Raw genomic sequence first — 144,179 nt, forward strand, 5'->3', positions numbered from 1 at the left:
CCTGTAATAGCCTCATGGGAGTTGCAGTGTCAGAAAATAAGTTTATTTAAAGTTTGAATGGCATCAGAAGCTCCTGTGATGCCACAGTATTCATATCACAGCTTGACTATGTGGTTTGTCTCTTTTTAAACTGAATTGCAGCTTGTCCCGTAACAATATCTTAAAGGAGAATGAATGACATGGAGTTATGAGATGCATTTAAATAGGCAAACTTCAAGTCATCGTCGCAACATTCACTCCGCTAGAGGAAACCCTTTCATGAATGTCATTCCCAGACTGCATGATAAGGTCATCGCAGCATATCTGAATATCCCCCTTGGGTTAAATGAAATATTCAAAAACTATAGTGCGGGAAGCCGCAGTGCTGAGCTCCCCGCAGAGGACATTGTGCTCGGAGCCCTTATCTGATCAAATGGGAGAAACATGCGCTGAATAGAAAGTACCCCCCTGCAGCCATGCAGGGCAGCTGTGGGCACCTACCTCTGAGCGCCGCCGGTCACTTGAGCATAGGAGCATTTCCAGCCCGGTTTGCTGCAGAGATGTGAGGCGGCAGGGGAGCAACAGTGCACCTCAAAGCATCACTTGTCCGGTGCTCGGACGATGACGCACCGGGACACGCGCCACCCGAAAATGTGGAACCGCGCTGCGAGACGTGACTTGCGGGATGCGCCGACTGAGTGCAATGCGAAATCCCTTGTTGCTGGAGGACAAGAGGACGGAGGGAACAGAGATCAGGGTCCACGGGGGGAAACTGCTCGGCACGTTCCACTGATGAGCGGCAGACCTCCACATCGCCGCCCGTGCGATGCGCTGGCCGCTGCCGTGCGTCTGGAGAGGCACGTTTCACAGGCTGGTCAGGCTGATCTGCTGTACAGTGGCTGTGGGGCTGAGGTTTCCCTGCCGTTAGCGCCCACTCATCTTAAAACACATAAAAGTTGTACTCCCTAAAGCATTTTCAGAGAGATACTCAATATATCACACCTCAGAGTCTTTACTGGAATATTATATTTTAGGAATATCACAGAGAGACATAATTCCAAGTTCACTGTAAAGTCAGTTAAGCACCGCAGGGTCACTCTGTAGCCCCTGTAGGGTTTTTGTGTGTGTGTGTGTGTGTGTGTGTGTGTGGGGGGGGGGGGGGGGGGGGGTTAGCCTTAAATCAAGAGGCGATGACCAATCACATTTGTTGCCTATTCCCACAGAACACATGCGCGTGTCTAGTATTAACAATGACCTAATGCATGCTGATGTATTAGGGGGGGGGGGGGGGGGGGGGGGGGGGTTAGCCTTAAATCAAGAGGCGATGACCAATCACATTTGTTGCCTATTCCCACAGAACACATGCGCGTGTCTAGTATTAACAATGACCTAATGCATGCTGATGTTTTCATATCAAGTACCACTTTAACATTTCCTCATAATACTCTACTTACAATACTTCATTTATGTCTGCAGGCAGGGAATGATTTTTTTTCTCTCGTTGCCACCACGGAGCCAGAGGTCATGGTCGGCTTTAGAACAGCGCCCCCCAGAGCTGATACCTGGTTTGCTACCTTGCTTAAAGGCTCTTCAAAGCAAGGCAGATTGCCGACAATGCTGTTTCAACCTGGTGGCCCCCAGGTGAGGGACAGTCTCTTTATAGACGAGCTGAGCCTGCTGGCTCATAATAGCCTTTAAAGTTATATGGAAATAATCATTATACAGGAGGATTAACAGACACTAATGTCTCTCTGGTGTTCGATTGTGAGTCTATACTGACCTCATTGTGCTTTATGGTATTTATATTTTACCTCCTTAGACATCAATATAATATTTCTTTAATATTCTTACATAGTAAAATGCACTGTACACCATATAGCTCTCGAGCAGCCTGTGAGCACATATATGGAGTGTGTGTGTACTTGTCACTGATATCTAAGATTACTCCCATACATGATGACACATTTAAATACTTGGTAGCCTAAATTTGCCTCACATTTCTGGAAAAAATATGGATGGGGAAACTGAATGACTTGACAACTACCGTTAGTGTTTGGGGTCCTGTTGAGCAAGACACTTAACCCTCACTGGCCTGCCATAGAGGGTAGTGGCTGTACTGGACATACCAGAGGTATAGAAGTGGATAACTACCTGAGGGAAGTAAGATTCAGTTGTTCCCCAGAAGTCAATGACTATCCAGGCCTCTAAAGCCAAAAAATGTGATTGTCGCATTGGAATTTGCTGTCTTTTGGCAGATTTCTGTGCTCTAATCTCTCATCATAGCTTAACTTCTGTGGCCATTAACTACTAGCTATAAAACACATCCGTCCATTATAAGGACTGCACGGTCACCCGTGTCCCCTGTTAATTGAGCAGGCCAAGGTCGAGAGGAGAACGGCTGAGTGGTGGGACTGTGGGACCAGAGATATGCTTACAGCGCACACTGCACTTTTTCTTCCTCTTTATGCCTCTCCGTCATGCCAAGACACACTCAGTGTGTTCCATCCATCTTCATGTGGAGGGAGGAGACAGACTTCCAACTCTCAAAGCACGCTATGAGAGGTGACGAGCATCACTCAAAAGCAGACCAGTGTCCTTGCGGGTGTTTGGCAGCATCAGGAAGTGTGCTGCTCTTTTAGATGAGATGAGCGATGACAGTGTCACATCACACCTGGACGGAGACAGAATAAAGCTACTTAACATGCGGGAGGCCTCAGCATGTGCCAGTGTTGTCCCAGTTTTGTGAGGGAGGATATATTTTGCCTGTAGAGAGATTCAGTCATAGATAAATCCTGGTTTTATATATATATATATATATATATATATATATATATACATACATAAACTATTTGGAGAACTTCAACATGATGCTTGAAGACGCTGGACGCTTAAAGAGTGCTCAGGAAGATGTACAGAGTTTAAATCAGTTAAATTAACCCCATCTAGTGGATATAAAAGACATACAATGATGTGACAGCAGCCAGTATTACTGTAATACAAGTATCCAAATATGAAATGTACAAATTTCAACAGGCATTTAGTTTAACTACTGAAATACTTTTAGACATATAAGGTTACTTTCAATACTCTAACATGAAGATCAGCAGAACAAATGTAATGTGTAGGTATGGACATTTGAAATATGATACTCTGTAGTCTGTGGCTTTGTTGGAGTTTATTGGTGCATTTTGCTTTCTTATCTTTTTCACTTCAAGTAATAACAGTACACAATAGCAGTACACCTGCACTGATACTATAAAGGTCTGGCCCCTTTTTTGGCCCTCAGGGCGTCTGGATTCTTCCAGGCAAGGCAGTCGTATTTGTAAGTAAACTCAATGTGCTTTAAATTAAAACGCATACAGCAACAAATAGCATGCAGAAGAATATAAAAAATCTAATACACTTAAAACATGCATCAGTTTCATTCCAAAGGTGCTGCAGTATATATTGAGCTGGGATCTTGAGACTGTGGCTGTTGGTGTAAAGTCACTGTCGTGTGTAAATCATCGTGCAGTATGTACGTACGCTATCAGACAATACTCAATTGATACTAAGAGATTAAATGTATGGAAACAAATCTTTCGTGGTGGGAAGTAACATTTACTCAAATACTGTACTTAATTACAAAGTTAAGTAAGTATATTAACTAATTAAAATTAGCCCCACCTTCACCAGCTGCAGCAGTAAAGTGATGTACACACATATTATATCAATAGAATATACATTATTCTGAAATGGTCCATTGTGCATAATGAGCACTTTTACATTTGGTACTTTGTATATGTATGGATGCTAATAGTTTTGTACTTAGTACTTTTGTACTAAGTAAAATTTGAGTATTTCTGCATCGTGGTATTGCTTCTTTTACTTAAGTAAAAGATCTGACAACTTCTACCACCACTTCACATCTGATTTAAGAAATATTTATTTCTTCTCACTATTCAAATTCAGTTTGTTGGTCAAAAATCACGCCCCTGCTTTGAGTGCTGTCTCATCTGACACAATGGGTTGTTGTCCGTCATCCCTCTGCAGTTGCATAATTATTTTGGAGTAAACAGGGGGTGTGTTAAAATCTCCCCACATGCATACGTGGCTGCATGTGTGCACTGGTGACACAAGCAAGCAAAGGTTCTGTTAGTGCTCTAGGTGTCGGCGAGTCATGGCAATCTTTAACCACCTGTTGCTTGTTTCGTCTCTGGTGCCGCTGGTACTGTGCTACCCTTTCTACCCACCAACATGCTACACCAAGGTGCTGAGCATGGCACGGGAGCTCACCCAGCAGGCTGCACATTTAAAGAGGGACCCTGAAACTGTAAGTCACCTGCTGTGTTGTCACTCTTGTAGATTTTTTGCTCTATATGGATTAGATTTTACTCTATGGCGGTGTTTAGTATCTATTTTGAATGGTCTTGTGTACCAAGTATTTTTTACTTTTTTGGTGTTAATCTAATGGTTTTTAAGGACCACATTGGAAATAATAATTATTTTATTCCTTCAGTTATTATAGAATAGCAGGCTAAATGTGAACTAATTTTAGTTGGGTTAGATTTAGTGTTGTGAGACACCTGTGATTTCTCTGAGTATGGGTATAAGGGTATAAAAACTACATGAGATTATCCTGCTAATGATGAAATTTGAAACTTCATGCTTTCTATTTTTTCTTTTCATCCAGAGTTACTGCATGGCACACATGCCAGATCTCTATCTTGATGTCCACGTAAGTATGACTTCAAATTCGCTATGATTGTAACAAATGATTGTGAATCAAAGAGTTACTAGGTTGAAACATTTGAAAAGCAACCCAAGTTAAATTTTAAGATAAAATTCATTATGTACTATGAGCCAATATCAAAACAAAAAAGTGTTTTCTGATCTGTACGTTCAGTCGATGTTTATCTTTCACTCTCTGTTTTGAGTTTTCTGGCTACCCCAAACTTTTCTACACTAACATCTGTGGTGTTTTGACTGAAAACCTGAGCTGTAAATCACACACAGTGACACTAATTGCTACTCATGTCGCCAGAATGCTTGTGTGATGTACAAAATGAGGACCTACATCTCACTGGTGGAAGGCCTGCGACAGCGCCGCTGTGCTTACACCGGAGAAGTGAGGAAGCTGGGGCTCACTCTGAGACAGCTCTTCATCTTCATGTCAGAGAAATGTCACGGGGTAAGATGAGACAAATGAATTCAACACAATGATGCTCAGATAGTGCCATAAAGACATATCTATTTGTGCCATGCAGCAATTAAGTAGAATTAAATCCGGTGGGACACATCTGATAGAAAGTACAGGGATTTGTCATTGAGGCGATACCTTTGTTGCAGTGACTTTAGAGGTTACAGGCCTCATATGCATTGCATCATGTGATAATCACAAACACTTTTAGCAATTCTTGATTCACAGCCCACCTCTCCTGTTCTGCAGTACATTAACCTCATTCAAGTTGTTCTCACTTCCAAACAGTTCAGCTACAGATCGTTTATTGGCACATTAACTGAAAAATACAGCTGTAATTCAGCTCTGCGGTTGATTTAGTCTATTGTACATGGAGTCTTTATATTAAATAATTCACATTTATCTACAGTATATCGATGCAGCCAGATGAAACAGGAAGGGGAAAACAGATTAACACTGATGAGACACATTCTGCCAGTTAATGGGTCACTCAGTGGGTCATTTCACAGGATTAAACAGGGTTTATGATGCGGATTATAGGAAACGTTCAGTGCTCTGTGGATGTTTGATCCTGCTCACCTGAGCTGTTGAAGTCAGGCACATCTGGGCCTGTGGCTGGTCTCAGACTGACGTGACCTGTCTGCGCAGGCCAGGCCATGACGTCTCGACAAAGGGTTGGAAGTTAATTCACTTTCATCACGGTCATTTTAGTAAGCTTCAATAGCAGAAAAGGGTTGAGCTCCAATTAAGGTCAATTATAGACTGGAAACACAGCAAATGGAGTGTAAGTACACACACACACACACACACACACACACACACACACACACACACACACACACGTCATATGGGTGATTTTCTGCTGAGGATTTTTATTTGTACCTGCAGTTTCAATCCAGATGACAGTGTGTTTGATATGACGGCACGTGGAATTGAGCTGCTTACAACACAGAAAATACGAATCCTGAATAAGGATCTTATTGAATCACACACACGCCTATTTCACCTTTCTTTTTTATAGGACTTGGTGTTCACGATCTTTGACTGTGCTGCGCTGGAGCGCTAACATGCTGGATGCTGAAATGGCGACATTAATATCTGCTCAAGGAGAGTGAAGAGACAAGAACACAGTCCTTCTATGTATTCTTCAAGCGTCTGCAATGATTGAAACACACAAGACTGATGTTAAGATTATATCTATGGTGACTATGGTTGTGTTACTAAAAAATGTACTTTAATCATCTGTTTTCTGACTGTAATGGGGTTTGTTATTACTACTAATTATCACATCTGTCCTATGGAATCTGACTGGAAACATTTCATATAATAAACTTTGTGCCTTTTCTATAGACCCTATTCTCATTTAATATGATGATGATCAGTAAACTTCAAGATCTTTGTCCTCCATAATCTCCTGGTGAAAATATTTTGGTAATTTCTACTAAAATATTTGATGTACTTGTTCCACCAATGATATATATTGCAGTGATTTGTCATGATAGGAAAAAGCACAGATGTTGCTAATAACATTCAAGATGGGTCCCAATAAGTCATGACAGTGTGACAGTGAGTCAGCATCCACAATGCCAGGACACTGAAACTGAAGCAGCTAAATGGAATTCAGCCATCATTCATTTCATTACTTGCACCTGTGCTTTCCCTATTGTGAAATGTCAAACTGTCTAATGGCATTTCTGGGTATTTCTGAACCATCATCACCCATCATTTATTGTTGGGTGAATGGATCAAAATTACATAAACTCAACAGGCACTTATGAGATTTTTAGAGGAAGAGAAAGCTTAATTGAGTTTGACAGCTTAGCCGTCATAGGAACTGTACAGAGTACACACACAATTACAATGGTGACATGTCATTAGTGTGAGGGGATTAGTAGAAACCTCTGTGGCCTTGTATGGACTCGCACAAGCTCGTCTCTTCACTGTAGGTTCTTTGGGGATCTACAGGAGTTGTAATGAAAGGCCTTTTTCACAATGTATTGAGAATGCAAAGTGACATTAGAGAACATTTAACAAAGCGATTGGTTTTGCATTAAGTTTGAACAACAAAGACATATGGAATGTAATGTACATATATATCTGCCTAATATGGATAAATATGAGATAAAAATCACCTCTCATTAAAGTATAAAATATCCTGAATCAGTAGAGCTGTTGTTGAAACACAACATGCCAAATTCTGCTTTCCGACTCAGTTAAACAGCTCAGTGCCGAACTGATGAGTAAGCGAAGCATGACATCACCCCACTGCCACCAATCTTTCTGTCCATAATTGCTAATTCAGCAGTTCATTGTTTGGCTAATCTTTCCATAGAATTCAGAGAGAAAATTGCTAATGCAAATGAGATAGTAAACGAAAGTCAATGAGTTTCATTCAGAAGTGCTTTATATATTCTGAAGGAAAATATTACCTGAAGTTCATTGACAAATATTTCAGATTTACCAGTGGTTACATCCTCCATAAATGGCAGTATTGCGTTAAGTCAAAGATCATTTTCTCAAAGCTCAAAGCTGGTTTCTATCTAAGAATCCCCCCGCGGTTCGTAACGCAATATGAGCACAACAAAACTCTCTTTACCTTCTCCTCATGTCCCTAATTCTGTAACTTTGGGTCTGCTGTTAAAACCCTGAAGTGTGTGAGAGTAACAAAAACTCACACAGAGCTTTTTACTATTCAAGATTCATGTTCAAATCCCTTTGTTGTGTTGTGGGTAACGATATCATACAGGATTTCCTCAGATGGTCAGCTTAAGGGCCAGAAGGTTATAGAAACATCAGACGTAAAATAACAATCAAAGGTCAAAGCAGCATAGAGCTCAACGTTTGACATTAACACACTAAAAGAAAGAGGATGAATCATACGCCCCATAATCATAGAGTTTCATTTAGTTCTCTAGGCTAGTTAATACTTTATTTAAACAGGAAACAAATGCAGGTAGTATAAAAGCATTAGACCAACAAACACAATTAACTGTCCATATATAGTTGTGGTCATATAGGGCTACATATGATTATTTCCAGAATTGATTCATCTGCTATTTTAGTGATTCATTGATTCAAATGCCAAGAACCATTTTCCCAGAGCCCAATGGGATGTCTTCAAATTAATTGTTTTGTCCGACAAAAAAGTCTAAAACCCAAACATACTCAATTTGAAATGACATGAAACCTGAAAGCAGCAAGTTATAACATCCGAGAGGTTGTTTGAAGAAGGTGTTTAGCATTTCTGCTTGATACATATCTGAAATGATTATTCATTCATCAAAATCATCTGTAGTTGCTCTATCTCACGTCGTTTTCCACACGCTCAACAGGTACAAGTTCACTGAGCTGAATCTGTCACTAGAGGGCGCTACAGCATTGCCTGTTCAGGTGAAGAGCAAATGAGAAGAGAAAAGACACCAAAGTAAGAACAGTGCAGGTAAATGATTTTAAAACTACTGATAAACTGAACTGTAATGAACTATCGCTCAAACTCCGAGTCTCATAAACAATATCATCAAACATTAGTGACGCAGCACGACGTTAAAGAACAGCAAGTTAGGGTCATTATAAATCACTTTATTCGTCAGGACTCGAACAGAAGTGCAGAAGTTCTGTTAATGGCACAGCTGTTTGAGCTGTGAGGCTCAGTCACAGGACACGCCCAGCACCAACCCGGACATGAAGTCCTTGTACCTCATCAGCGCAAAAGTGACGACGGCTTCTTCTTTCAAAGAAACTACATTTCCATGACGGCAGTGGGAGGGTTGTTGAGTAACAAGGTGGGGCGTTTTCGCCCAGTTTGAAGCAACGAGTTGCCCTGGCAGGCAGCAGGCAGGCGGCCACTCCATCGTGTTTCCAGCGGCAGGTGGTCACCGCGCGTCCAGCTCCAACCGCAGCTTGTGAATGGGATTATGACCGCAGAGCCTTCAGAGCGCCGGGCAGAGATGGACGGAGTAGAATAACTTCTTTGAAGTGGCTCAGATCTCTTTTTCTTTTTCTTTTCTCCAGGACGCGGAAAGTGAAGTTTGGTGAACTGGTAGAGAAGTGTCTTTTTGTTTTGTTTTTGACGGACTGCGCGTCTCTACGTGCGTAATGCTCGCTGCGTAGAGCATTTTCATACTTGTTATTTTGGTTTGGCTGAATCCTGTCGCATTGTAAATAATGGCATTCGCTAGATTCAGCAGAATACTCCGTCTGCCCACCATCGAAATCAAAAAGAAAGTCAAACAGTACGACCACGTCCGCCGGGACATCAATCCCAACGACATATGGGAAATTATCGGCGAACTGGGCGACGGCGCCTTTGGAAAGGTCTACAAGGTAAGTGTGATCTCAAAGACACGAGGCACCTGCACACTGACCACACTAATGTAGTAATGTGATGAGCTGCCCACCTGTTGTCAAGTACACTGACACTCTGTTGTGTTAGAAAAGCCTCTTAAACTGTTTACATCTTCCCTAAATCACTCTCATGTTCTCCCATAATGATTAGTGGTTTGTCAGTGCTACTCTATGATGAAATCCATCACAAACTACAGCTCCTACATCAATTTCCTTTTGTGTGATAGTGTTTCTATTGTGATGCACGTATCTCTTTCTCAGAATATAGCCAACAACAGAGGTGTGAACTATGTCCTGTCACCTGTGGATGCTTCACCATCCCAACATTGCTGAGATTATGACTAATACCTCAACTATGTGGTTGGTATTAGTCCCTGTGGCTTTGGGTATCACTGGCAAAGAGGACCAGTGGATGAAAGGTGGCACCTGTTTAGAAAAGAATCATCCTTTGTACTCATGTTAGTGGAAGATGGTTGACGTCCTCAGTTTGATTCCTTTTTACGAATGGGTTGTTAAAGTAACATTTCTCCTTCCTCATATTCGGCCGTTTTAAATCCTAATAGTTTTACTTGAGTACACTCACTTCTCTTGCGACTTTCTGCAAACATCTGCAGTACAGAAGGTTGAAGTGAAAGCACTCTTCATTAGTTCTGTCCGTCCCTCTCAAACCTCAGCAGCAGCACTACTTTTGGCTCAGAGGAGTTATTTAATCTGGACCTGTTAGCGGCTCAGTCCCCTCTGTGAAGCATGGCACAGGCGCTCTGTGTCTGCACTGCCCAGTGGAGCACAGTGAAAGTCTTTGACACATCAGGGGGGACCTCAGTGGAAGAAGTGATGCCTTACCAGAGGTCTGCGCCAAACAGAAAATGTAGTCTTTTTTTTTTTTTTAGAGGACTCCACCTTATTTAGATATTTTGTTTTTACTGGACAGTATGCATGCACTGGGGCAATGCAACAGGAGCACAGGCGCAGGAAGAGGAATTTCCAAAGTTCATCATACCAGCCTCACTGCTACCCCAAACCTTACCTTCATATTTACTGTCTCAGTGGAATGAAAGAAAATTTCTTCTGTAGCCACAGGTCCGAATTAAACTTCACGGAAGTTGTCCTATAATGTGTCTTGTGAGCAGAGCGAGCATGTGAGGCGTCCTGTGGACAGTCTTTTGAAGGCAGATAAAAACACAAGTGAAGCAACCGGTATACCGTGAAAACAAACAGTGCTTTCAGTCTGCTTCTAAGCAGCTGAGGGACTGACTGAACACGAGGGGCTTTAAGTTTGAAGACGCCTTTTTAAAAGTTAGTTTGTAAATACACAGGACTTAGTTGAATGTTACAGTGTGAAGGTATACACAATAATTGGCAAGCTTTCTGAATTATTATGTGTCCCCACTATGTTTTGCAACTCCTTTTATACAAATGTCAAGCCTCTTCTTTGGCCTCTGTTTCCTCTCCTTGAGTGGGTTGGAGGAGGACCGCTCCACACCTGCATTTGTCAGACGGAGGGGAGGGAGGCAGAGTGGGAGCAGATGATGGCCAAGAGAGGAAATCGTGGGACTTTTCATCAGGGGACAATTTCCTCTCACAGCTCCCGAACCTCAGAATAATCAGCTCGTCTGTGGGAGGGAAAGGCCTCAAGTGGGGAATCGCACATGTTTTCCGTTGTTAAAGTCTTTGATTGAGCAGGCGTGAGGGGAGGAGACTTGATATCTCTGTCACAAGTCAGCTGCTTATCCGTATAGGAGACGAACAAAAAGCTGGTTTTGGAGGTGTGACAGGCAGCAAAAGAGCAGTTCTGATTGTGTCTCCATAAAAAGATAAATTCTTGTCACTTGCACGTTGCTCAGGCAGCTACTTTTGTTTCCAACACCTGTCTTTGAGATTGAGCACAGACCTCTTTAATTGTACAGTGTTGGTAGAGAGTACAGAGTGCTCCTGTCAAACTGACTCTCTAAAAGGTTAATGTCACCACTGGAGAATAACAACTCGCTTTGTTGCACAAGGGGAGTCTTAAGGACAACTCGAACTGGGTGTGTGTGTGTTTATATCGCAGGAACACTGTGAAAGAAGGATCTCATAAAATGCAATATAATCCTCTGTTATCGAATGCGTTCTGCTGTATTTCTTGCCCTGTAGGTGCAACTGTGCTTTTCTGTTGCTGTTGATGGTCCACTGCAGATGAGGAGTCCAGGATCAATTTCATCAAGTTTATTTTTTCAAACTTTTTGTAAAATATTGCCTAGTTTTATCCCTTCAGACTTAAAAAAAAAATGAATGTAAAATTGCTCTTTGGTTAAACTGCTGGGTGTTTTTTTTTTCTTTTTTAAAAGAACTGTTGGTTTACTGCAAGATATGTTCACATCTTCTAGCAGGTTTATTTGCATGAAAGAGTGAAACAAATGAATATGGTTTAACATGTATGGTTTTTGATCTAGTTGTTGTTTTTTGAGAAGAATTCAGTTGAAAAGCTAATGTAATGCAATTGATGGTTGATCTTGTGTACACTTAATTAAAACTAAGCACCATAGCACATAATTTGACAAAATAAACAAAACCAAAATGCAGAGCATTATTTTTTTTAAATGCAGGTTCATGGGGAAAGAGCCACACAGAAGGAAACACATGTGCACAAACAAGCTGTTGTTGACATTCTCAGGTTTTGTGTGTCACGAGGTTACAGTATCACAGTCCACCAGCGTGGAGGTGTCATATAGGACTTAAAGGCAGTGTTTTCAACAAGGCATTGTTTTCAGTTTTTGGTTGATGTTTATGATTGGTTCAGCCCAGGACCACCTAGTTGTTGAAATGTAGCTTATCAACTTTTTAACTTAGCTAGAGGCTGCTGGAGTTTGTCTTCAAGTGAACATGAAAGAGACTGACAGCATTTCAGTGTTTAAGTGTGTGCGCTGCTAGTTTAAGATTGAAATTGCAGTTTGACTTAATTGCATTTATCATGTTCGACGCCCTTTTGGTGCATGTTGCAAGTCCTTGACATACTGCTCCAAAAGTTGCACCATGTTGAGCACACCACCAAAATAACTTAACACCACAATACTGTGGTGATACTTAAAAATCCCTCCAGACATCTCTGTTAAGTCTCCCTCATACTTAAAGTCATGACAGGAGAATGTCTCACTTCCTGTCCACCCAGTGATTCAAATGGTGTTTTCTTTGTTTTGTACGCACCCGTCTATGCATGCTTGCACTTGTTGGACAGAGCATGTACATGTGTGTGAAGTTGTGTAGCTGCAACTGAAGCGTGAAACAGAGGAGTTGAATGGTTCCCCTCACTAATTAATGGGCCACGTGCCGCTGAACACATTGCCCTGCTGCCGCTTGTGAAATGTTTCCATAGACACGCGCACGCTGTGAGGTTACGCTCCATCAAATTCCCACTGTGGGATGAAAACCACAGAGCATCCCTGTTGGTCGGTAATGAAAAAGACAGTGTGCTAAACCTGGATCTAAACCTTAAACAGTGGTAGAGAACTTGTTTGTGTCGTCAGCCACATACTGTATTGCACTACTCTTGATCAAGATGTGTTTAAATACAATTTCTGTTGATTCAGACACTTCGTGAACAACAATGTGACTTTCTGACGGTAGAAACAAGAGAAAGGCTTGTGGAAAAATCACTTAAAACATGATTAACCTCTTCAGTCAAGTGAAAGAGAAGCACACTGGGTGTCATCAGTGGAGGGGGAGGGGGCACAGGTTGCAACATCCCCTTTGCGAAGAAAACCCACAAGATTTTGTGTTCATTTAGAATATGGCACAAAGACGTATGTTGAAATGCCTTTGGTGAGACCATCGTCAGCGCTCCTGAAACTCTGGGTCTAATCTCAAAGACCAGCTGGGCCCACAGTGACTGATAAGAGCTCCGCTTGGGGGGGCGTAGGCTCAGCATGCTGGGACTCCTCTTCATCCTCGTGATGACATCACTACTGGCACTTACAGAAAGCAACTTCTGTGTTCATACATCCAATAGACTGCTGGCAGTTATGGGCCTGTGACAAGATGGAGGTCAAGGACGTTCATGAGGATTTATAATACTGATTTTTAGTCTTGTAGAGCCAGAGTCCATTCTCAGAAAACCTTCAAATCAATGCAAGAAGCAGCATAATGCACTTACAGTAGCCATATACTTGCTCTCAGAGACTTGTATATATGTAAGGTTTTTGTTGTCTTGACGTTTTTGTTTTACTTTTCTTTCTTGGATTTCTTCTCCTTTTTCAATTTAACATTGAAGCACAACTGTGCCATTCCCTGAAGTTACTTCAGTTCTAGATAGTCTTTCATCTTGCAATACCTGCCTGAGCTTAGTTTTAGCAGCACGCTCTAACCACAAGTGTGTAAAGCCTCCAATCTGTTCTTACTTGTATTGTGTGCCGTAAGCTGCAGTCAGGAAGTGTATCTCATCTGTCATGACATTCATGCTTTTGAAATATTACATTACAAGGCCTTGCACGAGTATGATTGAAGAAAGTAGAGTAAGTGTGGGTTGTTTTCTTTCAAGGCTCTCTGTGGCATATCATGATTTCCTGCCTCACTGACCTGCTTGTCCTTGTGACTTTATTTACTTCAAGGTTTTGAATGTGGGACATTTTGCAATGTTGATCAAAACTTTCACATCCTGAAAAGACTCATTGCCCCAACTTAGGGTGTTGAACTTCGCTCTGTTAAGTGCTCTACGCCCAGTACATAAATTCATGCTTTCATGCAGTCAGAGGGTTATGTAAGGGAGGAAGAGTCTTGTGCTGAGTTGATAGAAGAAAATATGCCAAACAACTGGATCTTCACTCTCTGCAGTTGCATTCAGCTGTTAGAGTTTTAAGAAAAGCAAACAGATACATGCATGACTTTGTCTTTGTCTCTTTTTAAGTTTGGGGTTAGCCATAAGATCAGGTGTGAGGTTCACATTTCTACTGAAATCTCTAGAGGAAAAGTAAGTCGCAGCCTTGAAACAGCGTTTCAGGAGGAATAGGTTTTAAGATCAGGTAATCAAGATCATTCTCTCTCTTAAAACAACTCTTTAGTTTGGTAACACTGACAAATACAGCCCTAACCCTCAAAAACAGATCACTGATCAGGCCTGTGCAAGAATAGAAGTGATAGTGACGGCACAGTCAAAACAAGTTCAAATCTATTTTTCTCACAACAGCCCAATATGGCATTCTGGTTGCTCTTTATCTGAAAAAAAAAAAAAAGGTTTTGTCAGTCACTCAGGAGATTATCACACCCATGTGCATGCTTTTGCTGCCTTGTGTCGAGGTTTACCTCTTTTTTTGTTTTCACTTTGGCTGCTTTTTATCATCAATTTTGCACTGTAACATTTGTATTTCTAGAAACAATCAAAAAGGAGTGGTATATCTCGTAAAGTAATTTGAGACATAAACACATAAAAGTAAATGGGATGGTGTAGAAGAACGTGCTCATCTTCTTCTGATTATCAAGTGCTGTTTGGAGAAGGTAGGGCAGCTAGTACATCGCCTGAGAGTCCACAGTATGCCACAAAATAAACTTTTTTACATAGTTTGGCTGTAAAACAAATCAGAAGCATACAAGTCGCTGTTTAACATGCGTTGTGCACCTTGTTCATCTGAATGAGAGATCATCACTTCCACAGGCGTCTGCTGTCAGAGGTGAGGTTTTATTAGCTGCCGTCCTGATGTAGTAGCTGAGAACCACATTCCTGTTCACAGACACATGCGGAGAGCCTTCAGAGGAGGGGCGGCTTACAGGTTTATGATGGGGCAAAGGTCTAACACACACACACACACACACACACACACACACACACACACACACACACACACACACACACACACACACACACACATTCCCTTGAAGGGAGCTGTGTGTGTGTGTGTGTGTGTGTGTGTGTGTGTGTGTGTATAGAGACTACAACACAGAATTCAAGCAAAAATACACGTCAGCATGTGGTACGTTCATTCAACCCTGGAGGTGACTGACCCCAGGGAAAGTTCTCTGTGTTGTTGGTTACAGGAGGGCATCTGGTGCATTGACACTATGATTAATTATTACTCCTCATTCGTTTCAGCCTACAGTTTAAATGGACAAAGACTCCTTGTGTTAAAAAAGTTAAAATATATATATATATATATATATATATATATATATATATGTAAATATTAAGAAGCTGAAGATAGAAGGTAAAACTTTATTTTTTCAGGTTATTTTTAGGCTCGAAGTCTTAACTGTGATCCAGCGCTGTGTTTTTAAGCCAACACACCCACAGTAATCATTAATACCTGCGTCAATACAGACAATATTAAACATTATTATTCCCCGCTTGATTCATTTCAAAGAGAGTGTCTGAATACTAAATGATACACACACACAAGACTGGGAGCTTGTGCTTTTATGTGTGTGTGTTTACTTAGTCTACCAGTGCATACAGTACAGTATGTTTGTATACCAACACATGAGTCAGTAACATCTGCTTTTACAGCTTTGCCTTTTCTAAAGCTTTCCTTCGAGCAGCAGCCGGTGTGCCTCTCGGTCGTGGACTGTGGCCTTCAGACAGACTGAGTGAAAACAGATGGATAAATATATGCGACAGATGGGGAGAGATGTACAGGCAGGGATGACGGACACATTTGGTGAGGGAGACAATAGATGAACAGTGTGGCCGGACAATGACTGATGAGGCAGGAGGGCCTAGAGGTGTACTGTACATTATGCTACAGTAAGAGGATTAAAAACAGGGAAAACGTGATGTAAGATGTTAAAAACGTTACATACTAAAAACAGATAAACTGATGGATGATTGATAGAAAAGTAGCATGAACATGGGAAACATGTAGGTTCTGGGTACAAATCTCCTTTTGTTCCCTTAACTTTTCCATCCAAATTGCAGTGAAATGAACAGTGCAAACTATTGACTGCTATTGTTATTTTGGTACAATCAATTGTGAGAGTTTGTGTTTAGAGTAGGGAGGAGCACTTTTCAGTCCCTACTTTAGAACTTGCATGTGGTCTAATAAGATATCATGTGGAGTTATTTACTAAAGCCAAATTAGAAATGAAACTTGTGCAGATAATTGAAATGTGAAATGTCACATTTTTTAAGGAATTTGTTCAAACCGCAGAAGGGTGCGAGTGTGTCTGTTCTGCTGCCAGGTTAGGTCCTCTAGGTAATCCTTTCGCACTTAACCTGCATGAAAGCCAAGTCACTAAAGAACAAGAAAAAAACGGCCAGGCAGAGATCTAGTGAGACGAGCTGCGACACCAAGTCCTTCTGATCTCCATGGAAACCAGACCCAAACAAAGCCAAAGACTGTTGTTGTGCTCTGGAGGAGAGTTGGAGAGAGTGAAGAGTCAGTGGGTCAGAAGCAGTGAAGCGCTGTTTTCTCCTGGGACGGCTACAGCAGCTACAGTATGTAGTTGACTCTGCCTCTTCAGCCCTGTGGTTGTGAACTGTTATTATGTAATAATTTACAGTGTTTTCTCTCTTGACATCTGGCATCTCTGTGTGCTCTTTCCTTTTGTTTTCTTGTCGCCTTATTTTATCACATGGAAACAAATTGTGAATGATGTAGGAGCCTCCTGGGCCGACTGGTAACAACTTGTTTCATCCTTCTAAAGCTGGAGTTATGCTTCTCTGGGCTGCATGTAGGCGGTTCACAGAAAAGTTTAAGCATATCTCCGGAGAAGTATAAATCCTGCTATACTCAGACGGGTTGTGTGACAGTAATAATTGTTAATAATGTGAAATTGTTGCTTTAAATTACAGCTTCGTATGTTGTTGTATTAGATATCGTATTTGATTTAATAAAACTTTCAATTGTGCTACTCCTATAAGCGCTGAAAGATGGTGTAAAGATGCATCATCAATTCCAGGTTTCAAAGTCGTAAGAGAAAGCTTATATACTTGCTTTTAACTATGCATTTGCGAATCCACTGTTCTTATGGACCTTTAGTTGTGCATTAATGAATTCCACATATCTGCAAGATTCAATAAGTGCGTGAACAGTGGTGATGATATGTCAGGATGTGACGTGAGGTCGGCAGCAGGCCTTAAACAAACAACAACAATGGCAGAACGTGTTGATTGTAAATTCACCTTGTAAATTCAAATGTCACAAGTAAAGACATCAGTCAATCGGATAGGAACTAGTTTGACAGCAGAGGCTGCTGCTGCTCTCTTTGAAGGTTAAGATAAGTTAAGAGTTAAGAAGGATGCAATTATTTCTTAATTTCATGTGTACACAACAAAACATCCACAAACATCTACACACACTTGTGCATTGATGTCACGCCACCTTGTAGGAAGTTAGGGTCCCATGTGAGACACAATGAGACGTTTCTGTGTAATTTCCTCTCTGTGCAGTGTATACAGTTGGTAAGGTGCACACGTAAACAAACACGCATGTTTGCATACTATACTTGAGGACCCTCATTGACGTAATACATTCCAAGCAGCACACAGAAAGGCACCACATAAATGCATGAGGCTCTCTGCTCTCAGTCTACCTTCTTTGTCCACTCCCCCAGCCATCTGAAGGCCAGAGGCGCATTCCTCAGCCTTGTTCCCACTGAGATGTGAAGGTGTGTGTGTGTGCCCTTGTGAAGCTGGGTCAAGGGGTTGGCTATTGAAAAGTGAAGACTACACAACAGAGAAGAAACACATTAATGAGCTTCGGACTTGCTCCGCCTTGTTATGTGTTTATGTTTGTGCACATGTTAATGCTGCTGGTTTGAGCATGACAAAAAGTTGCTCACATCTGTTCACTCATTCACATACTCAAAACACGTAGACCTCTTTTTGATGTGGTGGCAGACATTCATATCTCTGTGTTGTCTGTGAGACCGGTGTTCCACTGGAAAATATGGTGACATAAGCCCTCAGATGCAACATTACAGTACTCCTACTTGTTCAGATATAAGTCAGTCATCATTCTATGGGTCTGTAAATCTGACACATGAAGAGAGGAGGAATTGATGAGGGGAATATTTGTTTAGTGGTTACAGTTCTGGGACAGTATTTAATCTACTGTAGCTAGTGTTGTTACGAGAAAATAAACTACAGTTACTGCTTACGCAATACTGCTGCTTCCACCAAATGTGTGTTGCAAGCTTGTTCAGATAGATATAGTCAAAGGGGAACTTTTACACATTTAAGTCGTATGTGGAAAAGTTGTATAAAGCCTGTTGTGGCCCCAGATAAATGGCCTCAAGTGATGTCACTTGAGTCAGCGTCAGTTGGGGCTGAAGTCTAAAAGTCTGCAAATGAGAAGTATCTGGGGGCATATCTGAAACCATGTCTTGCCAACAAACATAGGTGTATATACAGTACAAGTAGGGCTGTAGCTGCTTCCACTGGAAATCAGACCCCCAGACAGTGAATCTGTGGAGGCTGACTGTGTTTGTGCAGGAGGGGGGGGGCGAATAGCAGAGAGCCGAGATGTTAGCGGAGGAGTGAAAGTGTCTGGTGTCTCTGTGTTTACTGTCGAGGCTTGTTAACTAACAGACTGATGGTTTGATGGCAGGAGGAGACGTCCTGTTGACTCACGCTGTGGGTTACCGTGATGGGGGCAGTTCGGCTTCTCTGGAGCTCTGTTTGTCAAACACACACACACACACACACACAGACACACACACACACACACACACACACACACACACACACACACACACACACACACACACACACACACACATAGTCATGGCGAGATGAGCTACAGTGAGTGTGTTTTGCTGCGAGCCTGTTCTGTTTATTCAGATGTTTTCCCACAGCCCCTGTAAAGCGTGGAGGCATCAGACCCCACCAGGCTGTTTAGTCTGTCTTGTTGCTGCAGGTCACTGGGTGGACACGTGCACACGTACATGCACACAATCTTAAATCGTCCGTTCCTCACCACGTTCCACAACCTGCTGCATTATCCTCCAAGTGTTTCTAGCTTTTCTTCAGACCATTCGTATGATCCGACAGTGTTGGAGGTTCTCAACAATGGTGCAGCTCAGATCACCACCATTTAACTCTGTTATCGACTCTATTTTAAGTCTTGGCTCGTCTCTGGTCGCGCTCTTGCAATTACGGCGCAGAACGTGTGGTTTCTGTCCGCAGGCGCACATTAATGTCGTGTTTACCCACAAAATCCCATCAGTCAGCATTCGCGACATTCTGTCCCTTACACAAGGATGAACATTGTGTGTTTGGCACTTCGTGCCTCACTCTTGAGTCACCCTATGGTTTGGGTGTTTTTTGATGCTTTCCAGAAAGGCACTGAACAATCTACTGATGGTTACGTTTGCTTCCCTTTATTACTCAGAAACACTAGGAATTCTGTGTCTATGTGTGTGTCTTAGTTTAGCCATACTGACACTTGATGGTTTTTGTGGTTCCTCCTTTTCCCCCAGTTGCTCAGGGAGGGTGTGGAGTTTCCTTTCCTGTGTTTCTAAATGTTAGTTAGTCAACATTTTAATTGCTGTCTTGCGTATCTTGACGATCCGGATTCCCTTCTGCTTGAACTGGGTTAGAAGAGTCCAGCTGGCAGAGTGATAGGCACATCCAAGAAGCACAAAAAACGAATCTTTGAGGCAAACTGATGATATCAATCTACATACAGACATCCAATGAAGATTTTACCAGTTTGATTTTGATATTTTCCACCTTTTTAGTTCGGCATATAACAAAGAAAATGACAGAAATGTTGTCACACAGCCACATCATGTATCTCCCCTGTTATTAATGTTTTCTGTGGAAGTTTGGGTGATACAAAATCCTCTCTTTGGAGAAGTGAAACTCTGGAGTTCATAGGATTAGTTACACTGAAAGAAATGTCCTTTATTTGCTTTTGCTGAGGAAGAGTTTTAGCCTACAAGAGAGGAAGTAAAATGCAGGAATCCATGAAAAACAGTTGGATGTTGGATTTAATGTTGTTCTATTTCTCTGTCCGTCAGGCCAGGAACAAGGAGACGGGAGCTCTGGCTGCGGCCAAACAGATCGAGACGAAAAGTGAGGACGAGCTGGAGGACTACATCGTCGAGATCGACATCCTGGCTAAATGTGACCACCGCTACATTGTCAAGCTGCTTGATGCATTTTACCATGACAACAAACTGTGGGTAGGTAACACGGACATCTGGTTAAGACAACCAGCTTCAAGGGCAAACCACAGACTTGTCAACCCTTCTCTCTTTCTGTTTCATCTTTCCTTTACTGAACAAGCCCGCCATGAAAATATTAAACGGCCATATCACTGTGTTTGCACATGTTTAGCACTTAAACTGAACAAACAAAAAAAGACATAAACACCAAATTGATTGACTGAAATAAGAAGAAATTGTACTCACATAGTTTATTTAAATGAGCAGACTGTATGCTGCTGCATGGGGCTGCTGTTGTATATGACTGGTATTAAAGGGACCTCTGCTGTCTACACTGTTACCTTCCTCGCAAGATGTATTGCTTTCACTGTGTTGAGGAGTTTTCTTTGCAACCTTTCCAAACAGAGCCACAACACACAAACCTGAGCGATCAGCGGGGAAGTGGAAAAACACACCTTTTTAACCATGTATGTTGGCAGGCTCATGGGATGTTTCATTTCAATCTGTGACTCCCTTGTTGTTTGATTGCAACAATATCTCATCTAGAGTAAAGATATCCTACATATAAATGCTCTGTTGAAAAATAAAGATAAGAAAAGTGGAATGGGGATGACACAAGACCCCCAGGGTGACATAATGCATCAGAAATGACCTATTCCTCACCCTGATGTTACTGCAAGAACGAGGATCAATTTCAGTTCAGTGTTTTCTGCTCTCGAGTTATTTTCCCTCTCCACACTCGCTCACTGGGTCATGTGTAAACTTTTCGACTCCCTCTATAATCTCCCGCTCTATCTGGCCAAGAAAAATAATAGTGACCTCATGCTGGGGCACGACCTTGAATATCTGAGGAATTACAAGGCAGCGTTAAGACTAAAGATAGTTGTGTTACTCGACTTGTGACGTTACTATAAACATGATTTAAGAGTTTAGATTTAGTGTGTGTGTTTTCATACAGGAATGTATTTAAGAGTGAGTGAATTAATTCACTGAACATTGAATTGACTGCTCTTTTGTTTTCCGGTGTTCTTTCTGTCTTCAGTTATCAAAACAATAATAATTGTTAACTGTGGTAACGGCAAGTTCAGTTTAATACTGCAGCAAACACTTGTGGAGCAGCTACTTTGTCAGAAATGTCAGTAACAGAAGAGCCACTGGTGCATCTGCTTACGGCTCAGCCAAACAAACTCGCATTGTTGTAATAAAGAAGTCAGTCAATAACAATTGCAACCGCCTAGTAGTCTTCCACACAACAGCAGGGCACATTAAAGTTACCTTCCTGAGAAGTGGAGGCATCTAACAGCTCCCTGTGGCTGCTCCTTCTTCTCCCAGCATATATGAAAAGGGATCTGCTGATGTAAAACGCCAAAGATGACCTTGTATTGCGTTTTGTATGATTCCAAAATGCAAATCATGTTTCACCAGTTGAACGCTTTTAATGTGAAGTAGTGGCAGTAGGATGTTCAGTGTGCATTAGTTGTAACTTAATGTCAAGACAGTGAAGCTTTTATCAATTACATAAAGATACGCTGGACTACGTGCATGTATTGTTTTCCTTGTGTTTAGCTAAGGAATCTGAATCCTGCTTAGCAATGGCGGACTCCGCCACTACCAATAAATCTACTATATAGAGAGATAATTACTGAATGCAAATACATTAGATGTCTATTGTAGAAAAAAATGACTACCATAAATAATATCAAAAATGGGGTTTGATTTAATGAAAATGTTTAGCATTATAACTTTAACACACACACACACACACACACACACACACACACACACACACACACACACACACACACACACACACACACACACAGCTATGCCACAGCCATGCCACAGCCCCAGAGCAGAGCTAGTCATGGTTGTATTGGCCATAGCTGGAATTCCTGAGTGTGGAAGGTGAACGTCCCCCATCAGTCAAAGCTGAACTGTGAGACTGTGTTAGTTTGTGCTGATAAGTCACATGTGCAAACATCCCTTCTTGCAGCGTTCAAACCACATGCTTCCTGTGTGTGTGTGTGTGTGTGTGTGTGTGTGTGTGTCTGTGTGTGGTGTTAGTGTCAGCTTTTGCTTTTACTTTTACTATCTCATTTCCAAGCTGTGTTAAGGTACTAATGTATTCTCTTATTTTAGATTTTACACACATTTTCTGTCAATCTCTTAATAATCTGTTATTCAGCCTGTATTTTAAGAGCAAACATACTTTTCTAAGTTTGTATAGAAACTCGCAGCCAAAATTGACATATGAGCATCTGACCGGCAGTAGAATAATTATATACAACATGACAAAGTGAACAAGCTCTGCACCTCATTGCTGTGAGTGTGTGTTTGTCTGCCTCAGGATCTCAACAATTAGCCCAGTGGTTGGCGGTCAGGCCTCAGTAACCTCCGGTTGGGTGGACTGGGCAGGGGTGAGATGATGCATTCCAGCGCCGACCCACCCGTTCTGCTTTCTACTGAGTAAGCGAGGGATAGAGAAAGAAAGAAAGAAAGAGAGAGAGAGACAGTGAGAGAAGGGCTGTTTGTTCCCTTTCAGTAACAATCTGGTCTTGAGGCTAGCAGGCCAGCCAGGCCTGCAGCGTGAGAAAAAGAGGGCCTTTAGCATGGGGACGGGACTGCTGACATCAGCACACTGTGAAGAACGAACAGAGAAGGAGACAGAAAGGGAGGAGGGAGCAGACACATCATTTAGAAGCATAGTTAAGCCTGCCTGTTTTTGAAGGGTTAGTTCAAATGACAAAAAAAAACACTTGCCTCCTGTGATATCAGTTTTGTTAAAATACTGTAAGAATCCATAGGGACTATTTCTCCAGTGGAAAGTAGTTGAAATAAAAACTCTAGATTGTCCAGAGTAATGGGGACACTGTTTCTAGGAGAAGATTTTGTTTATCAACCTTTTTAAATGTAAATTTTCCATACCTTGAGCATCACAAACAAAATTCCATGTTTTTTCTTTTTGTAATTTTGGGGCACAGTAAGGGCCTTTTTATCAATCGCTGCCAGTGTACAGCAGCATCAGTGGAACTTGTTTCCTTCTGCACGTCTCCTCAAACCACAAAGATGTTGTGGTTTAACCCATTAAATGCACTGTGATCTTACAGTGGAGACAACAGGTTAGTGTTGTGTGTCCAGACTTTCAAGAGCCCTTAGTTTGACTGAGAAGGAAGAGACGATTGGGCTCTCACTGTAAAGTAAAGTTGCTTGGTTTTTGTTTTAGACACAGCAAGACGAGGACAATATTTTTAAATTGTCGGGTTGTTATATATTTGACATTATTTGCATACAGTGTGGTCTATATAATGGCACCGGCTGTGGTTTCTAGGAGATTTTTGATGACTCTGGAAGGCCAATCGATATAAGTCAGTATGTTGGCACCACCTTACGTACACAGATCACTGAAGCATTAGTCATGTTCATAGAGTGACAAAGTGTAACAGTGTATCAGTGTGATTCAGGTTTTAAATGGTCGTGTTTCTGTCTTTATTTGGTATTGCAGTTTCTAACCAGGTCTTTGTTGGCAAATAGCCTTTTTACATTTTTCAGACTTTGAAGAAAATGAGGTTGGAAATCACTGTGAAAGTACAGAGCTGTGAATCGCAGGAACACTGCAATGTCAGTGACTCCTGCTCCATTGAAAGCTTTTTGGATTCAGTCATAGACTGTGTCCAATTTGGTTCAGCTTGACTCAAAAGAAAGAAAGAGGCACTCAAAAAAAACATTATTTATTGTAAGACATTGCACAACACCACCTTTGCTTAGTCTAGTGACTCTATTGAGAGTAAAACATCAACACACATCACTACAATTAGTAGATATATAGTTTTATTACCTCCCATTAAAACTGAAATGCTGGCTGTGTGTGTGTGTCTATATGAGATGGAGAAAGCTTGTGTGTTCAGCCCATAGCGGGTATGCTATGCATGTAGCTTGACCAGTCTGGGCACATTCTTCACCGCAGCACAACATGTCACCCAGATTTCCGTCAGGCAGGGTGAGCAGAACTGGCTGCAGGGACACTGACGGAAACACAAACCAGTTGCTTCTGACACGGTTAGCATCAGCTGTCAAGCTGTTTAGGTTGGGCAGTACAGTGTGTGACTATTGAAGAGCCGTTCATTTAATTTAGGGGGTTGGTTTTTAAACAGGAGAGAAATAAGTGGTTTGTACTCTAATGTGTAATAAACCTCCCTCTGTAGTGTTAATGAAATACATAAACCGGATGTGCTTTCAAACTAGAATATACTTTTATCAGCATATACTCGACACTGCAGGGAGATACAGTTGAAAACGCATTTTAATTTCACCTTATGATGTGTCACAAACTGCCCTTTTCTGGGTTTTTGAGTGTTATTAATTTGCAACTGAGAATGTATTTTTTTTATATCTGTAACTTTGGTTGTTGCTCATTTAGACACCAATATTCAATGTTACAGACAAAAAATAGTTTTCAGGTGCTTTAATAGAACTTAAATCATGTCTTTGTCTTAAGAAACAGACATCAAACACTGAGGGCAGATGTTTGTGATACAGTAAGGAGATATAAAAGTTTGAAGCAGTAACACACAGGCCAGACTGTCTTTCTGCTGTCTGTTGTTTAAGATAAGATGTGATACTGTACGAAGTGAGACATCCTTGATAACATCTGACAAAACTCAAACTAATGGGATTTGTCAATCCAAACTTCACAAAAGAACATTGTTTCACCTGGAGCTGCATGCCAAGGTTGACATTCCTCATCTTCCACAAAGTGCGTGTGTCTTCATCCGAGGCATGCGTAGTTTCTCGCATTCATCTGTTGCTGGTGTGTTTGCACCTTTTGTACTTGTGATTTTCCTTATTGGCTTTGTCTGAACTGAAACTCCACACCCCTCCAGCGCCAGGCTGATTCTTTGACAGTGTTGTCATAGCAAGCGGGACTCCATGATTAAATAAGAATGACAGCACGCGGCAGGTATGCTGAACACCACCTAGGGTTGATCTTTGACCATTTGGGAAAAAGATCATCAGCTATTAAGCATGTGTGTGTCAGACAATGTAATGGACACACAGTTTTCTGAATACAACTCAATTGCTCTGCACAGGATTGTTATAAAATCCTATGATGTCTTTTATATTCTTTGAACTACATGAATGAAACATTTAGAGGTTTTTCTGTCTGTGTGTGTGTCTGTGTGTGTGTGTGTGTGTGTGAGAAAGAGGCTGACTATGTAAGGAGAGGAAATGAAAGGTGATTGTTGGACGTTGCTTTTGGCCAACAAGACACCATTTAGGGACAGCGTTCTCAGACTCATTTTTTTCTCCCCTGTCTCTCTCTCTCTCTCTCTCTCTCTCTCTCTCTCTCTCTCTCTCTCTCTCTCTCTCTCTCTCTGTCTCTGTTTTTACTTCGTTGCTGAACTGGTATTATATATTTGGCAGTGTGTCCCAGGAAGTGTGTGTATTGTTACAGCCTGACAGTTTATCACACACTTCAGTCTGAATCCAGCTGTCCACTTTACAAAGTGTGTGTACTTTCACCACAGATGTCAGAGAGTGTTTGACTGATGTAGAGTAGGGGGAGCTCTCCAGGTAGTGATTTCGTAACACTAACAGTCAACAGTGCAGGCAGCAAATACAGACAGAGATAGCTTCATTAAATACCATGAAGGAATTGATCCATTTGTAAAAACTCACCTTGTGTATGTTATTAATAAACTTAGGCTCATATTACTGCCTCACTTCATTTAAGGCTTTCCTGAATTACTCTCAAGTTCAAGTGCCAAACCTTTAGGATCAGTGCTGAATGTTTCTGGTGCGAGAATCCAATACAGCGCATTACTGGTATTTTAAAACCGTAAGGATTTGAATGCTAGTGACACATATTTGAATAGTACAAGGAAAAAGAGAGATTCCTGTGTGATAAACGCTAGATGTGCATGTGCTGCTGATGAAAAGTGATCTGCTCTTCCTGTTGCTAGATATAAATCCCTGACAAAGGGAGATCACAGCTGTCAACTGTATGTTTATACTGTATATTCATAAAGCTGGGTCAAGTTTAACCTCACCCCTTCTCCCCTCCCCTTCATTCCTTCAGATCATGATCGAGTTCTGCCCCGGAGGTGCTGTGGATGCCACAATGCTCGGTAGGCCTCTCTCTCTCTCTCTCTCTCTGTCTCTCTCTTTTTGTTCCACCTTCCTCCCTGACACGAGAGTCATGTTCCACACCCGCGGCAGTGCTGTGACTACACCTGTCCCTTCAGCGTTGACTTTAAGGGAGTCTAGAGACATGATAAAAGGTTGAAGATGTGCTGTCAAGCTGTGCCGTTGTTTTAAAAGCTCCAGTCCGTACACTGAAGGATCGCGGCATGTTTATTTTCCATAGGGAGAAATCTAGAAAACCAGCATTTATCACATTACTGCTGATTTGCTCCGAACATGATCATGTCCTGCAACTTCTTTAGTCCGGCCTTGAATGCTCCAGAAAGCAGTCAGACATAGTGGAGTCCTCCGGTGTGGGAAACCCCCCTGGTCTGTTTTTACTGGGTAATCCACATCCTCATAACTGTCTGTACCCCCACTGCAGCTAACCAAACACTGACACGGTAGAATAAAGTCTGCAGGGCAGGACTATAGCTTGGATGTGTGAAGGCTTTTCTGCTCTGGGATTACTTATCCAGCAACACTAGCTCAGCGAGTCCATTGATATCATCACAGGTTTACCTTTTTCTATTTTCTCGCGGAGTTCACGCACTCGATCATGATTGTATGTACGCTGAGTATGGAATGTGCAAGGTGTGCATGAACCCTCTCAGCTACTTTTCTTCCATTCTGCTCTCGTTGTCATCCCCCTACCCCCTATTTCACCTCTCCATCTCCTGTCTCCTGCCCTTATCAGAGTTGGATCGTGGGCTGACGGAGCCGCAGATTAAGGTGGTTTGTCGCCAGATGCTGGAAGCTCTGGTCTACCTCCACAGCATGAAGATCATCCACAGAGACCTGAAGGCCGGCAACATCCTCCTCATGCTGGATGGGGACATCAAACTGGGTGAGGGTTTAGATGTTTATACTTTTGAATATTGCTGGTTTTAGGTGCTTGTTGTGCTTGGACAGGATTTAATTCTTTCAGTTTACTCATTGTGTAGGTATCATGGTGTCCAAGTGCCATTTTGTCCCTGCAAGTAGGTGTACAATACAATATGTTCTGATTCAGACAGACATTCCTTTGTCCAAGTTTCTGACAAAAGATAAAGTGATGTTAAAACCCAAAGGCATTGCAATTTCACCATAAATAAAGAAGTGCACACACACACACACAGTTAGAGGCCCTGTACCCCTCCCGTGGCGCTGCAGGAGGATCATAAGTGAGCGTTGTGTGGGGAAAAACTGCATTCTCAGAAGTTTTGCATATTTTAATTTAGTGGCTTTTTGAAGAGTTCTCCACATTCTTCACATTGCACAGCTGATGTTGTGGATCCAGCCCAGTCGCCGGTATGTTTTGGATTAAAGCATAGTTTTCCAGAAAAGGGAAAATGGTGTCTTTATATGCTTTGTCAGTGTCAGCTAAGAAAGTGCTGCTTTTTTTTCTAAATGTCTGCCTTGGACATAAAACTTTAAACAAAAACAAAAATATCTCCTTTGCATGTATGATGTTCTGCTTCCTTTACTCTCTTTGGCTCATTTTGCACTCATTTGTTGGTCATGACCAACAAACCAAAAACACTAGAGAGTAACCATAAGCTGCATAGAGCTTCATATTCGGGTGCTGATTCTTAGTGGAACTGGCTGCACATTAGTTTGGTTTAATTTGGTTCCAAATTCTCTTTTTTTTTATTTCAAATGACTCATTTTATCAGCCACTGTCACTCAACTGGACTTGTAATTCCTTTTCCACTGCCTTACATTCTTCCCTAAGACACCACAATTAGATATAATCTCTGGGAGTTGCCTCTTTAACCTCATCAGTCATGACACTGACTCATTTACAGTCTCCAGACTTATCTAACTACTTCAGAGAATTCAGAGAACGCAGCTGTCTTTTAATTAACTGTCTTTGAGGTCAGCCAAATGCATTATATCCACCTATGCAACATGTCAGTGAACATTATGTTCTTCCATGTAGCTCAGCTTGTTGTAAACTTTTAGCTAATGTTTATAAAACTCTGTAGCGACTGTTGATCTCTTGGTGTGTTTGTAACAAATGAGCAACATGCATGTCTAGGAAAAATGTGTGTCCATCATGGACCTTGTTCCTGCTGCTTTACCAAAGTAATGATCAATAACAAATGCAAAATCAGTATAGAACAGGCAATAACAAAGTGTTGTTCAAATGATTTAAGATCAGAACACTGAATCCCAGTCATGAGTATTAATTCTATTTTTGGAGTTTGTTGGGATTCCCCACCGAAAAACCTTTTATTGAGCACTAAGTTAGTTCCTGGTGGTGTTGTGCGTGTTAGGGTAGAAATATTTGTGAACAATTATGATGCTTTTTGAAAAGCACTCCCCTTGGTGATTATTCAAGGGAACCTGATGTAGAAACCCAGTGATACAGCAGAGGTGAGGGGAAGGAGCAGCTTTGCTAGAATGCACTGTATGTACAGTATTGTAGTGTATTTGACCTCTGGGTCAACACTGCTAACCCCTATTGGTACGATTTTACCAGACTATGTTACCATCCTTCGGGATATTGATGTGCAAACTTATTCGACGTACAATAAAAGCAGCCATGCTGTTTATTGTCTTTGTAGAAAGTAAAAATCCTTTAAAGTTTAGACTGCAACAGTCCAAATGATATGTTTGACTGGGAAGTCAAAGATGTTTGAATTGTAGTCTGCAAAAACCAAGACGGTCACTTAAGTCCCCGTAATAGAACATGCCAGTTTATAATTGAAGCAGTCAGCCTGCTGCCTTGTGAGTAAAATCCTGGGCATGCCACACGTAATATTCCCACTCGCAGAGAAAAACGTGCTCAGCCAAAGTGAAAACAGCACCCCTGTAATCTGAGGGTCATGCCGAGGAATGGGGGCAGTTTGTTTGGGAAACAGGACTGCTGTAAATTCTGGCTTTGTGTCTCTGCCCATCACATGTCATGACAGCTTTACAAGCTACTACAAAGGGGAAAAATTATGAAAGATTTTTGAACTGGCTTCACTCCCTCTCTAACTGAGAAATGCTTCTTTTTTTCAACTATCTCACGTCATGTTTTTGTCTTTTTTTCTCTCTTCATTCTTGTAGCCGATTTTGGCGTGTCTGCAAAAAACACCAAAACCTTACAAAGAAGAGATTCTTTCATTGGAACGCCGTACTGGTGAGTAAGACTTGACTCTGCATCAGAGCGCCATCAAGGGAAACAGCTATGCATGAGCTGGATGAAAGCTTTTCTTCTTTCCAGGTGGGAGTGGGTGTTTTGCTTAATACAGTGAATTAAATGCCTTGGAAATCAAGGTATTTCTTCACATTGACATTGATATACTAATACAAACCTGAGCTATTAAAAGAAGAGATTACGCGAACACAAATATCAACTATAGACATATCAATCTTCCCTACATGAGCTATATAAGCGGGGGATTATTGCTTGTTGAGAACGTATTTCCTGCTACCCACAACTCTTCCATAATACTTAAAAGGCACGATGTTGTGTATACACACTCTCAACCCAATACCTCAACTCAAGTGCTTTAAACCTCCATTGTTGTCACAACAGTGTGGTTCTCTCCTCTATACCTGAACAAATTGGAAAAGGTTCCCTTTGAAGCCTCCACAGTGAACCTTGTTCCATACTGTTATCCCCTCTGTGAATATGGCTGGAGCCAGTTATCCATTGACCAGAACAGCTTATCATCCATCAGGAATACCCTCCCAGCTCAAGAAACATGCCCTCATGTTGCACAACACTGAGGAGTCCTGATCAGTTTTGGTGTATACCTTTCCCTTGAATGCACTGATTAGCAAAGTCAACAAGAAGCACGGATTAAACACTTGACTAAATCTAAGTGCTCCGGGTTACAAGAGCCTTTTTGCGCATTGTCTGCAAACAAGCGCTGACCGGTGACGTGTGCTTGATGTTGACACATGCAAAATAGTGAGTAAGAGAGAGGAGAAACACTCCTTATCCCCCTGCAGTAATTATCAGTTGGTCGCTTGCTGCCATCGCTCAGAGATAACAGCTGTAAATACTGCATATTTATGATAGCATAAACTATTGAATCATGTTAGGGCTGTTTTCTCTCTGACAAGCTGTGTTGTTTTGGCAATGGCAGATTTTTACAACTTGTCATTGTTAAAATCTTTATAAGTTGAGTTACTTATTAGCTCTGTCACTTGATGCTTGGTAACACAATTTTCAGGAGTGGATCATTATGACATAAACGTACACCTAAAAAAAAAAAATAATAAAAAAAACTTAATTTGCATTTTATCCACGACTGTATCTCAGACAGGTTACATAATGCATGTTCCATACATTATAACATTTACAGAGAAAAGTTAATTATATACTAAATGGTATGAGCTGGGAGAAAACTCTCCGCTCTGCAGTTTGACCATCCCTATTAAGCATGTTTTAATGTGCAGTGTGCCTTGACTTGTTAGCTTTCAAGTTTAATTGATTCAGTGTCCCACACTATAAATATTTTATCTGTTGTCTTCTCAGGATGGCCCCAGAGGTGGTTATGTGCGAGACAATGAAGGATGCTCCGTACGACTACAAGGCTGATATCTGGTCTCTGGGAATCACCCTGATCGAGCTCGCCCAGATTGAACCCCCGCACCATGAGCTCAACCCCATGAGGGTGCTGCTGAAGATCGCCAAGTCAGAGCCTCCTACCCTGGAGCAGTCTCACAAATGGTGAGGATGCATTCAAAATGTTGCACATTGGTCAGTTGATGTATCATATATTATGTGCAAGTTGGGAAGAGAAAGCGGAGATATGTCGCTCAGGAAATTGGAGTAAATCGAAATAAAAACCTAGCATGTACAACTCTTTTGCACAATCCATAATTAATTAGTTTTGGCATAGAATATAATAAGGGGAGTCAACGGGGGCTTATAGCTTCCTGTCTAGATTTCACCGGGTCATTTAGTTTCATTCTATTAGCAAATGTTTGCACACTCTGTATCCTGTAATCTACTATAGATGCTCGATGTATCACATCGTCCTCCCCCATCTACGCCTGCAGTCCATACTGCGCTTTCCGAAACTACAGCAACAACTCAGCAGAGAGGCCCGGCGTCAGCGAGTGCCAAACTATAACTTTTCCCTTATCACTTTTATGAGTGTGAATGTTCCATAGCAGCAAATTTAGTCCAGCAGAAGTGAAGTTATTAGGTGCTGAAAGGAGATTTGGGATGGGGGGCTGACTCATCATTCCCTGTTGAAAGCTTTTGCTTTGTGAAGCAGAGCTGTGCACAAAGATGATCCACATGTACCAACATCACATATCTGGAAATATGCTGTTCAAATGTTCTGTTATGTTGTAACTATCCCTTCTCTCCCTCCCCCCTTTCTTCATTCCTTTTGTTTTTGATTAATGCTGTTTTCTTGTGTTCACCCAAGGTCACAGGAGTTTAAAGATTTCCTGAGGAAAGCTCTGGATAAAAACCCAGAGACTCGTCCGACCGCAGTACAACTCATGGAGGTAGGCCCTGATGCAATTACAACCTAGCAAATGTTATACAGTGCTGCACTTTGACATATGATGGAGCATTGTCCTCGCGCTGCCCTTATCTTGCACCGACACACATAATCTTGTATTTTAAGACCTGAATGGGAGTGCTCTATGCCAGGGAAGTGAGTGGTGCCCCGTGGAGGGCACTGGCATGTGAGTGGGAGGGGAATAGAAGGTGTATAAGAGGGGGCAAGAACTGGAGCCAGCAGAGAGGGAGTGGGATAGCGTGAAAAGTGAAACATTCAGGACTTTTAGAAGCAGCTGATCACTTTTGAAACACCCTCTTAGGGCATTTAAAACATTGTGATCTTAAGGACAATGGAGGGTTTTTTTGCCAAAAAGTTTAGAATGATTGTTAAGGAGAGGCTGACAGTTTTTTCTGACAATAACACATTAATATCTGAGGATGAGCTTCGTCAAATGTTTCCTAAAATCCAGAATCCCGAGCAAGAAAAATGAGAGAAAAAGTGAAGAGGGTGTGGATTAAAGCACAAGCGCAGCGTCTATTAAAATTCAGAGCCGCAGTTTCCTGTCTGCATCCCACAGCTGAGGGAATGCCAACTATTTACATTCCCACCCTCAACCAATAGTATGTCTGGATTACCCTGAGCTCGCCACCTCTGGCCAATTAGAGACAGGCAGAGATGAAACTCCTAGACCCAGGCCCACTGAGAATTCTGCATGTGCTCTCCAGTGGGGGGAAAAGAGACGGGCGCGGCCCAGTTTTTGGTGCCGTGCTGGAGGTTTTAGATGTTTATCATGCCTGCCGCTCCTAACGGCTGTCAGCCAGTATTTACTGGAGATAGTTGTGCGATGATGGCAGTAAATTCTGCTGGGCAGTCGATGTTGAATGATGTCAGTTTACAAGAAGTTAAGGTCAGTGTTTGTGACAAGTTTTAGGTCAAACTTTTTTCATTGGAGTGTATGGATGTGGAAAACAGATGTAGTGCCGGAAGTGAAAAGGAAGATTATAATGAATCATAGATAAGAGTGTCTGGAGGGTAGATGCTAAACTATGTGGTGTGTGTGTGTGTGTGTGTGTGTGTGTGTGTGTGTGTGTGTGACTGTATCAAAAGAGGAAATGAAAGGACAAAGCTTTATGACGTCTCTTCTAAGATGGTATTAGTTTTAAACATTTTTGAAGTTCTTCCCTTGTGTCTGTCCCACATGTGAGCTTATAAAGAATGTATACAAAACAACATGACACAGTATCAGTCACTGTGAGTGTGCGGCTGGCGGGAGACCATCTGGATGACTTGTACTCATTATACTGAATATAGCTTCTTCTCCCACGTAGTTTCTCATGGTCAGGATTTTTAGTGTTTTTGGTGTAGCTTCCATTCATGTATGATATTGGATGCTTTTCTGTTTCTTATCGTGCTGTGTCTATATGTTGGGTGATTTTACCGTTGGAGTATTTGGCTATTTTATCTCTGAGCCAAGGATTTGTAGTGGTAGGACACACACACATTTATGCTTCTATACTTGTAAGAACTCTCTTTGACATCATGGATTCCTCAATCCCTGAACTGTAACACTAACTAAATTAACTAAAGACAACTATATGCCTGAGCCCAACCCTTGCCTTGACCTAACATTAAAGGGTCAATTTCATAGGTTTTCTAAGTGTGAGGCCCAGCCAAGGCACGGAGGCTGTGAGGCAAGTAGAAAGTAGTTCCTGTGAGGTCTGTGGATTATACAGAGTGAGGGACTTTTTTTTCTGGAAATAATATATGATAGAAAAAAATTTAAACTTTTCAATGCTGCGACCACCTCGAGTGAGGCAGAAATCTCAGACTGATATTTCAAAATTTGGGCAAATAAAAGTCAAGTCAATTTTATTTATGTAGACCAAAATTGCTGCTTGCCTAACCCCAACCCTTGCCCCAATCTTAACCTAAACTTAATTATAACCTTAACCCTAAAAACATGTCTTAACCTCCAAACCACCCTTTGAAGACGTGAGGAATTACCACAATGCCCACACTTTCCCAAAAATGTCCTCACTCAAGGTCTAAAACTCAGATTTATCCTCGCAACACAGGTAATTCTGCCCTCATGCAGCCTTACTCTGGTCCCCTAATGGGCCATATTGTTCACATTTAACCTTTTCACGCCCAGCCATGCATGTAAGACCCAAAATCACCAGCCTCACTGGGTCTGAAGCAACGTGAAACCTAAAAGAGAGGACATAAGCTCCACTGATCCACATATTGAGCCGTAATGGCACTGAAAAAACACATAGCTAGACTTAACAGGGCAGCAATACTACACTGTTTGCTGTTTTTCCCTTTGGTATACTTCAAAGAAACTGGGTTTAACTTGAGTCTGAGTTCACCTGTTACAATAAACAGTTTGAAGCTGAAATCTCAGATGTTCACTAGTACTGTATGTATTCTAATGGTGCTTGAAGGCAAAGAAAAAGAGATGCACAGATAATATTTTCCTTTGATCCAGTAATTAATTTTACAGCTTATGCTTCAATCAGAAATGGCAACTGGATAGAAAATTCAACTCAATTCAAACTTTGATAATCTGCACTATTCTAGGTTATTCCATTCCATTCACTTAAGTGTGAGAATCTGCTGCTTTTCCTTGTCTTTACATTATTGTAAATTGAATTTGTTGGGGGTTTCAAGCCTTAAGAATGTCCATAAATATGCCATTTACCTGTTGAGATAGTTGAAGAGTAGATGGCCTATGCACAGGAACTTTACTTTTGCCCTTAAATACATGTACCCACTGCAATACTAGCATCACAAACTCTGAAATAATGTTTCCAAGTATTATTGGAGGTCCTAGCATTTGTTTGTCTCACTCTGTACCACCACAGGTTTGTACGGCTTTAACAGTCTGATGGCTGATCTCTCAGCATGTTGGTGTGAAATCAGGAAGTGGTAATGTGGTGGTTGGAGTCTTAATCATATCAGTTGAACTGTGTACCTGACCGGTCAGTTTTAAAAATCATCATCATACTCCACTGCTGTACTAAATGGTTAGATGGCACTCAGCATTTCCACTACCTGACTCATTAAACAATAGCTGACTGTTGATTGTCATTGGAGAAGTTAAAAGCTGAATCCTAATGCGGTCCTTGAGGAGAAGTCCTTGCACACAAACAAATGTGCACACAGCCCAACTTACACACACTTCATGGTCCAGTACCACTTGTAGCCTTTTCCTACTGTCAGCTGTTCCAATTACATTACACAGTAGTGCAAAGCGTCTGAATAATAGATGAACAGCCTTGTATCCCAGCTGCACTCAACTTTTAATTGAGCTTTTTATTCTCCTGCCACTCTGCTTATTACTGCCTTGTTTGCACTCTGGCAAAACACATGTTTTCTCTTTAGCAGTTGCAGAACTAAAGATGCTTTGCTATTTTAAGGACATTATGTTGGATTGAACACTGTTACATCAGTGTTGCCGTTAAGGGGAGAGTTAGATTGTAGAGCCACTATTGTTGTAGCTGTTCAGGAACTGGCAGGTGGCAGATACAGTTTCCTCTGCAGTGAAAGTCTCCTGTAGTCTTGCCTCTTAAACTTGTCACCTTTTACAGCCTCATGAGCAAGCTAATGTGTTTATTTATTTTTCATCAAAATTGTATTTCATAATATGCGGGGGTTAGTAATTTTATTCTCTGATTTTGATTTACATTTTTCTTTTCTTATTCTTATTCATTTTGTACTCTATTTTTGTACCTTATATATGTGTTTATATGTGTGTATATTTGTATATATGTATATATACATGTGTGTGTATATATGTATGTGTGTATATATATATATATATATATGTATACATATATGAAGGCTTTCACACTCCTAATTGTTTAGTTTCACTCTAGACCTGTACATCTAATGTAGTGACATATTAAAAGGCCAGAAATCAAGCGCATACCAACATGTATGATGTTATTCCTACCTCGTCATTGTCAGTCCAGTACTTGCAGCATCCCTCAAGCAATAGTCTCATGGTCTAATGACACTCACTACCATGGATAATGTGTTATGTTTCCTTCTAGCAAATATTGTTTTATGGTTGTAAGGATGTTTATCTGTGGTCATGCCAAGCCTTTTAGTTTCACTCCCACTTTGCAAAGACAACTGCCAAATGCTGTGTAGTGGATGTTTAGGGTGGTGTTTACGAGCTCATTTATGCTCAATATGATTCATAAAAGGAAACACAAGGGGGGAAAAAACAAGATGTTGTCTTACTATTTAAGCACCAGTCACATTTTGTCTGATTAACCATCTCTCCTCTCTCCTTTGTGTCCACAGCACCCTTTTGTGAGATCGGTGACGTCTAACCGTCCACTGCGGGAGCTGGTAGCCGAGGCCAAGGCTGAGGTCATGGAGGAAATCGAGGACAATAGGGAGGAAGGAGAGGAGGACGACGCCATGGAGCTCACTGTGGTACCAAACCTGGATCTTTTTTCTTCTCTGTCCTTTCGTTTTCTTCTTTGTCATTGTTTGTTTCCAAAAGGAGAGTGGGGCAGTTCATGTTCTTCCAGTAGCTTTTTTTGAAAGGTAGTTAAGTACTCGTGATTCAGACTCACAAGGTCAATAATGAGGCAGTAAGTGTTTGTTGCCAGTTGCCAGACGATGTAATTTAGTTGCACATAATCACACAAAGGCATGCACTTACCTGTACATGTACCAATGCTCCAAAAAGCACACATGTTCTGGCTTAACTGTCCACTTCCCATTTGCTTGTTGACCCTTTTGAACAGCATATTTTGGTAAACATGGCCTTCCTGCCAAAGGTCCATTCTCCAGAAGACATTGATAAATCCACAGAGGGCAAAATATTAGAAAGTGACATAGTGTAAGAGTGCAGTTCACCGTCTGCCCTCAGCACAAACAAAGGAACAGAAACCGGAATCCTGGCATTCACCCACACCCACACATTGTTAAATATAGGTGCTGCCTTCAGCCTCCCTCCTGTTTAGAAACGCTGTCACCTCACAAGCCCCGATAGGAGTAAATTACTTAAGGTCGGACATTACCTTTAGTTAAGGGTCGCAGAATAGCAACAGAACAGACAGTTCACCGTCCACCAGCGAGCTACACTGATAAGATAATATAATGGTATAAAGATAATAATTATTGAAATTCAGGTGTTACAGCAGCACAAAGACAGATAGAGGATCCTAGAAATACTCTTGCTAACAGGAAGCTGTGACCAGACAAATGTGTCCATGGATGTTTTTCTCTCTATGAAGATGAATGTTTGTCCACTTATCTCTTCCTCACCTAATGTCAACAGTTAGTGTGATGACTTCCAAATTTATTGAGGTGAATAAATTGGCTCCAGTGTAATGGCAGTGCAGTTTGAAACCTGGCTAAGCGGTCATTTCTGCAGTGTGTTGCACTGCCCTTTCCGAACATCTTGTGAATCAAACATTGTAGGTCTTTGGATTCAGTTAGAGTTTCTGTAGGTGCTATTTTCTTTCTGGATCCAGTTCTGCTTTATCCTGCTCTGTTTACTGAAAATATGACTTAAAACTCAAAAAAAAAAGAGAGAGGAGTAGACAATGAGGGTTTTAAACACAAAATGTTAAATTTATCATCAATTGGGTTAATTACTACTGCGCTATTTTAATCTGGATTTTTGGGTTGCAAGATCAACATTTATTTGTAGGGAAATAGTAATGTAAATATCAAAATATATTACTGTATATACACTACAGTACAGTAGCCTACTGAGTCCAAACATCAGATTTCTCATCCCTGTGCTTAGTTAACTATGATATCATTACAGTTGTTACACACAGCAACATTTTGACACATACAGTTACAAGGCCCTGAAAGCCAGCCAAACAGTTACTGGACTGTTTATCTCTTCCTATGTATCGCACACAGCCAGACTGAGAGGTTTGCTGAGACATTAGAAAGGCTGAACCTGACCATAAAGATGTCTGATGGTATCGTTTACTTCTAGTGGAAGACAGCGGAGAGGTATTTCCAGAAGCAGAAGAGCAACATTAGACAAGATAGTGTTGCACATAATTATGAAATTATGAAACATGTTCAGCGGTGTTTGTAATTACAGAACATATAATTCCCATGTCTAACACACACGTCTGGAACCTTCTGTGATTAGATTTTAAATGCTGCTTCTAGGATGTGACCTTTTTATGATTCTCACTGGCAGTTGTATTCAGGATTTTCCAATAGCATTTTTGTATACAGTATTTTGTGTTATATGTGTTATGTTAGTCTGTCTTTCCTTTTAGCAGGGTATCTGCAGGTGTTGACAAGACTTAAAAATGTGATGTTAAATGTTAATAAATTCGTGCACTTGGTGTCTTAAAAAGTTTTAAATTTAACTTGGTGAACCCTGCAGAAACACTCTGTCCCTGTTGTCAGCCATGATTTACACAGGCTTTTCACCTCTGTAATTATTGGTGTACTTATTACAGATTAGATAGCCGTCTCAGTGCAGGAGTCTAAGCAGGAATGACTGCATTCCTACTAAAGCTAAGGATTAAGGTGACTTCACTGAAGATGGGACTTTATCCATTAGCTTTTGGGCTAAAACCTAAAATCTTGCATACAGCAGTAACGTCAGCATTTTGTCGTAGGCAGAGCAGACGGTCACACTGAGTCAGACAGCAGCCTGCTACACAACACAAGAGCACAGACTTTGAACACAACACACATTAGCTTTCCTGCTCAGGTCTCCTTCTTATCTAACTTACACACATGAATACACGTCTGGTCCAGCACCTTAGCTTGCTGAACGAGTGACCAAACTAACATTCAAGAGAGGAAAAGTGCATTTTACAGGTTCGATAGCTAATTAAACAGCATGTAAACGTACCCGCAAATGTCACTTCAGTCCGGTTAGATACCGGTGTGGTCCTTACTCTTCAATAACACTGCCCATGACATGCAGACAAGTTTGTTTACTTTGTCTCTTGTTCTCTACAGTGCAACACCGTCACTCTGGCAGCCTGCCATCTGCTGTCAATCAAACACAGACACCGATGCGCCTCTCCTGCCACATTTCTGATATTTCCCCAAAGTCTTTTTTTTTTCCTTTTTAATAATAAAAAAACTACTCAATTAATTTACAAAACACGCTGACATTATTTTTGACTACAAAAAGGGATGACTAAATTTCCATTTCAGTTGGACTTTAACATTTGGGAGACCACCAGTGACTTCAAGCCTAAAAACATCAACAATGTTTTGTCACATTAATGCATAACAACACCTCTCTTCTCCCATTTCTTAAGTCTCCAGGCAAGGAGCCATGCCAGACCAGTCAGACCAGTTTGGAAGGAGACCAGTCTCCGGACACCCCGAGCCCCACAACGCCCACCCCAACCACACCCTCCCCAACCACACCAACACCTTTACCCAGAAAGGGGGCCGAGCCAAATACACCAACAGAGGAACAGCCAGGCTCAGTCATGGTGGTCCCTGTTCCCCTACCACGGCAGAATCTCCCTTCAAAAGATTCGGAGGAGTTGGGTGACAAACTGGCCGATGAAGTCACTCTTGGCTCTGAGAAGTCTGAGAGTGAGGCCTCAACCAAGACTTCCAGCTCAGATTCAGGCATTGAGGATGGGAAGACCACCCCCATATCAGAGGAAGATAAGGTGCTCTTTGGAGCTTTAGATTCAGAAAATGAAATATTACTACTAATTACTTATTACTGATGGATATTCCTGAATTATTTAGTGTGTTCAAAGATTTCTTAGTAATAATAGTAAAATTCTTTTTAAGGTTGCTGAGGAGACCCCAGAGACAGACCAGCCACCACCTCTCTCCCAGCCAGAGGCATCTGAGGAACAGGTTGACATCATCATAGACTCAACAGACCCAGAGATGCCCAAGGTCCAGGTGACCAAGGAGGAGAGCAACGTTGTGGCTAATGGAGGCTTACCAACTCCAAGCTCAAGTCCCACTGTCACTCCTGCACCCACTCCCACTCCCTCGTCTTCTCCTACCCCAGTACCGACACCCCGGTCTGGGCCTAATGGTAGCCTCACCAAAGGTACCCCAGAGCGGACATCGACAGGAGGAAACGCTGACACTGTCTCTCCTTACATCAATGGAAGGATTATCAACGAACGGTATTCTTATTCAGGCAGCATGGCATCAGAGAGCATGGACATGTCGATCCACAGGGAGAACATCTCAATGTCTGCAAGGGTGAGTCAACATGAAGAAAACTCTCTCTACTTGAGCAAATACAAAGGTTATGCTTTTTACTCAGAATAACCAGTAAGCAGCCTGATCTGTCCAGTACCATTATGAAAATGGCGTCATGTAATGGTTTGTTGATGCAGGGAAGATGAATGAACCCAGGATGTAAACGTGTCCTTTAAAGACACGTTTTCCTTCAGTGAATAAAGTGAAATAGAAAAATATTGAAGAGTAAACGAGGTGAGGAGACAGCTCCCTGCCTCTGTAGGAAAACCCCGCCTTGGAAAAACTATTCCTCGGCACCCACAGAGGAACTGAAACTGCATTGTGTTGTGTTTTGGGGTGTGGGTGTTAGCTATCTGAAACAGAGGCTAGCCTGTCTTCTATTAAGCTACTCATTGCATTTAGGGAGGATACCGAGAATGATACTAGTTAATGCTCTTACTGTAAACCATAAGTTTTTCCTTTTTAATTGCTTATGATTTATGGTGAATGTGGCTTTATTCTGGTGAATCTGGGCTGAGTTACTGACAAACACTTCGTATATTAAAAGTGAATGGTGAAAACCAAAATCTCCAACATGTCAAATGTCGTCACATTCGAATGAAATCTTTCACACCTCATGATGATTTCTGACATAATCCATAATTTCCATATAAATTTATTAATCCTGACAAGGGAGAATTCCCGTAACCCATAGACGACTTAACAATCACCAAGTTTGTCCCAGCGAGGGAGGGACGTTGGGAAGCTGAAGGGAGAAAAGAGAGGGACCATTTTATCATTAGACACCAAGTCTTTCTGAGGCAAAATATGCAACATTTTCCATTCATCAGGACCAACAGTGCCCTTTGTGTGGGCACAGTTCAGTATTCACCAGTGTGTATGGACGTTTCTATGCAGCTCATTGTCACTCTGCTGCTTCTGGAGGCTTATAGACCGACCGTGATTGAAATCCTATTGACTGTGCATGGAGTAGTGTCTGTTTGTGGTATGTTAAGTTTTTCCAGAACAGATTATTCAGCAGGCGACTCAGCCAGCAGTGAGAGTGAACGGGCTTTCTTTGTTTTGTTGTTTTGGACAGGAGGACATGAATTCGTGTGTGTGTGTGTGTGTGTGTGTGTGTGTGTGTAATTTTGTGAATGACAAGTGATAGGAAGTTCGCACAGTCACGCAGAGCCTCAAACACAACCAACGAGCTGAGCTACAGAATCACCCACGTGTTCCTCTGATTAGAGTGCCAGTGTGCACTTAATAAGACACTCAAACACACAAGCACATAGATTTATTGCTATTGTAAATGTGTCAGTTGTGTAGAGAGGGAATCAACAGAGCAGAACAGCTTTCAGTAGCAAGCTTAGTCAGAGTGGACAACAGTTTGCACAAACCAAATTAATTCCTCCTCTCGCCTCTCCTTATATATAAACTATTTATAAACCAGGAAATTATGACATCTAGGGTTTGAGCTAGCCACTGTTTGCAGAGTAAACCCAGCCATATCAGTCTGGCAAATATTGTCCACGGAGGCTGATTTTAGATGGGGGATGCCGGAAATACAGCAACACAGCTTTGTTAGACATAACAATTTTGTCTGTTCAATTATAAGGTGGGGTCACGCTCTGACTCACATAAAACATGGAATGTATCATATAGTGTGACGTCCCAAGACATTGTTGGATTGGTTTGCTCATACCTCCTAAATTAGAGTTTGTGGGAGTAAAAGAAAGAGGTCATTGACCTGACCTGGGTAGGCCCATGATCAGAAATAGTACGGTAATTTGGTTTGGTTAAAAACTTGAATCTCCAAAAAGTGACTGTTCCAGTAACTAGGAAAACATTTCTCAACCAGCGGAGGTGCAAGTCCTAATGTGAAAACCAACCAAATTTTACTGTCGATGAAGTCGCCTTTCACCCAGCATTGTGACGAGTTACTTCCTGCATGGCGCTCCCTATTACAGTGGCAGATGGAGCATCTTGCTGCTTGTTACAGTAGAACCAGATTGACAGGAATATTAATGCCTTTGTCAACACACGTACACACACACACACACACACACACACACACAGAGCTGCCCCTCGGCGGTCAAGTTGCATTGTGGGTAATGTAAGTGCCAGGTTTTGACAGGGAAAAATGTGAGGAATTTAAAAAAAGATGACATCTCTGGTTCCGCTGCATTAAGTTTTGATCCTTGAAGTGTCCATCATGAGTCTGACTGTTAGTGCAATGCTAAATGAGTGGAGTGCTCTTTTAAACTTCTTCAGAACTTTGTGATGCAGTCCCATATTCTTTGCACCCCAAAATGTCTCTTAATTACTTGTAATAGAAACCTCCGGGCAGTTTCAGTGTACTCTCAAACACATCTAGTGATGCATGTACACGAGTGCAAGCAGAGATTTTTCTTGTACTTAAGGTCTGATTTAATCTAATGTCATCCTTTTTTTTGCGATCTTGCTTCCTCTCTGTCTGCCTCTCAGGACTTCTCGAGTAAGACTCTGAAGCGAACCAGGAAGTTTGTCATTGACGGCGTAGAAGTGAGTGTGACCACCTCCAAGATCATCAGGGATGATGAGAAGAAAGATGAGGAGATGAGATTCCTGAGGTATGTGAATGACTGTCTGCAAAACACACATTCAGTACACAAACTTAAATATATATCTACTCAACATCTGGATGGAGTTAGAGATATGCGCTGCCGATCTGTTTTCGTTCTCTGTGAATGAGGACCATGAACTCCGGGCTCTGTTCATTCCTCAGAGTGAAGTCTGTACAGTGAAAAGTGGCCTGTTGGATGTTGCTTTTACTCCACACACTATTTCAGGCATCGTGCTCTTTCGGGCTTTAGCCCCTTGAGACTAGAGTTTACAAATATCCAAACTGGTATGGAAAAAGACTAATTTAGGTAATGGTTTCTTTATATACAGTCTACAGTTTGAAAGAAAAATAAAATGTCTCTGAAGATCAGGGTTAGCTGTATTTGATGTCCAGTGACAATTACTTATGTTGGTTTTTAAATTATTTTTTAAATTTGTACAGTCTTGAACACACTGCACTGCCTTTGAGGCCATAAGGAGTTCCTGTTGCATTATTCGTGCCATCTAGTGGTAGGAATATGACATTGCATTTGTCTTTGGTCTGTTTTTACAAATAATCCAATCATTTCAGTTTGGATAGATTTAAAGTCCAACTGAAATTAAATTAAACACTTTAAACAGCTTATAAACTTATCTGAAAATGTAATTTTGGTCAGTTTAGACACTTCAAGTCTATTTTCTTCCGCTTTACATGCGTAATTACAGTGAAGTCGCTGATGACCTGAAGGCATCCTGTGTAGCACTGACGCTGCTGCTGTTCTGTCAGTGTGCTGCTCTCGTCCTTTCAGAGGCTGAGAGAAAAAGAAACATTTCTGATATTTCACCATATAACTTTTTATAACTTAAGAATTCAGTTAAATATTAGTATTAACTGTATTTGCTTGTTTGAGAAGTTGCTAAACTCATAAACTAAAGTTGTATATATACATATATATATATATATATATGTAAATAAATATGTGTCTGTGTGTTTTTAGACGTCAGGAGTTGCGTGAGCTCCGTTTGCTGCAGAAGGAAGAGCACCGTGCTCAGGCTGCTCTCAACGCCAAACTGGAAACACACAGAGAACAAATGCAGAGACGTTTTGACCAGGAGATGAATGTGAGTCACAGACACACACACACACACACACACACACACACACACACACACACACAGAGTTGCCACTTTATTAGGTACACCTAGCAACATGTAATGCAACAAATCCTACAGCTGTGAAGATGAACACGTTTTGTTTGTCTTTGTCAGAAAGTTGTTGCTTTAGTTGCTGTAGTTTGTGTTGCTGTTGAATTAGTTTATCTTATTATATTTTATCCATATGACCATTGGCAGGAGCAGGGCAGACTTTGTTTTATTTTTCTGATACACATGGAGGTTGTTAAAATATTCTCTCTTATGAAGAGTCTTAGTCATATGTGATGATTTTAAGCTTATAGTGTGTTTTTGTTCCTATGTGTGCGTCCCAGACCAAGAAGAAGCACTATGATGTGGAGCTGGAGAGCCTGGAGAAGCACCAGAAGCAGACTATTGAGAAGATGGAGACAGACCACAATGTTAAACTTAAGGAAGAGACCAAACGCATCAAAGCAGACCAGGAACGCGAACACCACAAGTTCCAGGATCAGTTAAAACACAAGAAAAAGGAGGTACGTTTAAGACGATGTGTGTGTGTGTGTGGGAGAAAAAAAACTCAGCAGCTGAATTTGTTGCTTTCATTTTTTAAGTCCAGTTAAATCATAACAGGATGTGATGATATTCTTTTAAAATATTTAGGTGAAACAATCTGTTGATAAGCTGCCTAGAAGTCAGCGTAAAGAATCCTTGAAGCAGTGGATGAATACCTTCCAAGAAGGGAAGATCAGAGAGGTACGTTTTTTTAGTCACCAGTCATCTGCGCTCGTGATATTTTCATGCATACTTAACTGGTTTTCAAAATATTTAAAATACTGAGAATTCATACATAATACTACTACGGTTGTAGCTCCTCCATTAGCCGCTCTTTCCCTCCCCCTTTCATGCAATTCTTTTCTCTGTGTTTTAGGAGAACAAATTCTTGGCAGCTCAGAAGAACCACCTGGACTCCACGCTGATGAGAATCATCTCCAACAACAAAAGAGAGATTGCAGAGATGGAGAGGGAATGCCTCAACAAGAAACAGAACCTAATCAGAGGTACAGTATCCGTTGGGCATAGGGTTAAATTCAAATCAAACGCACCAGCTGATCAAGTCTTTCTGTTCTCAGCCCAGCCCTGGTGCAGTGGGATGTTACATTTGTTGTACAGTGTTGACATATTGTGTAACTCTTCTGTCCCATCCTCGCTTTGATTAGAGCGTGAAGCCACGATATGGGACATGGAGGAGAAGAACCTTTACGAAAGACACCAGTTATTGAAGCAGCAGCTGAAAGACCAGTACTTCCTCCAGAGGCATCAGCTTCTCAAAAAACATGAGAAGGTAAATCAGTGGATTGCAACTCCACTGGCCATGATGTGTATATAAACGATCCAGGTCCAGAACAGAATTCCCAATCCAGCACTCCGCCTAGATATATATATATCTCAAACAAACGTGACAATGTGTGCATTTTCTGTGTCACTGCAGGAGCAGGAACAGATGCAGTGCTACAATCAGCGAATGATTGAGATTCTGAAAGCTCGGCAGCAGCAGGAGAAGAACCGGATGCCTAAGATCCAGCGTGGCGAGGCCAAGACCCGCATGGCCATGTTCAAGAAGAGCCTCCGCATCAACTCGACGGGCAGCGCCTCAGAGGACAGAGAGAAGATCAAGCAGGTAGGCGTGGCACGGGTTTTCTCGCTCCGTATTTTAAGCATCAAGTGATTTTATTTAGTAACTCCCCCCCGGTTTTTTGCCTCTCTCTAGTTTTCTCAGCAGGAGGAGAAGCGGCAGAAGGCAGAGAGGCTCCATCAGCAGCAGAAACACGAGAACCAGATGAGAGAGATGATTGGCCAGTGTGACAGCAATATCAGAGAGCTGCAGCAGCTACAGGTGACCGAGGGGCAACACTTTTCTCAACTTTTACTCATTCTGTCCTGCGTGTCGCTGTGGATCTGTCGGTTTGTGTCACAACCCCTAAGCAAGCATAATCCATGGCCTGCAACTGTTAACAAGAGCTTGTTTTCTGCTACAGAATGAAAAATGTCACCTGCTGGTTGAGAATGAGACTCAGAGGCTCAAACATTTGGATGAACAACACAACCAGCTGCTGAAGGAATGGAGGGATCAGCTGAAACCCAGAAAGAAGGTACGTTTTCTGTCATGTTATAACAATGTGTTATACAAAACCAATTTCAAAGTCTAGTTGCTTATCTATACACCTCTAACTCACATTATGTTTGATTTACATACAATATAAATGTACTGAAATCAGTGCTTATGACTTATTTCCATAAACACAATATAACAGTTTTTCCTATCTTGGTGTAGGAATATTCCACCTGTACGGCATTAAACAAGTCTGAATAAAGTTTATATCCCTCTAAGTAAGCTTGGTCAGGTAAACATATTTTGGTTTCCACCCTTCTCCTCCAAGGCCCTTGAAGAGGAGCTAAACATGAAGAAAAGGGAGCAGGAGGCTTTCTTCAGGATGAGTGAGAGTTCTGATTGTCCAAACCCAAGTTCTCCCAACAAACTCTCCAAGTTTGTGCCTTACCAAGACTCTTCTACCACGTAAAAATAGCCGCTGTAATGTTGCACGATATCTCCTGGCCGCTGTTAGAAGCAACACATAACCAAACACACACTCACCCATACACCCACAGGCGTTACAAGTGCCTGCTGCCTCAGTTTTAAGTGGCTTTGCCTGTAATGGCAGCATACCTATCCCCCCCATTAGGCTTCTTTGTTTTAGTGAATATTTATGTTTTAACTCATGTTCTAAGGTTTTTCTTTGAAAAGGTGTTTAGAAAAAGTATTTGATGGATTTTAAACTCATCATTTGCTTCACATGACTCAGTCAAATAGTATCTGCTCCCATACAGTGTTTCAATTTCTTTTTTTCTGTTCATGTCCGCTTTTTATTGCTCACCAGTGAAACAAAAGGGTAAAATGACACAGAGGCCTAGAGTTTGGGTGAGCTGAAGATACCAGAGCACCTCTTAATGAGTAAATAATGAGGGGTAAAAAAGCACTGGTTGGGAAGAAGTAGTTTGTGGTCTCTAAGCACCCAGAGAGGGAATTTCTTTTTGCATACATTTGTTTCTATGAAAGCTGGTGAGCCAGTAACTAAGCACTTTTTGTTTACGACAAATCAGTGCCGTCTTCCAAATATCACGACCAAAACGCACTCAAAATGTAATAATTGACCAACTTTTTCTCCCCATTTCTGTATGCATTGGCTCATTGACCTGTTTTGTCCATAAGTCATATGCATGTCATATAGCAGCTAAAGTCTGCCTTTATTTATTTTTACTGATAGAAAACAACCATGTTCAGATATATCACTAGAAATGGTAATTAAAATATTTCCTTTCTCTTCTTTTAACCAACACCCATGGTATGAAGGACGTGCTTATCATTTTGTATCTTGTTTGAAACGGGGGATGAGGCTAAATGCACATCAGAATTTATTGGTTTCTTTTTAAATGATTATTTAGGAATGAGATTTTAACAGACGAGGAGGACTAATTGTTATTCACAAAGTGTTGCTATTGTGACATTTGTGTTTTTTCTGTTGTATTTTTACTGTAAAATCAGTCACACTGGATGGGAACTGACAAAGCCAAAGAAAAATACTGTTGTTCTTTTAAGGATGTTAGATAGGGGATTTAAATTTGAATTAAAAAATGTATTAAGTGTATAATTGTTATACCGTGTGCAGTAAATGCACTGCCTGCTAACCAAAGTGCAATATTACATGTATGTCTTTGCTAAGCTTAAAGAGGTTTATTTTTCTTAAACTTTGCCTTCCTTTGCACTGAGAGGGGGAATAATATGAAGAGTTTTGAAAGAAACGGCATTGCTTGAAAATAATTCCATCTAATTCTTTAAACGATGATCTGATTTTCGAACACAGCTCTTCATGTCATTTTTAAGGGAGTGCGGCAATTCAGTCTGCTGTAAGATGCCTCTAGATGTGTAATCTTAAACTGAAACCTAAGGTTTGCTTGTTGCCTTGTTGAGTGAGAGCGTTTTTTTTTTTTAAGAGCAGTCTGGCCTGCAGATTTACGTTGAACCAGGTCAGCAATCAGGTACAGCTTAATCTTTCTCTCCCTCTCACACACTCTCTCAAAAGTATTTAAATTTGTTGTAAAAATGATCTTTTCTGTTCGTGTCTAATGGCTCCATCTATATGCCTTCCTCTCTGCCTCAGTTTACATGACTTTGTTTGTATGGAGGGGTTGTGAGTGTGAATGAAACTGTATCAGAAGGAACCACTGTTGTAAATAACTAAAAATAATAAAGGCAGATTTTCTAATTATTGGATTGTGGCGTAGGCTCTTTCTAATGGTAGTAGCAGTAATCGGGACAAGACTCAGATTGTACATCATTTTGAAAGTGAACTACAATGAGAGAAGAGCGGGACATTGAATAGAAGGCAAGAGGAGGATCACTTTCATGTTACAGTAAGTTTCATCCAAGTACCTGCACTGACCTATTGTCATTACCCAACTCTATATTGCCATATCGAATCACCTGCTTGTTCTGGCTCACAGGTTACTGGCTCCCTCAACACCAGCAAGAAATGGACCAACACGCCGTGTGAGAGGAGACGCTGGCAGCACTGATGTTGGAGCTGTGCTATCAGAGGTGGGTCACCACAAAATGTAGTTAAACCTACATTCATTTTGTTTGGCCACTTGGTAGCAGCACAACAAGCTGTAAACACAACACTGACATTATCACCAGAAAGTTGATGTGGCTTACACATCCTGAAGACACAGGGCTACGTGAGCAATAGCTCAATAATTAAATAATAATATTTATAATAATAATAATAATAATAATTAAAACTCTACAGGGTACCCTGGGATTATTGAAATATCAATCAGACGCAGTATGACAGCTGAACTGAAAAATCTGAAACTTTTATTGACTTAAGTAAAAGGAGACTCAAAGTAATGAAAAATACATAGCAAAAAAAGTAAATAAGATTACAATACTGAAATGATGACACCATCAACCCATTTGCCTTGCACTTTACTGTACCTTCCTGCCTTTTGTCCACATATGATATACCCGAACAATACAATTTCAAACTTGCAGATTATTTTTCTAGTTGGTAACATACAGTCATGTCTGTATAAAACATGGGTGGCGGGTGGAATAACATTATAGCGACTAGAAGCAGAACAGCGTCAGTGTTACAGCTTGCAGCCTTGTCCGATTGTGTTGAGAAGGCAGAATGAGTAGAGTTTTCCTAAAAAACAATTAGACTAATATAGACTAATAATGTATAGAAAAATAATCCTTCTCAATCTTCACTACTACTAGAAGTGCGTGGCAGTGTCTGTATCTGCAGAGACCCCGCCGTCTTGCCTGTATTTTCTTATTTAGCCCCCAGCCAATATCGTAGCGACCAGGTGCCAGATCATAGAAGAAGGGCTAAATTTGAATGTTGTGTTTACAAACCAAAAAAGACAAATCCTACTCATTCTGCCTTTAAAGTGACTTATTTTTCTTTTGAGAGAAAAAAAAAAAGCCAAAAAACACAACCCTTTTTATTTCCTCTAATTATCAAATCTCGTAGATCAACCAACCAAGTTCCTTCTTGAATCTTTCTTCCTAACCCCTTCATCAGTACAGAGTAAAAGACCTGACAGATGGACCATCAAAGAAAAGTGACAACAGCTAAGATATGCCTCTCATTTCTGTACAATAAAAAATAATTTGCTATACTGACCATGCTTGAGACCAGTCAAGCATTAATGTAAAACATTATTTTTATACAATGGTCATACTTTGCTGTTATTTGAGCACCAAACTTCGGTTAAGAACAGACTGTACACTTACAATACTGTAAATCATTGCACAAATCACTGTAGATCTCCAATTTCTTAGGTCAGACATCTGGCACACATGCAGATGTGCTCTGCAAGTCACATTTCGCGATTCTTATTTTTGGGAGTGAGATAACATGATTATGTTAAAATACTTTGAGAGAGCTTATTTTCACCTTATCAGTTTGGATGTTCTAAACTCATCTTTACATTGGTGGATATTTGTTACAGTGGGAATAAAAAAAATCCCAGAGCTAATAAAAATGACTAATAAAACTAAGAAATAAAATGCACTGTGGCATTCTTCCCCTTCCTTCAGCGTGTGCAAATCTTAAACTTACCTCATCTGAAATGACTGACAAAAAGTGCACATCTGTTACAAGCCACTGCAACATTAATTATGCAGTCAACGAAGAAAAGCATTACAATGGCACAAAAACTAACATAGGTTGTTTCTAGAATAACAAACAGCACTTCTACTCGGCAGAGACGGCTCTTTTACTAATTACTAATAGCACTTGAAAGTCCAGATGTAGTCATTGAACTCCCCCAGTGAGTTCATGTGCAGTCTTTGTCTAAAGGATTTTGCTTTTTTTTGTCTACTGCTGGGGACAGGCTGGATTTGAACATCTAGTTTATTCTCTTGTGATGAAGGTTTTTGATTTTTAGTCAAAAGGTTTTCCAACAAGGACTATGTCTACAGTTGCATACAGTAAATTAAGCACTGAAGCACTTTGCATATAATATAGAGGCACCATATCATAGAAGGCATGGGTGGAGATACATTTACTGCTGTTCTAGCATCTAGCCTTTTTACTTAAGATTTCACATAATCTTTAGATAAAAACAAAAATAAAGTAAACACCACAAGACCCAACAAGGTCATGTGTTATTGCTGGTTCAGTTTAGGTACAATACTCTTATCAAAATGAAACATAATAAAAATGTGTCAATTAAAAAAAGGTACCTATAAATAATAAAAAGAAAACGCTAATAAGCTACAAAGTAGTGATATTTTGTTCGTTTAAATCCTTAGTTTGTGTATGTATTCATATGGCGATGCTTTTGAGAGCACATTCACACTAAGGTTTCTTGCTCAGGTAATTTGAGGGGATCCAGCCCTCAACTTCTTCTCCTACATTTTTACAGAACCACCATCCACTGCCGTTTTTTTCCAGAACCTCAAACACTGTACCCACCTTGAAGCTGGATGTGTTTTCATCCCCTTCAAAGTCTGCCACAGCTAGATACAGCTCATCCTTACTGGGCTCCTTGAGTAAAGGTGGAAGCTTGTCCTTGGGCGGGCCTGGCTTGTCACCCTTCAACTGGGGCTTGGGAGGAATCGGGACTTTAACTTTGGGCTCTTCTTTCTCTTTGTTTGGAGATGCCGGAACAAACCCTTTGGGTTTAGGGGGAGGGGGTCTGCTGAGTTGGGGTGGTGCAGCCTTGGGAAATTCCCGGGCTTCTTTTAGAGCAGGTGGAGGTTTGAGCTCAGTCGGGCTGGATGGGTTCTCCTTCTTTGGAGGAGGAGGTCTCCTTGGAGCCATGGTGGGGGGTCTCTGAGGGGGTTCCTTGTGGGGAGGCACTGCTGGTTTTGCAGGGGGGGATGAGCTCTCCTGGCTGTGACCATTAATGTGTTTTGGGGGATGTTTTGGGTCGTCACAGTGCTTGCCATTATTGAGAGTAGGGATGTGGATGGGGGGAGAGCTAGGGGGTGGACTGGTTTGGGAACTATTTACTGCTGCTGAGGTGTCGTTCTGATGGTTCACCTCAGCTGGCGCAGAGCTGAGATCTGCAGGTTTTGACGGCCTCAGCTTGCTTCTCAAGTTGGTGATGTCTAGCTTGTTCTCTGCTGGAGGATCTGGCTTGGCAGCTGGAACAGGTTTAGGTCGGATCACTGGCTTCGCCTTCATAAACACTGCTGGGCCAGCTGTCTCTGGTTTCTCCTCCTGTGCTTCTGATTTGGGTTTTGGTGGCTGTTTAGGTACGGGTTTCAGATTAAACTTCTTCACCTCTTTGGCAGAGATCTTGTGGCCACATTCAAGACCCATCTCGTTCCGAAGGTGAAGAGGTTTGCTCTTGTCTTCTTTCTTGGCCTCTGTTGGCTTGTCCTGTTTGAAGGGGGCTGCCTTGGGTGGAACCAGCGGCATGATGACCCCAGGAGCTGGGGGTTTTGGGGGCAAATGTTTGGAATGATCAGATCTCGGTTTCTCTGCTACCTCCAATTCAAAGCTCTTATTAATGGACTCCCTTCGAGGAGGCAGAGCTGGTTTCTCCTCGACTGGAGGGGCAGCTGGGGCTGGAGGTAAAAGCCCAGGGGCCCCCTTGCTGCCACTGGACTTCCAATCTCTCAGCTTAGGCCGGGCACAGGACTCAGGGGCTGGGGTTGGCTCATCTGGTAAAGGCTTGGACCAGCTGTCATCTGTGCCTGAAACGTTTGAAGAACCTCCATCTTCCAGTCTCAGCTTCTCCATCTCATTGGGCAGAGGGGCAAGGAAATTGGGCCGCAGGGCATTACTGGTCTTCTTGTACTTGTCAATAAAGGTGGCAGGGGCCCAGCCCTCTTTTTCATCTATCTGGATGTACCACCAACCACTGGCATTCTTCTCAATCACCTAGTAGGTAAAAAAGGAGTCATCTCATTTTATTATATCACTTTAAAGTTAAACGGACATTTACAAATCTTTATTCAAACCAAATGTTGTTGTTGTACTATATTCTTTATGTAAATGCCTGACCCACCTCAACTTTGACTCCGGCTTGGAAGCTAATACCATCAGGGATGGTGGTCTGGAAGTCTGCTATGGTGTAGAACTCTTCCTCAACCTGAGGAGGAATGGGCGGCTTGGGTAGGTTTGCACCACGAGGCTGTGGAATGTGAGACACAACAAGGTTAAGTTGGTGAAAAAAATTCTGTTGAGGAAAACTGAGAGCTATCTTCCAATACAATGTGTCAAATGGAGATTTGAACAGGATCTCATACAATGGTAAGATCTCTGCGTGGAGGAGGTCTGTGTCTTGATCCCACTTCTGTGAAAGGAAAAGACATGAAGTAATCAATCATTTTGTTGAGTTGTACATTTGTAAAGTAGTGCAATGTCCACTTGGATTTGGTGTTGAATGTTGGGTATGCTGACTGTGGCTGGGCAATAAGACTGTAGCAGAAAGCAAATCCTTACCTTGTCAAATGATCACTTAACATACAAGAATATTTTTGTTTTTTTATAGTGTGTTTACATATCCTGACCATTTATTTTTACATTATAGACTGCCTAAAATATATTAATAAGTATTAAATTGCAACAGCGAAATAAAGAGCAAAAGTTTACTTTTGTCAGAAAAAAAGGAGAGTCTGTTTTCTTTATGGCCGTTGTCTCGGTTCTCTTTGGCTGCATTGTTTTGCTGTTTGGAAACCCCGTCTAGGTCGTTGGTACTGGCATGAGCAGCACCTGCTGACTGCTTCTGGCTCTGGATGTCAGTCTTCTTCAGGTAGGAGGCTGGGGCCCAGCCCTCACGACCTTGGTACCTGAGAGGAGGAGAGATGTACAATCAGTGGCTTCAGGTGAGAACACTGAAACAACTGGGTAGACTTACAATCAGTCAGTTAGAGAAAGTCCATGTATTTACAAACATGAATTGACATCTCTTTAGTAAAAACTGATTTTTTTATGTGAGCTATTGTCATCGACCTTATTACCTGATCTTCCACCAGCCCTCCAAGTTCCTCTGAATGACTTCGACAATCATGCCTCTCTCCAGATCAATCTCATCCTCGTCCCTGGCCGAGTACGGGTAAATCACCGAGTACTTCTCTTCTGGCGTCGGAAAAACACAATATTGTTAAATATAAGAACATAATGTCTGTTTTGAAGATTACTGTGTATAGGTTCAAATATAGGGGAGCGCAAATAAATGCAGACGTAGGGTAATAGCTTGGGAGACGAAGCACACAGCGGCACGTTTGGATGAGTGCGTAGTGTTGCATTTATGAAATTGTTTAAGCTTGCTGTTGTTGGTATGCAGTGAAAATGTCTGCAACATTTTAATGAAAAGGTTCAAAATCCTTTCTCCATCACAACGCTCCCTATGTGATTTATGATGACATACTGTGCATTGGTTTTATATTGGCTAACTGATTCAATGAGGCAAGGCTTGAGCAGCATGTTGTTGAGTGAGAAGATGTAAGATACACACATGTGCAACACATAAAACACACAAACATCCTCCACAAATATTGACCACAAACATGACAAACTTGTTACTGTACTAGAAATGCAGCCATTTATACTATCTCATTATTGTTTCCACTATTATTATATATTAAATATATTCTATGTAATACTACAGATCTATCAAGTGTTTAATGCATATACATATTTTTCTTATTTGTTTATTTATATCAGATAAAATGCACAATCAACTTTGCATGCAAGGGTTTAATTTACATGCTTGGATCTCTCATGCAACAAACATTTCATGCATCGACATGGACAATCATGCACACAGTTGTGTATGCATGTGTGCACACACACACTCATATAGAATAGGGGGAGAAGAAAGGCGTGCGCTCCACCTTGCCCAAAGCCTGTGCTGAATAGATCCCCTAAAGTTCTGCGACGACCCACGTGCCTTGGCAGTGACCAGAATCTCCGAGGCACTGACATCCCAGCACAGTAAGTGGGGCAAAATAGGAAGTGAACATTACATAAGCCATCAGGAGGATGTTTTCATCCTAAATGAAAGCATTGTCAGTATTGGTGGGTCCAGTAGAAATCAAAGTTCTAGTCCTGGCAGGCCTGGTGCTGTTTTACCCATTTTTTGACAAATAATCCCTCTAGTTTGTGCACATTTTTTTAATCATAGTGTTACAGGTTCCATCCATTCTAGATAAACTGTCTTCCCTTTCCAGTCTCAAACCCATGTGCTTTACTTACCAGTATGTTGGAGATACTACTGGACCACACTACTGCCACAGACGGTAGCTTAATTTATAACTTGCTCTTTTGATAGTAGGTTATAGACCATATAGTTCATGGTTAATTAGGATCTGTGGGGTGATGTTGGCCCTGAGCATTGTCTTGGGACTATTTAATTAAATCTTTCTCATTACTGGAAACCCTGCAAAACTGGTGCTGACTAGAATAGGGACAACTTGACCATACTTTACTATGTACTTGCTCAATTGCTACTGTGCTTCTGTTTTTTGTATTATATATTTCTAAACATCTGTGATAATGTTGGCAAATGTGGATGTTAGATGTGAGTAACTCTCTAATTCCAGGGCTCTGAGGAGTGACCTGCCCAACAAAGACAGGGCAGCCAGCTAAATGTCCACTTTTAAAACCACATACTCCTTAGGCTTGCCAAGACTTGAAATATGGTCTGTAATTTGCATATTGGCTGGGTACCCCTCTTTGCTTAGTAGGGCTCCTTCCATGTGCTGTACAGTATCATTACAGTAAATTGCATTATCATGCTTTTAACATCTACATCTGGCTTTTTTATGGAATCTCACCCGAATTTATGCCACAGATGATTTTTTTTTTTTTTTTTTTACTTATTAATGTTTTTGTATCACCTTCTAATGTATTGCTTATATATATTATTTGTATAAATGAGTGCTCTAAAATTCAGATATTTCAACATATTTGAATTGCTCTTCTTCAGGGCAACACACACTGGCAGAATATAAGGCTCATCAAAACACCCGCACCTATTGCCCACACAGGGGCAGTGTCGTCAAGACTGAAACAGAAAAGTATCAATGTGTCACATCTGCTCCCCCGGATCTGCACATCACCGAATCTTGACTACTTCTTCTATTTATGGAGTGTCTGGTGTGTGCTACAGGAGTCAAATGGTGCATGTTAAATGACGTGGCGCTACGCATGGTGTGTGTTGCACTTCAAAAGGAAACAGAAAGACAAGAGCAACAACAGATACTTTTAAACCCCTAACTGCATACAAGTACAGTTCGACTTACTCTTGTTATTCCAAGGGTAATAAATAACTAAAACTATAAATGTACAGTTGAGTTTGAGAGTAAATGCTAAATGGCCTCTTTACATCCTTAACTTCTCCTTGAGGGAATATTGAATCTAAACAATAGCACCCAGATAGAAAGCTTTATGTACCTTCTTCCCCTGGAAGACTGAAGTCATCAGGGTCATCCTGTGCCTCAAGGCAGGTGGCAGGGACCCAGCCCTGGGCATCTTCTGAGCTCACAAACCACCAACCTGAGTGAACATAAACACATTAACATATTGACATACAAGACATCTTAAGAGAATTATATTAAATTTAAGAATTTGTGGTAATTCATTGTTTGCCGATGACCCCTGTTTCCATCCAGGGGGTCAGTGTGGATATTGTGGAGGATTACCTGGGAGTTCACATTGACAATAAACTGGACTGGGCGAAGAACACTAATGCCCTCTACAAGAAGGGCCAGAGCCGTCTCTATTTTCTGAGGCGGCTGAGGTCTTTCAATATCTGCCGGACTATGCTGAGGATGTTTTATGAGTCTGTGGTGGCCAGTGCTATCCTCTATGCTGTTGTATGCTGGGGCAGCAGGCTGAGGGTGGCGGATATTTGTGTTCTTTCAATTTCATATAACGGGTAACCTGAGCAATGAAGTAATCTCTCAAATACTTTTTACACACCAGCCAAGTAGCTCAAATTTTAACCAACCATTTTTTCCAGAAAGTCACCAAAAGAAAATTCTATTTAAAGCATGTTTCCATCCTCTATTGTTATGCAAATACTAGGAGTTGGGCTCATCAAAATAAAAAGTTGGTGGCACTAATTCTCTAGTCTGGTGCCATTAAGCCCTTGCAGAAGAACCAAGCACAACAAAATGACGAAATTAAAAGAGCACCAGTCAAACCTCAAACAAAACATGAACAGGAAATATGGCATGTTCATTTCATGTATTAATTTGATGAACTTTACATCCTCATTGGTCCACACGGATCTGATGTTTTTATCTTCCGCCATTTTTCATGTCAGTGAAGTGGAAGCTTAAGTGACATTTAAGTCACATGCTCCACGTACGTCATGATTTATTTGCATTTTCTTCTTTCTTCTTTATCAATAAAAAATGTTCACCTCTCAGGCAGGCGTAAAAACTTTTTCCCTATATTTATATATTTTTTTTAGAATTGTCAACATTTCCACAGGTTTTTTTATGTGCATAAAACAGGTGGATAGAAACGACTACAGTCACAACCAGGATGGTTGCCTCTGTTATTCAACTAATGGTTGCTGACTTTACACCATCAGGTTTAGCATCTTAGTCAAAGGCACCACAGCTGTCAACCGAAGCTACTGAACTTTCCACCATACAAAATATCCCAAGCTGTTTTTAGATTTAAGCCAGCAACCTTTGCACAATCTAAACAGGAAAAGATAATTAAAGAGTATACTGGATGCTGTATTGAACTCACCAGACTCATTTTTCTCAATGACTTCCACCACCTGACCCACATGCAGACTGATCTCAGAGCTCTCCTGCTTCTCGTAGTCTGTTACTGCCACATACTGGTCGAGGAGGAGAGGGTCTGCAGAGGTGGAATCTCCTGTTAAGGGAAATAAATCAGAACAGGCTCATTTAGCTCTTTTTTTCCTTACTGCTCCTTTGTTAGGCAGTCTAAGGATGAAATCTCAATAATGTAAAAAAGTCTCCACTCATTAGCTTCTGATTCTCAGTCAGGATCTTTGGTAATATTTGTTAATGTGATATTAAAGGAGTCCATGAACTTGGAATCATAAGAGATAAGAGATATTGACCTTCAAAATGTCTTGCATCTCACGGACTGAAGGGAATATGACCTTTTAAAATGTCAGATTTTACACGCACTTTAAAGAGCTTTACCAAAAAGCCAATTTAAGCATGGTCTTTACAAAACAGCCAAAATACATCTGTAGTGGAATAATAAGTGATTTTATGATGAAATGCCAATTATAATTCCAAGGTTAAAATGTGTGCATAAGTTTTAGAGTAAAACATTTCAGTGAGAGGAGGCTTATCTAGAGTATGGAGATCCACCCGGACATGAAGCAGAGGATGTGATTGGAGAGATGGCGTGAGGGAAACAATGAGCCGATGGTAGATTTGGAGAATGGGAGTGAAAGGTAAGGGTTTAAAAAGTATAGAGGGTTAAGTCAATCATCAACATGGCTGTGACTTCCACACAGAAACAAACCAGCACTACTAAGACCCACCACCAATGTTAGCACCAAGCCAGCCTGAGAGAAATCAACTTTAACACATGAGGAGGGGTCACAATACAACCAGTAACACAAACTCACATCACTATGGCACTTTTCTCGTAATCTATGTTCTTTAAAAAATTATAAAATAATTGAAAACAAAATGCCTTTTCACTGACACATAACGCGTTGCAATTTTAACACTCAGGAGACATTAAAATCCACCCCAGCATGCAGATCACTGAAGGTGCTGATGGACACAATTTCAACAAACGTGTTCCTAACACACTGGCAGACAGAAATCATGTCTCAGCAGACAAAACAGTATGTAATGCGAAAATCCAAGAGAAATTGGTCAAGTTCTTAAAACAGCTGAAAATACCACAGCTTGTTCTTTCGTGCACATCCCTCAGTGAGCAGCAGCAAGCTAGGCAAATGGGTTAAATGAATCAGCCTTTTTTTGTATTACTTTGCAATAGATTCTGAATTCTGTCAATCAGAAATTTGAATATTAGTGATTTATTAGTTTCTCAAAAGGAGAACTTGGAGGGAAACTAATATCAGGTTGAGTTCGTAAGAGCAAAAAAACTTTGAAAATATGAAAATGAATTCATGCCAATTGCACATCAGTCAAGCTTAACTGGGAAGATGAGCTAGACTGAATAACCCAATTTACTCAGGTTAACTTTTAAATGACATGATAATTTCTGATATTAAACTTTCCTAATCCTTTTCTCCAAGGTTTTATTTAATATAATTTAGCACACACACACACAAAAGGCTCTTTGGTTTCAACCATTTACATCTAACTCAACCAGTGACAATATTTCTGCCTGTAGGGCTCTGTACTGAAGAATTATTTGTGTAACCTCGATCTCCCTGCTGAAAACATAGCCGATCTACAGTATATGGCCATATTGCACCGACGATGTAGTAAATCCCTGTCACGTATGTGCACAGTTAAATCCTGCCTTTATCTTCAGTCTTATCTACTCTGTCCCAATGCAACATACTTAAATACACCCAAGAAATGAGCCACACAGGGTTTGAAGATCAGTTTTCTTTACGGAACCAATGCAAGCCCCAAGCCTTCAACAGAGCCACATCCCACCTGCCCAGGCCAGGGGAGGAGAGGGGGAACAGGCCACTAGCAACCCCTGGGTCACACACACAGCACGACCAAGTGTTTACTACCTCGCTTTAGGAAAGTAGTCGCTCTCTCCACAATCCCTGATGGAAAGGAAAATGAATGGAGAAGAAAACTGAAAAAAATGACATGGATGCAACTTAAGAACATTAGATGAATGGAGAGGATAGAGAGAATATAAAAAGAATGTGTGAAACAATAGCAAAGGTGGTTTCTTTGTTACAGATACTATAATAGTCAACTAGGCTGGTGGAATAAATGTGTTTTTTTACCTGTGTCAAACTCCGCGACCACTAGATGGAGATAATGTCATATTATATACTACAGATGGATTGTAGAAGACTTGTAGTCATAATGAAAAGAAGAAGTCATAAAAGCAGTAAAACAACAAAGTACCTGATCCTATTTCTCTTCTCTCACTTCTTATAAGACTAAATAACACACCATAGCCAAGGCCACATAACCCCATTTTCATTTCAAATACACAAAGCTGCGTCTTACCTGCTTTCTTCTTTCCGATGGGTTCCCTGTTCAAGAGAGGAAATCATCACATTACTACCAGGAAATATCAAATTAGTTTGCAGAGCTAAGGAGATATTCCAGACCAAAAACCATTATCAGTATTTATAACAACTAACATCATCTCATGGATATTACACAATGTCTTAAAGCTTGAAAAAAGATAAGTGGCCCTAATTATTGACTCATTTTACTTGCTTTTTAAATAAACTTTGAATTGTTTCATTTGATTTTTGAGCTTGTCATGGTGCCGCAGCACTACACTGATTATTCCAGCAAAGAATAAGCAATAACTGCTAACATTATTGTTATCAGTTAGATCTATTAATATGCTACAGGTACAGGAGAAAAGGATCTGTCTCTCTGCCTCTCTCTCCAACCCAGGCCGATGTGAATAAAGAGCCTCTAGACAGCTGATCTCTGAAATTTAGTCTGATGTTAAATTCAATACAGCATCTGCTGTGTCTGGTTTAGACATTAGCCAGATAAATAGACCATCACTCCACAGCAGCAGTCAGGAGCTGATTCAATGTCCAGATGCCCTGAAAAGTCAATGGTGGCTAATGCTCAGCATTTTACTCTCTCACTCGCTCTGTCTCTCCCTCTTTGTTATCTAAATATTACTCTCTTACGTTATGGCCTTCCATCGCCTTCCTTTTTCCATCTCACGTCTTCCATGTCTACTTAACTCCCTCCTTCGTCTCCCTTGATCATTTTCCTTGGCAACTACTGCTTTGTTCATTTCCCTGCATCAACATGAATGCTCTCAGCCACATGCAGCACTGTTCGATCGACAGAACTGTTAATTGCAGAGGCTTAAGTCTCAATAAATCTTTACCCATAAGCATGCCCATTAATGTACTATAAAAAGAAATCCCCGGCGAGGCCAACCAAAGCAGTTACAAATGATCTGGATTATTATAGAGCAGGAATGTGTGTGTACAGTGTGTGTACACTTTGTTTGCTTGTTTTGAACTGAGGTTAAACCTGAGTCATGTCAATGCACCGGACCTTGGCCTAATATGATTATTTCACTGTAACTAGTTTAGAGTATTAAATCAAATAAATGCTTCCACTTATAAGATTTCATGTTACTCTGAGGCTGGTTATGAAAAACAACAACATTAGCACTGGGGCCAATGTCAATTTCTACTGTCATGGGAACATTCACGTCAGGCAACTGTGGTTGAGTCATATGGCGGCCACTGACATGATAAATGGGAGATCACATGATAACTACAGACGAATTGTTAGAACACACTTTGCAGGTTTGCTGTTGCAGAAAAGAGGCAAATGATGCGACATTTATCAAACCTTCTACTACAAGGGATTACGTGGATATATTCACTCTGGGCTCTGATTCTTGCAGACCCATTAAAATAAAAAAATGTCCACACCTGGAGCCAAACCTTACAATAAACAGGTGCCGTACCACAGAGGACTCATACATTCATACTTTATTGATTTGAATGATTAATGAAATCTCTCCTCTCTTAATCTTTCTCCCTCTATCCTTACCACTCCTTGCTTCACCTCAACCCATCCCTTCATCTCCTTCTGTCCTAGCTGTATACTAGCTCCTCTTCATTCTTTCCTTCTTGATCCACCATCGGATTCAATTTTCTTCCCTCATTTTCTCCTTTTCCTTTCCCCATCCTTGTTGCAACACTTCCTCTTTTCTACAAACTCCTTCACTTCTCAACCATCTTTTCTGGTTCTCCGACCTTCTACTTCCTCTTTACATTTAAGTACTCCTTTTCCTCTCCTCTTGAGCTTCTCCTCCCTCCTCTTACTTTGCTGCTCTTAAGGAGAAGGTCTAAGATGTACCTCTCAGTGTAGTAGATTTATAGGCCTTGATAAATCTCCCACAGTGGCTGCTGTGTCTGTACACCAGCCCTGTTGTCAGTCAGCCAAACAACAGGCTGCACTAGCAGAAAGCAGTAATCCAATTTCAATAAAGACAAACCAAGGTCTTTCCTATAATCATCCGCCTCGAGTGAATGCTCCGTCTCTTTCCTGCCTCTCCCAACACATGATTGGGGTTTTGTATGAGGAGTAAGGAGGTATGTGTCCTTGGCAACCTCCTCTGACAGAGGACAGAAGACCAAGTGTGTATGAACATATATTGTGTATATTGATCACACACAGATACAGATATTATAGAGTTATATAGAGTTACAGAGGGATACGTTTATCACACTAGTAAAAATGTTGGGATGAGAGAAGCATCTCTGCTGAGTGACACATTTCTGATTATATTATCGGCCTGAGCAGTACCTGTCTCATACTCAATCCCCATTACAGCAATGAGTCCTGTTAATTGTCCTTGAGCAAGAACCCCCAGCTGCTCACTCCTGACATTAGCTTAACACCAAGAATATGAATGTAAAAACTGTGCTGTTTTTGGTAAGATGTGTTAATAATTACATTAAATAATGTCATTTGAGAAAAGGTTTCAAAATAAAACTTAAAGCCACAACGTGTAGAATTTGAAAATTCTCACTGTAGTATCAAAACACTGTGGAACACGAGTACCAAGGTACACAGTGAATGAAGGGCAGAAGATGCACAGATTGCATTGATTGTCACAGGGATTGTCTCACTTTTGCACAGACAAAAAAAACTTTAAATTTGCTATAATCAGAAATATTCTACAAGCAGTGGCTTTTGGGAAAATGCACCAGGAGCTACAGTATTAAACATGAATACAAAAGTGGAGCAACATTTTGCAATTTCACTGGCTCAGCAGTGTTACTGAGTATAAATGTCAAGGTGACTGGGGGGACAATTGGTGTATGAAAAAGACGCATTCACACCTGCAAGACTGTGGCTGCCTGAACCATGCCATGCCTGAGAAAGTACTTTGCTTGAGGCCATTACAATAACTGAAGAGTGAAAGATCTTAAGCCGTGTCCACACTGGACGCTACTGAGTATACTATTTTTAACCATGTTTTTGAGTATGTGGTGCATTCATGCTGACAAATGAATACATGTATATTTGAAAATGGCAGCATGCATACTGAAGTCGCTAGATTTCTGAATGTAGTGATGATGGACACTATTGTGCCACAATGCAAACAACTTAAGTTTGTAGTAAGGGATTGGGATACGGTGATAGTCTCTCACTTCTAAGCAAATTGAAAAAACAGCTCTCTTTACATGCTAGCTTACAGCTGGCCCTACATGCACTCCTGGCATATATCACAGGACTTATCAACTCGATTTCCTGCCGACTGAGGCAACTTCTCAACACCCAGTGCCACACATCAGTATGTGACGAGTGAGAGGTTAAAACTAATAACTCAGCTGACAGCTGTTGGTGTAAAAACCATCTCCAGGGTCAAAATGTGAGCCCCACATTATGGTCTCTATGAAACCAGCCACCCGTAACCTCCACTGCCCCGAAGGTGCTGGTAACCTTAACACATTTGTAACCGAGGCCTGTGTATGTCAGCACGTACTTGTGTGTATTGGACGTTGGCATTCATTGCCCGCTGATGTCTTAGTTTTGGCACATAGTAACTGTCAGCACTGGATATGACGCTAATGTGTCGAGTGAGATTTACAAGAGACAACAGAGCAGGTCTGCACGCCTTCTGAGCAACCATACAGTCTCAGCTGTCTGGAGCCTGGTGGCTGAACTGAGCTGCAGCTACATGCTTCAATGCTAACTCAGCATTTAAAAAGGGAACCATTAAGTGTATTTCTACTTGAAAACCCCAACAGGAAGTAGTGCAACAGTATGAAATCATATCCATTAGAGGGTGTAATGAATGCTCATTACCGGGCAGGCTGAGAGTAAATGTTGGCGGGACGTGACATGACATGACATTAGTCAGGGGAACAATGACGGGTGGTTGCCATTTTATGTGAGCCTGGGGTTTCCTAACTGTTCAGGAGATATGTGTGTGTGTGCGTGCGTGCGTGCGTGTGTGTGCGCCAATGTGTTGTACTTACTCCTTGGGTGGGTTGAGGTCTTCAGGTCTGGTCTCAAAAAACACTCTGACCTCCTCGCACTGGGAGATGTAGACCGGTAGTTGAATGAGGGCCTACAGGCACAAAAGATAGCAAGAAACTTAGGTAATCACACAAACTGACAAGCACAATCACTGCAGTACATACAGAAGTAAACCAGAGGTTAAATATAGTGTTCACTGGGTGCCTGGCCTCCGTAAAGTCACAGAACAAGCAATTACTTCATACAGAGTACAGGTATAAATGTTACAGTATACAAAAGGGATGGAGCAACTTGTTTCATCTAATGTTTTGTCAGAAGCTTTTCAAACTAATTATTTATTCTTGTTCTTGTCTCATAAACAGTGAACGCGTTAAAGTAAAAGGCAAAGGCAAAACATCCGTTTGGGCCCCACCCATTTCTGCCTCAACACATTTTCTTGTTTGTTTTCTTTTTTCTGCACTCCTCTCGTAGATTTCATTCAATCCTTTTCACATTTGATACATGACACACTGGATGACCTGTGCAATTGACTTTCGGATTTGATAGCATTTTTGTGTATGGACAGCACTACACAAATATGAATCTGACTCACTTGAAATTTTGCACAATTCCAAATGAATATTAAAAACATTTTCTCTGTGCAGCCTGGGCACACATATGTGTATACATCTAGTTTCTCATATTTATTGTTATTGCCCCCACTGGTGTTCAGTCTCAATATGAATTGGTCAAAAACAATTTCAAAATAAAAGCGCATCAAGAATCGGTAAAATTAGTAATCTTCTGTTCTCTTTTTGCAATGTTTTTCAATCACACCCAGCTGGTTCTGAGCCCAGTTCATTGATCCGTTTTGCCAACGTTCCTCCCTAATCTTATGCCTCTGTGGAGGATCACTAGCGGCAGAGAGATGAGCCCTGACAACAGGGCCAGAGATGAAAGGCAAACAGCCACATTCAGCTTTCTCTTTATTGGTGCGATCTCTCGCTCGCACACATGGATGGTCATGTTATCGCACAGTCTCTCTTTCTAGCCCTTCTTTTTTTGTTCTCTCCTGAGTCTGATTTATCTGCTTCTCCTACTCTTTCAACCAAACCACTAAAGGGTAGCAGTGAAACAGATAATCACCTCATCAGCTTGATGCCCCAAACCAGAAGACAGAATAACAGTCGCCAACGACCCCATGGTGACTATCTCTCTCACAGCTAAGGGAGCTAGGCCACTCCTTCTCCTTTTGCTGGCAGGCAAAGCTCAGTGCTATCCATCAAGCCTCCTCTGTTGGCCTCTACCTCTGATTGTAATACTCCTAAGTGTTTCAGTTCAGTCCTTTAAGTCTCTGTCTACCTCTCGCACTCTCTGACACACACACACACACTGATATAACGTCAGGGCTGACGGACATGAAATGAAAGCCAAATACCTAACCAAGGTGCCCTTGTTGTCCCATGTGCCACATTTGCCTTGTCATACTTATGAACATGTGGCCCAGAATGCGGTGTTGTGCCTGGGGTCAGAGTGCATGCTGTACTGGCTATCCTCTCCTTGGATTTATTCCTCTCCTCATGTCAGCCTGTGGACCGTCCACTCATTACAATTCTCCCCAGGGAGGAGACGGGAGGGAGGCTCGGGTACATTACAGCAAATGGACTTTATGGGTGTTCTTTACAGCAGGCAGCATTAAGGTAATTGTGTGTGTGTGTGTGTGTGTGTGTGTGTGTGTGTGTGTGTGTGTGTGTGTGTGTGTGTGTGTGTGTGTGTGTGCACATGTGCGCTTTCTCCAAGGAAAAATAGGGAATGGAAATGAGAGATCTACTTGTGACTTTTCACATGAAGATACATGCAGCGAATGGGGACCCTCAGTCTTGACAAACACCAACAACAAAGGAGATGTTATATTTTTGCATCTGTTACATCTCAGAAAGGAATCAGCCACTAAAAAATGTGTCCACTTTTGAAAAAGAAAAAGGGCTGTCTGTGAATATATTTTGAACATATCCACTCTTTGCTCTGAAAAAAAGACTGCTAGCCTCAGAATGAAGGACATTTTGATGGATTATGTATGCAGTCTTGAGTTACAAACACATTATCTTCACATAAATCTTTTGAATACTGATTAATGAAGGTGGAAATTGCCTTATTACTTAACAGACTTTGATGTGATGCATTTCATCAAGCTGTGTGACCTTTGTAGTCAACAGTCTTACACTTGGTTTATGCAAACAATCCCTGTTTCCATGTTTTTTTTCTTTCTTTCTTTTTCATCCAACTGCGTTTCCTGACTTGAATAAAAACATAAGACTTTACAACCAGGGAAATTCCATATGAGTCAGGTTAAAGCCTCAGCTGTATAACAGAAGGGCTGACTCAGCTCATCCCTTAGAAAAACATGTAGTTTCACCTTGTCAATCTGGCTCCATGCGGGGGTGGATGATTTTTTCCCCCATTTTTTTTGCTTACAGTCAAGTTTAGATTTGTTTCAGCAGTTGACATAATACCCAGAATTCACTGCAAACACTGCATTCTGAGATCCGACATGCCATGATGCTATCAGGCTATCAAGGCTGAATGATGTTTTAAATCCCTATGTGTGACAGACACTGTTGATGCATTCGGCTCACTGGCTGGCGAGTTGTGACTTCCCACTGTTCGAATTTAAAAGTAGTGCGACCTTACCTTCATCAGGTAAGATTCATGAATCTGATTCATACATCTGGATATCAACATCTCTCAGCAATAAACCCCAAATAATTGACAAAATGTGGATGTCAATCAAAGACCATTCAACTCCACAACAGGTAATTTTTTTTTTTTTAACATTTCAGACATTTCCACAATAACAACTTTGACTGCAGCAACACCACTGATGTGGCTCAGCTATTCCCATAAACATCCACACCCATAGACACGAACCAACAACTCTACTTATTCCTCCCCCAAACTCTTACATAGTTTTTTTTTTCCCATAAGTGGTTAAAGATGTTGCCTACACCAGCTGTACATTCCTTTAACCCCAGACGACGCTTGGTGGAGTAGAGCTGTACAGTCACCAGCCCCTCCAGTCCCCAGCATTGTTTATCATACAGATTATTCTATTCATTCTGAGGCCTTGTGAATTGTTACTTTTTGAAGAAAGAAATGACTATTAGTATGATATCAGAAACTAATTTGTACAGTGATGGTTTAATGAGGAGAAGAGAAGTGATCCCATGATAAAATAATACAGTTGAAAATACAAGAAGGCATGAGTAAGGGCTAAGTCAGAACTTACTTGTAAAAACATCCTCAAATTTCCTCTCTCAGAGAGACAGAAGGACTTGTGTATGGTTTAGAGGCCCTAAGGCAAGCCTGTAAAATTTAACAAAAACAAAGCCTATGGGCTGTGGGTGTGCTGACTGAAGCAAACTCAGCACCAGCAAGCTCTTAGCCTTTGGCACAACTCTCTGCTGATAGCTACCACCACAAAGACATGAGATACAACAACGGCTCATCCTGCCTGGTATTTCTGAGCACTGTTTCACACCTCAATCATGTGACTTTGTGGCCAAGATATCCGTTTGGAAATATCTGATCATAAAAAGTAACGACCCCTGGCTGAAAAACAGACTCACTACTTGGTTACTGCAGATAAAGAGTTGGCAACCCAATTAAGAAAGATTAGAACTGTTGCTTCGAATTTACTTTAAGGGCACACAACTTTGTCTTGTTGCTAAGAAGCTGAACATCAATCATAATGCATTCGTTTAGGTTGCTGTGGTTACATTTCTGTCAAATTGTAGCAATTAGTTGCTAGCTATTGGCAGTTTTATGGTTGCAGCTCTGCTACAGTGGAGCCCAGGAATGTATAGTTGCATTTTTCCCCACTTTCTTGGGGCCAAGTGATTAATCTCTTTGGTTAAAAGCCATGTAATGGACTGGATAATGCACAGGTTTTACATTATCTCTGTTTTAACTGGTGGAAAGAGCTGCAGTATTTCAAATGGTAAAATAGACACCACCAACACGTTACAACACACTTCTATACTCCTGTAGTCCATCCTGTCTTATTTCTGTCACTGACAGCAACTCAACAGCAGAAACAGTACATTTATAAATTCTCTTGTCCAGATGGATCATGAGGGTTTACTGTACATTTGGAAGGTAAAATGACATCTTCGCATTTAGCTAAACAGAAACAGATTTTTGCTCATACACTACTGATCCCTTGAGAGAAATTCTCTTTTGTTTGTCTCCTTTAGCAGAGAGGTCACAGTCAGCTACTGAGCACCTGGGGAGCTTTTAGGACACCTCAGCAAGTTGGATGCCTGCTGTCACAAAGGCTTGCTCCAGGGAGTTTAGCATGGCACACACCACACAGTGCCAATTTAGAAGGCAAGGGCAGTGTGCATTATTCATACAGCTGTTCTAGGAACAATGTAATCCTATAAATCTGGTTGTTATGCAAATCTTCCAGTGTGGCTGTGAGCTTAACTTTAATAAATATAACCACATGTTTGAATTTTTAACAGCTACAGTGTCAGGTGGAATATTTGACAGATGAAGGTAATGGCTTACAAATTTGTGACACTGGAGATGCCACAAGAAAAATCACAAATCAAGACGTATTAAATCATAAATAACTTCTCCTGAAATCAGATGGTCGGGTCACTCAGTGTAATCCTGAATGTGCTGAAAGAAACAGCGACTCGTGTTGCTCATATATACACAGATGGCATGAAAAGATTATTTTCCTGTTCAAGACTAAGTTGACACAATGTGGGTGGGATACTTTTTTTTCCTTTTCCCCTGACCACTGTACTTTCTACCTTGATTTTAGTACTTTGTGCTTAAGATGTAAATGTTCACTGGTCAGTGTAGCTTTCATGTTCGCAAACTTCCAGGTTAAAGTATTGGTCAATATACTCACCCTGCAGTACTCGTTGATGGGCCTTAGTCTTTTCATGGCCACATCTCTGATATGGCTCCTCCTAAACAGGATCTTCCCTGTAACAAAGTAGGAAAAACAGACTTAGAAGTCAAAAAGGCCAAACGTTTAATTACTCAACAATCAACAATACAAACTGTTACAATGTGCGTATACAGTAGATGCGCATGTCATGATGCCTAATTAAAATTTTACCTAAGGAACAGAGATCATCAGGATGTATCTGTCTGTTACATACCTAAAATATTACAAAATAAAAGAAACACTGAATTGCCTTTTCATTTGGATGGTGCTCTTGTCAAGATCAACTTTAAAAAGTTAGGGGTCGACTGAAGGACAATAAAGACACAGTGGCTATTACGAAACATGGTTAGTGAATTAGCATGCAGACATAATACAGTCACCTCATCAATAACACTGACAGCACAATGAGGTGGGTAAGGAGCTAGGTGAATAGTTGGCCTTTCCAAGTCATGAATAAATGATTTTGGGAAAGCAAATTATGACAGCATGACAGCTTAAATGCTACTCCCCTGCTCTTATCTCCAGGCACAAATAACCACAGGCACAGACAAGTTGGGTCGCCATAACAATAACAAGACATGGCTACAAATAGGCCTCTTAAAACACTTTAATTTAATGGTATGCAGGACATTTCAGAGTAAGCATCTATTTTTTCCTCATTTTAGCTGCTGAAGTATCTCCAGTAAATTCACTGAGACAGCTCTAATGCAAACATAGAAAATGGGCAGGAAGTCGAGGCTGTAACAAGATCCTGAACACAAAAAAAGAGACATATTTTGAGAAGTTACTGCATCACCTCCATCAAGGAGTTTTGGTATTTGTTTAGAGAACATTTAAAGCAGACTTGCTGAAACATGAATCTATCTCACAGGAGATCACTGCGGAGCAGTCAACCCCCCTACAGCTCCACCGTTTCACACATGTTACTAAAAATGACTTTGTGTTTCCCTGACCGATACAGCTCAAAACCACAAATATTAGTTTTGTATGTGTGAGTGGGTGAATTACATACTGATGAAAAGATGGATACAGGCACACAGAGACTATTTGTGATCATCACAGTATATTTATGCCCATGTGCTATTGCTCGTCTTGTGAATGAAGACATGAAATAAATATCCATGAAGGTAAAGACTAAACCAAGAAAAAAAAAAGAGATCTCACACATTTTACATAATAACCACAACCACCAACACCTAACTTGCAAAAGACCCCACCTCTGTACTCTATCCAACCATCCCATCTCTGACGGCTACCTAAACAGGAATTCATATTCAATGCACTTCCTCTATCCATAGTGACTAAAGATGAGACTGTGTAACCTACTATAATATCAAAGAGTCTGTAAATGCTGTCAGTGACTATAGAAAATCCAATTGTTTTGGAGATTAATACAACCTGAACCAAACACTTAGCTGCGTATCTGAGCTGATTATGAATAGGCAGGTCAATTCTGTGAGAAAGGTCAGATCTTTAAAATAATGGGCGTTCCTTTACCTCCCATTCTTGTGATTTTTGTGTTGGAACTCCATGGAGGTTGACAATTTTGAATTTGAGTGGAAAGTGTTGACAACTATTGGATGGATTTCCATGGAATTTGGTGCAGATATTCAAGGTCCCCACATGATGAATCCTGATGACTTTGTTTATGAGTTGGAAAAGTAACTGTGCATGGTCTGACCAGCCTGATTTCTCTCCATATTTGTGCAGAGGACAGTAGCCTAGTACTACGTGAGGGAGACTACTAAAAAGGAGATTAACTAGATGAAGAATGAGAAAAGACATTCCAAATCTCTAAGGTTTTGGCAACATCTTGCCAGAGCAGCCGAAAGGACACGCTATCTGGACAGAGATTTGAAAGTCAACCCCTGGACGCCTACAGTATTTCTCCTCCTCCTCTCTCTCTCTGTCTCTTTTCTTCCTCTCCTCCCCTCGTCACTCCTCAAACAGAAAGCTTTCTTGACGGTTTTCCAAAGCTCTCGGGTCAGGAGAGAAGCACTGACTCAACACTGCCCACTCTGTATGCACGGCAGCTCATGGGTGCAGCCGAGAAAAGGGCTTGTTTGGGGAGGGAGGAGGGAGGAAAGGAAAGCTGCTGCCTTGGAGCCACGGCTGAGGCAGGGTAGACTTTATGGCAAATCTCAGAGCAAGAACTGACCAAGGGTATCAAACAACTTTTGTTTCCTGGGGAGAGTGAGGGAGGTAGCTGGGGAGAAGAGACAGATAGAGATGGGAACACAGAGGATCGTTGTTACACACCTCACACACAGAAAGCTGTTCTCAGCACTCCCCTCTTAATCACTGAACTCACCACACATGAATTCCTCCGTTTTTTTCACCCCATTTTGGCTCTTCAGAGGGATTTTGAGTGGCTAAAACCTTTACATAACACCAAAGTCGTAGACATGGACTTCAGTCACAAAACTGAGGACTTGTGGCTTGACTTGGAACTTTAAACTATTTCAGGACTTGAGACTTGCTATTACAAACATGACTTGACTTGGACTCTCAAATAATTTGAGACTTGACTTGAGAGTTGCTACTACAATGCAAGTCCAAGTCAAGTCTCAAGGCATTTGAGACAAATACATGTCAATTGTCAAGTTCTGTAACAGTGAGACTTGATTTGGAAATTGCTGTTGAAAAACTATTGACTTTGATTTGTCTTGAATGACTTGAGACTTGCTAGTACAAGAGTTGAAACTTGACACAAGCCTTGTTATAAGACTTTGAGACTTGGGCTCGTCTCAAATGACTTTACACAGAAGGGCAACTACATGACACAGCAACAATGCATGTAGAGCTACTACGGTAAAGCATAAAAGAACGAGCTGTGTGTGTGTTGTAATTACTGTGTTCTTAGTTAAGTTGCTGACTAACGGCAGACACAACTTCATAAGCTACCATAAAAAGCAAGTCTGCTCCTGGTACTACACATTCAAGTAGACAAGAGCAGTGATTACTTTCCCCAGCAGACGAGAGATGTACGTGATATGAATGAGGTATAAGCAACAAGGTCATTGTAACTGTAGCTTCATAGAGGACCGACTGGGGAATGTGTTATTCAGATCCACAGAACATTGACCTGCCCAACATACTGTGCCTCCTACTGTGGCAGGCAGAGAGATCCCCAGCCAAACAGAGTAGCTGAAAAAAGGTGTACTGTAGATCTATCATTAAGAGGAAAGGGGAAAAAAGGCAACCCAAATTACAAATTCATATTCTACATCTGGGTTCCAAGTTCATGAAAGAATATCACCTCTTTTATCACACAGGGGCCCTAAAGAAACAGACCCACATTCCATCTTGGGTTTTGATTGGGTTCATAGTTTAACAACCCCAACTTTAGATAATTGGTCAAGAGCATATCAGCTCTTTTTCAAAGGCTGACCTGCTGACACTGCCTCAAAGAGCAATCGCTAAGGGCTCTAGGGTAAACAGATCAAATGTGCTACTTTTATCCAAATGTCAAGTATGAACTCACCAAAGGAATATATTCAGGTATTCAGATGACAAATGGCCCAGAGATACTCGGCACATGCCATGCAATCTTGAGATAACAAAAGAGTCTACATCCTGTATGAAAAAAAATGATTAAGGTAAGGGTTTAAATGGGCACGTTTTGGAATTTTTTTAAACTTCCTCTTAGAGGTAAAGGATGGACTCAGAACAAATTGCAGCAGCCAAGGTTTTGGTGTGTACACCTGGCAAAAAAACAGCAGAAATTCTGCACTATGCACACATGCAGACAAGCCACTTTGCTGATGTGGAGATACCAAAGAAGTAAAAACAGCTTGGGGCCTTGAACAAACCAAAGAAGGGAAAACCACTTCCGTGCCGTGGTTGGTCTCAGCCCTCAGTCCAGATTTTGCTCTGTAAGTGTAAGCGGGTTTTTTTGGCTGCAAATGTTAGCTTGTAATCCATCTCTGAGAGGTGACCTGATCTGAGATCTGAGACTAGTAATGGTTATTCTCTTACCCCTCCAATTTATGCAGGCACTGAGCATACATAATGTTTGTCAGCAACATTGTGGCACAAAAGCAAACAGTTCCATAGTGGCATCCCTAGAGGGAGCCATGTAAAGTCCAATCAGTTTATATCTTTTGATGTCTAAGCAGCACAGGAGCAGTTGGGGATTTAGAGCCTTCCTCTGAGGTAATTCAGTGGTCATTTTCTGCCTCTACCAAAACTCTGAGCTTCACTGGAAGACAAAAAGCAAAGGTCAGTCATGGGTAGAAGACAAATTTTTTGGGGAAAATCTTGAAGAATTCGTAAAAGTATTCATAGTCAGTATGTTTTGTCTGACTGTATACTGGTATAGTAAGGGGATAGCATGAAAAAGTGTCTCTCTTCCCTCTTCCCCTCCTCCCACTCAGAGTTCATCAAACAGTCTGAGAGTGTGTGTGTGTTTTTGTGTGTGTGTGTATTCTCTCAATGAATTCCAGACCTGCAAGGCCACAAAGAAAATCCTATCCCCCACTCGTCCGAAGCTTGGTAGGGAAGATGTGGGTGGGGTCTTTGGGTGAGGCTTTCTCTCATAAAAAGGATTACTTTCAGCAGGATATAAGTCTCAAACTATTTCAAAAGTTGGTCGAGCACACCCAAAGCCCTTAATCCAAACAAACTTTGTTGCCACTTGTACTTGTAGTAAAGTCATGGAAACTGAAAAGAAGAAAGCATCATTTTGGCCTGTCAGGTTTTACTAAAGATGATGAGCCAGGACAATGGTGCAGCTAAGCCAAACACCTCATAATGAATGTTATGCCCTGTAACCTTTTAGTTTTATGATCACTAATATATTAACATAATTGCAAATATTTAACGTTTAACCCAAAGGCTCCAACACTACTAATAATTGTCTAATATGGTTATGGAGCCTTCTGCTTAGAGATCAGCAGAGTCAGCTGATTGTTTAAAGAGTCGATGGAAAAACATATTCTTTCTTGGTTCACAGAAACCGTGAGGTTATGACCAATTATGGTTGCAGCAGATTGTTCTGGTTGGTTGTTTTGTGTGCAAAATATTCTGCTTTCCTTCAGTTCATTCACAGTGAATCATTGTCCACATTTTAACCCGATGCGTGCAAATGTTTGTGATGACGAAGTCAAAAGGGAGCAGGAATGAGACGAAGACACAATAATACAGCAAGGGGGAAATACAGGGTGATTAAAGAGATAATAAATGAGTTCACTGTTCTTTGTTTATTGTTATGTATATGTTATCAAAAGTAGTGCGGCCACTAACAAAGTACCTTATTTATCAGATTAGTTGATTAATGTTTTAGTCTTTAAAATTCCAGAAAATGGCCATCACAATTTCTTAAACATAAAAAGATGACATCTCTACTTAATTTGTCCAACCAACTGGCCAAAACCCAAAAGGTATTGATATAAATGGAAGAAGACGGCAAACTCAAATTTCAGAAGCTGGAACCAGCGAATATTTGGCATTTTGCTTGATATCACTCAATTAAATATCAAAATAGTTCTTTCATTCAGTCCGAACAAGCCACCGTTGTGTGCATGTGTGTGTGTGTGTGTGAGTGAAAGGGCCTTGGGAGACATTGTGTGGTTAACTCTTACCTGGTAGGAATGGAATGATCCTGCGCTTTGGGTCTTTCTGGCCTCCTTCCACTGGGAATTTATCCAGCAATTCCATCTGAAAAACCACAATTAATTAAAACTTATTAGCACACAAAGCACTTACATAAACATGCACTTCACATTACACACAACAGGATAGCTGAAGCTGGAGGGGAAGGGTTCACATTTTTACAAATCAGCAGTTCCTACAAGGAATTTGGCCAATAAAGAAAAGGCCTGCCAATGATTAGGAATGTCCTGAGCAGATGGTATGGTTTTTCCCCACTACTTCATATGCGGCTACAGCGAAGGGGCTGTTAGCAGCAAGGCACAACTGACATAGTGGAACATTTCTGTTTCCATAGTTTTCTAAGGCCAGAGAGCAGTGGTTCCTTATATCAGTTGATCACCATTTCTCTTGGTTTCTCTTGATCAGTCTTTTCTTTCTCTTTAAAACTCATTCTGCCTTAAGTGTCAGTCTTTTTTTTCCACTTAAACACTTTTTGCCTTTCTCCCTCTGTCACATGTCATTTTGGCCACTAATATCTCCTTTGTTCATGACTCTTGATGAAATCTTTGCAATTATATATATATATATATATATATATATAAAAAACTGTGTAGTTAAGGTCTGCAGATGCAGTTGGAGCTGGCCCATGTGTAGGCAACTATGACAGGATTATCAGAAAATGAGATTAATACCATTTCTGACTGGTTTCTGTTCTGTTCAATGTCAACCTGATAAAATCACACATCTATCAAGGCTGTGAGCCATAGAGGCATTTGAGGGTCAAAACAAATTGGCTCGCCAAATATCTGAACCAGAGATGTTTTTCATTCCCCCCACTGGTACTGGACTGATAGCAGACTCATTTCTAGAATATGCAGCACTGGCATCACCCAAACAGGAAATTTGTATTTGGTTTGGTGATCCCACTCATCCCAAAATATTAAATCAATGATCAGCCTACTCTTGAATCTAATCTTACGTGTGTGGGTCATGAAATACTAGGTAGAAGATGTGTGTTGTAGGGTGCTGTATTTTATCTGCTCATGAGACATTACTTTATATTATTTTTGTTCACTGAAGTTCATGGTTTTCTGTGATACACTATTGCTGCTATTAAATGTTATCTTGCTATGTTCCAGTGTAATTATGTGGTTTCTCCAGCAAGTTTTCTGGAAATATAAATGACGTTGAGTAAAGCTGTCACAAAATATCCTCTGTTAAAATTGAAATGAACAATATGTTGGACTGAGCAGAACAGAGAGAGAGACAGGAGGAGGTATAATATGAGGTGAGGTGATGGAGAGGTTATGGGAAAGGCAGAGACCTGTGCCAAATAGCATTTTCCATTACTTTCTACTGTCTCAGTCTAGTCAGGTGCCAAAGAGGTGATGTTGCCATAAAACATAATGGCATAACGACTTATTTTGAGGAAAAAAGACGCAAAAACTTTTTGACAGCTTGCCCTCTTGCCCCTGCGATCAAAACAGACAGAAGAATAGATTGTATGGTGAAAGGTAATGCAATACTTAAGTATAAACATCCATAATAGAAATATGTATTTTAGTAAAAGAATGTATCAAGTGAGATATAATAGTAAAATACAAACTAAACAGTGCCACAGTGGCACTAGAGCCAAAAGTCGGACAGCTCCTGGATTGTTGCAAGAATCTGGATGGAAAAGCTCCAGTCAAAAAAAAAGGAAGAAACATGATATACAGTATGTTCAAGCATACAAGAGGACATGTGTTTTACAGGTGAATGAATGTCTTCAGATATTCAGCTGTACAGAGAAACCCTGTTGCTCGTTGTTTTCTCTGCTTCACTTTATTTCTTCACTAACTCTTGCTCAACATTTGTTTAAGTTTGACAATATTGTGCAACAGCCTTATTCCATATACAAGGAAGTTCAACAATTTTGTTTTAACCTCAACTTTAAATCCTCTAATGAGCTTCACAAGCCCCAAATCTTCAAGCACACCAGGGGGAAGAAAGACACTAGCTTTGGAATCCTAAATCTAATTCTTTATTGAGGTTTGACTGACTCAACCTTTTCTCCCACCTCAAAGAGCCTTTGATAATTGTACCTTTCTTTAAAAATGAGCAGAGCTGGCCTAACAGCAATTAATTGTGACAAATCCAATAAAGATATGAGTATGACTACAAAAACAAAGAATCCATCAACATTCTTAGCTTTCATACCTGACAGACATGAACTTTGGTATTAATTGCATCTCAGAAACCTGGAGAAACTCAAACCAAGGCCAAAGATCAGGCTAATATCAAGCCAGATATGGTTGCACTTCCATAACTTCTTATTGGCTCTGACTGCTAAAGCTCAGTATTATAATGTTAATTTCCCCTGTTAAACAAAAAACAATGCAAAGAAAGGGAGCAGCCATCAACCCTCCTTGACTACTAAAGCAAGACCAGGAAAGAGGTGAGTCAGTCCTCTCTAGTCTTGTAGTTTCTTAAGATACAGCAGAAGGCAAAGTAGGGGGGGGGGGGGAAGAGCACTCACAAAGCAAAAATCTACTTGGCTTAAGAGTCTGATGTATCATCATTGACACAGTACCACCTTAAGAGAGACAGTATAAGCAAAGAGACAGGCAGACAGAGAGACACAAACACAGAAGAGCCAATACCCCACACACTGTAATTGTTCCCATGTGTCTGACTGTGAGTGCAGACACACCCAGCCTCTGTGTCTACTCTAAACCTGGTATCTACTCTGTAATCAGAGCCATTCAAACAAGAAAAGGCATCTGGAGAGAGTAAAGATGTCTCTTCAAAATACCAGTTACATCATGCACCCAACATCAAATATTCATGCTCAACAGGCAGGAGGACAACAGGCCAAGCCAGAGCACAATCGAGCTCCACATGACTTTCCAAGGCTATTCTGATGTATGTTACTGTAAACTATATCCTGCTGAGTTCATTGCAGTTAGATGGAAATGGATGCCAAATTAGTACTATATAGATTCTATAATGACAGATATAGATTATGATCTGTGGACATCACACATTGATCATATTAAACAACAGCTTAACAAAAATTATAATTATATCATCAGCTTTGGATATGTACTGTCTCTCTGTACTTATGCTAGCGCTGTCAGAATATTCAAAATTCTGATTGACTTGAAAGTAACACTGGTTCATGGCTCATATTCTAGACAATGCTTGGAAGACATCTAGATTTCCTGCAATCAAAAGGAAACATTCTGCATAGCTTTCATCTGCCAGGGAAATTGAATAATGGAAAGAGTGAATACACTTTGAAAATAAACTGTTCACCACACACAGTCTCTTAATTGTGCCATGATGTGTCAATGTTGACCAACAGACCAAGTACAGGGATGTAAGGAAGAAGAACAAACCTTTCCGTTGTCACATTACCAGTCTGACAATATGCCCACTGATGCTTTAAACGTTTTAACACTGTTGTTTCATTTACCAAATTCTTCAGAGACGTAATCTTCCAAGAGGCTATAATTTGTCTACTTCATATCCGCTTTAACCACATCATCAGCCTTCAAATAAAGTCCTAATAAAGAAGATCTGAGATGCTCTAGAGTCTCTTGAATGAGAGAATAAAAGGCCAGGGAACAATGGCTGCTCTCTTTGCAACATGCCTATTTCCTATGTCTAGTCCTCCGATTCTTTCACTCAGTCCACTATACATTCATGCCTGAGGTCATTTTTAACCATTTGCAGACAACCACACTGTTTCCGAAGGCTGAGCTGTTAGTCCACTTATAAAGTAGTGAGAACAAAGAAATCATCCGTGGGCTGTGGCTCTCAATGTTAACAGTTTAACATACTATACTGCATGATGTACAGGGCTCATCAACTGTAGTCGCTCTGGAATTAAATGGTAGGTTAACTTGATTGATGGCTATATTCTGGGCAGCCTTCTGTATAGACATTAAGTAAAATCTATACAAAATATAATTGAAATAACTGAATGCTTTGCAATGCCAATGATTGCTTTCCCTGTTTCCACAGAACTGGAAAATGAAGCATGACAGCCCAATGTGAGCTGGTATGGGCTTGAATTGTATTTGAAAACATATATTTACTGACAAATGATTAATTTAGACCGTCATCGTTTTCTTCCACAACGTTCAGTCCACACTGAATATCCCTGACACAAATACCATTAACAGAACTTCAGTAAAGTGTACTTATCTTTCAGCAAGTAAAAACACATGTTTTGGGTTATTGTTCCGGGAACAAACTGCACTGCTTAAGGATAAATACAATAACATTTTATTCTGAAAATGGCCAAAGTTACTGTGCATAAGAGGGAAATGAGCACATTGTTGCTGTGTGTTGAAATGCACACAACAGGCAACCCAGTGCTCTAAGCAAACCCCCCTTAAAGAGTTTTGTTACTTGATTACTGCAAATGGAAAATATGTGACAGCTATGCAACTCTGAAGAAGCTTTAAAGTAAAAGTGTGTCCTGTATCCAAAGCGACTGAGAATGCTGGAAGACTAAGCTTGTGAAGTTGAGTGGACACGTGTGCAGCATGGAAACTGTTCTCAGTGACATGGAAATAAAATTGCAAAGCCACTGGGATGACCCCATCATGGCAAAAAATCTCTGCACTTTCCATCTGTCTGAGGCAACAGATCATTCTATTTTTGTTCACAATTTAACACACAAACAGACGAGGGAAATAACCCCACAGGTTTTATGTTGAAGTGCTACTTGCTCAATTCATTATCTCAGCAGTCAACAGCTTGCAAGACCAAACATATACTTTGCATTGCATACACTCATGCATATGTACAGGCAATAATTCTGTCTCATCATGGAGTCCTTCACCAGTATGCAGAAATGGATACTAAACTCCCTGACACTATATAAGGGTAGCAGCTACATAGAGACTCTGGTTTGGGTGTTGCAGGAAAAGGGTGGTTGAGAAGTAGCAGAAATATCTTGGGTGAGAAGAACCTCTGGCTCTTAGTCAAGTATTCTCAAGTGAATGCTGTCAGACACGCAAAACATCATCTGGCTGGAGAATCATTCCCGGGCAAGTAGTGCAACAGAACTACTTTTAAAAATGTGAAGGAATGCAAATTAGTGTCAAAAGTATTATCATCTAATGACAACCCGTGTGTGTTTTTCTCCTTGTCATCAGAATCACCGTCTCTTCACGTAGGCTATATGTGGATTTAAACAATGATAACCAAGCAGGTCTGGAAGAATGCAAATTCCCTTTAAAAATGTAGAAATCATATTGAAGAAGTCAGGCTGAGTGAACACAGTCGGTGGTCAGTGATCACAAAAAAAGCACATGTTGCCTTGGTTGAACTAAGGCATCCGCAGCTTGGGCCAGCTGTGTTGACGGGATGTGGTGAATAACACTTCCTGTCTGCCTGTACCGGAGACACTTTATGTGTCATTTTTTTTTTACATTATCATTATTATTCTCTGTTCATATAAACTCCTCCTGAATCATAGGACAACAGTATCAAGCCACAGAACAAGAGATGACCAGAGAAGATGGGAAAAAGGCAGAATAAGATGGAAAAAAGCAAAGGAGGATGACAGGAAATTAAGACATTTTGACGAGAGGAGCTAAATGACTCAGTTCTGTGTCACTATCCTGGCCGGGCACCTGGGATGACGCCTGATGCTGTCAAACCACTGCCTTATTCCTCACCAAATCCACAGTGTAACAGCTCAAAATGATAAAATAACCTTTTAAAAAGATGATAAAAAAGCAACTTCAAATAAATTCCACAAACACATTATGCTGGCACATAAAACACTTATAATCCCTTTATCATAGTGGAGGTGATGAGATTTTGAGCATTCCAACTTGCCACTTTTATGTAAGAAATACCATAGCCTCAAGGTGGCTAATAATAAGTCAATGCCAAACCTAACAAGAGATAAGAGATTGGCTTGCAATCTCTCCAGCTGGGTTTTATCTACATTTCCCTCACCAGCGAGGGCCCACCCATAGGCTGTCAACAAGCAGGTGAAGGAAGCAGCTGAATGGCACAGCAGGGGTGAATACCAGCGGGGAATGCCCCTGCTAAAAATATCTCATACATGCTCATCTGACTCAATGCCATTGGGCCAATACTGTAGGTCTTTAGTGATGTAACTAGTCTTTAGTGATGTACTGGTAATATGTTGATGTATGGATGAAATAAGCACAGAATGATATTGTTGAAAATGATCAGTGACACTTAACTCTGTGTTTTATCAATATTTGTGGTTGTTTTTGTGGATGTGCTTCCGAAATGACAACAAATACGGCCATTGATTAATTCTGAAACAGCAATTGCTGCTGAGATTTCTGGCTTCTTACAGTTCTTACTGATTGACAAAAGTTCAAACAGTGGGCATAGATGATTTAATATCCCTTTAAATGTTATCAGAAAAGTAACAGTAACAGCCCTTACTCAGTGTTTTTAGCCAATCTGGGTTCATTATACTACAAAGATTACTGTTAACAGCTATACATGCACTTTTAGTTTGGCAGAAACAGAAAGGTGCAACGATTAAAAAACAATTAACAATGTGATATGAGCTGATTTATAAGCAAGACTGTTGGCAGCTTTTGATGGCTTAAGTCAAACTAATGAAATTAGTAATGAAATAGTTTACATTCTTCTGGTTAACATTACATTTGCAGCGTCAGAAAAAGCTCAGTGGAGTATTATAATTCTTTATTTCATTGCTCATGCTTTGACCATCCTAATCAATTAAAAGGAATTTAATCCAATTAGGGTTGACAGCATGCTTTGCTTAAATTGACTTTATGCTCATTAGAAGCGGTTGCCTTTCTGGGTTTCCTGGAGTCCATGCTCTCTAAGCTCAGACGTGGCCAGGGCCCAAGATCCATTACCTTAGAAAGAGGAAGGGAAACTAGGATACTAATGAGATTCCCTCCTTGTGCAACACACACTGCCAGCGTGACGTTAGAGAATGATTCAGACATTTCTGTGGTCATCAGTGCAGCCATTGCATTCATCACTGTCCTCTATTAACTTCATTGGGACATTTTCCGACTCCTCTCGCACAATATAATTACCAGTGTCATATGGGTGGAGCAGGGAGAGCTTGGCTACATACACTAGGTCTACAGGGGGACAGTGCTGTATGAAGAGAGTACTTCCATTCACTTCCTGACCTATGCTAGTCTTCGCTGGTGGAAGAGTTATAACTTGTCACACTCCTTGCCCCCTAAAACATGCAACTGCACATACAGTATGAACAGACAATCTCATACCAAGACACACTAACACTCAGTTACACATGCACACACTAACTCATGTACTCACCTGCAGGTCAAAGAACTTGCTGTAGCGTCTGAAAATGACTTCTGTGCTGCCATCGCTCCAGGACACTTTGATGATGTAAACCTGGAAAAGCAAAAGACAAGATTAACTAGAACATTTAAACTAACAAAACAGCTACTATTGTCAACCACTTTGTAATCCAAACCCCCTGGGGCTTTACTCCTGACTCATAGTGCCAGCAATGACTCCTAGAGAGGGTAGCATGAGGAAAGGCAGACAGCAGGCTGGTCAGGCAATGTGAGGCAGCAGACTCTGTCATCATCCGTTCACATGACACAAATGCAATAGGGATATCCGATTATTTCACTTCCCAATCCATTTGCATCACTTCCTGCTGAAGAGGAAGTCACTATCCTCTATGGATGCAGCAGATTTGACCATTCTGTCTTTTCAAAATAGCAGTTCTTTGAGAAACATTGCCTTGACACGTATTGCCATAAAAGACCTGAGCAGCAAAAGCAGCAATGAACATCACATTCTAAATTTATGCCAAAACACCAATTAAATATCAAAAAGCATTTAGCTTAAACATTGCAGTCTAGAGGCAACCAACACTCTTTATTTTGTTCTGTGAAGAAGAAGAAGAAGAAGAAGAAGAAGAAGAAGGGAGAGGCAGGGAGGTGATTGGAAACTCCCTGGTGGCTCGCTGTGTCTGGCTGAATGCTGTTGGCCCCACTCCCAGACCTTCTCTGGCCTCGCTCTCTCTTTCAGGGCACTAGATATGGCCATGGACGGACCAACTACAGGAGCTATATAGGCCAGCTGTCTTCATAAAGTTATGGAGTTATATCCCAAAACATATTCAAATTCAGAGTGTGCGCGTATAAACTTAAACCAATGGAGGGCCATCTATACATTAAGGTGGGCAGAGGGACTATTTGTCTGTGGCTAAATACTATTCATTAAATTCTCAAAAATTAAGAGGATTATATGCAAAAAGGTGTATGATGAGCTTTTTTTCCTCGCTACAGTCTAAACTTTCTAATCTACAACTACAACACCGACAATGGCAAATGAGGCTGAGGCCATAGCTCTGAGGAAGAAAAACAAAGCTATAACTTTAGCTATAAAAGCTTCTCTGGTCAATGAAACACTAATATAGGCAGAAAAATGCTCTTATATATTGGCAAGTCTCTTTGGCATGTGATTCTCCAGGGGGTTTTCTTTTCTACAGGATAGGTTCAACTCTAATGAGCAGAAGAGCTATAAGCTGCTTTTTGGACTCTTAACCACACCTTCAGGGTTCAGGAGAATTTAAGGTGTCTGGTAATGCATGTATAGAGAGTAGTAGTAGAGGCACAAAACAACATGGGCTGTACCAGAGAGCAAACAGACAGATGGAGAAAACACAGGACCTCGAGAACTCTGTGTCCTTGACCACTAACACTCACAGCGGTATAAGGTCTGTTGGTCCCTCAACCCAGGCATCGTTTTCACACATAGATGGATACAAACCAAAATATGCATACGAGCACACACACCATGCACACAGAACTAACACGAACACCTGCTAAGGCCTTGGCAGTGGCTCTCACTCTTGGCCCTCTAGATCATATGATGTCATAACTGTTACTTTAAACGGACTATGTGCACTTTTGCAGACAAATTCACCCACATGTATCCCCCACAATTAATTTGAGACACGAATGATGAAAGCTCCATTGTTTGTGAATTGCAGAAAAGCGAGCAATGGGTCTTTGTCTTTTTGACATTCTTGTCTCCCACTCTAGCTTTGCAGTACCAGTGGGGATTGATAGTTGAAACAGGAAAACTATCCCTACTTTTCTCCTGCCCCACACACAGTAATTGGACTCAAACAGATCCCCTAAATTGGCACAGACACTGTTAATGAGATTTAACACAACATTATCACCTGACATGTCTTACAGACACCAGGAAATGATCACTTTTAATGTCTCCATCAACTAAATGCTGCAGAAGTAGAGCTATTCCGTGAATATAGTCTAATTTTCGATACATTTGGCAATGATTGATTAAAATAAAGCCCTAAAACTGGACAATGTACTGTACTACAAAAGCGAAGCCATAAAACTACACATGCCACATTACATTTGGTATGTAATGTTAAGGCCCTTCCCTTGTTCAAACATTGCCTTGTGTTCACTGTGATGACCTTAGAAATCCTGTTAATTATACTTCCTGGTTACCGGTGCCTGCAGTAAATTGGAGAGCCTGAGGCATGACAAAGCTGGGATGCTCAATTTGAACTCTATCCTCAGAGGGATTAGTCTGGAAGGTTTGTGGACAGGATTGATTTGCCTATTAAGATGTTTTCTGTGACCTTCCTCCTATGAAGGCAGGCATATGACAAGCACTAAAAGATATTTTGTTACACTGCAGACTCTGGTAGCAATAGTACAATGTCTATATTCACATATATACATGTGATACTGAATTGCTGATAGTCACTTGAAGGTATGAAAACTCAGGAGAGGGCCATAGGTCCAGATCCATTTGAATGCTACTTCATGGTACCCAATACAACAATAATGACCCTAATCCCTCTAAGGTGTAAAAGACAAAAGCAGCTGGTTAAATCTCAGACCCAAACAAAGAACTGACAAGTCTAATAAATAAGACTAAGACATATGTCAACCTGAAAAACACCAAGGAACAACTTAAAAAAGATTGTGTAACTCTTAAAGTCTGTCAAACTTGTGTTAATAAAATAATGAATGGTCTAAAGTGAATGAGCAAGTCTAACTGTCCATTTCGGCTCGCGTGGTAAACTGTAATTTGATACTCTCTTTGTTTTTCTTTACCCGAGAGGACAGAGAGAAGAACTGCAAAACAACCTCGATCTGTTGCTCATTTTAAGCAGTAAAACCCCGATGTTGTGATACTTAAAAGAGACTTACGTAGTGTTTGTTCGGGTTTCTCCGCTTCTGGACATCTTGCACTGTTACTTCTAGCACGGTGCGCCGTGGCATGATGACCTCTTCTTTACGCCTCCGTTAAAAGGAAAAAACAGAAATCCCAATTTTGTTTTGCGAGCGATCGAGCCCGGTTGAGAAAGTTTGCACGGCGACGCTTCTTTGTCATCCGCGCCGCTCAGATCAGTGACCTCTGAATGCAACAAACGCTGTTTTCCGTAAAGCCGTCTACGTCAAATTTCCTGCCCAACATGCAGCCGCTCTGAAGCCAGAAGTTAACAGTCGGTCGGTTCTTCGTTTTCCCCCCTTCTTGTGCCTAGTCCCGACCCGCTGACGGCTCCAACCAAACTCCCAGCCTATCCCAGCTCGCCCACTCCCATTACAGCAACCGGGACGCTTCATATTATGCTCCATGGACCAACCCTCCAGCGTCAGAGCAAACCACAGGCTGCAGGATCACCCAGCCACGGGTTCAATCCCTACACTTAAAGCTGCATTAACATTACTGGGTGTGAACATTTTGATTCATTTGCATTTAACACATCTAATCCACAAAATGCACCGATTCGAAAAGGGGAATAGAGAGTGAAAGCTATCTTGTAATCTTTGAGGCAGCACTTAAAGGCACCATCATGCTGAAGGGCTCTGAAGCAGAGCATATTTACATCATTTAGGATATGGTAGCACACTTCTTCTTGTATCTTATATCTCGTATCTGTCTCTCTATATTGTAGCCCAGCGGTGGAATGTAACTATGTACAAGTACTGTACTTAAGTATAAATTCGAGGTACTTGTACTTTACTAGCATATTTCCATATTTTATACACCTTTATACTCCTACTACATTTCAGAGGCAAATGTTGTACTTTTTACTTTTTCATAATAAAAGTAAAAAGTGGTAAACTGAAGAATGAAATTTATGGTTGGGAAAATTCCCCTTCTTCTTCAGCTAAATTAACGTTTAAAACTCCCTTGGATTAGCTGGAAAACCATCTTCACAAACCTGAAAACAGGGCTATTTTTTTTTATCAAAAGTTAACTTTTTAGAGATATTTGGTTCTCACAGAACAGCAACGCATCAGTATATATGCGCCAAACAGTATATAAAGTAGTAAAATTAGCTCAACCTTAAACATATACAGCAATAACATGTAATGTAAGAGATGTGTTCATTTGAAAATGATAAACTGAATATTAATCAACTATTCATGACATAAAAGTGGATATTGTTAAGTCTGTACTAGTTGAACTTGCTAACGTTAACAGTTCGAGTGACAAAAGCTGGACATTTCAACCACATATCCATACTTTTTAGCTAGCTAACCATTTCAACCATTTACCCATATAGTAATTAGCTATTTCAACCTTACTTTATGCTAACTATGTCAACCCATTGCGTTTAACGCTAATGTTAGCTATTTCAACCACTTATCCATTGCATTTAACGCTAGCCATTACCCGACCTAGCTAACAATTTTAACCATTTATCAATAACTTTTAGCAAGCTGTCCATTTAATTATTTATCATTTATCATTATTCCTTACTTTTAGCTAGCTAGTTAACTATTTAAACCATTTAGCCATTATAGTTATAGTCATCCAGCTAGCTAATTAGCTAACGTTAGCTATCTCAACCAGTTATGTTCAGCTTTAGCTAATGTTAACGTTAAGTTATTTAAACTTTTGTGCGGCTTATACGGTTGCTAATAGTTGACGCACTCTTACCTGTGGTGTTCAGGTGTTATAGCTGACTGTATGCCCATATATATTTTTAATTATGGCTAAATAAATTCTGGATATTTTTGTAATTTGCTCACCTGTGCACTAGTGGTTGCACTGTTGCTGTTGCATATGGACAGCAACATGATTTGCTTTAAACCTAAATCCACCACAGGTTTCCTGTTAACAGTTACATATTGTGGGTATTAACTGTTCCTGATTATGGTGGAAAACGTAAAACAGTTGAGTTTGACTCACTTAAGACTGCATCACATGATATGTGGTTAATGTGTCTCTCTCAGTCATAAGATGATTAAAGCTGTGATGGGTTAAACTGGAAATGTGCTAATTTTGTTTCAGAAAAGTCCTTACTAAGTATAAAGTTGTCACCTCTCTATTAATATCACACAGTATTATGCTGTAATTTGTTTTAGATGTAACCATATTTATTTATAAGTAACTTTAGTTAGCCTTGTAACATGTCTCATATTTACAGATTTTAAAAAGACTTATGACCAAGTTTCAGATTTGACTGACAATTTTGTTGCAAGACAGCTCCATCTGTTGGTGTCTTGTATTCATTACATTAATACTGTATATGTGGCAGTTTTCCCCTATCTGAGGAGGAACATCCCTTGCAGACTTGCAGTTGATTAGTATAAAAGGATGGCTGTCGTTCAGATAAAATGTCAGGAGTCAAAAATGTCAAAGCAAGTTAGAATTTAGAATAAAGTAATGAGGAAATTGAGCAATTTATTCCATATGACAAGTTATGAAACTATATGACTCCCCAATTTAAACTTGTCACATCCTACATTTTACTCTTCAACTTGGTTATGGGAAACACAAACCACTTGAATCAAAAGCAGAAATGAAAGTAAGATTTTATTGCATAACTCAATTATAAAGAGATTACATAAAAGGGGTCATATGAGTTGTTGAGGTATGGAACTCTTTTCATACGAAAGGAGAAGTATGCATATATATATATAAATATGCAAGAGTCATAATCATTAGAAATATTTAGTTAGTTTCCAGTTAAATATATAAAAAGATACATGGCATTCAGTGGGAAAAAAAGATAATGATGGTACAAAAATATACAAAAGAAAGGAGAAATGGAGATAAAGGATCATCAGTCACACAAAAGCTGGCCATCATGAGCATTGCCTTCATTAGGGGAAAAATATAAAATAGGATGTAGAATTTGGACAGTTGTATCATAGGCCAGATTTTACTTAAGTGTCAGAGCTGTCGAATGATTTTCATGGTATAGAAAAGGTAGAAATAACACAATGTGTCATAATGATTTTTTGGCATCGGGGATTATTATCATAGGAGAGGTCATATGAAAGGTGAAGGGTCTGTGCCGTCACACATTTGCAGCTCCAGGTGTGAAGTGATGCCGGAGAAGCGTTCCTGCAGTGGCAACAGATAACCCAAGGCTTCCCCCTGAGCCACCGGCCCAATGTAACGGTAAGGACGGATGTTGAAGATCTTCACACAGTGTACTGGATGAGACAGAAACAAAATTTACATATTGTTTTGAGGATATTAATGCCTTGTTATCCACTGTTTGGAAGAGTTTGTTTTTTATGTACATACCCCTTTCCTTCAATAATTTGATGATATCAATGACATTTTTGTAATAGAAAGATGGTGCTAATGCCAAGATTGACTCAATTCAGCTCACTGACACAACTAAGAATATTTTTGGGAGTTTAGGCTTATTTATACCTGTAAAGTCAGGTTGCTCTCATTACTTTACCTTCATAGAGTACATTTTAGATTTAGAGATACGGAATCAACTTTTTTCTGACCAGTCACTGGAAACAGTGGATGCAGTTGTGTTGAATGACATCTCAGTATTCTGTTTCTACACCACAGGTGAATGGATGTGTGAAATAGGAATCCTTCCTGATCAATAATCTTTTGTTGTGCTTTTTTGGAGAAAAGCAAAGGAGTTACACAACATTAACATTCCCCTCACTTTGGGCAACTTCTTAAAAGCTATAAATCCCTCTTAATGCACTGTATACAGTTCGTACAAATGTACACCCGTGTTGAGGAAAATGCTCCTAGGGCACGCAACAAATATGAAATATGGCTTATAATTGCTCATTTATTATTCCAAATAGATCAATCTAGGCTCAAGACCCTAAATATCGACTTCCACACCCATCTCCCTTTCACCATTCTTCGGACCAAAACAAGCAAGCTGCAAACTAACAAAACAAACTACCTAAAAGTAGGCTAATCTTCAACTCAACACCATCATTAAATCCTACGAGCTCTTAATGATGAGTGTCTCAGCATTAATGTGGGTATCATGGCGAGGTAATGTGTCTCTGTGATGTCTAATCATGTCTGTGTTTTACCCTGAGATGAAAGGAGCTGACAGTACATGTGTTCTTCTGATAATACAGTTCAATTAGGGGTAGAGGCAGAATGAGGACTAATGATGTTTATTCATCACTCCAGTGCCTTATCAACCAAGGGTGCTTTCAAAGTACACACAAGCACATGTACGGACACAAACATACTGTACATTGCAAAGGCATGTGTGCGCCAGGCTCCATCGAGACAAACACACACTGATGCATTGCTTTGTTCTGTAATGATGGCCCTTAGTGGGGGTCATTACTCATGAAGAGCCTTTGATGGGGTTTCACATGCAGCTGGGTCCTGGTGTTAGAGGCAACCAGGAGTTCAACGGAGTCTCAGCCCCCCTTTCCAACACCTTGACTAATCCCTCTAAATCACTCCTTCTTTTCATCCCCACCAAACACCCACACCATAATAACCTGACGTCGCCTTTGCCCTGGCCATGGCCCTATTCACTATAGATTACAGGAATTTACTTGCAGAGGTAACCGTACAAGGTTGCAGTGGTTTAACAAAACCTGCCTTTTCATTATTGTCTGTTGCAGCAAATATCAGAATGACTTCTAGATGTAATTTCCAGAAAACATTAGCTGAACTTTTGGATGGATTGCCGTGACATTTGGTATACATATCCATGGTGTTCGGATGATGAATCCTAATGACTGGTTATTCCATGACTTTTCCTCTTGCGCCATCATGGTTTAGTTAACAGTTTCATTGTCTTTACAATGTCAGCGTCACAGAGCAGCTAGCGGGGCTGTAGACTCTCAGTCTTGTTGATTTGTCATATAGTTAATAATCATTAAGTAAGAAATTAACTGTTTACTTTTCTTTTAGTCAGTGGACAGATGCACTCAAAAGTCTTGACTTTAACATTGGTTTCTATGTCAATGTTGGTTGATACAACATTTTCTGGATGGCTGGATTAATGATCTTCAGAAGTCTCTTTTCCTTGCTGCACTCACTTTCAAGTACTGCATTGACATCTTGTCCTCCTTACCATCATTGAGAAGTTTGACCCCATCATACTGATGCCCAGCGGGGTCTTTCCGACTCACTGGACCTGCCAGAGAGCCTGAGAATGGAGTGTTGACAATACCATAGTCATCGCACACCAGATCTACTGCTTTATGCAGGTTGTCACCCCTGTAAGAGGAGTGACACAAAAGATTGGAATTACACAAACATCTTAAAAGGCCTGTTTCAATTAGTCATATTTCACCAAATCTGCGCAAAATAAATTCTAATGTCTGGCTATGGTTACAGATGTGTCTGGCCAGCCCTCCAGAGAAAGCTGGACTGATCACATATAAAACTTTGGTCTCTCTCATCCCTTTAGTATAGACTGATTATAGATTTGGTTGTTAGAAGCTGTACCGTTAAACCACGGCACGACATGTCAGAAGCCACATAGTGAACTGTTTCAGAAAATATGCAACACCAGAAATGCTGCATTATCAACAAACTCTGCACTTGGAAGCTCTCATGTTGCAGCATGAGTTATCTTCTGAGGCTTAAGCACAAAGATACGACCAGGAAGAATCACCTTCTGGAGTTGAAAGCTCCACAGCCGTGCACATCACATGCCCTCACTCTGTTGTTGTGGTGACCAGCACAAAGAATACTCCAGGCTCCAACTACAGAGACAGGTAAAAAAAGTAATATGTTAGTCCCATACTTTCCTTCCACCAATACACCATATTTAAAGGCATTGCATTCCAAAAGGTGTAAAGCATAAAAATCACATTTTAACATCCACTGAGTCTGAGTCACCTCATGTTCCATTCATGTGGAAATAAGTCCAATTAAAGCAGAAAGACACTATTCAAATGTTATTTATTTATGTTTTTTATATCAGCGGTGTGTCAGACATTGATACAGCCTCACACCCACGGTGACACATTTTCATGACTCAGACAGGAAAGAACGGTACACAACCCCTTTAATCCCTACTTTGTATGCTTGTACAGCAGTATGTTTTTGTGACTGCCTGTGAAAGAAGTGTCCCATGTGCTGGGTATTTCACATCTAGAGTCAGTCTTAGTAATATTTGCATATGTGCTAGTATGTGTTTTCATTCATGTGTAACTGTGGCGCTGTACCTGGCATACAACACTGCCTCGTCTTGGCCCCTGAGCACTTGTCTTTCAGGTATCGGCCCTGGCAGATGTAACGGTCAGGCTGGCAGATGCCTCCCAGTTTGGTGCAGCTGATGTCACTTTTTGGCCCCATGGAAACTCTCCCTGTCTTCTTGACCTTCTTCTTTGGACTCCCAGCCTTAGGTCTTGTTGTGTAATTCCTCTTCACCTTGATGTTAGTGTCAGCATTCTTATCAGGGCTTTGCAATTCTTCACCTTGCCTCTTTTCATGTTCTAAAGCACAACTTAACTGGACATCTGGAGGAGAGATGAAAGACACTCAGTAGTGTAGTTTGTGGGGCTGTTGAACTGCGTTGCATCATACAGAGTAGTGCCTACCTTCATTGATATAAATGGAGTGGACAAAATAATAGAAACACCTGTCAGTATAATGCAAAACAATTCAACAGCAACACGAATTGCAGCCCCCAAAAAAGACCATACAGTTTAATCAACACCTCACTTAAACATAAAAACCGAACATTATAACCTGAATGATGGTAGGTTTTATTGCAGGACTGTTATATTGACTGGTATACTTAATAAACTGGCAACTGGGTGTTTGTATCTATTATACTACACATCTGCCCATCTACATATTTATTTATAGCCATCTCAAATTTCGATAGTGAGACTGTTGAGGTGGGTTAGAGTTATTTGGATTCATTTCAGGGCTCAAAAATCCAATCACGAGAAATTCACATGACGGAAAAGAAAGAAAACTAAATTACTATTCCAATAAAACTTCCTGATTCTGAAGCAAACTTGATTAATTCAAGTCACACCTAACTGCTGATTGCTATAAAATGCCATAAAAATCCTGTAATATAATAAAAAAAAGCTAAAATGCACGCCCTATAGACATTAACAACTGATGGATGTCAGTTAATGAGTTCTTGGTTTTGATTATGTCTTTGAAGTATTTTTACAGAGTCTCACCGCCTGGACACACTTGTTGAGAACTGTGTTACTTGTCCATATAGACAGACTGAGTCATAGTTCAGTTATTCGTAGTGTGTTTTCATTCTGACAGAATACTAATTATCCTGCCCAGACATGAGTCTTTGATCTTCATTAACTCTATTAACCTCAGAGGCACAGAAAATATTTCAATCACGCTGCCCTGGCACAGGGACACACGCTGGGCTCAGTGATTGAAAGAAGCTGCTTATCACTAGAAGGCCTTAATGACTGGCAGACAGTCGGGCAGGATAGCTAGCTGTGGCATGGAAAAGCAATTTTCCTCAGCATGTGAACTTAAGAAAATATAAAAGGCAAAGATTTTGTGACAAAAATGTAAGTGTGCCTGTTGCCCGAGCAATATTACCTTGAAGTAGGGTTTTACTGATGTTTTTCTAAAATGGTTGTTAGTGCATTGCTAGGTGGTTGCTATCTAATGAGGCTCCTGGTGTTTGGGTGCTACAAACTTTCTCGCTGTTTTGGTAGGTGCCATTATGCTACTGTGTGTAAACGACTGAAGTGCTTTGAGTAACTGCATATCAGCAACAACATCCCAGCCAGCCTGGACCCTCACCAGTTTGTATACAGAACCAACAGATCCACATAGGATGCCATCTCCGCTGCCCTCCACTCAGCCCTCACACATCTTGAAAACAACAACACCTACAGAATGCTGTTTGTTGATTTCAGCTCAGCAGTCAACACAACCTATATTTATATCATATTTGTATGATATATGTATATAATATATAATAAAATAACTGTATATATTGTTTTTATTTGTATTTTTTACTCTATCAATTTCAGCCCTGAGTTGTAGAATGACAAATAAATGTACCTTGACCTTGTTATTCCGATGTGGTGAATTTGAAGTTCTGATTGTTGTGGCAGGGTTTGGCTAAATGGTTGCTTGGGTGTTCGGCACGGTTGTTAGGACATTTTGAGGCACATCCACTGAGTTCAAACCAGTCTCACTTTTCTCTAACCAAGGTGCTGAAACCTTCAAACTCAAGTCCCCTCTCTGTCTCCCTGCATGGTCTTGAGAAACTTTCTACACCAGTCTTACATACCTTTACTTTGATCGCAAGGTATTCTGTATTCTGAAATAATTCTCAGTTCTGATTGGCTGGTGTGTGTCCATTAACTCCGCTTGACATACAGATTTCTGGGTACCTCTCATGCAACTGCAGAAATAGTTGTGTCAACTGTGTGGCACGTATGATTTTATCTCTGTAACAAGATGGCTGTTTCATTTGTAGCTGACAGTCCCCCAGAGTCAGAGTGTGCCTTAAGCTTTTCTAATGCAATTACGTAATGTTGCATTAAGCATTCAATCATGCTTTAAATGTCTCATCCACTTGCGCCAACACACAGTCACTCCAGCAATAGGCCCGAACCCCCCAAGGTTTATGTTTACAGGAGTTTACAGTCTGCTAATAGGGCACAGTTAATCTCCAGGGGCAGGCAGATATTTATACACCATTTATTGTTTCTATAATAGGAATCTTATTAGTGTACACTGGAATGGCAAATTGCTGTGTGTATGCGAGTGTGCCTACACATGCCTGATTATAGTACATGTTTGTGAGTAAACATTTTGGGCATGTGTCTCTGTGTTTGTGTGCTCAACTTGATGCAGTTATTGTATTGTGATGCATGTTAAAACGTGTATAATGAAGTAGCCTGCATGCAGTAGGCTTACTTACAGCATACTAGCAGAGCTGCAATGAAACAGACCCTCAACAGGATTCTCATCATCAGAGGATCAGGTCAGAACTCAAAAGCCTGCAGAATAATGATAGAAAACAGAAAAGGTATTCCATCTAGTCATGTAAGTGTCCCATAGGTGTCATTCTCATATAAAGCAGCAGGCTATTATATATATATATATCAGGGTTATTTATACATACAAATTCCCCCTAAGGATAAAATCTGAAGCGTATTCTTGCACAGTGACTCCGTTTATACAGTAGCAAACCTGCCTCAAATCTCAAGTGCCAAACAGAAGCTGACAAAGTACCAATTTCTAACTGAACACAGCTCAGATTTTCTAGTGAGAGAAAATGGAATTATACGTACGTAGTTTTATGGAGAAGTTGTAGTGTGGTGCCTGGCGCGGTGGGTAGAAACACAAAGCAGGGACTGTTGGAAAACCAGCCTGCTGTGGAAGCTGCATGCTCAGGCCACAGGACATTTCCCCACTGTCAATATTGATATTGGCCTTTAGAAAACACACCCAGTTACTTGCAGGAAAAGGCTCACTTTATTGACTTTTTATTGCTATCCTGAAAGTTACACTGAGCTAGTTATTGGCCTCTCAGAAAAAGCAGCTGGAAGTAAGTCTTGAACAAATAACCCTACAGTTCCATCTGAAATCAGTTATTATTAACTGAGAAACAGCAGTGACAAATTTGACTTCAGTTGTTTTTCTTTGTAATGTTTTGTAAATCACAAAATGACTGATCACGCGCTATCACAGCCTCATATGACATATTAACGATTTGCTTTGTCTCAGTGTCTCAGTGTCAGTCTCAGTTCACAGGCATGTCAGTCACTTAGTACAATGTCAACCACTACTGAGCTGCAACACAGACTTATATTATCATGCTTTGTGCCAGCTCAAAAAGTCTAAAAAGGAGTTATTCAAAATGTTGATATTTTCACTTCAAGGGTGCAGCAGCTGTACAGTGAACATGGAAAAAAGCCTGAGACACCTTTCATGGCTCCAATTACGCCCCCCATATGAACCCATTAGTATGTGCAATGCACTCAGCAGGCATAGGACTGTTGTGTCAAGCCTCACCGCTGTGTGCCCTCACGCTGTCAAACACTGGATTCCCCCTCTTAACGAGACAAAACCCCCCCCATTATTTTCCATGCATGAGCCTGGCAATTATTATGAGATAATTAGCTTTAAGGCCTCACACAATGCAATGGAAGTCAATCAATGGTATGAATTTTATCCACTCTCAGTGGGAGAATGAAACGTAGGTACATGGATGAATGCCGCAAAGCATGTGGATATAGGGTTATTAAGAGTCTGCTTCGTGCAGTGTGAATGTGGTGAAGGCCAAAGACAGCAAATCAGATTTCTTCAAGGTTACGTGGATGGAAATCCAGTTCCAAGCTTATGGAAAACTGTGTGAAGGCAATCCTTCTGACTGGGTGTGGTAAAACAATGTAGGAGCTTGTCTAAATTTATCTTTATTTCAGAGATGCTAAATGTATAGCTGGCAAAAAACAAATATGATTTATGTATTATTGAAGTTAGTATTTATGTTAACAGATGTGCAGCTCAATATCACTAATAAAAGTCTTGTTTCTTTAACACAGCTACATTTAAATGAAGTCCAGAGTTATTTGATTTCTGCTTGCATTTACATATCTGTCTTCATCTATATGTCCAAGTGTATCTTACTCTGCTGATGTATTTTGGTGCAGATGAGGTCACTGTGGAATTTGAATGCTTTTATTCTAATTCAGAGCCGGTTACTCTGTCTGAATTACAATGTACTGAGTGTAGGGGAAAACAGGCTCAATAGTGGCCGGTTAAGAGTTGAGCCTTTTGCAGCCAGACAGCTTTGATAATCAAATATCTAGGCAGAGGATTACATTGATGGAACATACGGCTCAGAATTTGAAAAGGAGAGAGGGAATTAGGGAGCGAGGGAGACCAATAAAAGGCAGAGAATAAATGGTGAATAATGGGAGATGGAGTAATAGCGCTCAACTGCAAGTGAGTGAGTGAGTGAGTGAGTGAAGGAAGGGAGGTGGGGGAGGGAATGAGGTAGAGAAAAAATAGGTGAAACATGTTGAAAGACAGAACGAGAGGAAAAAAACAAAGAAGAGAAGACAAAGAAAGAAAGACAGCCACCCAGACAAACAGAAGACGAAGAATAAAAGCAGTAGAAACTCCAGCCAGCCTGCCTGCATCCTAAACACTCTCTGCTCCGGCAGAAGAAAGGCTTGTGTTGACTCTTTGAGAACCCTTTGATAAACATGGCTACTTAAATAGAAACACGCGCCACATTCTTCAAACTCCTGGGAGGATAGGACTGACATTTCACTCCGGCTTCTCTGTCAGTTAGTTCTGACATTTCAACGAGAGGGAGTAGAGATGCCACAAGTGTTTCCTAGCAACAGTTTGCTGCAAAAGCCCTCCCCACCCTAAACTCCCTCCTTCCCTGAGATACGAGTTGCAGCAATGCACCACTTGCTTCAGACCTGAAATACATTCTAATTCTCCTGACTCTCCATCCCTCTCCGTCCTGTTCCCTTCAGCAAATCGCCAGGCCTGCATCAAATGACATTCAGGCCCCTGTCATCTGTAAAGAAAAAGCATGCAGCCAGGTTTTTCCGCGTGAAGGTTGAATGCACTGCAACGGAGAACTGTTGGCAGACAAAATATCGAAAGAACGCAACGATATTTCATCCTTTTACAAGCTGAGTGGTTACCGGGCATGAGCCTGACTTTGAGTCTTTCATTTCATTTTTACTGCACCTCTTTCTGCTGCTCAGGTGAAAGGAACATCTCACAAAAACAGGCTTGTGAAAAGGCTCTGTGGTCTGTTGATGGATCGCAAGTGCTCAGCGAGTCTAAATCAGCTTTCTCAACACAGCGACACAGTCACACCCACTTGGCTCTGTTGATTTGTAAACATATTCGTGAGGTTTGGGGAGCAGGTGTTTAGCCAGCCTGAGCACACAAACAGAGCGCCGTAGGGCAGGGGATGAACTCTGTGACGCTGGCGGCAGCAGAGAGGGGGCACCAAAGTTGGAATAATGTGCTCTACTAAAAGCATTTCCATGTCTGCCAAGGGAGGGCTTTCAAAGGGCGTTAGTGGATGGACTGAAGTCTGGTCACACGTCTCTGTCTCTCTCTGGGTCTGCAGGGAACAAAAACAACAACATTTAGGCAGAGCATATCTTTTAAAATATACAAATGTCAATCCATGTCCTTCATCCCTCTTGCGAATTCCCTACCTGAACCTACAGCACAAGTTAAAAGCAGACCTGAGCAACAAGCAGAGAGACAACAAACCAGAAGACTGCATGTGACTGGACTCTTAAAGGCCCATCAGCCTCAAAAGCATAGCAGAGCTAGCATCAAATGAATGCAATGTTATTCCAGATGTTATTAAAGTCTATTCTACCAAGGATGTGTGCATTTGACACAACTTGAGGTCCACTACACTTACCACCGTTCCCACAAGTACAAAAATGGTATGAAAAGCACAGAGGGAGAAGTCACATGATCTTTGAAAACTCAGCTATGTCTATTTTTGTTCAGGACTTTATCCTTTAATAATGATGTTTCGTGTAATAAAAGTTGGCATTTTGAACATTTCTTTTGCAAAAAAGGTAACTGCTGTGTATCTTATCTTTTGTGTTCAAATAAATGGCTCCATTTGACACTTTAACCTGCAACATTTCCTCCATGTTGCTTCACAGCCTTCGTTCTGAGGGAATTAATAGAGCCCATGACACAACAAATGCAAGGGGTGAAGGAGAGAAAAAGTGAAGTCACAGATGACAAAGTAAAACTAGTTCGCTGGAGAGCTTAAACTTTAAGGACCGAAGCCTTTGAACTGCGCAGGAGTGGACATAATGACAGCGGTGAATGTGATAGGCCAAGGCGATGAGTGTCATGCATGTCACGGCCAATCATGTACGGATCAAAGTGCGGTTTCATGATTGATGGATCAATGCAGAGAGGAGAGAGAGAATATCAAACACAGCGGGGAGGGTGGATAAATCACATCCCTTCGCTTTGATGAGGGAAAAGGCAGAGGTACACAGGGAAAGATGAGGTGGAGCGCAGGGAATGAATGAATTAAGAGAGAGCGAAGTCACTGCTGAAAAACATGGCAGTCAGCCGTGTCACCCTCGCTAGCATCTGAACCCAGCTGGTGGGGCAAAGAAAGAAACTTGCTGCTTTCTTAGAGTTTGATTCAAGTTCTCTCCTGTCATGGAGCCTTTATAAGCTGAAGATTCACTCAGGATCATGAAGCCTTCCACAAACCCTCATACATTTCAGCCACAAGAGTGCAGAATCATGCTTTTTCACTTGGATTTATCTGCCGAGGGGGAAATGAGACCAAGATATTCTTTTCATCATGAAGCTTATCCCAGGTGTTAAACGTGGTGAACACAGACACAGCAGCCGCTGGATCGATTAGCCTGCACTGTGAGGTTGCATTGATGAGTGAACAAACAACACAGATGACCCCCCATTTTCCCATCAAAGATTGTTGTTATAAGCTCATACAGACTTGTGAGGACAATGCACTAGAAGTAAGTTCAAAAAGTCTCTCGGGCCTATCTAGGTCCTGTTCTCATCTAAGCAACATCTCATTTAAAGTCTGTTCATTAAGAAGTACCTAATTACACCCACATTATCTATAATTACAGTGTTTTTACATCACGCTTCCAAGATAAAACTCCTTCCATGCAGCTTCAATGTATAATTAGCCTTCGTAAGCACCTACTGCACACATAATTAGAGAGAAATTGATACTAATACACCTGTCTACAAGGCAGAGAAAAAAAAGTAGCATCTACAAAGACACAAACTAGACCTTTTCACAGGGATGATTATTGTTTAACTGAACACTACAAGTTAATACCCTGCTGGGATAATACTCTGCTGAACAGAGAGGTGTGAGAAAAAGAGAGCGTCCTTGTCATGAATCAGTGAAATAAAAATAGAAGTAGGAAGGAGTAGATATGTACAATGTATGAACAAGCAAGGTGGGAAGCTGCTTGAGGCACCAAAGAATTGAGGGGGCTTCCAAAGAATGACTGATTGACAGCTACAGCAAGATAGACTTCCTAAAGCCACTGCTGCAGTGACATATACCTGCAAACCTCCATAAAAAGGGCCCTGTTTCATTCTGGTCCACCTGTCTACTGTGACTTTCAGTTTGTTTTGAAGCAGAAACTCTAATCCTGACATGCAAAATGATGAGTTGTCCTTCCAGCAGCCACAAAAACAAAGAGAAAAAAGTGGACGAACCAGAAACAGGATAGTACTCAGGGTGCAGCAGTGACTGAGCATGAGACATTTATCACTAGGTGCCAGATGCCTAGTTTTTAGACAACAATGGAGGTCTATGGCACAGATGACGAAGCTATTTACATATATAAACAGGCAATACGTGTTAGTAGGATCAGTTCAGTATTGGTTTTGGTCTTTTCATGAGAGTATCTCATGGGAGTATCTCCAGCCATAACTTTAGCCACACAGCATAAGTAAATTAAATCATAACAAACACATATACATTTATTTATTGTTTTTTTTAATTAAGGAATATTTTAATTATTGATTTCAAGAATTCATAGCAAATATGGAAGTTGTTGAATTTCCTCTTTTCCAGCTGTAAATAAATCATCAGACACTTATTAATTTTATTCACAGACAGCTATTTAAATAAAACCCCAGAGTTGTGTTCATTTTATGTCATTTATACAACGCTCCCTTTGTTTAAAGTTCAGAAGGGGCCCATCAGATGTTCCTCTTCAGACCCTTATCAGCTCTGAGGAGATGTAAGACAGAGGGGGGGTTTTGACTGGACTGAAATCCGTCATCTCAGGAATACTTGGAGGTGAAAACTTCAAGCGCTTCTTCTGTCACATCTTTCTCTCACTGCAGGGATATTCAGGTTTTTGTTTGGCCACAAGATGGCAGTAATAATCCACCAGACGAGGCCACCGAGGCAGGCAGGAGGCACGTTGCAACAGCAAGAACCTCATAGGTTAATTACATAGCACTCTCATGCCAGAGAATGTGATCATTCAAACAGTATCTAACTGGATAGAAGCACAGAGAGAGATCGGGAGAGAGAGATAAAAAGAAAATGTGTGTGAGATGGAAGGCATGCAGAGAAAAAAAGAAAAAATATGTAGTTTTGCTGACTGATAATTGTATCACTGTGTTTGCTTGCTAATAATCTGCACACATCACCTCAATTTGTCATCAGTGTTCAGTGCCTCTTTTTTTTAATCATTGTCCCCATAATGACGGGGGGTGTTTAAACAGAACCCACTGACCTATCTCAAGAGGAAGGAAGTAGAACTAAGATCAAATCTTTTTTCCCATTCCCCACACACATACACACACATACATCCACGCATTTAATCAGATACATATCACACCACAGGGCCAGCACTGAATGAGGCTGAATGTATGCACTTTTCTACCAATGCCAGAAATTGAACACGAAACCTTCTGGTTAGTCATTCTATAAAATAATTGAATGTATTGAAACTGAAATGGATGCAGATTACACAAATTGAGGTTTGATGTTGTTGGCTTGAATACTATGTGCACCGAGACATAAAAAGATGCAAATATTTCTACTAATTTAACACATCATATTTCAAGCATTTCTGCAAAACTGTCAGCTAATAGTTTAAAGGCAGGTTCACATTTTTGTCACGCCTAATGTTAGTAATGGGGGACAAAATCCACAGTTCTCGTTTAACATCATGATCATCCTCCAAAAATGCAATCTTTTTAGTTCCTCTTTGGGTTTCCACAGACAGTATTTCCTGACTGTTCTGCAGTATAGGGATATTGACGCAAGGAGAAACATTTGCACGAAAAGACTGCAACTTTGGAAGATACCCACTTGAGTCTAACTAAGATTTCTGAACCCTCATATTAGCTTCAGATGATCTTTAGAATGTATTTTTGCAAAGAACTAGGACTGGCTTTTGCTTTTGGTCTCTCCAGTATGGACAAGAGGAACAATTACTCTTTTCAGTGTACATATATTCTCTTGTTGTTGTTAGAAGATAGACTTGACAAAGCATTAGTGTCAGTTGCTGGAAGCAGCTGGCTTTAGGCGCAGTTAGCTGGATGGAAAAGGCAATGGTGATTAGTGATCATCACCCATGCGGGTCAGCAAGAGGAGTGATACTTTCAAGGTTGCTTGATTAGATGAAATGAACAGGAGTGGACTCTAAACTGCCAGACTGAATACAACGAGACTGCCATGGGCTGCCAACGCCTACCATAGTCAGTTGCTTGTGAGTGGAGCCATCGTTTTGTGACTTCATATTCTTCCATGGGTGTAGCAGCTGGGGCTTGGAAGTGAAATGCGTCTCATTAGAGTTATATCATAGCACTAACACGATGGGCTGCAGTTTACTCCAGGTGTAATCTATCAATGCTTTTCCAGGTCACAGTTCACTTATTTGAACTTTACCCGCTGTGCCGTCTGCCTCTTCCTCGCTGTCAGTAATCCCATCATGCTTTGCGTGAACAATTTGCCCTTTGTCACATAAATGAATGGGAGGTGGCAGCCACCACATAGCTCGTCACATTCAGTGTAACTGAAAGAATAATAGGGGGAAAAGGAAAGGAAAAGGACTCTGGAGATTTGATCTAGAGGAAGTAATGAATGAAGGAGTGAAGGAGGGTCAGCACCAATTTAACCTTAGCTAACATTTAAGGTTAAGGTCAAGGCATGAGTTGGGGCAAGTTAACTACGCCAGTTTGTTTAAAGGTAGATTTTTAGTCTCTGACTTTTATTGCCCCCACCCCGTTTTTCAGTCTCAACTTACTGCCTGTTTAATATCTTCACCAAATAATCTTATGAGTGAAAAAGCATTTCACTCTAAGATGGCGACTTCATGAATATCAAACTCTGCACCCAGCTAGAGGACACTGCTGGAGTATGAAATCTCAACGCAAGCTTCGATAAAACCTTGTGATTGCTCGATAAAACTCATTCCACAGTACGCAGTCTCTCTATAGATTCAGTCTTTGCAAGAAGCACTTATAAATGATGCAAAATAGTTTCAACATGCCCGCCTGCCAAAACCACAGCACCACAAGACAAAACAATGTTTGCAATGGAGTGAGGTCGCATAGATCTAGAATTAACATCTTTAATGTTGTTGACCAAAACTTGACTAAAATAAATGACTTAAAGGTGACAAAAATGAATGAGAAAGAGGACATTGTTATACCTCCGTATTGATTCAGTGCATGATGAACTTTGCCACAGCGCATTGCCAAACGAAAGAATGAACTAACATACTTTGCTAGGTGTACAGTAGTCTATACACTTGCTAATTACAATTGACTGGTTGTTGTTTTTTCATTGCAAGGAAATGGCTCAGTTGGTCAGATTTTGTGTATAAAATCCCATTGCATTTCCAGGAATGATGACAACTGTTCATAAAGGACAAGAAAATGTGTTTGCATTTTCTGCACTCAATTCATGGAGCAGAAAATGAGTACAAAAATATAGAAGAACATATGTGTACGTAATATTTTGTGTACTGTATGTTTCTGTGGTCATGTGAATATTTGTGTGTCCGTGTATATACATATCTAGAAAGAAAGAACAAGGTAAAATGAAGTAGGGAGCTCGGAAGAGAGAGGGAGAGCTACAACGTGTGCTAATGGGCCTACAGTCAATAACCATGGGCTAGAAGCATGGACATTGTTAACAGGAGTCATTAGTGTCACCACAGTCAGACATAAATAGTATAAAGAATGCACAGGGGTACCTTTTTGCCCATTTAACACAGAAAGCATTGACCAACTTGGTAAAGAAGCACAGTGTGTGAGAGTGTACCCCAATTATGCTGTACTCCCATGGATGCAATGTTCTTTCCTTATCCCTGTTGTCACAGACTGAGCTGGTAGACCAGAGAGACACACAGGTGGTTTTTGAAAAATGTTTCTTTTTTATTTACAAAAAGCAAAAAGTAGAGAGCATCTTGTATTGGGATCACACCAGCCGCATCAACATGTTGACGTTCTGACCTGATGAATACTCAGTAGTCATTACTACATTATTACATGAGTACTCAGTACGAGCTGCTTGTTTTTATATAATGTACACAAATTAATAACAGCATAGGGCTTACTTTATTTACAAAAAACAACGTATAGCCACATCTGAGGCATTTAGCAGATGTACCAAAAACAAAGCAATAGAATAAGTGAGTTATGCATTTGCAGTCCCCTTCATAAAACATACTTTTATCTTTCTCTGTCCCACTTCTCTGCTGAGAGCCTTGTGATGGTGATTGAGTGTTAAATAAAGTAGATCAAAGATTTAGAGTTGTTTTTGAGGGGGGAAAAGTTAAAAAGAGACAGAAGAAATTTCTGTGACAGAGAGACTTTTCAGTGAACTAACAAAATGCGAGGGGGCAGGAGTCGCTGTGTGTTGTGCAGTCCGATCCTCCTGAGTTAGGAGTCTGCCAGTGGATGGGGTGATAGGCCGAGAGAGATGCCCAATAGGGAGTGACACACGTCACCCAACACCACTCTCCTCAGCAGCGATGTCTCCAATCTTACTCTCCAAAACTTTCTGTTCTGCTATCACCTATTCAACTTTTCTCAAAAAGTCACTTTCCCCAAATGTGAAGATCATGGTTTCGTTCAGTTTTCATGGAAATGCTCTCAAAGCCTATAAGTCCTAATAAAATGCACCATAACACAAGTCTCTGACCTCCAAGTACAAGGTATTACTTCAGATACCCATCCTCACTCTCCCTGACATACCGTCTCATTGTCATAATTACAGTATACATTATAATCCTTAGTTGTCCCTTTATGCTTTTATTTGGGAGGGAAATACATAAATATATCAGTTAACTGTGCACTGGCAAAGTGCCCACGGGCCCCAGAGTCAAGGGGGCCTTTGACCTTAAACCTGCATTAATTGATATTTTTAGGACAATGCAACAAGCTGTAGTCACAACATGGATATATCATCACCTTATAAAGTTGATATGATGAACATGTTAGCAAATAGTGGCATTCCCACATTGAGTAGACGCTTAATGTTGACTAATGTTGAGTTTTAACCGCAATTTCTACATGAAAGATCATGCCATAGTGGGTCAGCAAAGCACAAACCAGAAGATATGCGACATGAGGGCAGCTGGAGTTGGACTGATGACTTACAGAAGGCCAGATGAAAGACTGTGGTTTCGATAGAACATATTTCACTGCTGATGAGATAAATGTACATGGTATCATTAGAGCAAAATAAATAATTGTGGTAAGAGTCATTAACTAAAACAATCAACATAATTGCAACATATTGTAAGCTAATGCATTGCATGTCTAGGTTACTTGGCCCTGAGCTCTGGAAGAGTGTATATGTGTGTAAGGGCCCTTAGTGAATTTGTACCCAGGGCCCATGGTCATGATAATCCATCCATGATTGTTGGAGCGTATGGTGAGAGAAGGCAAATAAATTGAAGCTGGCAACTGACCCATATAAAAGAAAAAGTTAGCAGTAATGCACTGTCTAATGATCCTCCACCTACTAATAAGAAATGACAGATGGAAAAGCAACACTTCATTAATGTTACCTCAGCCAGCATCGAATAGACTGCACTAACAATTAAAAAGGGCTGCCCAGTGACACACAGCTCGCTGCAATTGTCCTACACAAGTGAACATTTGATGCCTTTTTCATACTTAAAATCAGCATGCATTGTTATTATTTTAAACCAAAAGCCTATTGTATTGTATTGGAGCATTTTTATTGGCACATTAGCTTTAACCTCAGGATTAAGAAATCAATTCAAAATGTAAGTAATAGGAGCAATGTCTTTGAATGCAATGACAGTTTGGAGAATTATGAGTCCTCCATCTTATTGCTCCTCTTACTTTGATCATATGAAAATATTAGAAACAGACAAAATGATTGATAACATCAGGTGAAAGAGAATTTATGCTAAAATCAGCTTATCGACCTGTGTAGCTGGGAGACTCTGAATTCAATTATCAGATTTATTACATACAATACAATGAGTAAAAAGAAGGGAGCCACCAAAAACAGGTCACTAGTCCATCCTGCCTTCTGCCAAATGCCTGTTGGAAAAGCCTTCAGGCCCTGTGGCCGTGAACAGGATTAAGTTGAAGTGGGAAAAAAAGAATGAATGAAAGAATAAAATGGTATTGAGATATTAAAAGGATGGATTTCAGGCACCATAAGACATCAAATCCTTCACAGACATTCCACATAGGAGATATTTAAGTTGGAAATACTACCTAAAAGTAGGACACACACAGAAACACACACTCATTCAGACATGCATGTGTATGGCGTACGCACATGACAATGACTTTCTATTATACATTTGTGCTCTCTCACACAAACACTGAATCACACACACACACACACACACACACACACACACACACACACACACACACACACACACACACACAGAAGCATCATATCTCTGGTGTTCACCTTGACTTAGCAGAGGGCCGCCTTCATAAATCCCTCCTTATCTCGGGTCTCAAATGCACTCAGATATATGACCGTGGAATCTGACTGAAATATGTAACACTATCAACAGCAGTGATGGGCACACTCGTCCTCAAACACATCCACACACACACAAATATGCACAGACGGAGGCCAGTGTTAGAAGAGACGACCCCATGGAAGAGTTGTGAACCGAAGAGGAATAAATTATATTGTTGAGGTTAACATCTCCATGGTAACATTGCAACGGCTTGCTGTTTTTTCTTTTATTATCAATTTCTCATTATTTATTGAGCTATTGTGGTTCTCCGCTCAGCTCTGTCAAAGTTGCCTTGAAACAACTCCGAATCCTCTACACCCACACAAGACATCTTCTGCATTTAACATGTGTAGAAACAGAAAACAAGACCTGTATTATGGTTTAAGAAGCAGCAAGCCTAAGTTTTGGAAGCTTTCCCTGACCATCACCAGCTAGCTTACTATTAGCCCCAGTCGGTTAACACAAGCAACACTCCAGAAATCCTGACCTCACGGTGAAGCTGCATCTGCAACTCGGAACAAGGTGATCCTGAATATAAGCATATCAGCTTGGCAAGCCAGCTAAAAACACACAACATGTACTGTAAGTACATTAACAGTTCTCCTCTTTTGGTAGAGGCCAGCTGCCTTCCTCCCACCTCCAGTCCCATATCAGTCTCTCCACTAAACAGAGAGAGACCAAACTGATCAACCATCCATCAAACTCCATAAGACAACGAACAAGCCAACCTTGTAAAATGTAGTAACAGAATAGTAACAGAATACTACTGTGATTAGTATTGTAATAAAATCACTGAGTTTCATATTGTTATCCCTTACATTACATGAAACTGTGACACGTTATACTGCCCAACACTGCCTATTGTTAAACTGGCCCCATGGACCTGCTATTGTTTGACTTTTTTGTTTGAAAAAGTAATCTACAGTAGCTATTGCTTTTGTAAGCCTTGTCTGTATTTACTGTGAATCTGTATATCCATTAAAGGGAGCAACACAAGTCTTAAAGGCACAATCTGTGATTCTTACTGTCTTACTGTCCCTTGTGATTTATGTGATATTCTGTCATTGTGTGTATCATCATGTACCATTTTCTTAGATCATGGTGGATCATGCTTGTTTGTTACTCTGAGGAATATACACATCAAGATTTGTTTTTCATTATCATTCTACATTGCAAATGTACATTGCACAATGCTGCATATGAGTTGAACAGTGTGAATGGAAAATTAATTCAGAAGAAACTCTCCCTGAGTCATATCTCACCATATCCTATGTCACTGAATACATTAATATACAGATAACCTGTCAGACAATCAAACAGACAGTTACACAGGCACCTCGCTTTGACATCCTTCTCCCTCAAGGCCTGTACTAAGAACTCTCTACACGGAAAGGAGTAGATGAAATGAAGAGACAGGTGCGTGAGTGAAGCAAGGTTGGTCAAGACACCTGGGAACCCAAATGTGTCACTGCCAGTTGTGCAAACTGCCTGACTGCTGATGCAGGTCCAGGGGAATATCGTAAAATCCAGAACCATCGTCTGGGGAAAAGAGGAGGAGAAATAGAGTGGAAAAAGACTGAAAAGAAGGAGAATGGTTGGACAGTGGGAAAAGGAAGAGAGACAAATTGATTGAAGAAGAAGAGTTAGAGAAACCTGACATGTTTCAGACTCTGAGAGCGGCAAGAGAGTCAGCTTTTCGATGGGGAAATCAGTGCAGGACTTAAAATTTAGCGAAAAGTTCCAAGGGCAGGGAAAGAGGGGATTGGAGTTGCAAAAAGAAAGAGGTGAGAGTCGGATGTGCACTGAGGGCATGCAAGGAGAGCCATTTCAAAGTGTGAAAGCGCCGAGGGATAAGAGGAGAGGGAAAGTAGGAAGAACAGAGGTGGAACAGGAGGTTGGAGCCCTGGCATCCAGAGGGACAACCCACCTGCAGAGCAAAGCCATTGGGCATTGACACTGCCCCTTATATGATTAATAGGGCTGTCACTTATGACAAATGCAGCACTGTGTACGTGACCTACTTCAAGATAGAAATGCAACATTACTCCTTCTCTTGCTCCTCTTTCCCCCACCTTTCTCCCTATGTAAAAGGAGGGCCAACTACTCCTTCTACAACTCCTCTATCTCTTGCTTTCTTGTTGTTGGGGTTCTGCCAATGTTCTGCCTTTATCTGTGGCTATAAAGATCCTCTGTGCTGACAATGGACCTGCCTCTTTCGTGTGACTGCAGAGAGACTGTCCAGGGTAGGACATTATTGAGTCTTTGTGAGTCTCATGAGAATAAAGGACTTCTACCATGGACGATTTAACGTGCTAAGGTTCCCCAGGCTAAACTGAGCTTTCCCCCTCTCTGTGCAATGTATACGTTATTTCTATGTTGGAATACTACTTGGTTTTCTGTGTAGTAATGAATTAAGCACAAATTCATTAAGGACAATGCAACAGGTAAGCACACTACATAAATAATTTAGGTCTTCAAACTAGATTTTGACACAGAAATCCTCAACTTTAGGTGATGAAGCAAGACCCACCTCATATTCCCAAACAAACCTTTAATTAAATTAACACACAGTAAGCTGATGGTTTTCAACCCTTGCATCCGTCCAGCCTTGCATTCTAACAGTTGTAAAATGGCATTATTGGAAGAATCAGCCATTAATCTAAAAATGATCTACAATTGATTTGAAGATAATTGTGGGTAATAAGTTGGTTCTGGTGCTGAGATTCACTAGCAAAACTGTAGCCGTATAGGACTTTGTTCTGTGCCACGAGCCTAAGGTGAGCTGCGCAGAGGAAGCAGCTTTTTTCATGAGTCATAAATAGAGCCTGTAACTTTTAAGTTTTTTCCCAAGAGGTGGAACTATATGCAGCAGTTCTGCATCTATGTCTAGTTTTGATACCTCTCTGGCTTTGTGAAGTCCTTCTGAGCTCAGTGTCCCTCAGGGTCTGTCAGCATGCATGGAACAATACCTTCTCAGCACACACACATTATTAAGTTAAGTTATATATATAAGTTATATGCTGCTGGTACACTATGTAGTTCTAAGTAATTCATAAAATCCGGACAGTATATGAGCAGTGTACATGGTTACATGCATTATTTGTATTTCTTTATTTCCCCTTCTCATGCTTACATCATTTTAGAAAATCAGTGTGTGTACCTTCTTATAGGTGCTGCAAACACAGGCAGCCTCAATGGAACAAGCTGCTTGATAGGTGAACACCTCAAATGCATTCCTGGAAACAGCAGAGAAATGATGGAAGAGGTGAAAGGAGATGGCACTGAATGAGTGTAAATGTGCGTGTAGTGACTGTGATTTCATAGTTAACTTGTTGTAATAGAGCATTCACTTGCTTCAGTCTCTCCATGGAGGTGCTAAATCAAAGGTTAGCTGTATGCAAATTGTCCTTTCTTTCACCTTTATTGCTCAACATAGCAGAAAGCACATCATGAGGCTTTTTATGCTGTGACACCACACATCCAGAGATGTTAGATGGAAGGTATTTGACCATGAAATCCCTGTCACCAAATAAAAGGGGTCAAATCTGGTGCCATGCATGAAAGACACATATAGTGAGTGCAATTCCCTTTGAGAATAACTGAAAAAACTAACTGTGATGTTGTCAAATACATAACACACATGAAATGTTGATGTGTTGAGTGCTCCATTGTGTTATACTGTGTCCCCACAGTGTTAGCAAAGCAGTGAATGCAATGCAATTGCTAATAACAGTGTAATTGTCATTACTATCAATGTAACCCAAGTTTGTGACACCATATGTCACTCCACAGAAAAAATCTGACAATGTGAATCACAGATTGTAATAAAACTGTCAGCTCAGTGGTGGACTTTAGAATACAGAATGCTAATAAATATTAGGTTGGGTCATCAGACTTTCTGTGAACCTCATTACTGTTAAGGCAAGACGGACCCAGCAAATAAGTTACATGCATGAATCGCATAATTGAGGCGGATCTATTAAGATCAGATTCTGCTGTTCACCAGCATGTGGCCCTTCCAAAAAAAAAAACTGACAAATTTGTTTAAAAAAGTTTGATTACTCCATTTGATGGTGGCCCCATCAACCGCTGATAATATCAAGTTGAGTCCACTCGTTTGTGATGAGGATGCCCTTGAATTCCTCCCTTTGGACGTGGCCTGGGCGAGTCAGAGTGGAAGCGTACACCAAAGGACATGCTGGAGGTTGAAACATCACCTTTGGACATGCTACAATACATTTATCTATGATTCTATATCTGAGAGTGTGGGTTTTCTGAGAAAATGGAGCTCTCTTGCTCTTTTCCAGTAACACCCTGCATCACATTCATCATAAACCAAGTGAGTGAATACGCCACACATGCTCACCAGTCAAAACAAGCCAAAGTGTGAGTCCCAAGAATGTCATGAATGGTGCCAGCTGTCAGCTAGGCATCATATCAGTCAGCAATCTCACCCCACGCCTCACTCTATGTGCATGTGTCTTTCTTTGTGTGTTTGTCTGCACACACTGTAACACATACCCCTGTAAGTGTGTCCCCTTGTATTGCTCCACGTGTAAATGTTGCTTCTGCAGACACAAATGTGCATCCTTGTGTTGTGTGTCTGTCCTTCTGTGTGACTCGGTGATCCTTGAGGTGTTGGTGAGCTCTTCTGGAGGAGCGTGTGCAGCAGTGGAGAGGAGAGTGACAGCTCATGTCACCCCTTTCACCAGACAGTGGGGCAGATCAAAGGCGAAAAAAAAAACAAAGAGACAAGAAACGCTCACCTCGGCTTGCTCACTGGAGGCTGCCTGGAGCATGACAAGTCCATTCATACACACACACACACACACACACACACACACACACACACACACACACACTTGCAGACAAGCAAATATACAGACACACAAAAATAGGTTGGTCACAGGCTTTTAAAATAGACAAACTTTTATTGACTGCATTCATTCTCTAACCCCCAACACCAGGGCATAACTTCCACTGGGAATGAGGGGACATTCACAACACAACTCCCATTTTTGCCCCCAACTCCCCGCTCCCCAACTTTTACATTTTCAATTCCATTCACTGTCTAAAGTCTGTCTGAAAGGTGTCCTCTGAGTTTACAAAAATGTTCATTAACTCAAGCTTTGCATTAATTATTACTTGTACGCTCACAGCAGTAAGCTTTATAAGTATCAACAGGTGTTTTCTGAATAGTTTTTGGCTCTGGATTTTCGGCTTTCAGGCAGGCAGTCACAGGCAGTTGATTGGTGGAGCTTCCAGAGGAAGATCTGCAGACACTAGTCAGGGCTGTAGTTGGCAATGTGTATTACAACATTCTTAAAAGATGCTATGCTTGAACATCAGGCAAAGATAAACCCAATTCTTCACCTTAAAATGTCTCTTTAACTAAAGAAAAATACACATAAAAATGACAATAAATAAAGAAGAAGAAATGCATGATACAAACACATGCGCGTTCACACTCAATGAGCAGAATTAGTCACAAATACTTACTGAATATATTTCAAAACTTCAAGGGCGGTCACAGACTGTAAATGGGTTACATTCACACATAAGCACACACTTGTGCACCCGCGCACACATTGATCGATTTGACAGTGGACAGCGGGGACATGTCATCATGGCTGTAAAACTGAAATGACTTTCATCACTTGCTGAGGACGCTGAGCAAAAGGGCTTTGGCTCCTTTCACTTCCTCGGTCAAGTTTACACATTTCTTTCGTCAATCACACCTCTATCTCAATATACCTTTCTCCTACTGTCTTTTCCTTTTCTTTGTCTCTGCTGTTAATACTCTGTCATGTGCCTTTACATCCCCTTAGTTTAACTCTGACTAGCCTTGTGTTATTTTCTCCTTCTTCTCCTTCTTGCTAACAACCCCTCATTTCTGTTTTCTCTCCACAGCTTCTTTCTCCCTCTCGTATGCTTTCCCTCTTTACCCCATAATCCCTCATTTATGAATCTGCTCCTGTTTAATCTTAAATATGCTGTAATCCTGCATTTATCTTCCACAGCGTCCATCACAGTACTCGGCTTTGACCTTTTCATTGGTGAGGTTTGCATTGTGACTCTACTTGTGAGAAGAGATGATAGCAAACCAGTAGAGAGATGCAGTTTAAGATGACAAATGGCAGCGTGATGATCTACACAAAAAAGAAAACAGCATAATGGTCATAAATAAGTTGTGAATTACATCTTAACTAAATCACAATGTTTTTAATCACGATCTAACAGTAAAACTGTGACACATTGTGCCATTATATTATATTTACATAATCCAGATATTTTTTGTCTTTTGAAATGGTCACAGTGTCAGAATCGGAGATCATAAAGTCAGAAATTCCTACCGTGACTTGGCCGAGAGACATGGCAGACTGGACCAATCATAGCCTGATGTCTTCCATGACTTAGTGGGTGACTGGTAAAATGCTAGGGGCCAACTTTATTGTTTCACCTGACAGCAAATAAAAGGTGGGCTCATCCTTCCCAGTCAGTAGAAAGAGGGTGTGGAGCCCCAGAATACATACTGTATGTATGGAGAGGGCCATGTTGCAAGCGCAGGTGTGATTCATTTGATGTAACGCTCCTGACCCGAGGGTGATAGTCAAATGGTCACAGGTGCACGGAAATGAAATAAAGCGTCAATCCTCTTTTGCTTTGCCACGTTTACAGTTCTGTGTGAAGAGCACTCTGTGCTCCTGAGGGTCAACGTCAATGGAGAGGCGACCCAGATGCTGCCTCGGTTGTCTTCCTCTATGACAGATTGGACGGGATAAAATGAGTGTGAAAATTACTGCCGGACATTTATTTTTATTCCAGACACTCCATATCTGCCAGGCCAGGCCAGGCATGTGTGTGTTTGTATATGTTTTCACATCTCTCAAGATAGGCTGAAAGCTTTAACCAGCAAACTCAGATTGATATCGTGATGGATCATGCAATATCTCACCAATTTCCTCAAATGAAACCACAGTCAAACACATCGACCATAAACTTCTTTTCCCCAAGTGAAAGAAAAATGTCTCTCCTTGGACTTGTACTGCTGGTGTGACATACGGCCTTGTGATGTTCAACATTTTTTCCCTTTCACATTTTTTTTCAACAGATAGAGGACTGAGAACTCGGGGACAAACTCCATCTTCGTCTCTCTCTCTATCTGTTGTCTCACATCATCTCTCTCTGCTCCTTTACCCTGGCACCTCTCCACCTCCTTCAGTCTCACATCACGGGGAACATCGTCCCGAGCAGACAGGAGAAGCTGTCATGATGCATCTTGAGAGACAGATTGCGATGAGCACTGCCTCTGACATGGTAAGTGGGAGCCATTGTAACTGACTAGCATCGGGATGAAGAAATGTGACAGTGTGTTTGTGTGTGTGTGTGTGTGTGTGTGTACGCAGTGAGAGGGTCAGGGTGAGGGGGGTGGGAGATCAGTTGAGGGCAGAGCTCGGTGGTCAGTTGACAGGTAACTCTACCAGTATGTTTGCTGTATAATGTGGGTTTGTATGCATTTATTAAATGGAGTGTAAAGCAGAGTGCATTAAGTGATTTATATGGTACTATAAATAAAAGTACTGAACTTAAAAATGCGACATTGCATGACAGAGAATTTGTATTACTGAGACCAAATGTTGACAGACTGGTTTTAGATGTTCGGAAGTTGACTGCTCAGCATGACGAATGAATGAATGTGACTTTAAAAGGGCACAGGGGTGTGACGCTGCATAAAAGGGCCAAAAGAACAGTCTTTACTCCTTTGTTTCTATGGATACGATCAGGGTAAAATCTCAAAAGGCAAGCATCCCTCAAATGTGCACTATCACCATAACCACAATGATCTTATTATGCATTTAGTAAATCCAGATAATTACAGACTCAACCTCAGCTAACATGTCTCCACCTACTGTTGTGTGATCCTCCCTTAAATGCAAGAGAGAGATGCACTTTGCAAACACTCGCTAAAATGACAAACTGCATACGTCACGTGTGTCTAGGGCAGAATGTCTCAAATGTGCCTCTGGAAGCAGGTGTACAAGCCATAATAAAACTGGCCCTTGTTGTTGTCAGAGGCAGGTTTCCCATCCGATTCCATTTTTCAGGCACTTGCTTTGCACAACAGACGAAGTGCAACTAACTTTCAAAGAAACACATTCTTTGGCATTTTTCTATGTCATGAATGGTATCTAGTTTTTGTTATTGTTGTTCTTGTTTCTGCCTTTGTTTTTCTCAGCTGCAGTATTAAGTATTAACTAAATAGTAATGCAATGAACAAGAGGTAACATTTCCAAGTCTGCAAGTAGTGGAAAGAAAGTCTTCATGCAAACGTCCACATTAGAGCTTTTTTCCACTCCATTAAAAGATCAGTTGTTAAAAAGAATTCAGCCAAAATAAATCCCAGATTTAGAAACACTTGCTCATCAAACAGCCAGATAAACACTTAAATGCACCACAGTGGCCCATTCCAACTCATTTACACATTACTTAACAACTGCAATCTACCATTCAATAAGCGCTACAGTGATTATCATGATACTGAGTCTGTGTGTGAGGGACATGGACATAAAGAAGGATATTACAAAAACAGTCTGAGGGTTCGGCAAGCCTTTATTCATGAATTCTATTCAACGGAATGGAAAACCGATGTCTGATTTGCTTTGAGGTATCAGAGAGTTTCACCTGCTTTGTCAGCAATGTGAAGTGTTTGTCTTGAAAGCTCTGCAGCAATGAAGTGGAAACACTGCTCTGAGCAACATGACATTCAACTGTCCTGCCTGGAAAAATAAATTATGCCAAAATTTAATTCACAGGTTCCATCCCCTCATCTGACCCCTGAAGCGAATTAAGCGATAGATTGAGAGCTTTCTCTAGAAGATTAAATTCCCCTCTAGCTAAAGAGTTGCCTATTTACACATCAGCATGACATCAGAGTCATGTTTTTGGCCAATATTAACTCTCCCTTTAGCTCTGTTTTGGTCTCCACCAACTTTGGAGGTGAATATTTGGCTCTTTTGCAGCTAAATGCTCCACTATGTTCACTAGCTAGTCGCTACTATTGTCTGCTATAATCGGAGCTCTTTTGTTTTTGTTTTTTGCTGAAAACAAGGTTAATGAGAACTGTAAGAGAGAAACAAAACCAATGACCTGAAAGACACAAAACAGGCTCTCTAGAGGGGACTAGCAGAGTCAAATGATAATTCTCTGTTGGTTTGTAACTATGAGCAACTTCATTTGCGCAGTCATTTGACCCATTATAAATATAAAAATCTTGATTAGAGCAGTTTTGAATATCAAATTGGAATTGAGGACACTGAATCAAATATCTGAAAGATAGTATATATTAGCTTTACTCCAAATTATTTATAAGGTAAACCTAATAAAAGATGAAAGAGCATGAAACTATAGTTGAGGTTTTCAGATTAAAAAAAGATAACTTACCTTTACCTATTTATAGCATAGGCTTAATATTCAAAACCTCGGTTTATTTTTTGTTAATTTATAGAGGGAGTTTATATAGTAAAGGAGCTGTTGTCTCTTACAACAGTACGAACTGTAGGAAGACATCAAAGTGGGACAAATTCTATTTGGTCACCAAAACCATTAACCATGTGTTTTTCTCTGTCTTCAAGATTTAAGAATGGCTGTGTGTTCATCAACCATTTCAGAGACCATTAACTTTTAAAATGGTTATTGCTCCACCTGTGCACAGCGCTCCAGGCACCTGACGAAGTAATGCTATCAAGTAGAAAAAGGGAGAAAGGAGATGGTTCATTGTAAAATCTTACTTTTAGCAGCAATAGAGAATTTTGTACCTCCCGCACTAACAGATTTGTTCCCAGCCAAAATAGAGCAATTTTTCTTTAGTTTCACTGAAAGTATGAATGTGCCATGTGTAAGCTTTGTGTGCTTTTTATTCTGTTGCATTCCAATGCAAGATCCTATTTACTGTGTGCCACATCTGTAAAATTCAGAGACAACAGCCAATGACATCTGACAATGCTCATGCAATGTTCTTTGCAAAATGTTGATTCATAACACCTCAGAGGCAACTTGCCTTCAGCGTCCTTCAAGTCCACTGCAACATCAGAGATTAACTGCACTCAGGGATATATCAGAACTCCTCTACATAATATATTCTGGTTGCCTTGCCTTAAGTTAGACATGACATTGGGCCTCTGCAATGTAACAGCCCGTGGCCACAAGCCTCCCCAGTAATCACCTAACAAAAGAGCTGAAATGCAGGATCAATGTGAGTTAGTGTTATCTGCCTTACAGCTTGCAGCAGGTTACACAGGAAGGAAATGTCAGTGAGGTAAACTGATTCACATTCAGTGTTGTGATCACGGCTGCGAGGTGCAGAATCTACAGGGCATGCAGTGCTGAGAAGGATTCAGTGCTGGTAGTGTGAAGGTTCAACGAGTCACAGTCATGAGAAGTAACAAGAGTTGGCCCAGAGAGGCATGGAGTCATTATCAACAGGTACTGAACTGTAATTCAGTATTTGAATACCTCCACTGAGAGGGATCCAGGCGGCATGATCTCAACTGGCCTCTTTCAATGCAAAGGAGTAGTTCCACTCTGAGCTCCTTCCAGATGTTCAAGCTCCTCAACCTTTTCCTGAAGGTGAATTTAGACTGAGCGTGAAGCTAATTTTCATCTTGTAAAATTGGCACTCATTTGGCTGCTGTTTTTGCAGAACTCACCAGGATTTCTTTCTTTTATTTCCCCCAGTTTTTCTCCCTTGTCGTCTTCCTTCATCATTTTGCATTTTGAGTTTACCTCCACTTGTGTCTTTACATTGACTTTGTATGCAATTGCGCCGTTTAAAACATTTGCTTCTCTTTCAGCCTGTGCACACCTTAAGAATGAACCCAGACACATGGTGATTTTGCTTTGGCCTGAACAGGTATGTTTCATTTTGGATTACAGATAGCACCAGCCAGTGTTGTATGGTTTGATTGGTTCCTCAATAAATACAGTTCCTAAAAAATGGAAACAACACATTGTGACTACGCTCTATATACATCTTCCATACAACAGTAACTTCTGTTCTGTTGCTCAGGTTTCTCCTCTGAACAGAGCATCTGTTCCTTAATGACTTCCCACTTGCTTGACTATTTACCAGCCCACCACAAATCAACTGGGCATGCATGGAAAACAGAGAGGGTTGGTTCCAAAAGATTTCACACATACAATTACACCAACATTAGTTAACAGATTTTTTTTCCTTGATTGTGTTTGTACGAGTGTGGACATCTACAGAATTCTGGTAAATGATGTTGATTGTGAGGGATTTAAGAGAAAACCTTATACACACAAAACAGAGTGCCCGTAATATTGATCATTTGAATAGATCGCCTGAAGCACAGAATGGTTTCTATAGCTTAGTGGACTTATGCGACTGAAACCAGCATTATTGAGGGGTACATATTCAGTGTATTACAGAAGGTGATGTCTGCACACATGTAAAGAGATCTGTGGATTAATCTATCAATATGTTTGATATATGTTTGCAATATGCAAAGATATGCATTGGGAATCGTCACATTCAAAAAGACTGAGCAGTTATCTTTGTTGTTTGAGTAAAATAAATAAAGTTCTGTTGTATTCCATAGTGCACACAAACTAATCCTACAACACAGAGTTGTCTTTCTACAAGAGGAAATACTGAAGCAAGCAGAGTTTAATAAGTTGTCCCTCGTCTGCAGCCTTCTTTCAGATCCACTTCTTCTAACACAACTTTGGAGCGGTGAATACTTTGTATTCTTGAGTGCTTTTGACATTTTAAGCACCCCTCAAACATCAAAACATGCAGAGATGAGAAGAGAAGCTTGCGAATGTGGTTCACCTCAAGTCACCGCCTGAAAACAGTTGAAACACTTGAAAATGGCAATTTGTTTATGGCTAGTGCATATGTGCTCTAGTGTGTGCCTGTATGTGTGTTTGTGACTGTGTGTGCTCTTGCATGTGTGTGGAAAGTAAGGCTCCCTCCCTACGTTTGGCCTGTTACATGCTGGCAAGCTAACGTATGGCTCTGGGCGTTCCCAAGGCTTCCATCTAATTGGTTCTCTACAGGGAACATTGATGCTTCCATGCATTCCATATTGCCATCACTTACTACATCCAAGCATGCCAGTTAACCTTAATCACACACACACACACACACACACACACACACACACACACACACTACTAGAAACATACTCACAAAAGCAAACATATTTTCATTGGCCAGTTAGGTTTCAGTGTCGCCTTTTCAGTGAAACTAACTGGACTGACTGACATTCAAATGATGTTCAAGTGATCTGGTCTTGGACAGAGCTTGTTGCTTGTTGGCTGAGCCACACACTCTCAACCACTGGCGGCTGGTGTCTGCTTGCCCACAACATAATAACCCACAACATGCATACAACAATATTTAACACAGTCACAGCTTCATAACTCCTTCAACCATGTGACCCATTTCTCCCTAGTACCTTAAAAGCAGTTTTCTAGGAATGAAGCCATATGAGAATAAATTGGGCACCCTGTCAAAACACTGTGCAGGTTTGACAGGTGGATATACAGCATGTAGCCTGAGTTACAGGGCTGAGACGCAGCAGATGGTGAGACATCCATATAGGGACTCAAAAGACATTGAGACTGTCAAAATTAAAGCCAAGGAATCTGTGGAGGTATAAAAGAGCACTTTGTGAATGAATACTCGATGAACTCTCAGAATAAATTGCATGTTTTTAAAATGCATAATCCAGGACCTTAAGGAGTCTTAATGCCATTATACAAATACTAATGAATGCTTAACTTTTCCAACTAAATATCCATTCAGCACTCTTGAAGAACAATAACACAAAGTCACACTTAGGTCTACAGAAAAGAGAATTTACATCTTCTTCATGTGATGTAGGTGTGCAAAACTGTTGTTCATGCTTCAGAACAGGAATCATCACCACAGACAATATGGTTGGATGTTAAACAAGCACCGGATATTAGAGAGTCTGCATTAAGTTCTCATTTGTTGGGGATTGCAATGAAAGGAATCGTGTTAACACCAAAGCGTGGTAGCTATAGCTATATCTGTCTCCGGCTGGTGTACTGCCTCCCCTGTAGGCAAGTCTGTGATGGAAGAATAGGGGATCGATCCGTTACCAACCATCTCCATTCCAACACTGATTAAGTTGGGTTGTTATGCGTCTCCTCCACTTGTAAGACAAATAAATTATAGTTGATTCGAATCAGACGAGCGTGATTGAACAAAGACCAGAACACATGGAGAGCGTGGGCAGGCAATCGATCCCCAGCAGTGCTAACATGCTAATGTGAAAGGTGATTAAGGCTGACAGGCTAATAGGGCTGCTGACCTTAAAACCAAGGATGCGTCCTTTGGCCCAGAGTCAGGCCACATCTGCTGCCTGTAGAGCCAGAAAGTGGGCCGGAGAGTCTTGATACATTAGTCCCTTTCCTAAACCTGAAGATTCTCCAGGCTGGTCACCTTAACTCTGAACCTGTACTTGAGCCCAGCATCTATAAACCAGCCCAAAATGTAAAGCAGAATTTCTATACATTTATGTATATACGCAAGCTAACACTGGAAAAACAATGCAAGGAAAATGTATGTTAGATTTAAATCATAGCTCACACAGACTCAAACAGAAATAAATGCATTTGTTGAAGACTACTGTCACCAGCAGATTAATACATTTAGTGGTCTAGAGAGTATTTGAAGCAGCAGGGCGGTGTATGTGGGATTGACTGATATTAAACCACAGTGGTGATTTTTCATGGTGATGAAAGAACCCCATGAACCAACAATGTGGCTCATTAATGTGTTCTAAATAATAACATTGGAGCTCTATGGCTCAGAAGAATAAGCTATATCAATGAGCTATATCAGGCCTTGGTTACAGAGACAACACTTGTTAGTAGAATCAATTCATTCTTGGTTTTTGTCTTTTCATGGCATTTATGGTTATGAATGTTGCTAACCTTATCCTCTAAAGCAACATATGAGGTAATGATGATTTAGATTACTTAGATCTACAGGGCTCTTAAAGTGAAATGACAAAAAACATGGGTTACATTCAAGTAAGACTAAGTATTGCTAATAAAATGTAGCTATGTGTTGAAAAATACTGACTTCTGTAAGTGGAGGAAAAACAGATGGGTCACAGTTATGAGCATAAAGCGAGAGTGACCTTGCAAGTCTCATTTTCTGGGTTTTATACTCACTCACTGACATTATTAATTCATTCTTTGAAGACAACTGTTGAGTTGTATTTCAATGATCATATTTTTCAATACATGTTGCTCTATGCATTTTAATGTAAAGCACATTGGTTAGCGCACTTAAAAAATCTGCAAATTCTGTTATGACATGTATTTGGTTTCAAACCTTGCGTGACACATTAACACAACACACGTGGAGTACAGATGGGAAATGAAAGCCCCCTCCATTTATCCTGTTGAGAAAAGCCACTGAGGAGGGAAATAGATTGATTTGGTCCACACATCATTAGACGTTCTCCCATATAACCTTCACCCCAGGGCTGCCTTTGATGAAGCACAATGCAGAAGTGAGAAATTGGATTGACTGTGTTGTATTTGTCAGTGGCAAGTCTCTTAGCATGCAGACCTGTCAGCATTTGGCCTTCTTATCATTTAATAGGAAAGGTTGAACCATCTGATTACTCCCACTCCTCATTTACCCCAGATCCATACAACTGAACAAAGTGAAAATCTAGGTTACAGTGTGGGCAAGAATAACACATGCACACAGTCATGGTTCATTCAAGCAGATATATATCAGATATAGACCACAATGCTATCCATCTTAAAGGCCCAAAGGCACTGAAAGCGTCTGATGCTTGCGTTTTGAAGCACACCTATTATTTTAAATGGTCAAATCCACACCAAAAATGTTATGAGGCTCGTCAAACTGCCTTGACGCCCCTACTCCAACCATGTTTCGATTTCAGAGTGCCAAATGTTGTACAGACATTCATGGTCCCCTGAGGATGAATCCTACACATTTTGGTCCCCTGACTTTTCCTCTAGTGCCACTAGCAGGTTGGCACATTTGGCTGTTAGTGAAATGTCTCTATTATCAATTATCCTGTCTGCCATTACTTTTTAGTTCTGCACTCTGTATGCTGTGCTCTGTGTTGTTTTCTTCACTATGATCAATATGACGCAAAGAATAATAACACCAATAACAATAATATATGCAGAATGTTAATTCTTAATTGTGTAGGCACTTATTTTCTCTGCCAATTTGTTGCTCTAGGCCAAAACACTGACACTGTGTTTCCTAAAGCTCCTACAGGCTGCATAATTGCAGAGCAGTTGGGTAAACAAGTGATGCAAAATGTGGTAAATTCTCATAAATCCTGTCTCGTGTTCGCCCTCTGCATCATGAATCCCTTACCTAGACTCAGACAGAATACCAATGTCGAACATGCAGTAATGACAGAGCTTTCGTGAAACACAAAGTATAAGCTTTTCCAGACACAATTAATTACTAGATAACAAACCCCCTGGACGTTGGGACTCAAATCAATCTGCAGATGAGCTATTGTAATGTGCAGTAACTGAGAACCAGTATCCCAGTAAGTGTCATCACTGTAAGCTACAGCATATGAGCCAATGCCATTGAAGTATACTGTATATATATTGTGATCTGAATCAGTGCTCTAGTTAGCGCAGCTTTGTTTGAAGCTAGTCGTGAGAGGAAAGACTTTGCAGGAACTCTTTCTTTGACATGGAAATGCACAAAACTGTTCTCTTAGAGATTTGAACTGCATCTGCCTGGCAGAAGATCCTGAGGGACGAAGAGAGAGGGGGGTTTCTGTTGATTAAGCCTCATGTACCGTCAGCTGAATATGAGGAGAGACGAAGAAACAATAAAGCACCAACAAAAGTCAAAGCCTTGAACAAAATTCTGATTGTTTGTTTTCTTCCACCAATCATAATGCGTGCTGGAATTGAACACTAGGGGGTTGATGGGTGTTTTGGAAATGTGTATTGCAAGTTTGCGAGGGTTTGATTACTTGTGGGATACAGAGCCGTGACACAATAGGAGAGAGGTGGATGTCAAGTGGAGAAAATGTCAAGTGTTTGTAGTTCTTCAAGCAATCATAATCATGGTGTTCAGAACGTTGTTGCTGTCTTGTGGGGAGGTTTGCTCGTGTTCAACTGTCTTTGTAGCCATGTGAGGCCCGAGCTGAATCCAAATGTCCACCCCCCTGACTTGGACCCCTTGTGACTTGATGAATTGAGGATTTGGAGAGCCGTATTGAGGTCTCAGCAACGTGGCCATCTACTACCAAGCACCATGTTTAAGGGTGGAAGAAATGCACTGGCCCATTAACAACAATGGCTAATTCATTGTGTCAGTTGGTTAGTCAGTTATTAAATGAGCAGCATATATTTGCATGCAAGTTGAACACAGCTGGATATAGCAATCAGGTGAACAGTAACCCTATAGTACACTGCCAAGTTAATGAAAAAAAGAAATTAAAACAAAATCAAAACTATAACAAGCAGCTACTGAAGTGTCAACCAGTTGTTTATATCAATATGAGTTTAGTTTAGATCATATGAAGCTGCATGAAGCTGCAGGCTTCATATGACCATAATATGGTTTAAGGGATGAAGACATCGGTCAAAATGGTGTGTGAAATAAACATTAACTGACTCTCAGTAATGTTTATTGGAAGGAATATGATGAAATTTAATTCTGGATTTTACATTTTCTTGTCTTGGTGCAGTTCTTTTTACACAGCGTGTGTCTGGCATAGTGGACATTTTCATTGATAACACATGTATCTTGTATCTCAGCAGTCACAATCAATGCAGTTACATGCTGGCAAGACTGTGTTTTAAGCCAGCCAGGATGGCAGCTTTTGGAGGCTTTGACGCCGACTGAAGGACCTCAATAGGCACTCCAGACTTCACAGGTAGCTACACACCTGTTATGTACATGAGACTGCAAATGCGAAAGAGTCCAGACATTTGGTTTCCGCCAGAGGGTGTGATTGATCAAATAATGAGAACCAACAGAGTCTTCCTCAGAGAGCTCTGTCGAAACATTGGCTTCTACATTTATGTGCTTTCTACTACGATGAGACTATGAGCGTGCAACTGCTTTTGCTGATGTGGAGTAAAACTGTCAGAATGGATTGTTCATCAACGCCGCAAGGAAGTTAAATTTGATAGTCTTCCTCTAAACATCTGTTATGTGAGATTAAACTTGCACCCTCGTGCACCGACATCAGGAAGAAGAGTGACATATCCAGTCAAGAGAAGAACATTAGCATGCTGGTGGCTGCTACGGATCACAGCGTTCTCAGTCACTGATGAATTGCCTGGTGTCCCAGTCTCTAGTCCTCTCCCTCCCAGAGGACCAGTTTCTCAGAGGCTTAGCCCCCTCCACCACCGCCTCCCCCAACCATACCACTATTTTTCTTTGAAATGCCTTCGTCAAACTTTAATTTGTATGGAAATAGACATTCTGTGTCCCAAGATAAAGTCTATATTTTGCTGAAAAGTTAGGAGAGGCAGAGAAATAAACAATTTCTAAAGTGAACTGACCGTGTAAAGAAGAGACTGCATTTTGGTCTAGAGGGCCATTGAGTAAAATTAGAATGTGGTAACTGAATATGAACTGAAAAGCAGGGGCGTGTTTGGGGACGGATCATGGATCTTTTTTTCTGGGGGGACTTGTAAGCTTTAATGTGTGCTAAGGACATCACCTGCAGATTCAAAGTCACTGCCTTTTTTTTAATCTCCAGTCCTCCTCTCCAAATCCACTTTAATAGGAATTTGGTGGAGAGGACCTACCCGACAACTTTGTCTGTGCATAGGAATATGCTAAGCCCTCATTTTTTATCTGTGAATGGGCCTTGATATGACTCTGTATTCAAAAGACCCTCATCACACTCTCTCTCACGCACACATGTGCACACACATGGACACACTAACATTCTGGGGAGGATATCAACTGAGATCACCTTGACAGTTTTATTCTGCAGAAGAAATTCAGAGGGCCACAGATAAACTACTTAAATGTACAAAGAGAGGACTGTACATGTTTTTAAATGTGAAATTTTCCGGAAATTGTTTAAGTCCACTTGGCAAAAAGTATCAGCAAGTGTACTGTTCACTCCAGATAACAGAATGATGTATTCATTATATCAGCATGCCCTTGGGTAGGATAATATAGAAATAGAAGTGAATGCCTTTCTTTTCTGGCTCATCCCACTGTGAGCTGTGAGCTTTGGAGACAGCTATCCCAAAATACTGGAGGGATAGAGGAGAGAGCACACACACACTCAGGCATGCAAATTCACACGTGCACGCCCGCACATCAACGAATACACACATTCAACATCTCCGGGGCTTGGCGTGTGAATAGATATTCTTGTCTTTATCTCTGGAGCACCTTCCTTCTTTGGGGAGAGCTATCCGGTCTCACTGTGAGCAGCTGAGCCAGAAGACTGGTGTCTGAGCGCTGAGGCAGAACAATGATATGACATGAGAAGCTACCTTGTCACCTGAAACAGGGACACACAGAGAGACAGCTGCCACCAGACACCAGAGCCAGTGCACCAATGCTGCTGAGACAGGGACAGGGTCCTCCTAGACATGTACATGTGTATGTAATGTCCAACACACTTGCATATGCTCACACACTACAGCATGCTCGGACATATCTAATCATGTATGCACTCAGTCTAACAGATACAGACCCCAGACAGATACAGGCACACAGTGAAGGGAAGGAGGTATTATTAATGTAAGAGGATACAGTGTGAGCAGCATGAATGGACAGATTAAAGAAAGTTGTGGGATTAAAGCAGTGAAGCAACCAAAGCAAGAAGTCAAATTGTCTAAAAACTCCCATTGATGTTCAGTGAAAATGATAAATTTATTTAGAAAAGCCTGCTCTGTGCTAACTCGGTGTTGCCATATCTCCACACCAACAGAAAGCAGAGTAGCGACATTGGAGGCTTTTGTCATAATTCAAATCGGTGAAAGAGGGCACAGCATGGCACTGGTGCTCACTTCTTTCCCGTTGTAGAAACAACAAGGAAGTTGCAACAGTTGCCTGGCTAGTCAGAAAGGAACAAACAAACAAACAATCAAAGAAGGTAGTGTCGTTAATTTCTTCTTCATTCCCCAGATGTAGGCGATGATTCGATGATGGAAGGAACCTCCGCTGATACTGACTTTTTACATAATATTCTTTATTTGCATCAAAGATCAGGATCAACAGGCATGCGCATCTTAGCCTGGACAACACCCGTAGCCAAATCAGTACTGCTGCCCCGAACACTGTATCGACAACAATATCTTGCCTTATAAATTGTTAATCTCCTGCAGCCGATCACAATCTATATGTCTATTCAATCACACCTACTACATATATATCAAATACACATTACAAAAACATTCCACAGCCTTACACACACACTGCCATACCACACACAACATACACACACACAGACAGAGACGGACCGTCCAGCAGCAAAAATCCTGCAGCACACACACATCAGCTTCTCAAACACACCCCCAGCGCTTAAACTTATTCCCTTATGTTTTTCTCATCTCTCTTTTCACTTCTCTTAATCTTTATCCTCTCTTATTTTCTATCTTCACTTTATCCTTTAACCATTTATCTTTAGTACAGAGAAATTTTAAATTTTATTACCCAAATAAAATGTACCCCCATAATTTACCCACACTTTACCCAGAAGACGAGGGACTGCAACATGCAAGGCAAGAGTCACCGACGGCGGCAGATGGCGAACGCATTGGAAGGCTTTCATTTGCTAGGCTAGCTTGTTTACTTTTACAGCAAAGCTTGTACTGTAGAAGTATCGTTGCTTTTTATCGTGCTTCGTTCCCTGGCTGGCTCCTGACCATATACATCATTTTGCTTCTTTCATTGCTTTCCTTAATGTAACCATTTAGCTCACTAGCAGTAGTGCTAGCTTGGCTACCTCCATTGGCCACATGACCCTTGTCAAGTCGTAGTGGTTGGTCTCTTATGAGTCTCTTTAGTATACGGATTTTGATGCAACAGTCATTTTGGGAGCTTTTTTGGATTAGCTAATGTTGGCTTTGCAAGCTTTGCTTGGCGAACTGTCTCTCTTGTTCAAGGATGGATGCGATTGTCTTGGATACTTTTAATTAATTGAGGCAGAGAAATTATTTATAAGAAATTACTGAATGTTTGATGTACCTAAGAAATTAGATTTTAACCACCAACTGTCAGCAGCCAGATAATAAAATATTACAGGAGAACACTGACATGACAATGCTGTACTGTATCAGTACAGTTTTTACAAGGATGATAATAGGAAATTAAAAGTATGAAACATAAACCGATTTGTACCGAGCAACTACCATGTGAACTTCTTCTCTGTGTTCTCACCAAGCCAGTGTGAGAGCCAGAGGGATTCAGAATAACACAGACACAAAACAAGACAATGAAACAAGCTGCATTCAAGCTAAAAGCTATCAATTAAAAGGCAATTAGTTTGGAGCTCAGAGGGAATACAAAGTTGCTTTGGTTCCTCCTTTTCATCAAAATCTTGTGATGGCTTATTAGCATCAAACAATTCACTCAAAGTAAACTTGATTTGAAAGTGCACAGCAGCGAAAAATGAGGGCAAAGCTAGGCAAGACAAATAATGAACAGAGCTGAGCAATAGCAGACAGAATTTAATAAAGGTCAGCAAGGCACAGAGTCAGAAGACGGAACATTCCTTACATGCATTTGTATGTGAATTAATTTGAATCTTTTTGGCTTCTTGCTTGACGGACAAAAAGTTTTCCACTGGTCCCCTCATGTATTCTCATTAGCAGTTGGAACAGCTGTAAAACCACTCTTCATTACTAAGAAAAAGAACAAATTTAAATCAAGACGACATTTTTCAGAACATGATCCAGCTCAAGTTTGTGCAAAGTATAAAGAACATGTCCTTTAAAATGAGATCCCTGCCGCAGGAGCAAACCCGAGGAGAACTCATCGGAGCAAGAACGGCGTATTGCCTGAAATGCAATTGACAGATTGACTTCAACCGCCATATACACTTTATCAGCATGAGGCTGGATGATTAGAAAGCTTGTCCCACTGGATCAATATGCTCGGGCTCCATATAATTAGCTTGGCCCTTACCTTTTTCATTCACAAGGCCTACAGCAGTAATTATAGCCAGTGATGGCATGCTTTAAGACACCGTCAAAATGGATGTTTGCTTATGTGCTGTCACAATCTCCATTTAATGATGATATCATACTCTCTAAACATCGTATTATAGCGTAGGCTCATGCTGAGATGGGTAGATGAACAGGTTGGAATACACTGATGATGTTGACCTTTGTAGCGTGACCTCCTGTAACACATGAACCCGCGGATATAATTGGCTCTGCATGGCCACAGTCGATGAGAGTCGACCCGCTGAGGAGGATGCATGTTATAAATACAATGTTGCCATTAAAGGCCTGTTACAAGAACCCAAATTATTCTTTGTATACAAGATATCTGTGTGCTCATTATTCCCTCCATTCTGCTATCAATGCTTTCAAATTCTTACAGACAATATTTTCATTTGGCTAAAATAAAATCTCTTTGAGTGTTCAATTTAAAAGGATTTTGTCCAGGAAAGTCAATTCGTGCTACGGTAATGGCTTGGCCCCTTGCTACTTGCCTATTCTGCATGAAGGCGGTGGCTGGCTACAGGCCATTGCTAAGCTTGTAGCTCATTTTCACAGGCCAAGCCAGGGGGAAAATCATGTGCCAACTAATGAAGACTGTAGGTGCCGCAGCAGAATCAATAAGACTGGACAAATGGCTGCATTTGGATATGCATTATTCTCGGACAGACAAAACGACCTCAATCAAGTTTTACAAATGCACTGATGGATTTGCAGACATGTGATGCTGAATTTCCTGATACAAGCACAACAATTGTACTTTTTTCAAGGGCCCATGCTAATATTTGTTTTAAAATTTAAATCAAATCACCAGATTTAAAATTCTTTATGGTGAAAGTTTAATATGAAGGCTGAATCACTGCACTATTCCAGTTTCAGCCCTCTTGCTTGTCAGTCTTTTTGTCTCATTCTAGGTACATCTGGGGGCCTGTAATCAGCTCAGGTGGAAACACACCTGAGACGGAACCCCCACACTGAGTCTCTCTCCACCCCAGTCTTCGCTACGCCTAACAGACGACATCTTTCATCTTCTTCCACCTCCACCCCTCCCCTTTACATCGATTCATCTGTCTCTGACATCCAACACCTCCAGAATTTCCATTAAACCTTTAAATGACATATTGTTGTGGCGTGGTCCTTACCAGTGAAAGGCAGTCATGAGAAGCTGGAAGAGTTTACTGTGACTCTGAGTGGGATGATACGTGCTTCAACATACAGTACCAGAATGTCATCCCAATTTTAATTCGATTTTCAGGACTTACTTCTCTATGTTCATTTACATAATATTAATGTGGTACATTATATTCATTCATATTTTGTCAGGACAGAGACAATTATTGAGAGATAATTATTTGAAGCCCTCTGTCTGTACTCTACTGCCATATTGTCTGACAATGTAAATTGCTCACCAGCATGTAATTGCTTGAAAACATAACTGGCTCTGTCCTATAGATGACTGGCTTGTCTCCATGTCCTCCACTTTACGGCAATAATTTCCTGCGTGTCAGATATCTAATTGTCCTCGTCATACAAGTGTGCACTCAGCCACTCAGTGAGATCTTGACTTTTCTTCCCCAGTATTAGATCATAATTGGATTTATCTTACATGACATTGTTATTCAGGTGTTGCGCTGGTGGTTTGCTATGTCAGAAACAAAAACATAATAGATTTAGTATAGTCTGAAATTACAGTGTTGAATCAAGACCAATGAATATTTTTTTTTGACAGTGTGGAGCACAACACTTAAGGGGAATCATTTCTTTCCCTAGTACAATTTGAAAAGTGCTTACTCTGTCTTTATTTTCTTTTGTCAGGTAAAGTCTCTTAGTGTGAAATTTTAATTAATGCTCATTAGTGTCACTTTCATATTTTAGTTTAACTCCACAGGGACGTCCAATGGATAGATAAACGTGTGTGAGTAAAGTGTGTGAACTTGATTTAATTATTTTCTTTGTCTTCTAAAAAAGTTTCCATCCACATCCAGCTCTACAGATAATAATTAAAACATAGGCATAATGACAGGAAAAGGTTATTTTTGTTGAGCTTTTCCAAACAAACTGGAACTGGCCTGACAGTACCTAATTAAAGTTTTGTTTTTTATGTGCTGAAATAAAAGTTTGAAACAGATTACACTCTTTTCTCTGTCCTGGAAGTAACTTGTTTTATCTTCCATTATTTGGTCGACTCTTTTGACCTCCAACATTGAAGCAATTATTGGTTCTTCATGGAGGATGGTCTGCTAAGGGCCACATCCGCCCACCAACTTTTAATCAAAAGAGAAACAACACTGCAGTTTTTTCCTATTTTGTCTCCTATTATAACTTCTTTTCAGAGTTCAGTTCTCTTTCGTTCAATTGATCCTCAACATATTGTAGAGCTGCTGCAGGATTCCAGAAATTTCAAAAATTGCTAGTCTTATTAATATGGTGCTCTGAAATAAAAAATGTGTTGTTGTTAAGAGAGGTTCCCTTTCTGTGCAAAGTGAAACAGCAACATTGCCTTCCTTCCCTCCCTCTGATTCATGCCCTGTCATGTAAGATGACTGTAATGTCTATGCAGTAAATATCAAAACATGGAAACTGTAAACAAATGTGTGTTTCAGTTATGCACACTTTTCTCTGAATGGAACCAGTCTGAAAATCACAGATGTTTTTCTGCCTCTGTATGGAGTTGTGTACTGCCCAGGATTCTTTACACAAGTAGTCTGAGCATTGCGGCTAGAGGCACTATAGCGTGCAACAAGAGAAAGCTGACACTGAGCTTCATTTACACTCAAAACAACCATGGCTAACCAGTTTGATGAAGCTCTAGCTGAACATGTCTGTTCACTGAACTGTATGCATAGGCATATGTTCTCCTCTGCATTTAAACAGAACACTTTGATTTGATTTTTGTAGATCCCTTGGCTAAATGATTGTCCTGTTTGGTCATTATGAGCCACAGTACTTTAATGCCAATCTGTTCACATGGTGTTTATTCTTAATAGAAGTATGATCAACAATTTTCATTCCGCGAAAATCCAGCAGTTTATTTTTTGGCTGCCCTCTACCGAACGCAGGAAAGTTTAAACCCACGAGATTTGCATTGCAGCTCTCTAATCTCATCATTCAGACAGGAATGCAATACAAAATGTCTTTCTCATTAGCTTGAGGACTAATGTTTTGTTACCTCCACCGATGATTTTATTGTTCTGACACAACACATATGTATGCTATCTACTGCTTGGGGTACTACATTCTTTTTTGAACATGACCCACATTCAGTGAGGTTTTGCGTACTGTTCCTCCCGACTTCAAAGCTGGATCCCAGGATGAAGAAATTCTTTAATTTCCTGCCTGACTGAGGCCTCACTGGACAGCTAGAAAGGTGAAACCAGGCCAGACAGACCGCAGAGAGGAAGAGCCCTCCTCAGAGCACTGTAGGGTTCAGCACTCATTCTGAGATGGATGTATTTTAGGGTGACACATCACCATTTGAAGAATTTTGTTCCAGAACTGAGTGTGGAGCTACTCCAGCTCCTGAGTGGCAGCATTCCCCAGTTGTATTATGAGTTCAGGCGACTCAGTTGTCGTGTCTGTGTAATGGCAGGAGCTGTGTGTCATTCTTTACCCCTAAAGCAGAAAGAGGGCAAAGTCTGAGTGAAGTAAAGTCTGAGTGCTACAGTGTGTAAGGAAAGTTGTGTCTCTTCTTGCATCTATTCACATAGACTATATATTCATATATAGTCAATTTAAAAAGCTCTGAGAGAAAATTTCCACTTCATGGGAAAACAAATCAGAATTTATGAGACATTAAAACCATTAAAAATGCTTCTGCAAAATGAACACACTCAAAATATTCCAGACGATGAGCTGGCTGCCTTGTTACATGTTGTGACTTTGCATATCTCTCTCTCTCTCTGTCTCTCTCTCTGTCTCTCGCTCTCTCACACTCTCTTCTCAATGCATGGCTGAACAGATGAATAAGCTCCATGCCTAATTTACAGATGATTTCTCCCATTAATCTGCAGTCTGCAGATGTTGTTAATTTATTTTACTCCTCTAACCTCCTGTTGTCGCAGCTGTTGGAGGTTGGGAAGGGGAACTTTGTGTTTGTGTGAGACTGGAAGTGTATTTGTGTGTATATGTATTCAGTACATATGTACCATCTATGCGAGCATATGTAGGTGTTTGCTTGTGCACATGTGTGTTATTGTGTGTGCATGTAAGTGCATGTATATGTGTGTTTGTGTATGTGGATCCTGTGCCAGCGCAGTGTGGTGTTAGGGCAAAGAAACAGGTGGAGCACGAAGTGAGACATGCACAGCAAGTAAAGCCAGTTACATCTTTCTGAACTGCAGCCACTATAGGACGTGACCAGACTCTGCCAAATTCTACACACACAACTGTGTGAGAATGTTTGTGTTTGTGTGCGTGCGCACCAGAGGTGTGGATCGGGGTCATTTGACTTTGACACCAGTCAGACTCGAGTCACAAATCTAATGAGTTAGTTAAAAACTCAAAGACGTTAGGGCACGTATTAGCCTTTCATAATAAACTGAAAGAAACAGCTGCATTTCCTCTATTCGATTCTAAAAACATTAAACTCACACGCTTACATACACAAACATACACACACTTGCTCTGACTGATCCTTCTCTAAGCTTTCCCGACCTCTAAACTGAAAGGTTAAAAGCCAGTCATATTGATAACTCATTGGCTCCATTGATCCTGCTCCAGAGTTAATTGGGTATTACTCATTAAAGTTTACACTAATTAACTGAATTTGAAGCATTAGAAGCCTTAGCAGTGGCAGAGACAGTGCTTGTTATTATAGACTCACTAATTGCCTCTGGTGAAGCTTCCTCATTACCTCCACAAACATCCACAGAAAGTCTGGCAAGGTGTGAGCGAGCTGGGCTGAGAGAAGGGCACTGACGGGTCAAGTCTCTTTTTATCATCACAATCAACACTGGCTGTTTGTAATCAAAAGGCACAGCGTGCGCTCAGCCAAAGCATGTCAGGACATCCTCTGAATATGCACTAATTAGAAACAATGACTGACACAAGGAGAACAGCTTGAGGCTTCATCTTACAGCATGAGCTGATTTTTACTGATACTTAGCTTTCTTCTCTTTACGTTTATTTTAAGTTGGGCATATAACACGTGCCCATGGCTGTATTGACCTCTCTTAATAAATCTATGCAGACCTGATACGTGTGTTTGGAAATTGATGTTTTTTTCCTATGGAATTGGATCTTTGGTGTCTCTGTATGAAATATAAACATCTGATTTTGTTATTAATTTCTTTATATAAATGGATTGAGGAGGAGACAGGACTATTTTTAGAACATGAATGACTCATGGAGTCTACAAAGCAGTTACACAATACGGTCCATTTAAGCCAAGTAAAGTATATTTCATGAGTGAAACTGATTTCAAATTGCTGGAGTCAGTAGAGGAACTTTGTTCAGGCTTGGAAAACAACTGAACAAATACTGCGGCTAACAATAGCATTGGTGATTGTATGGCTGCTCTTGAAAAGTTGGATTTCTTCGACTCAAAAGCAGAATGACTTGACCTGAAAAGAACACAGATGCTTGTGTTGCTGTCATACAGTGCCTCATACAGTGCGTCTCCGTCATACAGTGTTTCATACCAATTGCACAACCTGCTGCGGGGCTGACTGCCTGAGGCAAATAAACGAAAACATGACAGAAACTGCATGAGCCAAAACTGCTCAAAAACAACCACTGTTTCCATGCTTCCACAGACCTCAGTGATAGTGTGTCTGTGGGTGGGTGTTACCTGGCAGTGAGCAGGATGGCAGCAGTGGCTAGTGTATCATCTGAGCCCAGTGGAGCCAACGAGGCCATATGCCCAGACTGAGGGGGGCTGAGCCACAGAGCCCTGGTCCTGTGGTCAACTGCTAGGGCCAAACTGCCGGACCATATGGAGATGAAAAATGTGTGTCCTTTGAAAGAAACTCTGGACTCCCATTGGTTCAGTGGCATGTTAATAAAAACTGTTAACTTGTCTTTGAATTCTGTGCTATGTGGCACAAACAAAAAGATCAAAGAAACAAATTCTTTTTAAAGCCACTTATCTTATGTATGCTGAGTACATCATTTTACATACCTCTGACGCAAGAGGGAAGTCCTGGCGCGGCCTGTGATGACTCCTCTCCTGAATAACCTCTTTCTAAACAGCTGGTCATGGCTGGGGAGGAGTTAAATGTGACATAATGATGAAGGTAAAAGGTAGCAGTTCCTTTTTCTACAATTTAAAGATTCCGTAAAGCTTCTAGTTAAAATATCCATTGAAGTCATAATTTTAGTGAATCAGAGTATGACTGAGCCTGTAGTTTATGCTGATGTTGAAATTGTATACTGAGTCTACCTTCAAAGATATAATTTTGGTGGACTAAATACTATAAACACCTCAGTATAGCACAATAAAATTCAAGAGCAGCACAAACTACAGCCTCCAAAATGACCATAAAGTTGCACCTCTTTAAAACAGTTTTGACAAAAACAGACCATAATACATTTCATGAAGGCAGCATCTGTATCATCAGTGTAACTTGGGATGTGCAGAGGAGAAGCTAAGAGTCAAGTTACGCTCTAATAGGGCTAGTGTACGATGTGTTGACTGATCACATTGGAAATCTAAAGTGTTACATAGTATAGTTGTTCACGACTGGCCTCACTGGAAGGCGGTGTGAAAACCCAGCTGTCATACGTAGAGAGAAGGGAGGCGGGAGACGTGATATTGTTTAAATATGGGGATAACGGTGCACACTTTCAGACAGTCTCTCCTGGAAGGCATTTATAGTCTTGCACTCAGTTGTTCACATGAAAAGCGTAAGAAATAGTTGGGTCAAGAATAAAAAAAAAACAGCTAGAGAGAGAAGTTCAAACCCTGGCTCCTTTCTTATGAAGTGGGTGTTAAATGTCAGATTGTTGGTTTCGGAAAGTTATGGAAACACAGCCCCCCATAATCCAACGTCAGAAAGGTGTGTGGGGGGAGGGGGTGAAGCTGAAGCCATTCACCATCCGACAAGCACTTCTGAAGAAACACACTGCCGGCTTTTCCAAGCAAGAAGCTTCCTTGAGTCAACCTCCTCAGGACACCTTCAAGGTCATCCGGCTCTAAAAAACACAAATCATCTAGTGAGCTCACACCAAGGCTTTCAAGTGTAACCAGTAAAGGCTGCACTACACAGTTTGGGAGCCCTGTAGCAATGGCTTTTGCCAAGAATTATGACAATAATCCCATATGCATACACTGTGACAAGTGATCTCTCTCATCATTTAATTGTGCGACAGACTCACACAGTGCAAGACCTGCCACTGACCTGAGCAGCTCTGTGTTACGCTCTGACAAGAAGCAGGCAGCTACAAAGCACTGCATCACAAGCTATGCTGTCAGATAATCAAATATGAAATACAAGCAAATACCAAACATGGACATAATTGAAAAGAGTTATTGGTGAAATAAAATGTCAAAGATCTGTTATTAATTTTTCTTAAAATGTAACTGTTCTGTAAATTTGACAGAAAATTGACTTGACATTTTGGGCAAAATGAGAGGCAGAGTTCCCTTGTCTAGCATAAAAATCCACCTGAAAGAGAGCAAGTGTTACTGTCGACCTCTGCATTGTGTCCTGTTTCATAACTGCCCATTTATCAAAAGGAAAGACAACAGCGAATGAGAAAAAAGATTTTATTGTTATTCTGTGCAACAAACCACAGCAATCATCTTTGCAGGCCAGTTGAACTGGTGTTAGAATACTGCATGGTAATAAGTGGCCCATTAGGAGCATTGGCGAGAGGTACCACGCTGTGCCGCTGTAATAGACTGAATAATCAAGATGTCTGCTCTGGCAGTAATAGAAGCTTTGCTGCACTGTGAAAATAGTCCACTCTGAATGAGATGCTCATTTGTGAGTGCAAGTATGTATGTTTGTGTAGCTGAATAGATAGAATTGCTACTCCACCATTTGGACCTCATAACTTTAGTAAAAATTTGATTTGTGGATATTTTTATGCTTTAATTACTTGTATTACACGTTTGAACTGCAAGACTGTGAAGTAACTTTGTTTTATTATCATGCAAATCATGAGAAAAGCTCACATTATATTTTCCTGGAGAAATATTGGCGTTCTGTGTGTGTATGTTAGGGTTGCATGTCTTTCCTTTTACATTTACACAACCAACAACTTCTTACAATATGATTCAGTCCAGTCTTTGTTCCATACCATATAGTGCAGTTTTACTCCTACCATAGATTGGCGACTGGTTGCAGGAGGCAAAGTGTCAGCATGAATCCATCCAGTTATATCTAGGATAGAAAAATACTTTATCTTGAAAATCACATTTTGATGTGATGTGAACCAAGGCTGACAAATCTGACAGAGGCAAGCTTATGGACACCGAGTGAAACACACACAGAGCGACTAATGTTAAGTACAAGCAAGGCGACAGAGAAAACCTTGACAAAGTCAGACACCTGTACCCTTGACAATGACAGAAACAACGTAACTGAATGTGTTGACCGCCATAAAATGGGCTTTTTGTCAAGGTCTGAGAATAAATAGAAACAGATACAGAGTCCGAATGCTTCAGTTCAAGCCAGCAAAAAAAGTCAGGATTAACACTTTAAGCAAGGGATTTCAAAGACGTGTCAAATGTCACATTTGAATAAAATGTAATTGGAGTGCCAGTGAAATGGAGAGGATTAAAGCCATTATTCATGAAAGTGCAAATACAAGCTAGCGTGTATTTCTTTGTATTTTAGGAGCGTATTTATCAGGGAACCATAGCTGCCATTTCCAGGGGCGATTGAAAGAATCCTATTTCAAACTCGCAGCCTGTCAGTATACTGCCTTTGGCTCAGCAGTATCTCATCATCGCACATTTTCTGACAAGAATTTCTGCAGACATGGATCATTTAATATGGAAGTGTGGCTTTACAAGATGAGTCTGCGGTGGACCCTGACCTGGCCTCCCTGGAAAGGTGAGAAAACCAGGGGAGAATGGTCTTCCAGAAATCAATAAAGTAATATAATTTTATTGGCATTCATGTAAGAACTCACTGCTCTATAGCCATAATTCTGCAGTCGTATAACTACTATGACCAGAGTCAAAGAACAGCATGTTGAAGCAGTCTAATGTGAATCGCTGACAGTGTTCATCTCACGTCACATTACTTTCTTTGCCAGCAGCAGCTCAGGCTTCAGGAGATGTAATAATAATATGGTACCCATCACACGTCTCCTGCACCGGTTTCATTTTGACCCACTCAAGGTGTTATTTTGCAGGGCATAAACAACTCTGGCATTCATAAATAATACCTCTCTCTGGGTAAAGGAGACAGGCGGACATGAGGCTAGCTGGCCGATGCCGGCATTTTCAGTTAGTACCCCATGAGTGCAGATGTCCCAGCTCTTTCTCTGACGCCTGCAGCCATCCATTTGTCTGTCCGTCTGTGTGCCTGGGTTGTAAAAGATAAAAGGCCACAGCTGTTTTCATCTTGAATATTTTCTTTCTCTAGATTTTCAGTTCATCTATCTCAACACATGTTTGTGGCCTGCAGAACACAACGCAAATATTTGCAATGATTCATGTATGCAGGGAGGAGTGTCAGACTTAATCTTCCTCTTCTTCCACCTTCTCCCGCCGTGTTCGTCTCCATATCATTGCTCACCGCTATAACAGCTTCTTGTGGGAGTCAGTTAACAACAGCATCCCAAAAATGCTGTATTGTTCAACTCTGTGGAGGAAAGGTAAACACTATCATTGGTCATGAATGGGACGAGTTGTCTCAGGAACAAGGAGATTTGTGGAAATCATTTTTTCTAAAGCTTCACTTGCCCGTTGCTAGCTGCTTGTCACTGTCAGATCCCCACGTCTCGCTCTTCGCAAAGGCTCCCTTCAGTTTTGTATTACCTTGCATTGCCAGGCTCTTTCATCCATATGCATGCCTTGTTCAAGGTAATAAGGTATGACACTCCTGAGTCTCCTGTGCTTCAGTGTGTATGCCCAGCAGTTATATGCATGAAATTTAAAATCAATGAAATTTGTAACGGCTGAGGTAGTCAAGGTTTGTAATCTTTATTCAATAGTGCACTGAGCTTGTCAAAGGAGTGGGCAGGGTGAAAAAAAGAAATGAATGTGGGGAACTCCTTATTGCACTGCTGTTTGAAGAGGCAAATTACAATGCAAAGTCAGTGTTCACAACAATTTTGAGTCATTTATCAGCTTCTGAAATATGGGAATTTGTCGTTTTTCTCTGTTTTATATAATTGTAAAATTGAATACCTTTGGCGTTCAGGACATTTATCCAACAAAACAAGTAATTTTATGACTTTGGCCTCTGGTCCCAGTTTCTGTATTTTCTGACATTTCACAGACTGAACAATTTATCAATTAATCAGAAGAAATGAAAGATGCCCCAAAGTTATTAAGTTCTGGCAAGTCAGGAGCACCTTTATTTAACCTTTCCTTTGGCATCACATTGCAGAGATAATTACAGCACAGAAAGATAGGACAATCTGGCACTTCTTCAATGGTTGCATCTATACTCGCTAGAGTTTGAAGGCCAAATACCATCATGTTGTACTCCTGGTGTGGCCTACTCTTGCTCATGCTTGCCAGAAATGGCTGCCAAGTGAGAGACACATCTTGCACTCCTCATAAAAGGTCGTGTAGAGGTCTGCATCAGATATATGAAAGGTCAGCATGACTTACCACTGAGATTGAAGTGACCTGTCTCCACCCCAGGAGAGAGTGATTAAGACCAGACCACAGACGGCTGCAAGGCCCGGGGTGCTAGAAAGTGGTCACTGATGGTGTGTATGTGTGTGTGCACTCATGCATGCCGTCACTGACACCTTGATGATAATCACAAAAGTGTGAATTAGCACCACTGGAATGAGGGCATGGCACACATTTCAGCTTTGAAACCATTGGCACCTTCAATCTCATCGACGGCTCCAGTAAAGGAAAAGGAGGAAAGAAAAAACTTGTTTGAAAATATGTCTATAGGTTTTGGCAAAGCACAATTTGTAAAGTGAAATGTTAAAAACAGGCAGCAAAAGACATTTTGTAGTTATTCTGCCCTTGCTTGTGTGGTGTATGACTTCTAGCTTGACAGATAGCTAACAGGCTCTTCTAATACAGGTAGCAGGTCTCTCAGTTTTGAATGCGCTCTTGAAAAACAGATCTATTTACAGCTCAAAATTATGTGTCAACAACAGCTCAGCATTTAACTTGAGCTAGCGATTAGCATGATGCTAATACAACATTGAAAATCCCACTGACATGAGGATGCGGTTAGCGTTGTAACACTTTATGTTGCAGGTTATAAAGGAACTTAACAGCTTGAAGCTAACTATTTAAGGCAAGTGAATCAACTAATATTACTTTGTACTCACAGACATATGTTCTGAATGAAAAGTTAGGAAAAATTAGGAGAAAGGGTAGTATAGCTTCTGTACTTCCTGTTACAGAGCAAAACTATGGTAGGTCAGAAAGGACAAAAGGTGCAAACACAGTCTCAACAACAGTATTTTTGTAGTCTAGTATCTAACTGGTGCTATTTTGATTCCTCTGCCATAACACTAACCAAGGGATATACTTTCTCAGGTCACTCTCATTAAAGTAGAACAATTCTGTCAACATCAACTCAAAGTAAAGTATTGGCTTATTTGTCTTTACAAAAATGACACTGACGTCTGAATGTCTAGATTACTAGTATGGCACACTGATCCAGTAGGTGAATACAGCTTGAGGTGCATTCCTGTCATGATCAATGTATCACATTAATAGCCATTGATAAGTGTGTCAGTCATTCTCTCCTACTTCCATCACCATAATTACCATTTGTTGTATTATTGACAATCTGTCACAAGTGCCGTCACCATTTATAATTGACAACTGCATGCCTTGTGTGAGCTTTTGAGCTGAGAATATATAGCACATTTACAGAATACAGGAATCAAAGCCAGAGAAAGCCGGCTAATATAATTTGTAAAAGCAGATTTGAGATTAATGCAAAGAACAGAAAATATGCCAGGGACTAGCATGTAACTATGTATAGTTTTTCAAGTTGCCCTCCATATGGACAGAAAGAAGCTATGTGGACATATACATTTGCAAATCATTTTTGTTTGTTTTCTGGGACCCTTCTAATTCCACGGCAAACATCGCTGGCCCTCATTCTAAAGTGATGCCATTTGAGGTTTCTCATCTACAGTCTGGTGAGACCGTGTGTTCACATCCAAAGCAGTTTGACTCTGCGATCAGCCAAATCAAACCGTCACTTTCCTGCCGTCTCCTGGACGTCAGGAGGTCTGCTCTGATTTGCTCTGTCAATCCGTGGATGCTTGCCAACCACTGTTTTTGGAGCCTCCCTTGGAGCCTGGACAGTGAGACGGGTTGTTTTGCATTCAGAACACACTTGCTTCGTGTTTGTGTCAGAGACATTTCCATTACCTGACAGGAGACCCAGAGAGCTTGGCTATGATCCCCATGGCAACGTGACACATGGAGAGATTAGACCAGATAGGATGATGATGTGAGATAATGTGACATGGAATGCTCTTCTAACTCTGTAGTGTCTCTGTTTTCTCTGAGTTTTATCAGTTTTGCACAAAGATTATGTTTCTACCATCTGGTATTTAAAATTGAAAAAACATAAATTCACTCACACCCTGCTTTGTTCTGAGATACTGTAATTTTAATTAAGCTGTTTCAATTCTGCAATGCTGGAGTCATGCAATTCACTTGCCATCAGGCATATTTGCCTTCACATGAATGATATGTATTACACAGCTGTTCTCCTCCTCTTTGTAGTGTAAATATTGTGTAATTATTTCAACTGCAGGGTGTCCAGGGTGTGTAAAACATATTCAGTTTAGATATGCAGGGTACTGATTGAAGTTTTTTTGCTTCAAACATGTAAGAATATGATGAAAGCATATAATGAAAAAGAAAAGTAGAAAGAAAAAGTTTAAAAGCCAGGTACTTAACTCTGCAATTTGCATTTTCATGTTTCAAAAGCAGCTTATCATATATTTAAATATGTGAGAATACCACTTTCAACTTTCAGTTATGCTTTCCTGAAGAATGAACATGAACATTAGCTACAAAGCAGTAGTGTCAGTGCCATTTCACATTTTTACTAAAAAAATATAGAATTAAACTGCAATTGGAAGTGTAATATATATATTGTAGTATAATTATAAATGCTACTGTTGCCAGCCTTCAGGTAGCCTTGAAATATCAGTCCTATATAGTTATTTTTAAAGAGTTTTGCACCTTGTGCTTACACCTAACTTAACCTTACTGTATGTCGATCACACAGTTGTGTGATCGACATACAGTGTATTCATCAGGCTTAAGCGGTGATGGAATGGGAAGTGAAGTAAGGCTGGGTGGAAGCAGAAGAAGTTAGAAAAAACAGAGAATGAGACGGTAAGCACAGAGTGAATAGAAATAGAAATGTGATGGAGAGCGGAGAGAAAACAGATGAGGGAAAAGAAGAAGAATGGGGATAATGGGCATCATCGAGGTCATCGTGTATCAATCAGAGAGCTGTGGTGTTGCAGTTCAGGATGTAAATGCACAAACAATTAAAATGCAGATCACACGACTGGGAGGCTTTGGGAAATGAGGTGTTTTGTCAAGACACACTCTAATAAATTCTATATGCAACCCCATTGCAGCCTTCTGCCTCCCTGCAAACCCGAGCAGCTTCTATGGGCTGATTACAGAGTTTGTCCATGGTGAGTGCTTAGACAGACAGTCCATTAGTCCACTTTAACATTAATCTCCATCACTGCACTCCCCCTATGCTTCTCCTCCTCCCTTGATCCGTTGTTCCTAAAATGAAACCACTCACAACATTTTAGTGGATTGATTGGGGCTCACTATCGCCATCTAACAAATTGAGGTTTGACCTAGCGATGATCCATCTACGTTAATAGAGAATGAACCAAAATATAAAGTAGCCTCATTGACTGTCTCCCTCCCTCATACTCTCTCGTACCCCGCCCCTTTTCTCTACATTTTACTCCCTCTCCACCAACCCAATTACTGGCCTGTCCCTTGGAATGACAAAACACAAGGCGAGTATTGTCCTATTGATTTCAGCTATATGACTAAGAATTTACAGTAAAACAGAACATCCCACAGTATTCTCTACTGAAAACAAAAAAATCTTCCTTTTTTTTAGTAAGCTTCTCCTTACTGAACCACTGCATCTCCTTCCTGGCCAGCTACCTGAAAGACTTCCTCCAAGCACATCTACCTCATCCAGAATGCCACCACCAGTATTAACTTAACATCCCACTGCTCTTCCATCTCTGTACTCAATCCAAATACTCATGGCAGCTCACACTACATTCGAAAGTGGTTTGCTGGACTTGGTCTTAAAGATGAGCTCTCTGCTCTGCCGGTGCTGGCTGTTTACCCCTGCTCTCCTCTCTTCTCCATCCTGGCTTCACCATGGTGGAGTGACCTTCCAACTCCAGAGCAGCAGCCACTTACCATTGCAATTTGTAGGAAGAAAGCTAATCTTCTACTAAGTACTTGTTATTTTCTTTCCATTGACACACATCCCCTTCCTCTTCAGTTTGCTTCTCTACAACTAAAAAAGACAGCGTTTCATAATTGAAATGATCACAATCACAAAGTGCAGATGCAATAGAGAGTACTGTCCCTAACAGACCCTATTAACACCAGTCATTAATACACGACGAGGTTTATCTGAATGTAATCTGCAGTCAGATAAAAATGTCATTGCCTCTACTTCCCATAATTCAAATCTGCACTTTTTGTGCTGTCCATTGTGTTATTCCGGCAGCATCATAACCACTATGTGATGTTGTCAATATTAAGATCATAAAAAATTAGTGAATGGATAGAAAAACAAATGTCAATGACTGCCTCATATTTAATTTCAACTGTCATCTTACATCAGCTTCAGTGGCTAACACATGCTTCGCATGTGCACGCTTGCACTCATTAGACAGCTGAAATCGGCTGACTTCCCTCCCATCTGTGAACGTAATGGTTTCCCTCCAAATTTACATAACATTACTGACCATCATTGCAGAGTCTGCAACACTGTCCCCATACTGATTGCTGTGCTGTGAGGCATGTTGTGTCGTGACCTCTCACGTGCGGCACTGATAAGAGGCAATCATCTCTCTCTCGTTGTAAACCATACTGCTGTTCCAAAATCTACTTTCCAGCATTAATTATTTATCCAGTTCACTGATGGCTTTACCAGAAAACATGCTATCTGTTTTCTTTTTTCGGTAAAAAAAACACTGCTAGTCAAGAAAATAGAGTTTCAGTCTCCGTTTTCTTATTATTTGGCCTCTGATTATATTGACAATGCATATCAGTGCATATCAACTCAGCTCAACATGTTTCTGGGCCTACTTTCAAATAAAATGGCTGTGTGACAGGAGCATCAACGTTGTGAAGCCTAGTCCAGCATGGGAAAAGGTCTGTGTGGGGGAAAAGACAGACTGTCACATGCCCTGGAGCAAAGCATGTGGTCAGAGACTTGTTCTACTAGAGAACCATTTTATCATCTCAGATGCCTACTATTGTGTTTTTTTCCAAACACAATATTCCCCTGTTTTTCAAACCTGGCAACAAGCTGAGACAATACTTGGTTCATCCAAATGACAACAATACAAAACACCAACAGAGCAACATTGTCCGTGCTGTGAAATGCAACGAGGTAGGTAGTACAGCCTTATGGACAAACGTTTGGATGATAGAATCATTGGAAATTGTGTCGTAGGAGGAGTGGGAGTCCTGAAAGCAACTTTAAACACAGCCTCCTTCAACATTACCAAATGATAACCACAATATATTATTCAGCACTTCTGCACCCCACAGAGCTGTGAATAAACAGACGGTCTGTCTAGCAAGTCTTGTAATTGCTTTTGAGAAATGTCTGTGTCCCATCCTTAACCATGAAAAAAAAGGACTCAAATAAATCCAATCTAGGAATTCCCTGTGCTTCTGCCTCCAGCAAAAATTGTGAAATTCAACAGTGAGGCTTATTGATGTGTTTTTAATAGCTAAGTAAAACAATGGAGGTCTAAATGTGACAGAGCACTAAGATATTTCAGGCTTTGGACACACAGACAACACTTTTGTGTATTCATTTTGTGTATGTATGTGTATTACTATTGTATATTACTTTCTTACCTAGTTTTAAGAGTTTTAAGTTGTTGTGTGGTAGGTGCCCCATGAGCTGGTGTGATGGATTTGATTCATCATCATCTACAGAATACAGACATTACGTTATACAAGCAAGAAAGTGTAATGATTGTAAGACATCAGTTCACTGAAGCATGCGCCTGTGGTCTACCGGGTTCCCTTTACACCCTGGAGAAAAAAGTTGACCCCCCCCCCCCCCCCCCGCCTCCCCAATTGTCATTGTATAATTCGCACTCTGATCAGGGGGACAGAAACAAAACTCCACATGAATGCTTATTTTGCTCTGTGTTTGCTGGATGTGTAAGTGGGCAATTATTTGCTAACAAGTTGGCCATAACAACTTTATATGGCAACTTGCCCCTAGGTGACAAAAAAAAGAGTTGAATGCAGCTTTAAATAACACACATTGCAGCTGCTTGATTTCCCTCTCCCTCACACATTGTCTCTTTCTTGTGCCCGTTCTCTCACACATCCAAATACAGACTTGTCAATTTTCTCCTCCTCTCCCAAGTCTCTGCCCCCTCATCTGGTTCAGCTGTGGCTTGACAGGCTCAACATATTCCAGGACACCAAGAGACAGAGGAGCAATTAGAGGCTAAATAAAACATCACATCTAAATGTGCATGATGTGTCAATCCTACATAATTCTTCTACATGTTTTTCATATCATCTCAAAATGCTGGCAGGTTACATTTAGATGTGCATTTGGATTTCAGGCATTAGAGTAGGTATGGAGGAGTGATATTTTATATCTCATTAACACGTGGACCAGTTTGTTCATCTCATTGTCACAGAAAAAGACATATTGTAAAAAGCCTCATGTATGGCATATATGACATGTGTGTCACTCTGAGAAGGGAGGGCATTGTAGGGTTGGTGGTGTGTAAGAATGGTTGTCACTGCAAGCAAAAGATGTTTGCTGGCTTGTCAGGACATATGACACGTTGGGGCACAGTTTTGCCACAGGCCTTAGTGTAGCTGCCGTATATATAGAATAAACACGTTGTGAAGGCGTGCCTAAGGCTTTAAAGTCTGTACTGTACACATCCAGCTCTGGTTTAGGTCGCTACTGATTACTGTGACTCACACAGTGACGGTACATGGATATGGGGAATGTTTTATTCATTTGTACCTCATCAAAATCAGTCTTAATCACAGAATGAGTCTTAATCACAGAATGAGCCAAATATTTATATTCAACAAGGATCATGTGGTTAGCTGTTTACATTACTCATTTACACTGTAACCATGTAATGTGGAGTATAATTCTGTAATTCTCCTTTTATGTGGATTTAAAAAAAAACAAGTTGTACAGACAATGTGTCATACACATACACACAGGTTTTACATTGATGGACTGAGCACTTCACCGCCTTACATGTCCTACTGCTAGTTACAAGTGAGTGTGGCCTCTTATAGCCTCTTTCAGCTCATTATTTACTGTTTATTTACAGACTTTACTGTTTTGGTTCACTCTCATCCGGGCCATTTCTAGTTGCACCAGCTATTTTCAGTGTAAAAAGCTCTCCCACTGTACACTACCTGCCCAGCACGAAATATCAAACAAAGTTAACAACTAGCTGATAAACCAGAGCCAGATATTTTCCTCTGGAGTTGGTGGAGACCAAAACAGTGTTAAAAAGAAAGTGAATATGGAGTTAAACGGACACAATGGACAGAAATGTAACTCATATAAATGCTAATGTTGTAGCATAT

At 40.8% G+C, this 144,179-nt stretch overlaps 4 protein-coding genes across 4 annotated transcripts; 2 read left to right on the plus strand and 2 right to left on the minus strand.

Moving 5' to 3' along the window:
• The first annotated feature begins 4,138 nt into the window (after nucleotides 1–4,138).
• Nucleotides 4,139–6,289, plus strand: LOC139295139 (cytokine-like protein 1). The gene is made up of 4 exons (XM_070917247.1): nucleotides 4,139–4,291; nucleotides 4,652–4,696; nucleotides 5,003–5,149; nucleotides 6,180–6,289. The coding sequence occupies exons 1-4, from the start codon at nucleotides 4,139–4,141 to the stop codon at nucleotides 6,222–6,224; spliced, it is 390 nt and encodes a 129-aa protein (XP_070773348.1). The 3' UTR covers nucleotides 6,225–6,289.
• A 2,720-nt stretch (nucleotides 6,290–9,009) lies between these two features.
• Nucleotides 9,010–48,413, plus strand: stk10 (serine/threonine kinase 10). The gene is made up of 20 exons (XM_070917246.1): nucleotides 9,010–9,481; nucleotides 20,426–20,590; nucleotides 26,649–26,697; nucleotides 27,450–27,599; nucleotides 29,789–29,861; nucleotides 31,209–31,403; nucleotides 32,113–32,194; nucleotides 36,505–36,639; nucleotides 39,468–39,833; nucleotides 39,961–40,389; nucleotides 42,859–42,983; nucleotides 43,953–44,076; nucleotides 44,442–44,621; nucleotides 44,749–44,841; nucleotides 45,017–45,146; nucleotides 45,306–45,430; nucleotides 45,578–45,766; nucleotides 45,857–45,982; nucleotides 46,125–46,238; nucleotides 46,527–48,413. The coding sequence occupies exons 1-20, from the start codon at nucleotides 9,323–9,325 to the stop codon at nucleotides 46,665–46,667; spliced, it is 3,150 nt and encodes a 1,049-aa protein (XP_070773347.1). The 5' UTR covers nucleotides 9,010–9,322; the 3' UTR covers nucleotides 46,668–48,413.
• Nucleotides 48,414–49,004: 591 nt separating this feature from the next.
• sh3pxd2b (SH3 and PX domains 2B) lies at nucleotides 49,005–84,741 on the minus strand. The gene is made up of 15 exons (XM_070916899.1): nucleotides 84,509–84,741; nucleotides 81,612–81,692; nucleotides 74,294–74,369; nucleotides 68,670–68,746; nucleotides 63,769–63,860; nucleotides 59,792–59,817; nucleotides 59,338–59,373; nucleotides 57,378–57,509; nucleotides 56,067–56,168; nucleotides 54,506–54,589; nucleotides 53,630–53,747; nucleotides 53,262–53,458; nucleotides 52,916–52,962; nucleotides 52,675–52,800; nucleotides 49,005–52,547 (listed from the first exon to the last, which is right to left on the minus strand). The coding sequence occupies exons 1-15, from the start codon at nucleotides 84,578–84,580 to the stop codon at nucleotides 51,015–51,017; spliced, it is 2,799 nt and encodes a 932-aa protein (XP_070773000.1). The 5' UTR covers nucleotides 84,581–84,741; the 3' UTR covers nucleotides 49,005–51,014.
• Nucleotides 84,742–87,587: 2,846 nt separating this feature from the next.
• Nucleotides 87,588–90,860, minus strand: LOC139295432 (leukocyte cell-derived chemotaxin-2-like). Its single transcript, XM_070917624.1, has 4 exons — nucleotides 90,731–90,860; nucleotides 90,175–90,265; nucleotides 89,629–89,774; nucleotides 87,588–87,754 (listed from the first exon to the last, which is right to left on the minus strand). The coding sequence occupies exons 1-4, from the start codon at nucleotides 90,858–90,860 to the stop codon at nucleotides 87,588–87,590; spliced, it is 534 nt and encodes a 177-aa protein (XP_070773725.1).
• Nucleotides 90,861–144,179: the final 53,319 nt, after the last annotated feature.

This window comes from Enoplosus armatus, chromosome 13 (genome assembly GCF_043641665.1).
Source record: "Enoplosus armatus isolate fEnoArm2 chromosome 13, fEnoArm2.hap1, whole genome shotgun sequence".
NCBI classification, from domain to species: domain Eukaryota; kingdom Metazoa; phylum Chordata; class Actinopteri; order Centrarchiformes; family Enoplosidae; genus Enoplosus; species Enoplosus armatus.

What these genes read in the sequence shown, in the direction of transcription:
- LOC139295139 (XM_070917247.1), top strand. Translation starts at nt 4,139, where the DNA reads ATGGCAATCTTTAACCACCTGTTGCTTGTTTCGTCTCTGGTGCCGCTG. An exon ending in TAAAGAGGGACCCTGAAACT is followed by an intron (nt 4,292 to 4,651) that starts GTAAGTCACCTG and finishes CTTTTCATCCAG; the next exon opens with AGTTACTGCATGGCACACAT. An exon ending in TGTCAGAGAAATGTCACGGG is followed by an intron (nt 5,150 to 6,179) that starts GTAAGATGAGAC and finishes TCTTTTTTATAG; the next exon opens with GACTTGGTGTTCACGATCTT.
- LOC139295432 (XM_070917624.1), bottom strand. Translation starts at nt 90,860, where the DNA reads ATGGGGCCAAAAAGTGACATCAGCTGCACCAAACTGGGAGGCATCTGC. An exon ending in GAGGCAGTGTTGTATGCCAG is followed by an intron (nt 90,266 to 90,730) that starts GTACAGCGCCAC and finishes CTGTCTCTGTAG; the next exon opens with TTGGAGCCTGGAGTATTCTT. An exon ending in GGAGCTTTCAACTCCAGAAG is followed by an intron (nt 89,775 to 90,174) that starts GTGATTCTTCCT and finishes CTCCTCTTACAG; the next exon opens with GGGTGACAACCTGCATAAAG.
- sh3pxd2b (XM_070916899.1), bottom strand. Translation starts at nt 84,580, where the DNA reads ATGCCACGGCGCACCGTGCTAGAAGTAACAGTGCAAGATGTCCAGAAG. An exon ending in GACCTCAACCCACCCAAGGA is followed by an intron (nt 59,818 to 63,768) that starts GTAAGTACAACA and finishes TCTCTTGAACAG; the next exon opens with GGAACCCATCGGAAAGAAGA. An exon ending in CACGCAGAGATCTTACCATT is followed by an intron (nt 52,801 to 52,915) that starts GTATGAGATCCT and finishes CACATTCCACAG; the next exon opens with CCTCGTGGTGCAAACCTACC.
- stk10 (XM_070917246.1), top strand. Translation starts at nt 9,323, where the DNA reads ATGGCATTCGCTAGATTCAGCAGAATACTCCGTCTGCCCACCATCGAA. An exon ending in ACGCCATGGAGCTCACTGTG is followed by an intron (nt 36,640 to 39,467) that starts GTACCAAACCTG and finishes CCATTTCTTAAG; the next exon opens with TCTCCAGGCAAGGAGCCATG. An exon ending in AGCTGAAACCCAGAAAGAAG is followed by an intron (nt 46,239 to 46,526) that starts GTACGTTTTCTG and finishes TTCTCCTCCAAG; the next exon opens with GCCCTTGAAGAGGAGCTAAA.